This window comes from Dermacentor albipictus, chromosome 1 (assembly GCF_038994185.2).
Source record: "Dermacentor albipictus isolate Rhodes 1998 colony chromosome 1, USDA_Dalb.pri_finalv2, whole genome shotgun sequence".
NCBI lineage: Eukaryota > Metazoa > Arthropoda > Arachnida > Ixodida > Ixodidae > Dermacentor > Dermacentor albipictus.
Genome location: NC_091821.1, coordinates 49,805,673 through 49,949,851, shown reverse-complemented (window position 1 = coordinate 49,949,851; position 144,179 = coordinate 49,805,673). Strand labels below are relative to the sequence as shown.

Here is a 144,179-nt window from a genome sequence, read left to right as displayed (position 1 = left end):
AGCCTGCCATGTAAAAGCTCAAGATGCCAAGCTTATGGGAAGGCCAGTGCAGAACTTTGTACAAGCTTGAATTGGACAACGGACAACGCTTCTGGGGGGCGGGAGTGTGTAGAAAAAAGACTAATAAACGGGGCAGGCGGACACTGCGAAAAGAAGAAGTTGGAACAATGAGTAGCTCTTTGTCTGGTTTCTTCGTGTCTCGTTAGTTTTATACACTCTATATTGGCGGATCCGAGAAGTGTAGTGCCTGAGGAATGAGGGGGGAGCAATGCTAAGCTTTCCTGTCAAGATTTTATGAAGGAAAGAAATGCTGTTCAGTTTTCTACGTGTACTAAGCAACGGGATATTATTGTCCTTCATAAGCTGGGTTGGGGAGTCTGACCTTCTGTATTTATGAAAAATGAAACGTACTGCCTTTCTCTGAACGAGCTCTGATTGATAGATGTCTTTCTTAGTTGCTTCTAGGCGTCTAACCACACATCACGCGTGCCATGGTACTGCTTTCCTGACCGAATTTTGGGCCATAACGCTTGTGAAGTTCACGGGTATTGTCAGGATTGGGGGCTCAATCCCATCGTCCGTGGTCCTTTGCCAAGATTGGAGTACGGCATGAATTCGGAGGTAGCTGGCCCATGCCGTCGTCCAACTTATTTACGCTGAGATCGTTGATGAAGTGAAGAACTGTTTCTCATCGAGAACGAGGAAAAGGGTTTATTTACAGAAATTAAATCAGTCTAACATGACTGCTTGAGAAAAAGAGTATCAGTCCAACATGACTGCATGAGAGAAGTGACTCAGTCTAACATGACTGCTCAAGAGAAGTGTCCTCAGCATTCGCACAACCACAGTTTTTATACACTCGATCCGCCGGTCATACGACGCGGCGACTGTTCGTTTACTCATCACCAACTCGCCGCTGCTCTGCAGATCAGTTTACGTACACAAAGGCAACCGCGCTCTGATGCCCGACGACGGCGTTGGCGGGGTGCCGAAGCGTGAGACGCACCAAAATACGTTGTCCCCACGGCAGCTTGTCCATGCGTGTCAAATCAGCTCCGCGTTGGGGAACTCCGGAATCATTGTTCACACACGCCGAACTAGTTCCGTCACAATGTCGATGGGGCGGGTGGAAGGCGGCGGATTCCAGCGCAAAGGCCGCTTCTTTGAACGCCTCCCAGCTGCAGCGACGGAGAGGGAGAGGTGCGCGTCGTGTCGCCCTGTCGTAACTGTGTGGCAATCTTGTTTCGCAGCTCGCCATTCTTGACAGTATACGTCAAGGATTAGAAGCGTTGAGAATCCACACAGTATAGTTCAGAGACTCTACTTTCATCTTGCAGGTGGTAGGCTGTCTTATGCAAATACAGGTCGTATTATATCATGGCACGAAAAATCACATAGTTTCACGGCAGTGCCCAGCGAAGTGGTCACAACTTCAGGTTTCAATGGGTGCCAGGTCATATACGGCGTGGTTGGCACTGAAATGAGGCAAGAGAGATCTTCTGTGTCTCGGACGAAGTGTGTTTAGCATACTCGCGATCGGACATGAACTCGCTGATGAGGTCCGGTCATGCAGAGCCTTACGATTATGTTGAGAGCTCATGTTAACGTTATCCAAAGATGCCTGTATCATGCCTTTGATCCCGACGAGAAATTCTGTACTGAGACAGCTCCAGACCGGATCGCTACCGAGCCCGAAACTGATGAATCGCATGTACCCCGAGACATATCCGACAGATATGTGCAGAGTCTGCCGGAGGGAGACCGCAGACTACACGCACATCTTGTGGGACTGCATTAAATATCCAGAGGACGCTAAATCAAGAACACTCCCACCACGGCTCGAGGCAGCCGCGAAGAGCTACGACCGAGACGATCAGCTCTGGGCCGTCCAGCAGGTCCTCGAGGCGTTCGAAAGGCACGGACCCAGCGAGCCGGCAACGGCGAGCGGAGACCAGCGCCGAGTAACGGCAACTTCGAGGATGACGTAGGCCCTCGTCGGGGCGCGCGAGCGCCCAACTGCAGGCATAAATAAAGTTTCTCCAATCCAATCCAATGTCTTTATACCCTCAAAGGTCGTGCGAAGCCAGGCACCTTTGTTGCAAAGGATTGGTCTGGGCGTTGCTTTCACCGGTGCTACGCTCATCATAGCGGCTTGGAAAAAAGCTATCCTCGTACTGTCGTGCTAGAGAACAGCGTATGCAGAAAACTTACATGGTAATTTGTCAAACATATAAACTATGATAAATGGTTCCTAATGGGATTGAGATGTTCTTTCAACTTTCATGAATCAGACCCGCTGGCCTATACGGTGAACATAGCCTGAACTGCTCGAACACGTGTTTTCCCAGCATAAGTGCCGGAGCGATTCGCACTGGACAGTTCCCAAGCCAGCATCGGCAAGGCAACTACTATCGAAGCCTGCTGCTTTGTGCCCGTGCCCTGGGACACTACAAATGCGAAACAGAAAAGAGCTTTGTCGGAATATCTGCGTGCCACAAGGCTGGAAGCGCAGATTTATTAGGGTCGCTATGTAATGTACAGTTGAGTGCAAAAGTCTAGAGACCACAGCATACGCAAAAAAAGTCGCAGTTTCGCCCGAAAGCCGAAGCATCGGTTGCGATAGCAAATTAGGAGACAGCTATACGAAGTAAGGATGGTAGTTTCATCGGCCCCATAAACTTGGAAACACTCGCTTGCTAACTAAATTAACAACCATGGTGTCAGCGCCCACAAGCAAACATGAACACATGAAACTGGATGAGTGCGGAGACTCGCTGTCAGAACGCTGGTGTGAGCAAGCGCGGCAACAGCAGGGAGCGAAGTGGTCTTCGTGCGGTCTATCGCTTCAACGCAAGAGCAGCGAGAAAATAGCGCGTACAATAAAATTGGAGGACGCTTAAGCTTCGCCTTCAAGAGTGGGACGCGACAGCGTTCCCGTCGACCCGCCAAGGGGTATAAGACAATGCGCTACGGCACAGCGATCACTTACGATGCGCCCCGCATCGGACTTAGCGCCCACCTATCACTCGGTGAGCCTCGAGCAACGCAGCGTTCGGCGCGGCAACGAAACGTGCGCCTGAGCGAACGGAACGAACCAAAGAACTCGGTGTCTCGGAGGGGAAACGATCTACGCCAGCCAAACGTCGCGATCGGCACGGGCAGAGAGATAGATAGTAATCTAAAGAAAGGACCGGGAGCACGGCGAAGCGTCGTCAGGGGAGAGGGAGTCCCGCGACGCGCCTAGCAGCGGTCCCAATGCGCGCGCGGCGCGCCTCCTGTCGGGGCAGCGCCGTACATTGAGAGGATGGGGTCTTCTGTGTTTGCCGCAAGATGGCTGTGCGTGTGCGGAAAGCGCAGAAGAAATGCAGCGGAAACGCACTTCGCAACTCGTGTAATTGTGACTTCTGTACGTTACATGTTCATAATTACCGATATACACCGCAGTATAACTTTTCACGGCTCGTTTCGAAGGCAACAGCGCATTCACTAGAGGCGCGTTTGCACCGCTTGGAAGCATCGAACTCGTGGCTGAGTGGTAGCGTCTCCGTCTCACACTCCGGAGACCCTGGTTCGATTCCCACCGGGCCAATCTTGGAAGTTGCTTTTTATTTATGAAGCGCCTGCCGTGATTTATCGCTCACGGTCAATGCCGCCGACGCCGACACCGACGACGACGCCGACGACACCGGCTTTTCTGCGACACGAGCTCCTTAACGCTATCGCGTTAAAAGGTATAAGCCGTCTGCAGATCCGTTTCAAGATAGGTGCTGTCGCGGACGTGCGAAGTGCGCACTTGCTGGCGGAGTCAAAGCCGCCCTCCTCCCTACCGCGCTGTCTCCCCGCTTTCCTCCATGTATGGCATGCGAGAGTGGGCCGCGATCGTCAGTTCCCTTTGCGGCCGGAGCACAACGACGCCCCCCTCTCTCCCTCCCTCCCAACACTCGACGGCCTTCTGCGCGACGGAAGACGGCGCGTTTGCTCTCCGCTTTCTTCCTTCGCGCACGCCAGATTGAGCCGCAATCGCCGGTTCACCTTCGCAAGCTTTCAGTCGCACATACAGCACACGGCGTGCGGCGACGATTTCGTCACCCTTGGCCTTTATATGGAACCTCACGGCGACGGCATAAATGCGCCTGGAGTGTCCATATAATTGCTATCGCAATAAAAAATTAATTTCTTCTGGCACAGCCGCGAAACGTTAAATTGTATAAAAAGCATGACGCTGGTCAAGCAGGAGCACGTGGGCAGCACACTTGATTTCAGCCTTTGTGCCAAGGCTAAGAAGAACAATGAAATTTAGTGGCAACTCTGGTCCTTGAACTTTTGCACTCGACTGTACTTACGCATCTCCTACATTCTGCTTTGTCACTACTCATAACTATACTTTCCCTCCCCTGCACACTTTCCCAGCGCAGAGTAGCAAGCTACATTCCACCATAACCTATCTGTCTCTCCGCTAAGTGAAATATTTTTCCTTACATTCATTTATTTGAAAAGACACAAGCGCGTCTCTAAGAGCTACGATTGGCTAAACTATTTAAACCAAGATAAAATATTGTGAAAATAGTTCATTTATTACGTCTTTGCCATATAGCTTCGACTTAACGAGCACAGTGACGTGGTTGTGCAGGAAAGTATAACGCCACACCTTCCACTTGGAAGCGTTGAATACAACGACATTTTATTTTTTATAGGTGAGACGGCCCACGACATAGGCCTTCTACCTATAAAAAATAAAATACCGCTGTATTCAACAATTCCAAGTCGAAGGTGTGGCGTTATACTTTCCTGCCCAACCACGTCACTGCAGACTATGTGCACCTATGTGTACCTAGAGAGGAGTCTAGGTTGTGCAGCCGGTTGTTTTGAAAACTTCCTGCGTTCCACAAGGAGAACGTGGTATCACGAGTGAGCATTCGAAGTTTTCTAGCGGCATCCGCACTTGATAAGGGTATCGGCTCCTCTTCGTCGCCTTGAAGAGCCAACCGAGCAGCGTTATCGACGTCATCAGCGTCATTATCGGCGTTATCAGCTGGCCTCTGCCGTCACGAAGCTACCCTGCTTTGTCGAATATGGCTAGGGGTAGCCTTCACGAAGTCCTTTGCATTCCGAATCAGATGGGTCGACGACGCCTCGTGTGATGACTGTGGTAGCGAGGAGTCTCTTCAACACCTTCTCTGTGACTGTCCTCGCTACAATTTACAGAGACGATCGCTCGAAATCGCGATAGCGCGATTCGATCAAAGACCTCTAACAGAGGAACCTATTTTAGAATGCGGAAATCACAAACCATCGCAGTGGAGGACGACGAGGGCACTGTTGCACTTTTTAAGGGCAACAGAATTGGACAAGCGGCTATAGCCTGAAGAAATGTTTATAGCGCTGCAAGTGCTACTGTGCTGTGTGGTGACGGTATACGGTGACAGTATTTGACTGTGATTGTATGTCTATGATATTTTGTTTCTTTATCTCCACTTTTCTCTATCACTTTACCTCCCCCTCCCCTCTCTCCGCAGCGTAGGGTAGCAAACCGGGTCTACCCATCTGATTTACCTCCCTGCCTTTCCCCTTTCATCTGTCTCTCTCTATGGGTGCACTATGTGCACTTATGCCCTACCATACCAACAGTTACCGAAGAGAGAACGAGCTCGTCTCGACTGCATTATACGACACGCATACAAGGTAACCCTCGGCTTACCAATACACACATCCACCGATAAACTAGTTGGGAGCACACCGCACAACACAGGTTCACCGTCTCCAAGGTAGCAAGACCAGCCGCTGGATCCTGGCTCGAATAGGCCTCAGAGCGTCCCCAATGGGCAGTGACCCCGTCACCATCCCACCACACATAAGGGGCGGGTTCGTGATCAAACCGCTGTCCAAGAACACACTCGCTGGGCACCACTATGGCAGAAGAAGAGCGAGGGCCCAGGCCCTACACAAGACGTACGGGACCAACTCCGCACTGGCGTACGTCGACGCAGCCCAGTACTCTGATCGACTCCACACCTATGCTATTTGTGCCGTTCCAGGTTCAGAACTCAAGGGACAGACATCTTCGAGCTCTCTACGCGCTGCCATCCCCACCGAAGCAGAAGAATCCGCTATTGCGTTGGCCGTGGCCTCAACAGAGGCTTGTATAGTTGTGAGCGACTCGAAAACCGCCATAACAAACTTTGCGCAAGGACTAGTGGCACAGACCACAATAAAGCTCCTACAGTCACTACACAACAGAGAAGAACCACACTCAATAGAGTTGACATGGGTCCCGGCTCACGCGGGGAATCCAGGGAACGAAGCGGCCCACCAACATACTCGAGGATTCGTCAGCCGAGCGGAGGGCCTGCCGGAACCGGAGACCTCAAACGAAGTCCTGCCGTCATATCACGACATAACCCAATATTACCGTCTTACACGACACATTAGGCCCGCACGACGCAGTAAACCAAACAAGCGTCAGGAGATCACCTGGCGCAGGTTACACGCATACTCGTACCCGAACCCCCACGTATACTCGCACATTTACCCAGACAGAGTAAGCCCGTGCTGTGACCTGTGCGGCGAGCTAGCTCCGCTAAGTCACATCCTCTGGGACTGTGAGCAGGGTGCCCCTCCCCCTGATCTCCTGGCCTCTCGCTCACCTTGATCGTGGGAGGAAGTGCTGCTTAGCTCCAGCCCGGACGTGCAACTCCGAGCCGTCGAGCGAGCCGAAGAGATCGCCGTTACGCATCGCCTGGCGGCCATCTGGCCTTCCAGACGAGCCCATGAATTAGCTCCCCGCTCTGACGAATAAAGTAGCCTCTCTCTCTCTCTCTCTTATTTTATATAGGATCTCATCTCTCAAAGTTTGCGGCCCGGTACATTATTGCACTTCCTAGATCACATTTTTTCACGCATAATATCATCGTATCCAGCAAAATTGTAGATGTTAATCTCCCTGCACGAATGACTTGCACGGGAGCGATAGCCGCATTAATTTCACCAGACCTGGAACTGAATTGACAAGGCTTTTCGTTCGTAAGTTTCATTTGTCATTAGCTGGTCGCATTCGCTAATAAGTGCGACATTCCCCGCTCGGCTCGCATCTTTCCGTAACAAAGAATTTTAGCGTAATAGCTCTTTTTGTCAGTACGTGCCCTGGTTCAGCGATAAGGTGAACGTAAGATGACGATACGCAAATGGTTCGACTGCAGCCCTGGTCTGTCATTATTTTTCATCGTGTAGCTAATTAGGGCACAATCAGACGCCCCTTGAGGCAGTGTCAGTTCGGGCCATTCTTTTCAATAAATTTGTAACTGTTCGTTTCATTTATATATCTGCGAACCATCATCTCGAGAAAGCAGTCCTCTACAACCTCATTGATCAGCTTCCCTAGCCTTACATACTCGTGGCAGATTTTAACGCTCATAGCACGATGTGGGGAGACTCACTATGCGATGCAAGAGGACGACTCATTGAAAACTTCCTTTTAAAGTCCGGTGTGTGTCTCTTCAATAAGAAGGAACCAACGTACTATAATCCTCACCATAATTCATACTCGTCAATAGCCCTGTCGATCAGCTGCCCTACTATCTTCCATGATCTAGAATGGTGTGTAATGGTGTGTAATTAAAAATCCATTAGGAAATGATCACTTTCCAGTAAATCTAAACCTAATAAAACAACATGACTCCCCTACGCATGTACCTCGCTCGAAACTGGCCTCAGCTGACTAGGAAGCTTTTAAGGAATGCACCTACTTGTCACTATATTTATAAATAATTTTAATATAGATCATGCTGTATCATATTTTCCCCCCTTCATCATTGACGCATCAGAAAAGTTCATCCCTCAAACAAGAGGTCGTTCTCGTGGAAGACGAGTTCCCTGGTAGAACGATGACTGCAGACAAGCGCGGAAAAAGCAAAGCAAAGCATGGGACATTCTGCGCCGATACCCAACTGCAGAAAACCTTGTCCAATTCAAGCAGCTTAAATCGCAGGGAAGGCGCACGCGACGACAGGCTAAGAGAGAAAGCTGGGATAAGTATCTTTCGGGAATCAATTCGTATACCCAGTAGACAAAAGTGTGGAATGCGCTCAGAAAGCTAAAAGGGCAGCACATTCACCCGTTGCTACTGGTGAGCGACCAAGGGAATACCTTGCAAGATCAAGCAGACTTTCTTGGGGAGCACTTTGAGCGTGTGTCGAGCTCAACCCACTACTCTCAATCCTTTCTTAAACACAAACAAATAGAAGAACGTAAGCCAATCGTACGTAAACGCAGACAGAATGAACCGTATAACCGGCCTTTCAGTATTGCCGAGTTGAGAGCTGCCTTGAACGCATGCAAGAGCTCTGCACCGGGGCCTGACAGAGTCATGTATGACATGACCAGGAACTTACACATTGACACACAAGTTACACTACTCGCACTTTTCAACCCTATTTGGACTGCGGGATACCTTCCATCCCCATGGAAAGAAGCGACTGTGGTCCCTGTTCTGAAGGAGGGTAAAACCGTTCTTTGGCGGCAAGTTATCGTCCAGTAGCTCTTACAAATAGTCTGTGTAAGCTTTTTGAAAAAAAAAATGATTAATCGTAGACTCATACATTTCGTTGAACTCAACAATATGCTCGATCCCTATCAGTGTGGCTTCAGAGAAGGACGGTCCACAACCGACCATATTGTGCGCATTGAAGGATATATCCGCGATGCATTTATTCATAAACAGTTTTTCTTATCGATATTCCTCGATATGGAGAAGGCGTACGACACAGCGTGGCGTTACGGTATCCTGCGAGACTTATCGGAAACAGGCCTCCGTAGAAATATGCTAAACATAATGGAAAGCTATTTGTCGAATCGTATCCTCCGCGTGAAACTCGGCAACGTACGATCGCGACCTTTTATACAAGAAACTGGTGTACCCCAGGGAGGCGTACTCAGAGAGAGAGAGAGGATCAACTTTTGTGCTGAGCCCTTAGTGACGGTTGGTGTGCGCTGGCACCAGATGGGGTGGAACCTTCTTCTCAGGTCCCATATGCGTCCAGTAGTTCCTGGCCCCTAGCCGCCAGCGCGAGCTTGGTCGGTAGGTCGGGGCTGGAAAACAAGGTCCCCCATCGCTCGGGGGGGTTGGGGCTGGGGAGGGTGCGGGGTAGGGATGGTGGGGGGTTCTTGAGCTTAGTGCACTCTGCAAGGATGTGTGCTAGAGTGCCTCTTGACCGTCTGCAAAAAGGGCATGAAGTGTGGCGTACTCAGTTGCATACTCTTTATCGTTAAGATGAACACACTTCGTGCTTCACTACCAGCGGCCATTTTTTATTCCGCCTACGTGGACGACATTCAAAGAGGCTTCAAACCCTGTAAACTCGCAGTATGCGATGTCAGGATTGGGGGCTCAATCCCATCGCTCGTAACTTGTTGTCAAGATTGGAGTCCGGCATGAAGTAGAAGGTAGCTGGCCCATGCCGTCGTCCAGCTTATCCACGCTGAGGACGTTGATGAAGGGAAAGACTGCTTCTCATCGAGAACGAGGAATATGGGTTTATTTACAGTACTTACATGCAGTTCGACAATCTAGCATGACTGCGAGAGAAAGTACGTCAGTCTAACACGACTGCTTGAGAGAGTGTCTCAGTCTAACATGACTGCTTAAGAAAGTGTACTGAGCATCCGCACAACAGCCGTTTATAAACACTCGGTCCTCCCCCGATTCCAAGGTGGCGGAAACGTTCGTCCAATCATCGTAAACACGCCGCCTCTCCGCGGGACGGTTTACACACACACACGCACACACATACGCACAGGTTCACGGTCCGAAACCGACATCACACGGACGTCGTAGAACTCGGAGCGGACCCTCGCAGTGCGCCCGGGTAGCCATTGTCTTGCGTCTTAGTCGGCGCGTGGGACGGGGCCTCCGACGACGTTCCCGCGGCCATTCCCCCCCCTTCACCCGTAGCAGACCAGGTCCACGTTGGTGGGTTCGGTAACAATAGTTGGCCCGCCGAACTCATTCAGTCACAACGGCGACGAGGCTACAGCGTAACGGTGGTGTTCCTTGGAAGTTGACGCCGCCGTTGTCGCAACTGGCTGGCAACACTTGCACCTCAGCTGGGCCGTTCTTAACAGCGAGAGACAGGTAAAGCAGGGCTTGAACAAGATGTCTAAGTGGGCAGATATAAATGGATTTAAAATCAACCCACGCAAAAGTTCTTGTGTTCTTTTTACAAGAAAGGAAGGCCTGGTTCCAGATCCGTGTGTAGAATTGTGTGGACAACAAATACCTGTCAACAAAGGGCGTAAACTTCTAGGTATTATGCTTGACTCCAGGCTTACTTTCATTCCACACATTAAATATCTTAGAGCAAAATGTCTAAACACAATGAACTTACTGAAAATTTTATCCCACACAACATGGGGCAGCGACAGAAAGTGTTTGATTAATCTTTAGAAGAGCCTAACTCGATCAAGATTGGGCTATGGTGCCGTCGTATATAACTCAGCCGCTCCGAGCGCGCTAAAGATGCTTGACCCTGTCCACCCTCTAGGTATCCACGTAGCGACTGGCGCTTTTAGGACAAGTCCTACTGAAAGCTTATACGCAAAATCTAATAAATGGTCACTCCATCTGCAGAGAACTTACATCAGCCTCATATATTTTCTGAAAATACACTCAAATCATCAACATCCATGTTTTAACACCCTTAACGATGTGACGTGTGCTACAATTTTCCGTAATCGCCCCTCTGTAAGGCAGCCTTTCTCGCTGCGTGTGAGGGAGCTTAGTGAAGAAATGCATGTTCCACTCCTCGAGCATCACTTAATGCATCCAGCAAGCTGTTACCTCTTTGGGCATGGCAGGTGGTAGAATGTGACATGTCCTTTCTAGAAGTTACAAAGCACGCACCAGAGGTCGAAATACGAATGCATTTCCTAGAACTTCAGTATAAGCACTCGTGCACAGAGTTTTACACAGACGCTTCGAAGTCAAATGCCGAGATGTCCTATGCAGCCGTCGGGCCATCCTTCTCGGAATCCGATGTACTGCACGCGGAAACAAGTATCTTTGCGGTTGAGGCATACGCACTATTGTCGGCTATGAAGCATATCATGAAATCAACACTCCAAAAAGCAGTTATATATACAGACTCCCTAAGCGTCGTGAAGGCGTTGATGTCACTCTGTAAGCACAAAAATTCAGTACTTACTGAAATCTATTCCTACCTGCGTAGAGCTTATCTATCTAACCAGCATATCATATGCTAGGTACCTAGCCATAGGGTAATCGAGGGTAACGTTCTGGCGGACCAGATGGCCACGTCAATTGCATCACATGCTGTTAATCGTACCACTGCTGTCCCTGTCAAACGACAAAACGCGAAACCCATTGGTTTCGCAGTTTCTCACGAAAGAGACTGCGAAACCACTGGCAACGCACGTGGGACGCAGAAATAAATAATAAACCGCATGTGATAAAGCCGCAGTTAGGTTTTTGGCCCTCCGCAACAATATCACGGCGAACAGATGTCCTATTCTGTTATCTCAGAATTGGACACACATTTGGGACCCATAATTTTCTACTAACTGGAAATGAACCTCCAACCTGTGGTAGACGTGGTGAGAGGCTGACCATTCTCCACGTCCTCCTGGAGTGTCGGGAAGCCGAAGCTGAGAGAAACATTTTCCTCTTGCATACCGTTATAGCGGTCCTCTTCACCCGGCTATGTTTCTTGGGAAGGAACCGCTTTTTACCACAAAACCAGTCCTCTATATATATATATATTTTTAATGATGTTTTCCTACATGTTATAAGCCCATTAAATTCGTAGCGCATCCTCTTTTCAGAAAATGCCACTGTGATAATCGTTTCATATAGCCCATGCCTCAACGCCCTTATGTTTCAAGGGCTCTATAACGAGACAGTGGCGTTCTAGCGAATTTTAGCACCAGACATATTTTGTATATGGCATCATTCTTTCGCAATGCATTATTAATGCTCATAGTACACGTCATTTCTCATCGCCATAATCTTATTACACATAGATTTTACGCACTTTAGATCGACTATTTTTAAGGCCCCTTTACAGCCACGTCACATCAACTTCACAGAACTCATAAATACACTGCGAACTCATTGCCACGGGCATGGCACTCTTTGGCCATACCTGCCCCTTGCGCCACCAAACATCAAACATTCATTCAGAAAGGCTCCTCAACGATAGTAACCCGACGCCTTAGCAGGCTGCGCCACAAAGGCACTGGGTATGGGCCGCTTTTCAATGAGCGCCTTTCACGCCAACGCTTCAGCGAGCTGTGCCATCAATACACTGGGTATGTGCAGGTCATCAATGAGCCTCTCGCCAACTTGGGTCACTCGGCATGTTCCGGTGAGCGTGCGTTACGCGAGGGAACAATTCTCAGCGTTCGTTTCTCCTCTTGGAGGCCGCGCATAGACTTGTCGGCAGTGCCACAAGACGACGCAGCGTGTCCAGAAAGAAGGGCGAGAGAGGAGCCAAGTTGTCGCATCACGCGTTCCTCAGCGTTCACACACACCGGCACGCTATGCATTTCGGAGGCCACGAGCAGGCTTCGCAGTAGTGGCGCTAGATGGCGCCGCGTGCTATTAGGGAATAAATCCCCTTAAACATCGTAAAGTAGCGACACTCTCCTCCTCCGTCTTCACTCCTCCTCGTTTCTCCTCTCTTTCACGCTCTCTCCTCGACCGTGGCGCCGCCTACACTGCTCGAGCGTAGCAACAGCGCCAACATGCGCTCCTCGCCACTCCGTGGACGCTTCTCGAGCAAAAATGGCGCTGATGAACGGGGCGAGGGCCCACGTGATGCCTTTACGCCAATGGCGACGCGGCCTCGGCCAGAGCGCGTGAGGAGGAGGCGGCATTCTTCAAAGCGTGACAGTACTTTACGAAGTTTAAGGGGCTTTATTAGGGAAGCGCGAAAGAGAAGTTCCGCTGCAGTACACGCCTCATACATAACTCGTTTCGGCGGGGGCAGTAAGTCGTGTCGTTATATTGATTCAATGCTAACGCATTGCCGTCGGCAGTCATCGTGAGATGGGTTCTGCCGCAATTTTCTTTTAAGTACGAGTAATTACGTGTTCCTTTTAAAAGGAGCGTATGCTTATGTTCCAGAGAGCACGCTCTTTTACGCGCACCACTCTTACTGATGTTCCAGGTTGCGGTACCGCAAGTGGTCCTGGCGACACTACAGCGACCACGATGGCTGAAATCACGCTCGAGACATGCAGGAGTAATTCGATTGTCACGCATAACTTATTCGACGCTTGCTGTGCATTATATCTTCAGTGCTGGTAGATCGTGGCCGTTATTTCATCAGAAACAGCAGCGCCTAGAAAGCAAACTTTGCAGTTTAACCAATCTTCAGTATACTCTTAGCTCCGTGGCTCGTCACGTCTCAAAGGTAACATGAGTTCTAGTTGCTTAGCCTTTTCGACATTTTTTAAATCATTGATCCGCGCACTTCGACATGAAAAGTGGAAGCTCGTAATTTTTAGAGATAACGAAACATTTTTTGGGGGCCGCGAGTCCTTCTTGAGTCGATCTCAAATTAAGAGGTACGTAATGCATTAAATGCTGAAAAGAAATTCTTCACCATCGTTATAAAACTTCTATTTATAACTTAGAGCATCTGGCTTTTAATGTGGCTCTTGGTACCAAATGAAGATGATTAAACCTTAAGTTGCTCTGACTACGAAACAAAGCGAAAACATGCTGCATATTTGTAAACTAATTTGTATGTGTATGCTCCAGGACGATGTTGTGGACATTATAGAAGAGTGGGCTACTTGGTTAAAAATATTTCTAGACTAAAGAACACAACTATCTCTGAAGAGCGTGGTAAATTAGAGAAAATTTACGTCCTCGTGCATACTTAGGCATTAATGGCGCGGTCAATCTTTCTAAACCAAAACTTACCAGAACGTGCATTCTTATAGTATGCTTTATTTACCCTCAATAAAAAAATTTGTTTTCAGAAGTGAATTTTGTTTAACGCGAGAAAAACATTTTCTGACCTCCAAGTATTTCAAAGTTGCTACGAGCTTCTTCGCGTTTCGCCGGCCGGTTTGCTGCATACGTATATTGCAGACGGCTCGGATCTTCTCCGCAGCTACAGCCAAGCGTCCAACTCATGCGCATGAAAGTCTGGCTAACTTCTCTATAAGACGGCGTTGCGGATAACCTGAAGCACCTCACGTGCTTGACAATGCGTAAGCGCGAGATTTCCGCCAGCAAAGCCCCACCTTACCACAAATCCCGAGAACTTAATCTGCCAATTTCCTGTCTATCTTCGGAGCTCTTTTTTTTTTCTTTCAATCCATTGCCCAACATCCGCCCATTGTACATAAAGTACTCTTTTCACCTATCATTGTCCCGGATAGATGCCCCGACCTGACATAATTGCGAGGAACAGACAAGGCGGTATAGGAAAACCTGCTGGAGAATCTGGGCAGCGATCACTACATCCTAAAAACGCAATTGGCAACCGGAAGAATGGAACGCAAAATTCGCACCACCAAGGTGGCAGACTGTAATGCCTTCAGGAAAGAATGCAAAACTATAGAGGGAAACATCGATTCCCTAGAAGGCTGGGGAAACAAGCTCAGGGAGATGCTCGACAAATACACCAAAGAAATAGAAAGAACAGAGGAAATACCTAAGGTGGACTCGCTACTACTCAAGCTACGGGAGGCAAGACGCGGGTTCACTAAAAGATGGAAAAAACAAAGGCTAAACAGGAAACTCAAAAAGAAAATCGCAGAGATAACCAAGGAGGCGGAGGAGTATGCGGCTCAGCTGACTAGGCAAAACTGGCAGCAGTTTAGCGAGTCCCTAAACGGAACCCTTGGCACGGCAAAAACATGGCACATACTCAAGGCGCTCCTGGACCCAACAAAAACAAAATCTGAAATCAATAAGGCCATACACCGCCTGGTACACCAATTCGAGGGACCGGACTCTGAACTGCTAGAGCAGGTCAGAGTCAAATGTTTCGGACATGACAACCCGGCGGCCTACACACAACAATACAAAGGGAAAGAAAACGAGCTGCTGGACAGGCCAATCACAAAAGAAGAGGTGTACGCGGCCATAAGAAGCGTACAAAAGAATACAGCAGCGGGCGCGGACAAAATCAGAAATTCACTTATTCGAAACGTAGGGGACGAACTGTTGGAACAACTCACCACCTTCCTCAACCAACACTGGGCTGCAGAAACGGTACCAGAGGAATGGAAACACGCCGAGATTGTAATGATCCCCAAACCAGGCAAAAAGCTACATGTAACAAACTTAAGACCAATCTCCCTCACATCGTGCTTAGGCAAACTATATGAGAGGATAGTAACAAAAAGACTACAATATTACATGGAGGAAAACGAGCTATACCTCCATAGTATGTTCGGTTTCCGATCCAAGCTTTCGACACAGGATGTCCTTCTCCAAATTAAACATGAGGTTCTCAGCAACATACCATACAACGGAGAACACGTTTTAATGGCACTAGAAATAAAAGGAGCTTTTGACAATGTCAGCCACGCGGCAATCCTGGAAGGCTCTAACAGCGTAGACTGCGGGAAGAAATTACGCGGATACGTCAAAGCCTTCCTCTCCAATAGAACAGCAACAATAGGTTTGGAAGAGATCCGATCGCAAAAATTCCCCACACCAAACGAGGGGACACCCCAAGGTTCAGTTTTTTCCCCGATACTCTTTAATATCGCAATGATTGGCCTAGGGCATAAACTAAGCAAAATCGAAGGCATACAACACGCCATGCATGCAGATGACATCACCATCTGGGCCACTAAAGGCTCGCTGTGCCAAAAAGAAAGCTATCTGCAAGAAGCAGCCACTTGCGTGGAAGAATACGTCGGGGAAAGAGGTCTTGGGTGCTCAACGGAGAAATCCGAGCTTCTGAGAATTACACGGGGCAAGAAAAGTAAAGAAAGCCTTAACATGCGGCTAAAGAGGCAGCCGATACCGGAAAGCCAACAAATCAGGATCCTTGGAATGTGGGTGCAATCCAACCAGCGCTGCACCCACACGTGGAAAACACTCAAGCAGTCAACAACCCAAATAGCACACATGATCACGTGGGTGTCACAAAAGAGATATGGGATGAAAAAAGGAGACACACTTAAGCTGGTTGGGAACCTGGTGGTCAGCAGGGTCGCATACTCACTCCCGTACTTCAACTGCACCACACAGGAAATAGAAGAAGCAGGCACCATTTTACGCAAAGCGTACAAAACAGCACTTCATCTGCCCAACAATACATCGGAAGAGAAACTAATGGCACTTGGTTTAAGCAACACCTTCGAAGAACTAAAAGAAGCCCAAAGTATCACACAGCTCATGAGACTCCAGCAGACCAAAACGGGAAGGGAACTGTTCATAAGGCTAGGCTTCGCGGAATCAATCAAAGAAACCCAAAGAACGGAGGGGATTCCTGATGAATATCGGGAAAAAATACACTGTTAGCCCCCTACCCAAAAACTTGAACCCAAACCTCCACACGGCGCGAAGGGACGCAAGGGCGAAATACGTCAAAAAGTACCTGGCCACAAAAAACACAGTATACACAGATGCTGCAGTATACGCCAAGCAAAGAGGAACAAACATAGTAAAGGCAGCTGCGATAGTAATAAGCCCGGACTACAAGGAGATCAGCAGCGCGTCAATGAAAAACTGCTCCGTAACGGAAGCTGAGGAAATAGCCGTGGCTCTAGCGGCAGTGAAAGGCTACCAATCCGAAAGGTCCTTAACAATACTCACCGACTCACAAGCCACGTGTCGGAATTGCATGAACGGCAGAATAGGACGCAGAGCGCTTCACATCCTCCGCTCCTGTAGGGCTAACAACAAAGTCAGGCGTACAATTTTCTGGGTACCGGGACACGCTGGAATAGAAGGGAACCTAAGGGCGGACAAGGCAGCTCGAGAGCATACCAACCGAGCGGCCACAAGCACCGACCCTGAGGAACCCATACCAGTCAAACCAAGCTACTCTGACATTCTGAATTACTATAAGGGTGCCCGAATCAAATACCCTCCACCCCAAAACAGCCTAAATCAGCATGAAGCAACCTCTTGGAGGAGGCCATGGCCAGTGGAGTCCTGGAATGAGGATACCACCCACTCCACCTCAAGAGCAAGCACCTCGATGGTCCGAATAAATGTTTTCTCTCGTTCTCTCTTGGAGGAGGCTGCAAACAGGAACATACCCAAATCTAAACACACTAAGCAAGATGTTTCCCACCCAGTATAGAGACATTTGCCCCTGGTGCGACGTCAAGCCCACTTTATATCAGATTACGTGGGGATGCGTTCACAATCAATCATTCCTTCAAATAAAAGACCCGAGTGCGGAGCAGTGGGAGAGGGTGTTCTCCAGCAGCGACCCGAAAGTCCAGCATAGACTAGTAAGGCACGCTCGCCGAGTAGCCACCCTCAGTGGTGCCCTGGAATAGGGGCGTCGACCCTGCGCAGATGGGGATGAAGACCGCGAAGACGGCCGACTACATCTGCCACCGCTAATTTCTAATAAATTAGAGCAAATAAAGTTTTTCCTCTTCCGCCTCAGGTGCCCACAAGGCAGTGAGGCAGCTACAGTGACCATGGCCACACTCCTCCTCTCTTTTCATTTCTGCAATATTTTTTTCTATCTCTCCTTTCGATCTGTGTATTAAGAAACAACCAACTCAACTCAAGGCGCGGAAATTGCAGTACAGTGAAGTCAATCGGTGGCGGACACAGAACAATCAGCGATTCAGAATAGTCTCCATGGCCACTGCGCAGCTGTGCTATAGCTCAGAGTTGGCACGTGTATAGGTGAAAGCGAAAGTGAACGGAACGTGGTGCCGGCCCTACAGTATACACAGGCAGCGTGCTTAGCATCCCGGCGTCGTGCGTATACAGGCGATCACGCGCAGCCACTGTACCCTGCTGATGAGCTAGTAGGCGAGAATTGCATCACACTTTCCGTAACCTGACTAAGGCGGGTGAGTCAGTGCATACAGGTTTAATGACAGTTCGTGTTTACACTAGCGCTTTCCCTCGCTTCGAGCATTCTGGGCAGAAGCGGCGCCTCAGTGTTGTACGACCACGTGGACCGACACCCCGTTGTTATTCCCGGGCCATTCTAAAAACGGAGCCAGGGTGCGCCCTTCGCTCTGGCAGTGAACGGCGCTCCTTTATTTCGCCCTGCCTCGAGACTACGCTTGGCGAGACGGCAGCGGCCGGATCGCCGGATGGAACGTCCCGTACTCGTCTTCGGCGGCTTCGTTGGTGCTGCGTATTAAGCGCAAACGTGAATCTGCGTGGCATGCACGATCCAGAACTCGAACGAGGTATACATCGTATGAAACCCAATTCACATTGTGGCTTTCACCCTTTGTATTTTTTTCTTCTGCTTTTCTGATTTTTTTCTCCTTTCTGTTAAACAACAAACATGCACCGTGCAGTAGCATGTCGCCTACAAATAGAGGGTGGCTAAAGAATAAAGCGTCAATTGAAAGACAGTGTTTTAAAGGATACTAAAGAAGAAAAAAAACAGAACTTGGGATGTATTATTAGGTTTCCCTTTTACAACATTAGGAAAGCCACTCTTACCGCGAGAGACAAATTTATAAGCCACGAAATGCGCAAGAAGAGTAGTAGGGTGTCCAGACGCCTGCCTTGAAGTTTCCGCGCCAGCTTGCGGCGGCGTGATGGATTTTGACGGCGTCTTCTCGGGCCTATTCAAGTTTTTATCGGTAACGATGGATTACATTGTATTCAAAATGAGCCAAAGACTCAAGTTTGCAAGTTACCAGAACTTTTACTGCGTAACAACAGCCGAAATTATTTTTTTAAAGAAGAAACATTGAAATCCATGCCATCCAACTGACATACCTGTGCTGGGTTTTCCACGGAAAATAAAGAAAAAGCAAGTTTCTACTTCATTTCCTCTCCTACCAGTATTCTACCGCGAAATTAACACAAAAGAGGTTTGAAAGAATTGACCAATCCAAAGTGATTTATTGTTTCTCTTTAATGTGACTTTAATTGTCCTTTTTCTTCTTGTGTCTCCTACTGTCCGAATCTTCTCGCGCTGTTGTTAGTAAACTTACAATGCGTTGAGAATGTCATGTTACGATACGTAGAGATTATGATTCAACTGAGACTTTCCTGTACCAATTTTTAGATATTTCTCGTTTATCACGCGAAGGTTCAGACTGCACACACAAAAGAAACTTATTTCGCTCCCGCACTCATTCGAATGCTTAAAAAATTAAATTATGGAGTGTTACGTGCCAAAACGACCATCTTATTATGAGGCACGCTGCAGCGGGGGACTCCATTCCAGATACCTGTCTCGAGAAAAGACGTGGTCACACTGCTACCTGCATACGTTTGGCGTATGCAGCGATACTTGTGGACAGATGCAAGCCATCAGTACTCACCCCTACATAAAATCGATCCACCTTGTGGCTTTTATCTGCCGTGAGGCCTCAATAGGCAATACCAAACATACCTTCACCGCATCAGACTCAACGTGGCCTACACGAACTACTTCAACATTCAACTAACGGATTCGCCAATGTGCTCTGAATGTAACGCCTCTGAAGACCTGCACCATGTTCTGTGCGACTGCTGGTGGTACGCGTCAGAATGACAGCCTTTGAAGGTGTCACTACAGCTGCAATGGGACTCGATCTTGGCACTACGGCACATTCTAGGCCCATGGCACAGCACCCCTGCGCGTTACGCGCCACGAAAGCGCTGCTGACGATATTGCTGGCCACGAGCTTTAACAAAACTTTGTAAATATCTCTATAGTGTGCGTGCGCGCGTGCGTGTGTGTGTGTACTCGTATTTCAACTGTATTTCGAGCATCCAACTGTGTGCGTGCGTGCGTGTGTGCGTGTGTGCGTGCGTGTGTGTGTGTGTGTGTGTGTGTGTGTGTGTGTGTGTGTGTGTGTGTGTGTGTGTGTGTGTGTGTGTGTGTGTGTGTGTGTGTGTGTGTGTTATTTTGCGTGCCAAAGCCACGATCTGATTATGAGGCACGCCGTGTTGGGCGATTCCGGATTAACTTTGACCACCCGGGGATCATTAACGTGCCCCTAAATCTAAGTACACGGGCGCTTTTGCATTTCACCACCATCGAAGTGCTGCCGACGTGGCCGGGATTCGAACCCGCGACCTCGTACTTATGCAGCGCAACATCAAACCACTGAGAAACCACGGTGGGTCGTTGTTTATATGGTTATCCCTGTGTACCTCATAATCATCACCCAGCACCTGAATTAGCCTTTCAGGCGATCAGCCAGATTAACAATTCCAACATATCCTTAAAGCTTGTATAACTCTCTCTCTTCCTGCCTCTCTCTCTGGATTAATTCTGACCACCTGGGGATCTTTAACGTCGGCGCAATGCACGGCACACGGGTGCTTCAGCATTCGCCCCCATGGAAATGCAAGGTGATCGCAGACTCTAACTCGGCGAGAAGTATGCACGAAAAAAGGCGCATCCCATCACATATATTTTTCATCTGTCGCGCATAACGTTCCGATGCCTGCAACTACAGATTTTAGTTCAACTGTCTTCTCACTGCCCCATAGAGTTCCAGTGCTATAGATTATATTCCTCCGCATAGCACGCGCAACGTGACACGCCTCACCACATACGCATGCGTACAGCTGCGCAACATGCTCCTACCATTTCGTCAGTTCCACGCAACTGCCGCGGTGCTGCATTTGTTAGAACACCTGACTCGTACCAGCGCAGGCACGAGTTTGAACCCAGATACGGACAAATAAGTGTTCTATTTTACAAGATGGTTTCGCATAGGCATTTCTGCATGTACCTTGGGAATGCCGCGAAAAAAAAATGCCTTGAAGTTGGCTTAACATACCAGAGCTTGGATTTTCAAATAAAAGAAATCCGCATGTTAATACATTTGAAGCATACACTTTCCGTTTAGTGTACTGCGAAACTGACTCTGCAGAAGGAAATCTGCAGGCTTCTACCTGCCCCCTTGCTGCTGCTAGCCATGATCATTTTTGCCCGCTCTTTTTCTGTGAAGAAAAACGGAAGCTTGCCAGGGTTTTTGTTTGTGAATAGCTAAATGGTGTATATACTGAAATATGATGACAAACCCAGCGTGTGTAGCCACGCTGTAGCCATTAAATTACAGCTTCGCTTGCTGACGTCAGTACGTTGTTACGCGTTTTACAGTGGAGCTGTATATGTCTACCCTCCCATACATTCAATGTCCGTGCCTCAAAATTCCCGCGCCCTGTATGAGAAGGCAATGCAAAGATGTAAGGCATGTGATGACGCCTCGCGTAGCAAGAGGGAAGCTATAGGAAACTGGCGGCGAGTAGCAGCGAAGGTCGTGCCCGAGAGGCTGCCCGTAAGCGATGGGCTGGACAGGAAGACGGTTGCCGCGAAGCGATCGAGAATGCGGCGAAGCGACGCAGGTACTCTGCCAGTAAATTGGACGAGTACAAGGGTGCGCATGCGAAATTTCAGAGGGACTTTTTCGACAAACATTTCCTATTCATTTGTGCAGTGTGCGACAGACTGTGGTTCGAGGATGACATGATGAAACGTTCGAGATGACGCGAAGAGTGAACGTAATGCTGTTTTGACAGCTACCCCAGCTACTAATTTAGCCAGCTGCTCGGTTTGGCTGCACCGAGGGAGCAGCGCTAATGGCCGTAGCGCGCATCGATCATTTGATGTGACAGGTGGTTGCTAACAAGCCATTTGCTGCGTTTCCGCGCCTGCGCAAAGAACCGAATAGGCAGTTAGTGTGTTGCGTGCGCTGGTATGGGGAGGCCGCGTGTAGTGCGTACTGCCGAACAACAAGCTGCTAACGAGGCCCGACTTCAGGACCGCAGACGTGAACGTGAGCGAGAGCGACGGGACGCTCGAACCGGCGAGGAGCGTGCCGGGGAAAGCCCCCAGATCGCGAAGCGATTAATGCGGCGCAACGACGGAGGTACCACGCTCGGAAGGCCGATCCTTATTGTGGTGCGGATGCGCGATTCCGCCGAGACTTGTGGACGTTTGGCTTGAGTTGTCGTGTGTGTGAGCGATTGTTGTTTGAAAATGATATATCGGCGATTACGAACATTTCTTACCTCGATGTTCGCAGCTCCGCTGGTCATCCACCTTCGCAGGGCGGAATGGCCTTTATTTTTTTTCTTTTTCTTTTTCTTTTTTTTTTGGAAGCGAGAAGCGTTTATTTGCTCTTTCAGCCATTTTAGTTGTCGGACTTTCTCCGCAGAAGGCATGTGCGCTCGCACAACCGAGTTGCGGAGCCGCGTTTGTCTCCGAACGCCAGCTAGATCGTTGAAACGCACGGGCTGCAGTGCGAGAGCTTCAGTTATCGCGTCTGAATGTTGCAGTGGTCGGTGGTGGTGCTGGGCCACGTTTCTCCGCCGCACAATGCACAGACAATGTGAGGAAGTTACAGAGAGTTGCGAATATGCGTGACGACGCAGCGACAAATCCACGCCTTAAGTTCAGCACAGAGAAATTGGGAATTATGATCTTTGATGAAGAGACGAGTAATTATGTGGTATCAACTGAGTAGTAAGTCTTACCCATAGTCAAACAATATAAGTACATCAGGGTCTACATAAGCGAAGGAAAGACTTACTCAAGCACCCACCACGTTAATCTGAACAGAAAGGGGAAGTGGATATGCAGCGATTATGAAACATGGCGCATTTTGGGCCCACAATAAGTATGAGGTGGTTTGTGGAATCTGGAAAAAAGGTAATGGTGCCAGCGCTAACATGTTGTTCTTAAAATCAGATACCTTGGCGAGCCTGGAAGTTAACCAAAGGTTGGTAGGCCGGTTGGCTTTGGGAGCCCACGGTAAAACCACAAACGAGACAGTACATAGTGACATGGGTTGGGCTTCTTTTGAAGTCAGGGAAACGCAGAGCGAGATTAGTTTTGAAGACTCAGTAATATGGATCAAAATAAATGGGCGACTAAAGTGCACAAGTATGTGTACCTCATAAGCGTGGACACAAAATCGAGGAAGCCGTCAAGAAAGCTGGCAACCAAGTACAGGGCAACTGAAAGTGTAAATAGACAACCATCAAAAAAGAAAGCGGGAGAAATAGATAAAGTGAACTGGACCCAAAGAATGGAGATAAAAAAGACCATGGAGATTTACAAAGGTGAGAACAAAGAAATTAGAAGGGAAAATCTGTACGATAAACACAAAAGGCAGTACCTTGCTATTTGGGGCTCGAGCTGGTTGTCCAAGGACAAAAGCATACTGGAGCAAGTATTCGCAACAAGATTAAGCATACGAATGCTGCAGCAAAAAATGTCCGGCCATAACGATACTCCCTAATGCGAAATTTGAGCGCAGCTGCATACGTAACGTAAAGGGCCTATAACGTAAAATTATTCCAATATGTTTTTATTCCAATCTCCTGACGTCAAATTTGCGTAACCGCCGACGCAAGTATCGGGCGGTAACCTTTCGGGTTGTTTCAACACACCAATGAAACGCTCTCCTCGTTCATAGGATGTCACTTTTGTTTGCTTGGAAAACGAATAACATTGCCTACACTGAGCGGCTTGTCCTATCTAATTAGCTGACAAGAGGCGAGGAGCACGCTCAAGTGGAGAGGGATTCCATGGGGCCCCGAGCCAGTACACTGAAAATCGATAACCGGATGAAGAGGGGGGTGCCGGCGTCGGCGATTGGTCCGCTTTCCTTTTCTTAGCTTGCAGTGGCTGGTCGAAAATCGCGGCGGCATGCAACGGAAGCTTAAGAATGACGCTAAAAGCGATCTTCAGCAAAAAAGAGTTGGCAGAACGAGGTCGTAATCGTACCGAAAGTGCTCGAAAGCGATACACGGCCGCGCAAAAAGCTTTATTATACGCAAATAAACCCATGCTCTCCGGCAGGTGCGAGTAACCAGGGGCCCTATAACGTAAAACTATTCCGATATGTTTCTATTCCAATTTCCTGACGTCAAATTTGCGTAACCACCGACGCAAGCACCGGGCGGTCACCCGCAAGGTTGTCTGAAAAGACCAATCAAACGCTCCCCTCGTTCATAGGAGGTGTTAAGAATGGCGAGCTGCGAAACAAGATTGCCACACAGTTACGACAGGGCGACACGACGCGCACCTCTCCCTCTCCGTCGCTGCAGCTGGGAGGCGTTCGAGGAAGCGGCCTTTGCGCTGGAATCCACCGCCTTCCTCCAGCCCCTTCGACATTGTAACGGAACTAGTTCGGTGCGTGAACAATGATTCCGGAGTTCCCCAACGCGGAGCTGATTTGACACGCATGGACAAGCTGCCGCGGGAACGACGTATTTTTGTGCTTCTCACGCTTCGGCGTGGCACGGAACAACGAGCGACCCTCGATCGGCACCGATAATTCCCGGAACGGCACCCCTCCAACACCGTCGTTTGGGCATCGGAATGTGTGTGCCTTTGTGTCTGTAAACTGATCTGCAGAGCAGCGGCGAGTTGGTGATGAGTAAACGAACAGTCGCCGCGTCGTATGACCGGCGGATCGAGTGTATAAAAACTGTGGTTGTGCGAATGCTGAGGACACTTCTCTTGAGCAGTCATGTTAGACTGATTCACTTCTCTCATGCAGTCATGTTGGACTGATACTCTTTTTCTCAAGCAGTCATGTTAGACTGATTTAATTTCTATAAATAAACCCTTTTCCTCGTTCTCGATGAGAAACAGTTCTTCACTTCATCAACGATCTCAGCGTAAATAAGTTGGACGACGGCATGGGCCAGCTACCTTCGAATTCATGCCGTACTCCAATCTTGGCAAAGGACCACGGACGATGGGATTGAGCCCCCAATCCTGACAGAGGCCACTTTTGTTTGCTTGAAAAACGAATAACATTGCCTACACTGAGCAGCTTGTCGTATCTAATTGGCTGACAAGAGGCGAGGAGAACGCTCAAGTGGAGAGGGATTCACTGGGGCAGAGCCAGTGCACTGAAAATTGATAACCGGATGAAGAGGATGGTGCCGACGTCTGCGATTGGTCGGCTTTCCCTTACTTAGCTTGTGGTGGCTGGACGAAAATCGCGGCGGCATGCAACGGAAGCTTAAGAATGACGCTAAAACTGACCCTCAGCAAAGAAGAGTTGGCAGAATGAGGTAGTAAACGTGCCGAAAGTGCTTTAAAACGTTACACGGTCACGCAAGATGTTTTATTATACGCAAATACACCCATGCTCTCCGGCAGGTGCGAGTAGCCAACGTCTTAGCGATCGGCGGCAGCCATCTTTTATTCCTTTCGGAACGGGGCAGCCTGCGGCTATTCCGAAAAAAATTCAGTTTTGGGCGCTATAACGTAAAACTATTCCAAACTTTTCTATTCCAATTCTGCTATCAGCCCTCCGCGATTGGTCAAAAACTTTTTCGACCACCCCCCATTTCACCTGTCTGTCATGCGACGTTACAAAAACCGCAATACCTCCCCATCTGATATGATGTGTGCACACTGATTATGCATCATTTGACAGAAAAAAGAAAACCAGTTATTTCTGATTCGACCCCTTTTCGCCATTAGCCCTCGGCTATTGGTAAAACGTTTTCGGGCTGCACCCACTTCACCTGCCTGTCACGCGACGTCACAAAACCGCACGAACTCACCGCGTCAAAGTGACGTGTACGCGATAAAGATGCATTAATATGCCGAACAAAACTGATTTTTTTTTTCGGAATAGCCGCAGGCTGCCCCGTTCCGAAAGGAATAAAAGATAGCTGCCGCCGATCGCTGAGACGCTGGCTACTCGCACCTGCCGGAGAGCATGGGTGTATTTGCGTATAATAAAACTTCTTGCGTGACCGTGTAACGTTTTTAAGCACTTTCGACACGTTTACTACCTCATTCTGCCAACTGTTCTTGGCTGAGGGTCAATTTCAGCGTCATTCGTAAGCTTCCGTTGCATGCCGCCGCGATTTTCGACCAGCCACCACAAGCTAAGTAAGGGAAAGCCGACCAATCGGAGACGCCGGCACCACCCTCTTCATCCGGTTATCGGTTTTCAGTGCACTGGCTCTGCCCTATTGAATCCCTCTCCACTTGAGCGTTCTCCTCGCCTCTTGTCAGCCAATTAGATACAACAAGCCGCTCAGTGTAGGCAATCTTATTCGTTTTTCAAACAAACAAAAGGGACCTCCTATGAACGAGGGGAGCGTTTGATTGGTCTGTTCAGACAACCCTATGGGTGACCGCCCGGTGCTTGCGTCGGTGGTTACGCAAATTTGACGTCAGGAAATTGGAATAGAAACATATTGGAATAGTTTTACGTTATAGGGCCCTTGTTCGGCATATTAATGCATCTTTATCACGTACACGCCACTTTGACGCGGTGAGTTTGGGTGGTTTTGTGACGTCGTGTGACAGGCAGGTGAAATGGGTGCAGCCCGAAAACTTTTTACCAATAGCCGAGGGCTGATGGCGAAAATGGGCCGAATCAGAAATAACTGTTTTTCTTTTTTCTTTCAAATCATGCATAATCAGTGCGTACACATCATATCATATGGGGAGGTATTGCGGATTTCGCGACGTCGCGTGACAGACAGGTGAAGTGGGGGGTGGTCGAAAAAAGTTTTTGACCAATCGCGGAGGGCTGATAGCAGAATTGGAATAGAAAAGTTTGGAATAGTTTTACGTTATAGCGCCCCAGTGTCCGAGCGATCCGCGGCAGCCATCTTTTATTCATTTCGGAACGGGACAGCCTGCGGCTATTCAGAAGGAAATTGAGCTTTGTTCGGCATATCAATGTATCTTTAAAGCGTACACGTCACTTTGACGCGGTGAGATTATGCGGTTTTGTGACGTCGCGTGACAGGCAGGCGAAGTTGGTGCCACCCGAGAACTTTTGACCAATAGCCGAGGACTAATGGCGAAAAGGCGTCGAATCAGAAATAATTTTTTTTATTTTGTTGAGTCAAATCATGCATAATCAGTGTGCACACGTCATATCAGATGGGGAGCTATCTCAGTTTCCGTGACGTCGTGTGACAGACAGGTGAAGTGGGGGTGGTCCAAAGAAGTTTTTGACCAATCGCGGAGGGCTGATTGCAGAATTGGAAAAGTTTGGAATATTTTTTTGTTATAGCGCCCCTGAATAGCCGCAGGCTGCCCCATTCTGAAAGGAATAAAAGATGGTTCCTCCCATCACTCAGGCACTGGCTACTCGCACCTGCCGGATAGCATGGGTTTATTTGTGTATATTAAAACTTTTTGCGTGACCGTGTGACGTTTTCGAGCAATTTCGGCACGTTTACGACCTCGTTCTGCCAACTCTTCTTTACTGAGGAACCGTTTTAGCGGCATTCTTAAGCTTCCGTTGCATGCCGCCGCGAGTTTCGACCAGCCACCGCAAGCTAATTAAGGGAAAGCGGACCAATCGCAGCCTCCGGCACCACCCTATTCATCCGGTTATTGATTTTCAGTGAAGTGGCTCGGCCCCATAGAATCCCTCTCCACTTGCGTGCTCGTGGCCTCTTTGCAGCCAATTAGATAAGACAAGCCGCTCAGTGTAGGCAACGCTATTCGTTTTTCAAGCAAACAAAAGTGACCTCCTATGAACGAGGACAGCATTTGATTGGTCTATTCAGAGAACCCTGCGGGTGAACGCCCGATGCTTGCGCCGGTGGTTACGCAAATTTGACGTCAGGAGAATGGAATGAAAACATATTGGAATAGTTTTACGTTATAGGGCCCATAGTTTCATTTAACAATATTTTATGGCAAAGAATTTGAGACCAATGTCACCGCACCGACTGACAGTGGGCCAGTGCCGTCAGCGCCTTCGCAGAGGGAGAGGCATTATCTGAAGGCTGGCATGATGAGCGGCATCGGAGTCAGCTGTGGAAGACGACGACGACGAACGCGCGACCAGCGGCACGAGCGCGTTCACGCGGTTACTCGGAGGGACGGCGACGCTCTAACCAGGAACGGGTGCCCAAGAGCTGCGCTATAACATACAGTAATAGACAGGCTAACAATGGAAGGTATAAACTTGATTTTATTTCTTGCACTGTTATCCTGTATATTACTGCATTTACTGAAATCTATTTGTAGCAGTTATTTGGAGTTGTAGCTCCTTTTCCACTGTAACTTAGCAGTTCTGTTGCAAACATAGGGATTGGATTTTCTTGTATGATTTTTTTTCTTGTGACTTTTTTAACAATCTCTGCTGTTTTGGTCCCGGTTAATTAATTAGCCTTCCAGGTATCTCATCCATCCGGTTTTCGTGCAGTTTCAAGCTCGAGCTTCTACGTGTTTCAAGCCTCGAATCTGAAGTTTTTCGAGTTCAGATTATTCATAAGCAACTGCTCCTCTGCTTCTTTCTTAGCCTCACTTCTTTGCCCCTCGCGGATCACTTCTTCAGTGCGTACTCTTGAATGAAGGCAAACAGAGCTTGAAAAAGGCCTATCTGCTCTTACGTTGGACAAACAAGTCGGTGCTTAAACGAGAGGCTTAAGGAGCATAGATATGCTGTCAGCCAAGTTAATGCACCGGACAATTTGGCTGCACATTGCACAAGATGTTGTCGCCCGACATCTTTTGACAGCACGGAAGTTCTGGTCTGAAGCAATAATAAAGTGACAAGAGAGATATGGGAAGCGTTTTCCCATGGTTGCAGCTAGTGGAGAAGCCTACGTAAGCCAGTAGTCAGTATCATTATTTCGCCTTCAAACTCAATTCTTCAGATAATATTGTTTTTTATGACTCAAGTGGGGATGCGTGTCAGATTTTTTTTTTCATGCTGTTTTTTTTTTAAATTTATCTGCCTTACGCCTTTTTTCTATTTTCGCATGTAAACCGCTGCTGTTATGGCGAGAAGAAGCTACGGGTATAATTCTTTATTTTTAAATAAAACCCAGTTTCAGTATATCAATCATCTACATCTACTACATCGACAGTTGACAGTTTGCGCTTCACTTGTCGTGCGTTCCTTGTTTTCTAATAACTTCCGTGTGTCACGATGCCTGCCACAGGTAAACAGAACGATGATGACTATTGAATGACTGAGTTAAATTTCGTCTCACTTATTACGCATGCCTTCGCGTCCTTTACTGATTCAGTTTTCATCTTGAATTGATGGCTGCACTTCATTTCTTCCCCCAAAATATTTCACATAAGTGCTGAATATCCTTGGTGCACTTTTGGTTCCAAAGCCCATTCCCGAAACCAACAGATTATTTCTTTTCATTTTCTCCACCATGGATCCACACTTTTCGGCTGACAATATAATTCACGTTTCGCATATGTTTCATGCTGTGACATACCTGTCTCGTCTTTTTTTATTCGATCTATTGCGTGTCTGTAGTTCTTTGAACGGTTGGGAGTGCTCTTCGTGAGCACCCCCGATTTATTTCCACAATCTGTCGCTTTTCTACGCTTCTCACCAAATATTGTTTCTTCACTTTGTGGTTGATAGGGTGGGGGCACCTTCTGATGGCAATATAGACAATATCATGTACTGTTTCGATACTCGGTACTTCTTTCAAAATAGTATACCCGCCGCGCTAGCCCCGTAGCTATGGCGTCGCGCTGCTGAGCTCGGGAACGCGGGTTCGATCCCGGTCGGGGCGGTCGCATTTCGATGGAGGCGGAATGCAAAATACGCTCGTGCACCGTGCAATGGGTGCACGATAAAGTACCACGGATGACCAACATTTCTTCCCGAGTGCCCCGCCACGGCGTGTCTCACATCGTGGTTTCGACCCGTCATACCCCCGAGCATAATTTTCGGAACGGTTGGCGCTTCAGTGGGACCGAGCCGCGCTATCTCGATGCCGATACAAAAGCTCGGTGCGATGATAGGGCGGAGCATGGCTCGCATCGCACCGCGTGGTCGCAGCGCGCAGCTTCAACCGCAGCAGGAGCGACGAAAAGGGAGGCAACACCACGAGGATGCGGACGCGGCAGTGTTTGATTGCCGACGCGATTGCCGATAGCTCAGTTAGCACAATGGGCATTTCAGAACATTCAAGAACTCTGTGTTCGAAAGAATCTGTGCCGAGATGCCCTTCAATAGCAAACGTCCTTCCATTAAAGCCGTTGCAGGGACCCTGTATATGGGTGAGAGCGAACTGTGTATACTGCCTTGCCACGCCCGTTGCGGCATTTGCCTGCCAGCGACCGCGCATACGCGTCAAGGCATAGCCCGCAGGCGCACGTGAATCTGCCATTTCGCTGGTACCTTTGATACCGTAGCGTGTGCGCTAAAACATTTATAAAACAGACTTCATTTCATGTGTAATACATCAGATTAGGACCGCAGCAGTGAAGTGATTAAGAGCTACGGGCAAGTCCAGCCGGGCATCATTACGTTCGTTTTTACGATATTCCTGCGCTTTTTAGGGAGTCTGTCACAGAGCCCGCTTTTTCCAAAGATGAATCAAGGGCGCAGTCAACTAACCAGACACATTTAGTACGAGTAGACCTTGCAGAGTATGCGGCAGGGGAAACATGACGCGTGATTGCACAGAAGAAAGTAGAAGATTGTTGTTTACAGGAATTTACATTATATTACTTTATACAAATTATGAAATGATTGCAGTAAGTGCGGTGGATATAAAACTACGAATAATATCATTGGGCCATAAATTAGCCTTAAGCTGTCTTACTCAAAGCACGTAAGTGCATAAACAAGAATGTATAGTATCCGCGGTGACGCCTTCATCTGACATAAATCTACCTGTCTTACGAAGCACGGTAAAGTGATCTCGCGCGGAAAACAACGCTCGAAATATGGATCCCGTTCTCTGTGCGCGGAACAAAAAAAGAAAGATAAATCCTTACTTTCAGGAGACCCCATCAAAATATTTCGGATGATTATGCCAAGCTCTAAATTCAGAGAACTGTCAAAGCGTCGGGTGACGGAAGGCCATTCACAGTATGAATATTTGGCAAAAGCATACATACAAATACTTGAGCTTTGTCACGGCATCAATCCTTCGCTCCTCTCAATTAACGCACGAAATTCAGCTCAGTGAATGCCGTAATCATGGACGTCATGCACCGATTGTTGTCGGATTTTGTCGATCTGCTTCTTGATCTCTTCCCAGGAGACGAGCGTTAAGACGGACGACGTCATCGTGTAGAAGAAAGCACCGCCGACGCCGCGCGACAGGCCTCGAAGCCCTTCTGTCTGCTTGACCTTGATGACGCAGTCCCGGATGTTGTTGTAGTATATGCCTTCGCCACGCGGGTTCGAAGGCTGCGCGTACATGCGAGCCCGCAGCACGTCCAAGACCGCGATGAAGGGCGCCGAGGCGAGTCCCGACAGGAAGGCCGCAATCAGCGTGTTGATGAAGAAGTAGCGCTCGCGGCCTTCCACCGCCGTGTTTAGCAGACTCTTGAAGCCGCTGAAGGTGGACATTTGAAGCGCCGACCCCGTGGACAGCCGCAGCACGTTCGAAGAAGTGGCGCGCCAGAGCCCCTTCCAGACACCCTGCGTCTTGTAGATGTTCACCAGCGCCGCTAGCGCGCTCCCGTAACCGTGCTGGTAGCCGACGGCAATGGCCGCTGTCGATGAGTACAGCTGGATAGAAAGCAATGAACAGCGCACGTCATGCTATGGAACCACAAGTGCGTCAGGCAGATTGGTAGCGCTTCATCGAGCAAAAGTGTACGGACCGGTGATGGTGCAATAAATCCGATTGTCTTCTTTGTCTACGAATGCATCATGAACCTGAGGACTGCCGTTCAAACTTGGGCATTGCAAACTTTCCATGGCACTCGCCAGTTTTAACTTGTGCGTTTGAATTACGAATACATTCAGTTTCTTCGGCGAGAGGCGGTGACCGCCATGGTACTCGGTGTTAAGGCGCTCTATTCGATGCGGTCATGCTGCCGACACTACATAGCACATGGTAGTGCGTATACGTCGCATAATATGTGCGCCAAATGGGAAGCGCCAAAGTGAAAAAAAAAGAATGTGCAGTAAACTTTTTGCGTCGGCTAAGGCGGACACATGAATATGCGATAACCACTGCCTAGCTAATTACCTACCGATAATTGCTAAGTAATATTTCATTAATTATGTTAGGGAAATGTTGTCGATGTGGAATTGAAGCTGGCCAGTGTTCACAGCAAACGTAAAACAGACCATAGGTTTCTCGAAAAAGAAAATTCGTTTCTTCGATTTCGTATACGCACAGTTGAAAATTAACGAGTGTAATGTGGTTTTCATGCCATTCAACATTGTAGTACAGTAGTCCACTTCAGCATAGTCGGCCAAACTGTGATGTACTTCAGCTTTTTCCTATAGAACCTCACACTTTTTCCTACGGGTCTACTAGCGTCATTTTCGAGATACCGTTCCTCAACTGCGCGAAGAAATCTCTCGGTGTTCAGGTTAATAAATTGCCAAAGAGCCTAGCTGTGACAATGTGGCACGTAACTAAGTTGAACACCAACTCATTTTGAGAGACTTTGAGGACCACCATCTTGAATCCTGTGATAATCTCAAGATTCCTACTGACCGAACATTATTCCTTTGCTTTAACTTAATTTTGATGCGAAGGTGTTAAATGGCCCATTGAGCGAAAAAGCCGGCGTCTGTCGTCTGTAGCAGCGAAATGGCAGGTAAATTCCTATTGGCTTCGACGCCACGTTACGAGCTCGCCTCGACGGAGAAGACCGGGCGAAAAAGGACGCCTGCTGCCGCGTTTTCGCACCACGTGTTGCGCGAGGGGAGAGGGCGTCACCGCGACGCCACGTCACCGTTGCTCTCACTCTCGGAAGCCTGTGTTATCCGCGCGTTTCTTGTCCGCGCAAGCTCTCGCCTGCGTTCTAACTCTGGCTCGGTAAGGCCAAATCAAAGCGCGCCAAGCATCTCAACACGCTCGCTTGCCCGCGAGGAGCTTATAGCTAGAAGGAATTGATTGGGATTTTGGGGTATTACGCGCCAAAACCACGATTTAATTACGACGCACGCCGTAATGGGGGACTCCGGATTAATTTTCACCACCAGCGGATCTCTAACGTGCCCCCAATGCACGGGGCACAGGCGTTGTTGAATGTCGCTCCCATCGAAATATACGGTCGTGATAAGTAGAAGGACTGCTCAGCGAGATTCAAGACATTAATGCGTTCGCATTCACTACTCAAAAGAAGTGCTTAAGTGCCCTCGGATGTTTGCATTTTTTCTCCGTTTTTTTACAGCGAAAAAGAAAGAAGTACAAGCGCACTAACTGGTACCCCCCCCCCCACCCTCCTAGTTGTACCATTGCAACCTCCCTAAAGATGTTTGTTCAGTTTTAATTTTGTAAACAGTTGTTCTTGGCTTACGTGATACTCGTTTAAAAGTTGTGGAGGTCTGAAATCCCCAACTTAGATGCGGCTCCCAAGAATTACACCTATAGACCACTTAAATAAGCAGACGTTTACTACGCCATCTTGACTACAGCTTTGCCACCTGGGTGCACAAGACGCAAACGCGACAGCTCAGGCAATATTTTGCCGCTGGCGTTAATACGCCAAGTAGCTACTGAGAGGCGCGCCTAAATCTCTAGTGTTCCTTTATAACATACAGGAACACTATCAGTACTGTCGAGCAAGTCCTATAAGAAGACAGTAGGCTTCTACTGATATCACTCAAAAGATAGTTCACGTCAACATAATTGAGATTTACTAAATCTTGGGTCAAGCGCCTGCTGAGTGTGTAGAGTCACTTTATCTGCACGCTTCTTGTTAATCTGACACTGAAGGTCATCCATTTAACAGTAGCGCAGAAAGATACACGTGAGAAGTAAGGATACACATCACGCATTGGTCACTCCTCTCTCATTTAAGTGAGCAAAATTAACTAAAAAAATTAAATTTGATATTTCACGCGCCTAGGCGATAAGGTGTCACAGCTAAACATGCTAGGCAGTGGTGCAAGCGTTATCACCCTTTGGTTGTGCTGATAAAAGCGCCGGCATTCAAGGTAGCGTGGGCTTTCATTCCTGTAACAGAACCGGACAGCTTTAGCTCGGGCCGAACTCTGACGCTGCCTATTCAAATACATGTAAAACGGAAAAACGTTTTTCTGAGATAACTTCTGAACCGATTTTAATGAAATTTGTTGCAGTTGGGAGAGAAAGTTAAATTCTAGTGACTGTTGGAAGCGGAATTTCGATTGAGGACCTGTGTTTTGTTAAAACGGTTATCAAAATTTGGGACATTTGAAAAAAAAATAGAAGCACGAAGTTTACAAATCAATAGCTCTGCATCAGGAACCAATATCGCGGCTTTGTAAACGGAACCCATTATATCATTAAAAGTGGACAAATTAGATATGTCAGTTTATATCTTATGCAAATTTGTTACGTTGTTTACAAAGGTTCTGCAAAAGCTGTATTTCCATATTACTAAATTTTTCTAGAGTCATGTGTAACACATTAATTTTGTCCGCTTTAGATGTACTATGAGATGCAATTCACAGAATTATGGTATCATTTTTAGTTGCTGAGTTACGGAGTTGTAAACTTCATAGTTTCTTTCATTGAAAGTTTTCGATTTTTGCCAATTTTTAATAAAAAATTGACGACCGAACTCAAAATTCGAAACCAACAGTCACTAGATTTTAAGTTTTTCTCTTAAGTGCAACAAACCTCGCCAAATTTGGTGCAGTGGTTGCCGAGGAAAACGAATTCTCATTTTACGTGTATTTAGATAGGAGCGCCCGAGCTATTAAATAAAGCCGTATTCTTATCGCTCCACCGTTACGCTGCCCTTCCGTCCGACACGGAAGAATTATTATCCTATCAATTTGAACTATATAGGTTCCCTGTTGCGTGGCGTCAATAGGAGATATACTGAGTCTTTAATGACTGCGCTCCCTTGAAAATAACTTTGATAACGATGTTCTGTGGTTATTCGTCACTTTTATTCAACAGTGAATTATGCAAATCAACACAAATTTGCATCTGCGTCTCAATTTGTAACGCCCCAAAGCAGGATAAGTGTCATTAATATTTACTGGGAAAGTTATTTATTTTGAGCTACTTTTCACTGAAGCCTGCGGCGTTGTTTTTCTTGTGGGCTATATTACGATGGAAGAAAGTACGTGCTTGCTAGGTGATGAGTGTTGTAGTGCCGCTTTGTTTGTCGAGTATATTCCTGCTGCACTTGCATTAGCTAAAGGCTGTCCCTATTACATGTACCCACATTTAGGTGGTTTACTGCCCATTAAATTATCTTTCTCCTCGTACAAACTCAATAAAAACATGATATATATTAAGATCCCACTCGACACAGTGTTTTATTCAATACACAGGTGGTCGCTTTCAAAGTGAAACACGGTGGCATGTGAGTTTATAAAACTTAATAGAAAGCAATTTAATAGAAACACACTAAGTCCACATGAAGTCACACTAATTATCGATTATCAGACATTTACCAATGTCCGCCGCAGCTAGCAACAGGTCGCTGAAAAGGAAACAATATTATTTTAACTGCGATGTCGTTGAAATATTTGGTGATCCCTATGTGCAGCAAGCGAGAAGAAAGGGGGTTAACCGAGTGGCCCAATTTTTATTAGTCATATCATATGAAGCCAACAAACACTGAAACCGAGGACAACATAGGGGAAATTACTTGTGCTTAATAAATGAAATAAAGAAACGATAAATTAATGGAAATGAAAGTGGATGAAAAACAACTTGCCGCAGGTGGGGAACGATCCCACAACCTTCGCATTTCGCATGCGATGCTCTAATAATTGAGCTACTACGGCACCGAATCCGGCAACATTGATGCCTTCACGTAGCATGTGTGGGTTTATTGATCGGTTGTTTTTACCCAAAAAGATCACGTTCTCGTGAAGCCTGCGGCAGAAAGGATGTTCCACATCCGCCGCCAAGGTGTGTGAGTGGTGGCGCTGGCTAACACACACAGGGTTCTACTAGGAAACATAAATACCCAAGAAACTGGATGGGGAAACGGTGCCGCGGTAGCTCAATTGGGAGAGCATCGCACGCGAAATGCGAAGGTGGTGGGATCGTTCCCCACCTGCAGCAAGTTGTTTTTCCATCCACTTTCATTTCCAATAATTTCTCGTTTCTTTATTTCATTTATTAAGCACAAGTAATTTCCCCTATCTTGTCCTTGGTGTCAGTGTTGGTTGGCTTCTTATGATATGACTATGTACAGTAAGTGACACAAGCATATAATGTGCTTACGCTGATGATCATTATATCTTAGTGTCCTTTGAAACTCTGAATGGAGGTGGTTCTAGCTCAAGAAACATATTGATGTCATATCCCAGTGCGCTTCGACAGCCAAACTATCAAGGCATATTAAAATGTCTTACCGTCTCCATTTAAGCCTTCTCACACGTGGTGATTTCTGCGCCTCGACAAACACCTTACAGTTAGTTTACATCATTTACCTTACTTGCAACCGGTGAAAAAGAAATAATAATAATTTCATGGTGGTCTCCACACTCAATAGTATACGTATTAGTTGGAAAGTTGACTTTCAGTTTCCTTGCAATAATTTTTTTTTGGCAATCGTAAGCGGAACGCAAATACTGCTATCGTATGTTGTTTCTCTTTCTTTTTTTTTAAATATTTTCAACAGCTTAGATTGCCGAAAAACAAATGCTGCTTGATAAGTTGAAATGTTGTAAAAGCTCCATCGCTCATTACGCAATAAGCGACCTACCAGAAAAGTTACCTCCAAGCACGACAATGTCTACCTTCACACTCGTCGCTTTACACTGGAGGGAAGTGACAGAATCCGAACGGAAGCCTTTCCGCACCCTCCACAAACGCGATTAAATGCAAGGCGAACGATAAGAAACACCAGAAGCAATTCGTACAGCAGTGCGTCACTATCTTAGACGAAACTGGAAAGCGTATATTCAAGCTTCCCGATTGGTGGGGAAAGTGCATACAGGAAAATGGAAACATGTAAATATAAACAAAAGCCCGGAAAATAAAGTGACATGGTATTGCTTCCAGTAATTCAGCCTAATACTTTTTTGAAAAGTTGTTGCTCGTTACTTTCACTATATGAACCTCGTAGTATTTCCATGCGACTTCTTGCGTGCTGTCCCTTCCGTTCGCGCTGTATAATTTCCTATGGCAATCGTGATCCAACTAGCCCCATCAGGACATTTGACGAAACCAACCTCGCTCTACTTGACCGTTATTCCCCGGCTCCCAGTGATCGCACCTGTTGGTGTGTCTTGAGCAGGAAAAGTGGCGAGCTCACGAAGGCCCCTAAGGCGCCAGACACGCCGCCGAAGACTGCACTCAGGCGGATGCTGGGCTCCAGGTTTCTGTCCAGCGTGAAGCCGAGGTCTTCGCTGATCTGGTAGATGCCCAGGCGCAAGCCGTTGGCCAGTAGCTGGTAGACAAGGTTCGTCGAAAGCCCTCGGTAAACGCCGAAAACGCCATCGTGCCGGTACACCGTGTAAATAGACTGCAGGGTGTTGCGATACACGGGGCGCGCCCGCGCCGACCTGTCTGCGCAAGACGGGAGGCAACAGTGGTGCTGTGTCGCGGGAAAGCAGCTGAGGTCATGCAGGTACCTGTAGGCCTAACATACACTGAGCTTGTGCGAAAATCCCGCCTAACAACACACCACATTTACAATTCATTTCGCTTGTCTTTCACATGGTACCCACAATAGAAGAATTGAACAAGATATGAGTGGTATACATATTAGTGGCACCTGGGTAAAAATATTCAGACTTCTGCAATAAATTATTCCATAGACATCGCAGCATGGCTTGCTGTCTTCACACAGCTGACAAACGCAACGTATTGGTCGCAATGGGAAAGGTTATATTCGTTTGCAAGCTTAGCTTCCCTCTTTGTGCATGTTTATCTACTTTGCATGTTCAGAACTAATGGCGGAAGAGCGCATGATAATGATCTTGCCCATTTGAACGATGCGCTCAACAAACGTGGTCTCGGCATTTTGAGAACAATGTTGTACAAACGCGCTTACATCGACGTTATACGGAAGTGTTCCACTTTTCGTTAGCCATGCAGTTATGCAACCTGAATGGTGTTCACCTGTATTGTAAAACCGATGTAATCTGGCGTTATATATATATATATATATATATATATATATATATATATATATATATATATATATATATATATATATATATAACATCAGTGTCTACCAAGTTGACATTGTCAAATTGCCTGAGTTTTCCAGGTTTTCCCTGAATGGCTTTTGCAAAGTTCCCTGAGTGACACTGAACTTTGTTTTACGTCAAGACGGGTTGACGACATGTCACCCATTTGCAGCACTGTCTAGTAAGCATGTTAAAGCATATAAAACGACTTAGTCCAAATTGCTAGTAAGGAGTATTTTTTATTTTATTCAAAAAGAAAACAGAAGGGAAAGGTTAGTAAAATGCACAGCAAATAAGATGTCTTCGAAAAAAATTGCAAATCGAGTCCAACATTCTCAAATACTAATAAAAAGGGGATGCATACACAAGCAAATATTTTCTGAAATTAGCTATTTCTATCAATTGATAGCAAGCTCAGTGGTATGAGTCCCGAACTTTGTCACAATTGAGATTCTCTCTCAACAGCTCGTAAGTCAACTTCAACAGTCCTGACATACTCTCAGCACGCGCACGACGCCTCAGAGTTGTGCTTTACTGCTTTAAAGAGTTTATTTGGTTTGGATGAGGGACACCTGCATCTCGGCATCAGACAACGCTTTGTTTTTTGAGCTCAAGCTCCTTCAAAACGGCGGCAGCAAGCTTCCTTTCCCGTTCATTCCTCAATGCGTACGTCATTTCTGTTCTCGCCCTCTTTCCCTCGTTCGCCCCACGGTCCATTAGAAGCATCTTCTTGGTCAATTGTACAGTCAACGTCCAATTTTCCGAACTCCCTCGGGGCCGTGAAAACGTCTGAAAAATCGGTCAGTTGGAAAAAAAAATGAATGCGTGTCTTTTACTGCCCTTAAGGGCACAAATGGCCACAAGCACATTAGAAAAAGCTCTAAAGACCTGTCGGTACACGTACTATATAGGCATATCGGTGCTCGTACTGTAACAGGAGATACCGGGTGCACGCCTGTATAATTAGGGAACACATACTGTGCCCCATGGCAATAGCCCCTTCTCACGCTTGTTATGCTTCACCGCAATACTTTTGCGTATGCTTCAATAAGTAACATTTCTGTATAGAGGCGACACTGACTTTCAGGAACCGGCATTATGCAACGCACCGTGCTTTCCGAGCGTCTAAGCCAATCGCGAGAACCACAAAGGCGTAATCGGTGCCATTGTTGACAACGGCGAATTCTTTCAATGAAAAAAACGGCACCCAACAGCAAGAAGTTTAATAGCGAACGTCGAAGTAGCTAGGCATAGCATTGCCGCAGTGGTGGCTACGGCTGCTAGCGGATCGGCGTGCGAGAGCGCTGGTTCGAGGCGGCGAGGTAATCGTTTGCAGTGGTGGTGGCTTTGATTAATGCCGTTTCGGACCGGCGGTCACGGCAAAAAGTCCGAAAAATTGGAGGGCGAAGGATTCTTGCTTGCGAAATTTCAGACGTTCTGATACACTGACTCTATGGGATACGTGCGTGGTGTCGCGAAGCCTTCCAAGTTATCGGGCATCCGGAAAGTTGGTGGTTGACTGTACACTAGCAAGTCCTCCAGCCGACGACAGGGCGTCAAAGACGATTCGTTAGGATTCCTATCTCTTATTCGAGCCAGCATTACCGCGACTTTCGTTCTCTTTCAATAAAATTACAGCTAGTTTCACCTGATAGAAGTACAAATTCTCTGAGTTTTCCCTGAGCTTTTCCAGACTACTCAAAATCCCGCAGAATTCCCGGTTTTCCCGGTTGGTAGGCACCCTGATATACATATACCGTGGCGCTTAGCGTATTCCCGTAATGGCGATTGCGTTTGCAGTCCTTGCTTTTCCTTGCGTGAAATATGCCTTTGCGGTAAGCGAAATAATTTTGTGCGTTCGTATCGACGTGCCTCAACTCTGGCTTCAGCAATAAACGCTGCTATCATGTTTCTGATATATGCCAGCCCATGTTCTAGGAGGCCAGCGTCGTCCAAAAGGGCAGAGCGCCCCTGGAGCGTTTTTCATATACGGCCTCCACTTGTATCAGGAAGCGCTAGTGGGGGATCAACACATTGCATGCCCGAGACAGGCGCACAGAGAGCTGAGCGGTATTCGGTGGCGAACCTGCAATCGGCGGCTGGAGCTCCCCCTGCAGCTGTATGCGCAGCTTGGCCACCTCGATTGGGTGCGTCACAAAAGAGGTCGAGCAGGCGGCAATGGCGCCTACCACAATGTTCGTTAGCGGCTCGTTGGCGTGAGCCTCCAAGAAGGCGCTCAGCGGAGCCAGTAGCCGCCGCGTCCAAGCGTCTCCGTGGGGCCACCGCCGGGCTGCGTAGCCGGCGTTCCAATTCGGCGACGGCGATGGACGCATCCTGTCGTCACTGTCGTCGTCTTTTCAGCCAGCGAGCTGCTAAGCAAAGCAGTGCCGCGCTGCGTAATGTTTTGATGATGATGATCTCAAATACAATGGCACCTGTCCACTCAGGTGGATTGGCCAAGAATTCGGCGGATTTAAGAAATGTGCTGGAGGTATGAATTTAGAAATATCCAGTTATGATAAATGGGGTAAAGCGTGTAGAATACAGTGACCTTTCTTGAGCAGTCATTATGGTCGGACAGACAAAAAGAATGTATGGAGGGATAACGCGTTTGCTTCCAGCGCGAGAACGTGCGAACGAAATTCAGCAGACGGCGCTACTGCTTCCACAGCCAACGACGCTGAAGGCAGCAACCAGTCCTGCAATGATGATGACGACTTGCGCTTTGCTCTGGGCGATGTCCTTCCTTTTTTTTTTCTACTGCGAAGTTGTTAAAGGCTACTTTCCTCACTATTGTGTCCACGTGTCGAAAAAAATCCCGAAGGCAGTGCAATGCCGGGCCGACCCGCAGCGGAGGTGAAGCAGGCGTTTAGCATTCTCCATACGTGGGCCGCTCCCGAAGATATTGCAATACCGGGGGGCCGATCCGCGTCGGAGGTGCAATTCGCTATTAAGGGCCCCACATACGCAACTTCGCTGGTCATCCTTCTTCACGCAGTGGAAGAGCACTGAGCTTTTTTTTTCTTAATTTTCTTAGCGCCAACGACACTATTGAGGTCTGTGGGCCACTGACCAATTAACTACATGTATAGTTTTTGTAATGGTGTATTGATGTAGCCTGTCAACGATGGCAGACTATTTCAAGAAGTTCATATATATATATATATATATATATATATATATATATATATATATATATATATATATATATATATATATATATATATATATATATATATATATATATATATATATATATTCACTTTGTTGCTATTAGTACTTTAACTTTCTGACAGTTCGTCGAAACCTTTCGTCCTGCCAGGGTCGAATTAACGGGAGTCGACTGTATATCCAGTGATTGTTTGCATAGTGTCCGGCGCCGGCCAATGGTGCAAAACAGCATCCAGCACCCGAAAGGTGCTGGACCGGGGGCGCTATAACGTAAAACCATTCCAAACTTTTCTATTACAATTCTGCTATCAGCCCTCCATCCACAATTGGTGAAAAACTTTTTTCGACCACCCCCACTTCACCTGTCTATCACGCGACGTCACGAAAACCGCGATAGCTCCCCATCTGATATGATGTGTGCACACTGATTATGCATGATTTGACAGAAAAAAGAAAATAAGTTATTTCTGATTCGACCCCTTTTCGCCATTAGCCCTCGACTGTTGGTAAAAGGTTTTCCGGCTCCACCCACTTCACCTGCCTGTCACGCGACGTCACAAAACCGCACAAACTTACCGCGTAAAAGTGACGTGTACGCGATAAAGATGCATTAATATGCCGAAGAAAACTGAATTTTCTTCGGAATAGCCGCAGGCTGCCCCATTCCGAAAGGAATAAAAGATGGCTACCGCCGATCGCTGAGACGCTTCGCACCTGCCGGAGACCATAGGTGTATTTGCGTATAACAAAACTTCTTGCGTGGCCGTGTAACGTTTTCGAGCACTTTCGGCACGTTTACCACCTCATTCTGCCAACTCTTCGTTGCTCAGTGCCAGTTTTAGCGTCATTCTTAAGCTTCCGTTGCATGCCGCCGCGATTTTCGACGAGCCACCACAAGCTAAGTAAGGGAAAGCCGACCAATCGCAGACACCGGCACCACCCTCTTTATCCGGTTATCAATTTTCAGTGCACTGGCTCTGCCCCAGCGGATCCCTCTCCACTTAAACGTTCTCCTCGCCTCTTGTCAGCCAATTAGATACGACAAGCCGCTCAGTGTAGGCAGTGTTATTCGTTTTTCAAGCAAACAAAAGTGACCTCCTATGAACGAGGATAGTGTTTGATTGGTCCGTACAGACAACCCTATGGGTGACCGCCCGGTGCTTGCGTCGGTGGTTACGCAAATTTGACGTCAGGAGATTGGAATAGAAACATATTGCATTAGTTTTACGTTATAGGGCCCCAGGCAAGAAAAGCTTCGCTTTTAAAATGGGGATTCGAAATTATTTTTACAGACCAAGCCTCATTTCTGCGGGGAAGAACATAACTTCCGCGATAATGAACAACACGATTAGTTAACAAAGTTCCCTAAATAGCTGACTTCTGAGGAGCGTGTGATGACTGCAGAACTAAAGCCAGTCGGCACTTGAAAGATCATCTTTTAGTGGAGACTCTTTGCATTGCATCACTTTCGTGAAATGAGTACTCAAGGTTTCCAGCGGAATGCGTTACTGTTACATTTAGTATTCCTGCATTTGGGAAAAATGAAGTGTGGAAATATGCTAACTGGAACAGCAATACGTTTTGCAACGCATTTTGAGCCGTGTGACTGGTTACTGGTTCTAGGCACAAAGTCACTAGCAAAACTTTATGCTTTTAGCACTGGCTAAATTTCATTTTGAAGCTACGCCTTCGCGGAGTTCGGCAAATAATTTATGCCCCAAGAGCGACACGTTCTTCGCTGCAAAAAGAAAAAAAAAACAGTTAAGGAAAATTCTAAGCTAGTCTCCCCCGCCACCATCAAAACATTTAACAAAGAAAAACGCGCCAACAAACAAATGGGAATCTAACTTTAAACTTCTAGATTGCGGGCGACATACATACATACATACATACATACATACATACATACATACATACATACATACATACATACATACATACATACATACATACATACATACATACATACATACATACATACATACATACATACATACATACATACATACATACATACATACATACATACATACATACATACATACATACATACATACATACATACATACATACATACATACATACATACATACATACATACATACATACATACATACATACATACATACATACATACATACATACATACATGTTCTTTACGCTCCTCTATCCCCTCGCTACCTCTACCGCGTGACCGGCTTCCCGACTTCACACGCATAGCATACAGTTATTTCGAGGTTGTGCATACACAAAACCCCGACATCGATAAGGAATGAGGAGTTTATATAATCTGGCACTAGAAAACGAAGGCGACCATCGCGTCACGAATTCCGGCTCTGGGAAGGAGACGCCAGTAGTGTCATGGTGAAGACAAGGCATTGCTGGGGCCCGCTTAGAAAATCGAAGGGACGAAGAGCCGGCTACGCGTTGCGACTATAGGCCAATGCGTCCTTCAGAAGCAGTCGGAGAGCCTCTGAGGCACCTTCGACTGTGGCGTCAACAGCTTAGTTCAATATCGCAAACGTGCCTGCACCAGCATCTTGTCCCGTTGCAGTGTAGGAGTGCCTCCCCCCCCAATTAATGTATTCAGTTAGATACACCTATGTTGGTAGATACTTGGGAAGGAATCGCTACACGCTTCCGCTAACTTTCGGATGTGAATAGGACGGCGTGTTCTTTTTTGTTTGTTTTTGTTGTACTTGTTAAAGGAAGCTGGTATCAGTGGCAACAACAAGCACGGAACAATGCGCTGCATGTAAAAAAAAAGACAGCAAACACTAAAAAAATATGCGCTACACTAATTACGCCCCGGTAGTTTTATGTGCGGCCCACCATGGTGGCTGAGTTGATATGGCGTTGACCTGTCGAGCACGACGTCGTGAGGTAGATTTCCGCCTGGAATAGGTGATGTGCAGACAACTTTTGAAGCGTATGGTTTTATTAGGCGCTTAACTAAAAATGACGAAGCCATCATCGTCTGCTTGCTTAGAGATGTTACATGAAATGCTTACAAACATTTACCGCTATCTTGTAAAAACTGAAGGTGCAAGCAAATTTATATTTGGAGCAAATGGGGGCCTTGCTATGAAAGACGTGAACCGAAATTTTGAAGTGTGTGCCTTTATTCTGTGCTTTGAAAAGAATAATTTACTATTAGTTTTCTCCCTCTTTCCATTCGTTATGCGAGGCACGTAGTCAGCTTTCCCGATCACCTTGCTGAACTGAACGAGGGACGTTGTTTGCATTCCGGTGAGTAGAGAAAACGTTGTGGGTGATGAATCGTAAAAGTTTAAACGATGTATGTTAAATACAGCTTTTTGTAGGAAATTACTTATACAAGCGTTTCGGGGTTTCACTAGGGTAATTTACGGGCCGCGTAGAAAGTTTGTCCAAGGTCCTCAAAGAACTGACTCGAACCGCAATGATGACATTTCGAGAAAATAGGAAGCATCTTATGGGTCATGTGTGGGCAAAGTTTCAAGAGGCCCAGTTATTTCCTTCAGTGATTCAAAGCACATACAGCAGTTATCCGCAAGGTTTCACAGTGCCCAATAGGTGATGCCAAGTTCTAATTAGGAGCAAATGTGGACCATTAACGTTTCTAGCTTAATTATGAGCCTTGTAAATAATGATTGTATACTCGTTTTCTGCCTATTTTCATGCGTTCCACGAGGCACGTAGTAGGTTTCGCTGGTGTATTCAGTGAATTAAATGAGGTACCGTGTTTATCTTTGGTAAAAGTAAGGGGCAGGTTATGGACGATGTGTAGGCGAAGCTCAAAGTGTGTGGGTTAATTGCAGCGTATGCAGTCAACTGCGTATGCAAGAGCTCAGAAGGGCTACAAATTTATTTTACGAACGGTACAGAGTGTGACCCCTTGTCTACGGGATAACTATAAAAGCCACCAAGATCACAGTTGGTGATAATGAGACGGACATTAATTATGGGCAATGAGCATGCGAAGTTATATGCGTGTGTATGAGTTCCATCGCTCGAAAGCGTTATACGGGCATTATTCGCTATGTTTCCTAGTGTCCTGAGAGTGCTCTACATCACACCGAGTTTATATTTGTTGAAAATAGAAGGCATGTTAAGTATAATGCGTGGCGAACTATTGTTTCTGGCTGAATGATGAGTTTTCCGAATACTGAACCCTTGTTTGCTCCCTACTTCCATGTGTTGTACAATACTGGTATTATATAGGCCTGTCCGGTGTAGTTTGTGGACTAAACAATCACGCTGCTTATATTTCTTGGATTGGGGGCAGTTTATAGGTGAAGTGTAGGCAAAATTCAAAATGTGTGGGTTAGTTGCGGCATTTATAGTGCATTACTTATGGAAGTGCTCCGGAGCTTTATAAGGGGCTTTACGAACTGCGTAGAGTTTTTCTGACTGTACTGGAATAACTATATAGCAGCCACGGTGACAAACTTAAGTGAAAGGGGGAGAACATTAGCGGAGATGTATATGCGCATTTAGAAGTAATTTGGTGAAGTACGACCTTTGACCAAAATTCCTTAAACAAGTTCTCAAGAGCGTGATATGCGGGAAGCGTTTTAATCTAATCATTCGTAATGTGCGGGCAAGTTTTAAAGCGACTGGTTTGATTAAAGGCAACTTAACTTCTCGATGCAACTGCCCGATTTCCAGCTTCTCTGGTAATTGGGTTTGTGATTTTGCAACGTCGAACTAGCCTGCCTACTTTTTGTTAGCTGTTTTTCGAGGTACAGGCGCCGACAAAAGTGGTAGGCTCCACGCAGCGGGAGCCGGAGCAACGGCAAACTAGAGTCACTGGAAAAAATTTCCGAGTACCGCAAAGGACGGGATTTGACTAGCAACACTGAGCGGCCACCGCCATATTCGCAACTCAAATCAACATTAGGGGGCGCTGCGAAGCCTGGCCCGGTCTGGCTACACTGTGCAGTATGGCGGCTTTACGGAGGTCCCCGCGTACGCTGTCCTTGGTGAAAATATTAAGTTTGTTGCACTGCGATGTTAATTCGCGCTGTTTTGTGGGGGGAGAACGGGTAGTGGACGCCGAGCACCTCATTTTAGTCGGTACCAGTGGTACAGTGAGTAATTAAGTAGAAGTGGTCGCGCATGTGTGCAAACCTCCGGCGTGACAGCGGACCCGCACGATTTTGTGGTGAGAATCGCCGACGCATTCCGGGACCCATCGATCGTGGAGGCAAAGTGTTCGTGCACTGCTGGATTGTCGCAAAAGTGCAAGCACATCTCGGCTGTTTCTCCTGGCACCTTATCCTGGAACATTTGGTGTAGTTGTCAGTCCCTTTAATGTTTCATCTCTACATTGCGTTTCAATACTGTACATATTGCAAAGATCGTAGTAAAGTGAAATGTTCATGTGCGTGCACCGTTGTAAGCAGAAGAGATCCTATTATGTGCCGAACTGCAACTTAGTTTCACCTTGTGCTGTGGCGCTTGGGGTTACCTATCACAATACATATCCTGCTTTTTTTCTTTTTTTTTGCCGACATGCTTGTTCGTTTCCTATGGCTCATACGTTATTTTTTCACAATTTGTGCTCGAGCGACTGCGTGATATCAGTGGCGACTCAGGCAGAACTCATGAAACCAACTTTTGTTGTCTTTGTTAGTGCCCTTCTCAAAGGGGCCCTGAAACTGGCATGCCGCATAATATAGATACCACGACCACCACAAGCTCTGTTCGCAGGACGATCAGACAGCCGTGTGTATTTATTGGTCTCTGTAAGTGATGTAGCTCCAGGCGTCCATCTCGCGTTTAGGGAGTGCTACACATGCCTGAACCACAAGTAGCAATGTGTAAAAAAAAAAAAAACTTGACCAGGACCTTGCTACCTTGCCATGCACCGTGTAGCTTCCAGCACACTAGCTGAGGCGAAAGGAGAAAGCAGTGCATCAGTGCAATAACTACTAATTCCGCTTACAGTTCAATGATTCGAAAAATTTTTGCAGCCGGCGGCGTCCTTTTGTAGTGAGGTAACTATGATCAGTCGGAAGTGTTTCAGTGCCCCTTTAAGTGTTTGTTAAGTGCTTTAAGTGCATGTTAAACTTTTATGTCACTTACTTTCCATGTATTGATATGTTGATAGTAAGGACAGCTCTATATGCTCTCTGGAGGTCAATAATTATCATTCACTGATGTTAAGTCTGCACAAGTGTCTCCCCATGTTGTATTACCAGTGGTTTAGTTATGCTTCCCAGGACAGCCATTTGCACTGTATTCAACAAACTGGGAAGAAGCATAAATTATGGTACATATACCAGCTGGGGTCATTTGAATCAAACCATTCTTTCAGAGTACTCAACTCTGTTGGCCAAAGTTTTTAAATACTCATCGTATGCAGGTTTGACACTGTTCCATGTTACTTCTCATGTTCTGTTTGGTAAGATATACCCTCATATGCTAAAAAGTGCAACAAAAATGGGCTTGAGTAAAACGTATGAGGCAAGTACAGTGAACAAAATATTGAGTGCATGTGGTTTATTTTGTGAAAAAATACAAGTAAGGAAAGGGACAACAAACAGCCATTGAAGAATAACCACAACTCTATGCACACAGATCATAAGTGAACTGCAAATATCTCGGAATACCATGAGATGAAAACTTGCATCAGAATGCGTAGCGTAAATCAGCACTTCAATGAAGAATACAAGTTGCAAAAGAATGTGCATTGCTAATTTACAAAAAGTGTGTTGAAGTTGAAGTCTGCACGTTTGGCCAATGCAAACAAGTGCAGCATGTAGATCACATGGCAACGACAGTGTCTGAAAAGTATGAAGTGGCTGAGTGGCATAAAAAATGCTGGATTTCCAAACAGAAGACTGCACTTACTCTCAAGGCCGCCACGCTTTGATGGAGCCAAGGTCACACGCACAAATGCCTCTATGCAATACAGGCTACTTGCAATATCGCCAGCCATGGCACATGACTTCAGGTGAATCACCTAACGCCGAATATGCAAACGTGCCACTGGAATTAATCTTTTGGTGGCACAGCCACAGTTACTTTTAAAATTTCAGACATCAACTGAGCAGTCTCTGCAATTATGTTGCTACATGTAGTTAGAGAACAGTTAAAAAGGTGACTCAAGAATGCAGTGGAAATATGCTTCAATTTCACCAATGTCAATGCAATTGTTTTTACACATAACTGGTGCCGTCCTGAAAGTGGATGAATTTTTGTGTAGCACGCCACACGAGCATTCAGAACATCGAATGATGGCAGGCCTGTGAATGTATTTACGTTGCTACTATATATCGTGTTCACAAACTTCTGTGGAAAAGTACCCGATGTCACTTGGGCAGCCTTGCTTTCTGTAAGCCTTGTCGGTGATGCCATTTCTAGTAGGAAATTTGCCACGTCTTTTTCGTCTCTTGAGTACTCTGCCATTAATGTCCGGAGGCCAGTGTTAGGCTGCTGAGCACGAGGTCGCGGGATCGAATCCCGGCCACGGCGGCCGCATTTCGATGGGGGCGAAATGCGAAAACACCCGTGTACTTAGATTTAGGTGCACGTTAAAGAACCCCAGGTGGTCAAAATTTCCGGAGTCCCCCACTACGGCGTGCCTCATAATCAGAAAGTGGTTTTGGCACGTAAAACCCCATATATTATTATTATTATGTCCGGAGGCCAGGTTGGCAAGCACATTCCTGTCACAAAACAAAAGCAAGAGTTGTAATGTCTGACATATTTGACGCGAGATGCAGCTTCTTTTTGTCATTCCAATAATGCACGTCAATGTATTAAATTCAATGTTGGAAGTAGGAAAGCCAGGCTTTTTGCATCAGTTAATTTGCACCCATCACACACCACAATCCTTTCACGAAGTTAATCCAGAAAACATACTGCCGGCTAGGTAAAGACAGCTACCACATCACAAATATATAGAAAAAATAAATTGCCATATTTGCTATGTCCTTGTCCCTTATGGTGTTTGCAAGGCTTTGGTCCATGCTGACCGACTGATATCTCCAGTGGACTTTCTCTTCTTTTCATCTTTCCGTCCCCCTTTCCCTTTCCCCAGTGTAGGGTAGCCAACCGGGCTCAGACCTGGTTAACCTCCCTACCTTCCTTTTATCATTTTCTCTCTCTTGGTCCATGCTGTTAGGGGATGGGAAATCGCCCTGCAATGTCAAATAGAGTTCAGTTCAAGAAACCAGTGGTTAAGCAATGTGTGCACAAGTTGCAGTTAATGTGCACCCATCATACACCACGTGCTACAATGCTTTTACGATGTAAATCCAGAAAGCATGCCACCGTCTAGGTAAAGACAGCTACCACAACACATACATATACAAAAAGAAATTACCATATTTCCTTTGTCACTTATTTGGTCCATGCTGTTGCTGTCAGGGGATGGGAGATCGTCCTGCAATGTCAGAGTTTAATGCCAAGGAATTAGTGGTGAAGCAATGTGTGCACAAGTTGCAGGCAGCCAATTTACCATGGTGGTCGTGCTGACAGGTGCATGGGGCAACACCTTTGCTTCTAATGGGGAGGCAACAGTTTCTTTGCTTGATTCATTCTGTAATGCATTAAAAGGTGTTCACATCTATTGCATGCTTGTAGACATGGTGTATGTACCATAAGCATATAAGTGCTGCACCATGTAGTCAAATTAACTTACTCTGGCTGACCGATACACACGTCGGCGAAGTCTTGCCAGTGAAAGCTCTTTCATATGAGCATCCTTGTTCTCATCATAACATGACGTCCTTGGCAGGTTTTCAGTTGGTACTGCATTTTTTTCAGCCGCTGTCTTTGACATGCTACATCTGAAAAAATAAATGAATTGTCTATGCTTTATTGTGCCTCAATATGGGCTGCACCCAGAATTTTTTTCTTTTTACCTCAGAAACAAGGCCACAATATTTATAAAAAAGCATTTGCAAGGAAATGAAGCACGGTTTGAGTGTGCAAGGCTATGCAACGTTGTACACCGAATGTAGCATCTGCAAAACGTAGTTGAAAGCTGCTCATAACGCAAAGTACACAGGTGCAAACACCACCACATGACCGGAGTAGTTTTGCCACTGACTTGGGGATGATTTAATAACACAGATAAAGCTAGCTTAGGTACTAATACTGCACATACATATGCGACACGTCAGTAGACGGCGGACGCCGTAAATTTTCCTCGCAACTAGCAAACGCGTGTAAAATTGACATGTGGCTGTCGCGTAAGTGGCAAACTTCTGCAATGAACGTGATAGGCTCGCCGTCGGTGCGAAATACCAGTGTCATATGGCCACTCTTGAGCGCGTGGGAGATTCTCAAGTGCAAGTGGCAAATTCGTAATCAGTCGCGCTGGGAAGTGCCCGCGTGCAGTGCGCCTGTGCTGCAAGTTCATCCGCGCCACGCATGATATTTATTCCGCTTTAGCATGCCACATACGTGGCACGTTTACACTCAACACTTCCCGAACTTGCTAGTACATCATTCGTAAACATTTGAATCTCCGACGCCCGTATAAGTTGCGCGAGACGTGCTGGGCATCAAAAGCCTCCCGAGTTACAGCCGGGTGTAGCCAACAAGCGCAGAGGTGACGTTGCTCGCAGAAACCGCTGTGAAGCGTCGAACATGAGCTCTAATTACAGCCAATGTGGTTAACGAGTGCAGAAGAGACGTTCCTCGGAGAAACCGCTGTGACAGGTCTCGAACCTGTGCTCGAATTTCGCGTTGCGGCTAACATATGCAGCAAACAATGCATAGCCCGATCGCCAGTGCCCGCAATGTGAAACGTGTTTACATAAGGTGACACAGCGACATGTATAATCGCCACGCACAATGGTCATGCATTAGGGTCGAGTTCACAAGTTCACAATAGTGTCTCACCTGGTAAGGAGAAATTATCCCGTGCAAAATGCCGTGAGCAAACAGACTTTCAGCGTCACAGCCTTGCCGATGCGGATGTTAGAGATCCACCTGGTTCTGCGGCTTCAGCCTTTCGACTCGGAGGGAAATGCGTGAACGGAAATGTCGCTGTCCTTCCATCTCGCTGGCACACACCGAGGAACACAGCATAACTGCTTGGCCGTTCGCTTTTTCTTTGCTAGCAGCTTCATTCTTCGTCCGATACAGCAGCCTCTACGGCACACTCGGCGACTGGACCTCCGTATTGCGTTTCTCGCTACTGCCGCTAGGTGTCGCATGAATTCCTGGAGTTGCGAATACCTTCCAAGCCGACTGCGTCGCGGGAAGGCCGCCGTGTTGGAAGAGCTTGATATTCGGTCACACATCGGGTTCAGTGTTTACTGAAGTACAGATACTTTGTTCCCGGAGTTAATGGTTGCTAAGAACGAAAATAAAATGTTATTTGGTGCGAAGTAATGCATCCGGTGGTTGTTTTGCACGCCGATCGTGTTTACTGCTGGAACTGTGCTACGATTGTGGGCAGCAGCTTAGCGCTGCTATCGGGAGCTTATGCACGCGTTTTTTTCCCCCTTCCGCGGAGCGAGCTACGAAGGAAACATTTCGTCACTTCGAGCCGGAATGAGGCAAGCATGTGCTTTCGGGCATGAACATGGTGGACAGCCGTCGGCTTCTATTGAATGTTTCCAAGCAGGACGAAACTAACACCTGACAGTGTCACAGGCACGTACGTTCATTGTATAATTTCACAAGTTCACGCGTTCTCAATTCTGCCGGGCAACTTCGTCCGCCACGCACGACACACTGCGACTGCCGTGTGCGCACCGGTGTTTGGCCGTGATCGTAAGACGATCTGTGCACAGCAGGCGTAGAAACCAACTTCGATCACCATTTTGCGTAGTAAGTCTTGTGGAAGGCCAATATGAGACATTTGCGTGATTACAGCAACGTATATGTACTTCTGTACATTGATAATGAGCGACAGTTTGCTACATTGCGATCTATGAACGCGGCTGTCTATAGTGCGTTCATGAGCGGCTACTCTTCTCAACTTATTTATGACTGTTTACTTAGAATGCCAAGATTTGCTGCCTGTGTAAAAAAAAAAAAAGAAGGAATGCCCGCTGGCGACGCAGCCCTTCTTTTTCTAAGTTACATGGGCGATGTATGAAATTTTTGTGCTTTTAGAGCGGTTTATGTAAAATGCATAGTGACAGAGTGAAACTAAAGCTACTCGGTGTTTTGTTGTTTTGTATTTCTTGTTATGCATCCAGCACAACATTATTTGGGTATGCACCGCAGCATTTCAACATAAAACATAATATGTTTGCTGACGTCAGTTCCTTGCATGTGCTCGGCTTACAAGCTCAAAATTTGAAGCATGTGTTGTGAATATCGCCTGGCCTTTGGTTTCAAGCTCGAAATGCGTATGTATAAATGAGCAAAGGATAGGTGAAAAAGGGCAGTATCATGGGCCTCGTATTGACTAGGTTTTTATTGACTGTGATCGTCACGATCTGCGAAAAACAGGTGCCATATGGGTCGACTGACTCGAGGCGAGAGCGCGCTCACGTGCTCAGAGAAATTATGCTAGTACCTGGTGCCAGGGGCGTAGCCAGGGGGGGGGGGGGGGGGGCTTATGGGGCTTGAGCCCCCCCCGAAATTTTTTCGTGCTGTCATACGCCGCTGACAAAAACAACTCTCGGCGCCGGAAATCATGCTCGATTTTGTCTAGAATGTCCTAAATTCACGCCCGAAAAGACATTTTAGGGCGAACATTGCGAAACCGGGCTGGATTTCGCGGAAACGCCCATGCATTGGGAGTCACATATCGTAACGCAAGGAGACCCACCGAGCGCAAAATTTCAAGGGCGTTTTGATGGCGAGCGGGCTCGTCTCGGCATATCGTAGAGGCCGCGGAATCTACGGAGCGTTTGGATTTCAATTCTGAAACTTTGTGGGTATAAAGTTCTCATAACAATTTGATGCGAAAGGCGCATTGACATTTCCAAAGTCGTGCTTTAAATGTTCGATTCCGGAACTTTGTGGGTTTAAAGCTGTTGTAAACATTTCAAGCCAAAGGTGCATCGACCTTTCTAAAGCCGTACATCGGGATACAAGTTGACAAAGCACGCAGCGAGGTCCGATGAGACAAAGCGCTGTGGTGGTTCATTTGTGCCATCAGGTAACAGAAAAGAATATGAATTTTTTTTCACCTGCGCCAAAGCATCCATGTCAAGACACTAAAGCCACCATTGTAACTAAGTTCTTATTTATTTTTCTACCTAGAGTTTTATTCGCGAGCATACATGAGGCCTCTTTCTCATATTTTTTTTTCGTTCTCGCAACCCGCGGGCTGCCGATCCTGCCAGAGCGCATGCGTTTTTCTCTGGCCGACTGCAATTTCACCTGGCAGAGTTTTGGACGCTTTCTGGCTAGCAGACGAGAAAAAGAAACAATGCATAGTCGCTCGCCGCCAGCACTGCGGGGACTCGACGGATTGCAAACGCGTTCGCTTGTGTGCGCAAGGGAGAAAAGCAGGGAGGAAGCGCGCCGCCTTTTGCCGCACGTGATACATTTTGGGAGTGGAGGGAGGGGGGGGGGGGCTGCTATGATCTGTGAATCTGTGGTTGCGCAACCTGTTTATTTGCCTTGTTTGACGCATTATATTTAGTGACTTTTTCTTAGGTACGTAGATTTATTTGAGACTTATACGTATATTTAAACATCTTGTTGCGAGGTTTTCCGTACATGCGCAGTGAACTTTGTTTCCATTGCCAATTTTTGCTCTGTATCACGCTGCATCTTCACATTTGTATACTCCATTGGATCTCCGCATTTCTAATGTACGAAGGCGAGTCAAATGAAAGTGAGACAAGCCGCCCCGCGCAATAATGGCTCGGTTCATTATTTTCGAGGCATGCGCGTAGCACATACGCATCTCATTTACAAGTGACATGCAGAGGTGAGGTTAAATGTTCTTTAATGTTCTCATACACTGGGTTGAACAGAGTTACGTGACATAATGGACACTCCAAAAGTTGAACAGCTTGGTGTCGTGAGGTTTTTGACAAATGAAGATGTTTCCCAAAAAGAAATTATTCGCCATATGGCTGCCGTATGCGTTGAACATTGCGTTTCAATGGCCACTGTGAAGCATTGTAGCAAACTGTTCAAAGAAGGACATGAAAGTTACAAAGACGATCCTTGGCCGGGCCAAAGCCACCGTGCAATCATCCCCAACACAATTGAAAAGGCCGTGGTTGCTCAGTGGCTATGGTGTTGGGCTGCTGAGCACGAGGTCGCGGGATCGTATCCCGGTCACGGCGGCTGCATTTCGATGGAGGCGAAATGCGAAAACACCCGTGTACTTAGATTTAAGTGCACGTCAAAGAACCCCAAATGAGGGTGACGACATTTTGTCTGCAATTGTGACCGGGGATGACTCATGGTGCCGCTACTACTAGCCTGAAACATTACGGCAAAGCTTACAGTGGAAGCATTTGAATTCACCACCCCCAAGGAAAAAAGAGGCCGTCATTTCTGCCGGAAAAGTGCTGCCTTCTTTTTAGATCCTTAGGGGCCATTATTGATCGAATTTCCTAAACCTGGAGAGACTCTAAATCGTTTCAGATATTGTGAAACGTCGGATCGGCTGCGTGTCGCAATGAAGAACAAATGACGTGGAAAATTGAGCATTGGAAACATATTGCTTCACAACATTGCCCGTTCCTACGTCGCTCATGTGGTTAATACGAAACTGGAAAAGTTCAAGTGGGAAACGTTGCAACATTCCTCATGCAGTCCAGACCTGTTGCCTTGCGTCTTCCACATTTGGCAAAATTTGAAAAAAACTGCTCAAGGGAACCAGATTCGTGTCGGAATATGTCGTGTAGTCATTTACAGATTTTTGAGGCAGCAACCCGAGGAGTTTTATGAGACGGAAATTATGCGACTCGTTAGTAGGACAAGTGTCTAAATACTCATGGTGACTACTTTTAAATAAAGTACCCCGTTTATCATATATTCGCATTGGCGCACTTTCAATTGACTCGCCCTCGTATATTTTGCAGAACTCCTGCTTGTTTACATGTGCTCTCTGTTGCGACTACAATTTCGGAGCAATTGCTCGCAATACACGAGCGGTGACAGCAGCTCCTGCGCAATACATTCTAACAAAGGACAGCGTCATTGAGATTGTCCCCTGGTCGTTGCATATGTACGAAAATGTAAATAAGGTTGTTGAATGACAGATATAACATATATATATATATATATATATATATATATATATATATATATATATATATATATATATATATATATATATATATATATGAACGAGAAGAAAGGGGGTTAACCGAGGGACCCGATAATTATTAGTCTTTATAATGAGAAGCCAACAAACACTGACACCAAGTACAACATAGGGGAAATTGCATGTGCTTAATAAATGAAATAAAGTAATGATAAATTAATGGAAATTAAAGTGGATGAAAAAACAACTTGCCGCAGGTGGGAACCGAACCCACAGCCTTCGCATGTCGCGTGCGATGCTCTACCAATTGAGCTACCACGGCGGCGTTTCCCCATCCACTTTCTTGGGTATTTATGTGTACTAGTAGAACCCTGGGAGTGTTAGCCAGCGCCCCCACTCACAGACCTTGGCGGCGGACGTGGAACGTCTTTTTTGCCGCAGGCGTCACGAGAACGTGATCTTTTTCGGGTGAAGGCAACTGGTCAATAAACCCACATATGCTACCTGAAGGCATCAATGTTGCCGGATTCGAGACCCTCGTTATGTAATGAACGAGAAGAAAGGGGGTTAACCGAGGGACCCGATAATTATTAGTCATTATATGACTATTATATGACTATATATATATATATATATATATATATATATATATATATATATATATATATATCCCTCGACTAATTTTATAAGGAGGAGGCCGAGCTGCAAAGTGAGCCCCCCACGAACGAAATTTCTGGCTACGCCACTGCCTGGTGCACGTGAGGACGCGGAATCCTCGCGCGACAAGTGTGCCTTCGCGTGCCACGAGCACGGAATAACCGTGTGTGTTGAGCAACAAATGCGTACACGTGTACCCGCGTCAAGCGCGCAAGACGCGAACGATCCCTGCAATGAACTCCCATTTTCGTAGCATCGCTAACACCGCGTGCACTTCGCTTAAATATCTTCTAAAACAGTGCCGAAAAGCACAAGCAAGGTGTACTTACACCTCGCACACGCGGGTGTTTTTTGTAGGCTTGAATTTATCCCGGCCGATTCTGTGTAACCACGCAGAACGACGCTCTCGGTCATTTTTCCCGGTCGGAATCGAGTACAAAGTCTTTCCAGACTTGGTTCGGTTGCTGCATCCGAAGGCGCAGCAGCAAGGCATGATTTCCTTGCAGTCAAACGCGAGCGCGACAATCGGAATACAAAAAAATAATAATAATAACTTAGGGCACCTGCGCTTCCTGCGCTCTAATTCAGCCGGTCCGCCCGGCGCTTGGTAGGTATATGGCACTCCAAAGTCACGTGGTACGGTTGGGCCAATGAACGCGTCGGCGGCGCGGGGAAAGCGAATGCGGTACTCTGAAATTTTTTTCCAATGACTACAGTGACTCTACGGCACACTAGAGTTACTGTATGTGCTACCGCAGGTAGCAGAGTTGTGCGTCTGTTTTATCACGCCGCTAGCGCCTCTATTGGCAGAACGTCATCACATGGTAGCCAAGCAACCATGCATTGCGGCGAAGCAGATGTTCGGGCCAATTTTTGTATTTCCCGACGCCGCCGCTGCAGCGAACTGGATTGACACAAGTTATCGCCAGTCAAATTCAAATCCAATCCGGCCGATCTTGCCGTTCGCTGTCCACGTGCGTGCTAGCTGCGTAGCAACAACGCAACGTGCGCAGCGCATCTCACGTTTGTTTCGTCGGCCTGCCTCGTGACACCTTACCTGCCTCGTGACACCTTACTGCAGTAATTGTTTTTCTTCATTTGTAAAACTAGTGAAGGATGTTCAGGTAAAGACACCTGAACAAACAAATTTTCAGTCAACTGCCTATTGCGTCAAGTGTGTATGAGATGAAATTGCTTGACTAACAGCTACGTGCTTTTTGGGCTGTGCTAAAAAATTCATAGCTTGAATATTAAAAGCTACTGCAAGTCTGGATTGTTTTTTTAACTAATGGAAGCACGCAGAGTTATATAGAATATTTAGCTGGAATTACCAGTTTTCTGCATGTGATGCACCACACTGCTTTTAGAGAAGTGTCGTAAAAAAGCCAGCTCACATTTTCATGGTTATGCACTGCTTGGGTTGTTTCTGAATATGAAAGAGGTTACTACTAAGTAAAGATATTTAATCTACTACAGCTTATGTGAACCAGGATGCAAGAGGAATGAATGTCGTCATTTAACATACGGTAAGGGCCTAACTGTGTTTTGAATTATTCCCTATAATGTAGCTATGTCAATCCTGTGAGAAAAACTTTCGCTACACTCCCACAGAAGGCTACTTTTGGAATCCCTGCAGTGAAAAGGCATATAATGAAATCACACTTGCAGGTGTAGCTGATATCCATTGCTTGCTGGTAGATGGATATGTTCCTACACAAGATCTAATGGGCTACCAGAGTTGAAATAGCAATGGTTGGTCATTGATTCACCAGTAATATTTTAGACTGGCTACATGTTGAGAGCTATGGCACATAAGCAAGTATGAGCCTTATTATATTTAGTACAGTTCCCTTTGTAAAAGAGCACCACATGATAAAGCTCGCTATATCAAAATATTTGCACACGCATATACTAGTGTTTGTTTTTTTTTTTTCTCTGAAAATCGCATTGTGATTTTATTGCCAAAAAAAGAGGTAGTTGCGGCTCGGTGCTTTTTGTTACTGTTTACATGCTAAAAGAGCACTGCACTGCTCTTAGTAGCGTATTTATCTCTGTTGAAACAAAACCTGAGTGCCGAGCAGTATTCAAGCGAAGGAAAGTTATTCAAGTATCTGATTGTTTACCTCAATTACTAAAGTTCGTCCAGTTTTTATTACGCTATGTTATTTCGAACATTATACTACCTTGTGAAGTAGCTTTCTCGCACGACAATTTTGTAGGATTTCCGGAATCTATAAAATAACATCACTATATTCCCTAAGTTTATTCGGTGCGATCTAATCGTTACCGTCACGGTTCACGAATGCTGCATCTGATCGGCGTATATAGAATACACAATCTATTCTAGATACGCGAGTGCCCATACGTTATTAGGGCGGAGAAAATGCACAGGTGAATGCAACTCAAAAAAAAAAAGCTAATATACGCGCTGCATCTTACGCCGCGCGCTAAAAAAGGGCAGCGCCTTTTTCTTCAAAATCTAATCAAGTCAGCTGTTTCGATGCGCTTTGTTTGCGATTACGCGGAAAAGCGGTGCACAAGCGATGCAAAAGCGCCCACGGTCGATCGACGATACGCTAGGCATGTCGCCTGCAAAAACGGAGAGCGGCTTCGCCGCATAGACTTGGTTGCTTCTCAGGCAAGATGGCGGACCTACGCGCAGCTCTGCTACCTACGGTAGCATATACAGTAACTCTAATTCGGTAAAGAGATTGCGTCTGTAAACGATTCTGTGCTTTCAGTTTGCCCAAGATTATTATATCGAGAGTCAAAAACTTTCCTCGTTTTGAGAGTACCTACATAAATGTCCAGGAGGGCTGCCGCGTGGTGTTCTTATTGAGCGCCGTAAGCGAAACCCATGAGGAGCGCGCCGCGTGATCCCTCATACTACGCAAGGGAGGCGCTTCCGACAGATGCCGACTCCGTAACTGCTCGCCCCCAACATGGAAAAAAGCGCTGCATGAGCGGAGGTCTGTCTGCGGCGGCCGCAGTGAACCGCGCCCACGCGTCACCCATGCGCTGCCGCTCGCGATCTCCCGATGAGCGAGGCAGTCGCGCCACACTTCACTCCGTTAGCAATGTGCCGCACGAGACAGATTGTCCTCGCCAGTCAATATTTCGGGAAATGAAAACACGTTCAAGCTTCGAATTAGGGAGTATTGTAATCGTCGGTGCAGTTTTCGTTCACGGTTACTGTGTGAAAACATGGTTACGCACAGCTACTTCAATGCTAACGCCTAGCACGCTTAACTGCGAATTTCTCGAAGAAAAACATAAGAAAGATCATTTTCGTAACGCAATTGTTTATTCCTTTCGTTACACAATACAACAACCATAAACAACATTCATAACACTCCTTTATTTTTCGCACGGAGACAGCTCGATCGTTTCAAGCTCAAGCAATGCTTGGAGTCTTGGTACTTCCTCCAAAAACACTGATCGCATGGCAGCAACCACTTCGGCGTGCACTTTCCTCAATCACACGTGGGCGCAGAGTTCGGTGGACACAAGTGCAAACTTGCGAGATAATATACTTTGCATAGGTAGCACGAAAACTCGTGGGGAACAAAACATCGCTGTGACATTGGCGGAATGCTCTTCTTGCATAAAATACACGCACAACTATTGTCACGCTTTCCCATGAAATCACTTTCCTTTTATTTAGCCACCATCATTTGGCGTGCTGTTGCAGCTCTATACCATGCAGAGGCTCCTCTGAATACACATTCGTGTACTGAATCCAGGGTCGGGATAATGTAACGATCCTATTCCACTTATGTTCCTTTTAGCCCTTCGTCAGTGGTACGAGCGGCGCTCCGCCTACCTTATCACTGTGATCGGCAGTTCATGAGCGGTGGATATAAGAAAAGGTACAGAATCAAGGGAAAAGAATCGCTACATTACAGCGGCCAAGTTTTAAAGCATACAATGGCTTCACGGCGGCGTAGTCACATGGCACAGCCAGTACGCGGATCGTAGCACAGCCAGAGTGTAGTCCGCGCATACGCACTGTCTAGAAGTCGCGTACGTTTCGCCTGCACGTTGCGCGCCTGCGCGTAATGCGCATGTGAGATCAAGATTGTCAAGGCAAGCGGCGCGAGAGGCCAGCGACGAATGTAGTCAACCTCGGCCGCTTTCGTTCCGGGGAGAAGACAAGAAATAACAGCGATATGCTATAGTTTTTCTACGTTTAAACGGCGTCACTCGTAAAGTGGCGCAAAAACGACTCGTCTCAACAAACGCGCGTAACTGAGCCGGCATATCGCGAATACGGAAAGTTGCCACGCGCTGCAAAAGTGAAAGCATGGCAGTGTGACAGAATACTTGGCGACCTGCTCCGGTGGCTCAGTGGGTGTACAACATTCCCCTGCTGCGCACGAGGTCGTACGTTCGATACCCGGCCGCCACGGGCGCAATGCGACGGGAGCGGAATGCAAAAGCGCTCGTGACCACCGAAATTAATCCGGCGTCCCTAACAACGGCGTCCGTCTTAGGCGGTGCGTTGCTCTTGGACCTTAACCTCGGTACTTTGGCAGAATACTTGCTCAAACTGTGTGTCGTTTTGTCGCCTATTTGGCAGACTCCACGAGTGACGTAAGTCTTTGCGTGTGTATGGGCGTCTATGAAAGTAGCCCGTCCGCGAGGAAGTAGCGACGTGAGGCAGCATTATGTGCCTGTCAAACTCTAGCGCGGCAGAACTAATCCGGCGCCGCCTGTACCATCAATCTTATCCGTAGCGCACACCTACGTGCTATGTACCTCTTCTGGCATAACAAAGTGAGGCCAATACCAAAGAGCAGCGCTGGTTTATGTCGTTTTGTATTCCTTCACATTCTGTTCATTTTTGCGCTGCACAAACTTAATACTAAAACAAATGTACCAACTAGCCTGCGAGCGAATCCTTTAGGAGTAAATACTACATTTTGTCAATGGCACGTTATTGAACAAATCAAGTATTGCTGAATTGTTGCGCGTCCATCTTGTACGTGCTGTCGACACACTAAAACTTGCGCATGTTTAAAAGGGTCGAATCAACCAATAGTACAGTTATGTCACAAAAAAATAGGGCAAACGTGAGAAAAGACAATAAAAAATGATGCTTTCGAAGTCATCGTAAGATTCATATGTGGTAAAAAAAAATACGGTTGAAACGAGTGGAAAGGTGGGGTTACATAAGCATATTGTAGTTAAGATAGTGTGCACACACTAATAGAGAACTGGGCGAGTAGGAATGCGTTTATGTTGCTACAATCGTTACAGTGCGAAGGCGGACGCCAAGAAAGAAATAAGAGAGAGAAAAGAAACAGAGATTACGTGAGCGCTTTCCGAGCGAACGCGCACGCAACGTCACTTTAGTGAAGGTCGAGTTTCTCTTCGGTCTATTCTGTAATGCGCGATAATCGTACTAACGCTTTAGGGCGACTGGCACTCTCTTTTGTGCATCGTTTTTCGGACAGTATATTATAGTCAGTGACGCATAGTCGCTCTAGTCAAAGACACAAAATGGCCCCCACTCGTCGCGGTGGCTATGGCATTCAGCTGCTGAATACCAAGTGGCAAGTTAGACAATCTGATTTCAGGTAAAAGGTAAGCTGCTCCATGAAACAAGTAGCGTTCAATTTTGATGCTTTATCTAATCGCACATGATCTGCTGAGCATTCTGTCAAAAAGGAAACAATTTTTTTTCTTCTTTCTTCTTCATCATCTTTAAAGGCACGTGGTGCACGGCAGTGGCGTGACTGTAGATTCTGTCTTTCGGTAAAATTTTCAGTATTTTTTTTAATGCGTTAGCATCAGTACTGTCAAAGCGGAAAACAAATGTATGTGCGTGAAAGCGTAGGAAGTCGGCCACGTGACAGCGGTAGCCTGTCACGAGCAGACCAACGTCAGTGCAACTGTCTGCTCCGGACCACCGTCAGTTGCACTTCGTTCCTCGAAGAGGCAGGGCGTGCGTCGAGTGAGCTCCTGAACAACACTTTGTAATGTGGTGAACGCGGTTTCAATCATGAGTCCGGGACTTAAAGAGCTGCGACGTAATGCCAACGCATTTCTCTCGCATTTACCGCTAAATCACCACTGAATTTTGTTGTTTTGTACATGTGACTCAGTAAACGGTGAAGGCATAAAGTACTCTTGAAGTCATAACTGGTTCCTCTTTCTTGCCTTACTTTATAAATGCCTTAGTATTAATTTAGTATATACATGACTAATAGGCCCCTTAACCTCTTTTTTTTTCCCCGTAAGGAAAACATAACAGATATATTTTAAGGTGAATATCTGACGACATATGCAGAACAATTATTTTAACTTACACTGCATGCTGATTAATTGCCATCGGTGTCTAATATGTGGAATTAACATCTGTTCCTGTGGACATTGCCCGGGATTATTTCTCTCGGTTCCTGTTGAGATAGAATGTCTTTGCAAGTGAAGGGAAAACACGGGGAAGGCGGGAGATGGAACTTCCAGACGATGAGCAAAGCGAGAACAAGGTGAAAGCAGGTGACAACGTTTCGACAAGTGGTCAAGGCCTTAAAGAAGACAAGCCCACTTGTCGAAACGTTGGCTCCTGCTTGCAAGTGAAGTTGTTTACAGATGGTGAAGGTCGTCTCTGCGATCTAAGTGACGTGCACGGTTGCAGTACTACCCGAACACTCGGCGTCAACTGCGTGTCGTTACGTGATCTGTATTCTTCCAGCCGCCATGCATGTCTTAATAATTTTTTTCCTGGCAGCATATCGCTTCTGAACCGACAAAACTTCCTACTACGAATGTTTCAGTCTCACTTAGGTCTGAGAAATGGAAAAGCTTTCTTTCGCAAGAATGAAGGTTTTCGAACTTTTTGAGACAATTAAGTTGAAGTTGGATTCAATCCATGTGCATGTGTGCAACAATGAAAACGCTGTGACGCCTGGAGACGAGATCTGTCGTCTACCGTAAGGAGTGACGGCACCAGCAAGCGCAGTGCGCTGTCTACCCTTCTTTGCCGATAGCATAAAATAAATATGATTTCCATCGCATATTTTAGGTATCGATACCAAAATACTCTGTATTTGCGTTGCTTGGCAAAAATACGTATAATAAATTCATAAATAATGTTCCGATATAGGAACAACTCTCGGGTTTACCGCCGGAGATCTGACATCGTTTGCAGGTGCTGCGCGCAGAATTCAGATCCTCATACCACATTATTTGTGATTCGGTCATGGAAAACGTGTCATAAAGCTAGTAAAACCAGACGAACACTCAAAGACAGGTACCTGCTTCATTGCAGTCAGCCTACTTCTTCCCCAGCGCGGGACATTACGCCATGCTCACGTTCACCCAAAACAATATCAGATGAAGACACACCACAGGGCGACTCACAATGTAAGTTTCGAGTGCATAGCAGAGCCAATTCACATTCGCGGCATCGAAGCTGCTTCCGTTAACCTTTTGTGGCACGCTGTTCACTAGAACAGAAAAATTTCAGCGCTTTTTGTTCCGAGAAGCCCTTGCACATAGTGTCGATTTCAGTGGGCAACAGAACTTTTCTATAGCCCCCTTGTACATTGCCACCAACCACCGTTCCCTCCCCCCCAACACACACACTCGGCTTCAAAGATAATGTCCCGTTGTTCCGGCGGGTAACCCACGTGGGTCCCCGCACTTTTACTTATATATCTCGTGACATTGCGGTTTGGTACATGTAATTGCCTGCACGTGATTTAAGAAGCCTCCGGAGGCAAAAGCTGCAAGTATTGTGGCTGAGTGACACCAAGTTCTTTCTTCGAAACACATATTCTAATATGTCCACTGTAGTGGACACCACGCATGACACCAACAAGAACACGTGCGTGGAAGCAATTCTGCGCAGTGTCTATGCCCCTTTCACTTTCAATTGGTTTCTTCTTCATATATATTTACCTCATATTTTCATGTAACAACAATTTGCTCATCTTATGATGCCGCGAGCTAATATGAATTTACCAGAAGCTCCTGCCGCAGTAAAATGAATGACGCTTGTGAAATCAAGTATAGTTGCTGCAGCGTGCGTTATGGCAATGTCCCTCATTTCCCCCTCAGAAATAATGCAAAGCATAAGTATGCAAGATCTGGGTATGCAAGTGCGAAGCGACATAAATGTGCAAATTGCAAGGTATTAGGGACGTAGCCTAGGAGTGCCATGAATTGCATGCATATCAGGATACGTTGCATAAAGCGATGTGCGACAAACAACACTCGCCTGCCCAGCCACTCCCTCCGCACTCAAATGCGTGCCCCCATTCACCCTCCCCAAGAAATACATTACTGCATACCCCACTGCAAGGTATACTTGCCTACTACCGGCAAAAGTGACTGCTTTTTCGTATTCAATAACGTAGGGTACCGTGGGCCGCTCCAAACATTTTGTATTAAAGCTTACGTTTGTTAATGTGAGAGCAGGAACTTCACCTGCATGGAGCAAAAGAAAGCTGTCGGCATCCACATTCACTAGAACTGGTGCGCATGCTGTTCGCTGTGGTGGACATACTGCCTCTTGTGAAATAAACATTTGCAAGTACATACACACAAAAAAATCTTGAATTTTTCTGGATGCACATTAATAAAAAATTAAAAGTAAGAACAGTTTACATGTGTAATCTTTCTTCATGCAACAAAGGGTTGAGGCTGTTTTAAACCTTAGTTCACAATGGGTGAAGGCGCAAGCGTACTAAAGAGAGAGAGAGAGAAAAGGATGCATTGAAAGGCAGGGAGGTTAACCAGAGGCAGTTCCGGTTGGCTACCCTGCACGGGGGGAAGGAGGATAAAACGAGAAAGAGACCGGAAGGGGGAGATAGAAAGAAATAGAGACAAGCACGACCAAACCGCCTACACTACAGAGCAGTAGGGGGCGGCATTCTTACAGTCTATCGTGTAGCCCCGCAGACCGCAGGAACCTTAATAACGCGAGTAAGGCCTTTAGCGTGGATGTTCTGTAGAAGTGTATTTGACACTGGCCACAAATACTATACGAACATAAAGCTATGCTCTTTTACCGAATTACGTAGAGTGCACTTCTATTTCGTAGCATATGGCAGCAACTGGCTACAGTGCACCGGACCGCACACGGCTGTCCAGTACATGAATGAAGGAATATGTCAGCTGCTATAGTATAGGATCACCATGAAGAGGCGTCTGTAAATAGAACTTGAAGTTCTTCGACAGACATGGCTACGGCGCAGTGCAGTTTTAGTAGAACCGGTGTATACTTGAACCCTCGTAGTTCGTTGATTACAGCAAATTCAAAACGCCAACCGCGGCCATGCCAAAGCAACTGGTTGGCATCATCAGCTACAGGTTAAGCTGATCGAGCGACCAAGGTAGCAGACAAGCATGAACGAAAGCTCCAGCGGCCAAGCGTGTTCGTTGTGTCTTGGCCGTCAGGCCTCGTTCACTCGCTAGTCGGACAGTGCAATACAAACACTCGTGCACTCAGCGATCGATTCTCCTTAAGGCCTTGCCACGCGAGCATTGTGTCCTGAACAATGCAGATTGCTCACTGCTATTGCCTTATACATCGTGAACTGGCCACCGCTGATGACTTCCCAAGAAAAAAGCCATAAAAGTTGCAGCGAAAATGCAGAAATCGCAAGACATAAACCTACACTAGTTTCTCCAAGGTACGTCAATGCCTCTATTTGACTAGATCGTTTCGCAAAAGGAGAAGTGCCTCGAAAAAAATGGCGTGCATAATACCACGCGCAAACTGGCCCGAGTTTTGACACCAACGTCCCAACACATGCTGTGTTGTAATCCTGAATGTAGTGGCACATGCAGAAACGCCTGTTGCCGGCGAATGGTGTAAAAAATACGTCAATAAATAGTAGTTACACAACTTGCACTCCGAATGAAACTGAAGTTATCCACTTTTCCCAGGCAATAGAGAAAAAAAAAGCTATCTCTATGCGATCAGGGTTATCAAGGACTTAGCGAAATATTTGGCGCTCGGGCTGACGTTACAAAGAACAAAACAATTTTCTCCTCTATGCTCCAGGTGGTTATAAGCTGAATTTCAAATACGTACGTACTTAGACATATATTTACGAATGGGCACTCCACTAAGAATGCAGTGGATATTCCGCACGGAAACTTTCTGCGTGTACCCGTGTCTGAAAGCTGATGACTTGGCGACGCTCCGCACAGGTTCAGAACATAGAGTTTGTGTCCGTTTTATAAAGCCGCTCAAAACGAAAATTATTACCTTGTACCATGTTTCACGCGAGACGGCAGGAAAATAATATGAAAAGAGGCACCTTGTGAAAGGAACAACGCATGTTCATATTCAAAGTTGTAGTGCCGATAGCGTTGCTTTGTTGCCACTAAACTTCCTTTAGCGCACCACTGTGTCGAATACAAGGTATAATAAGCGGTATATGTAAGATGGAGACCTGCAGAGGATATACGGGAGCACAAGTGAACAAGATACCTTAGTCTAGAGCAAACGTTTTCACAAAAGGACTTCTCTTCTTGTCTTCTTCAAACGATGGAAATTCATTTCGTCAAAATGTTACCACCTTACGAAAGAGTCGCCCTCTCTCGTTCTCGGATATCTCCCGAATCGAATCACTTATTCCTGGAGTACGAAGGACGTACCTGTGATTTGTTGCCGTGTAAGTAGGCACGATCGAGCTATAACAGCAGTGGCGCAGTTATGTCATTATGTCAAAGGGGTACAGATGTGTACCAATAAATACGTCGCACACAAAGCTGGAGATAATTTCATGCACGAGTCGCACTGAACAGCAATAACCTGCCACCAGAAAGGAGGCGACGTCATTACCTCCTGTACACATGAGGTTTGCAAGTTAACAAAGTTCGTATCGATAGGCAAAACCCCGTGGCCTTCCACATAAACGCGACACCACTGCAATCCAGTTAGCCACATTTTCTATGATCTCTGTAGCGTTAAAATGCTCGGCATGCAGCGCGTAAATAAGGAAGAAAGTTTTTTTAATCCACTTATTAAAGGAATAGCGTTAGCAGAATTGAACCAGAGTGCTCCTAAAAGGTATGAACCAATGAAGAAATACCTCAGAGCTTCTGGTTCACTCTTTTGCCTTTTGTGTATTCGGTTTTGATTAGTTATACTTCGTAACCGTAATTCACGGACATCAGGCCCCGGCTTTACTGCATGGTTGCAATTGAAATGACCACCAAGTAAGTTAACCGGACAAAGGCAAGCTTATGCTATGTAGTTATGTGGCTTCCACGTTCTCCTCACAGACATAAATAATTTTCTCAGCATGACAATGCATTTCTGCGATTCGGCAGTTGGTGTCAAAACCTACCTGCTATCCGAGTAGTTCGTTCGTTAGTTTTATTTCAATTCACGCGCACAGATCCGTTAGTAAAGACCCACTAACTTAGCGCAGCAACAGTACCTTTCTCTCCAAGCTATCAAAGTTCATTCTAACCTTCAGTATGCGTTTGAAACATTTAGCCTAAAACTAGCATTGTACAATACTACAAGATGCTTCACGCTGCCTCTGTCTTGTTTTGTGATATCTCAGCATCGCCAGAGGCAGGGAGCGCCAGGGGAATAGTTCAGCCTAGAATGGACTCGCTCAGTCAAAACAAGCAGTGTTACAACAGCGAATATTCATAATTGGAAGTTCGAGAGGTCGTATTACGACCATGGCGTTTTCTTCCTTGCTACTGGACATACACGCGCGGAGCGGTAGTCTGATCACTCTACTGCGTGTTAGTCCCTTTGCTGGTTGTCGGACAACGATATTGGTGGATACGTACGTAATCCGAGTTTTGCGCTAAGGTTCGTACTACCTTCGTGACGCATTTTCACTATAGTAAATGACTGGTCAAGAATGCAGCAGCAAATGTTCTTGAAAGAGAACGCATATAATTGCACTAGCAAACCACCTCGAATGAATTTCCCTCTCCTTTCTCCTTGCTATTCATGTCCCCACTTTCGCTTTGCTCGAAAAAGTCTACTGCGGTAGTGACGGTGTTCGTCGATGCACCCTACGTGTCAAATTGGATTACCTCTATATCTTCTGTGGTATTCCCAAACTGTGCGCAAGGTTACGTGGAGGCTAGGCGATATCACATATATCCCCCCTATAATCACTTTCGAGAGTTCTGTGCGCTGTTTGTACACGTGAGGAGGCCTTCCTGTTCCCCACACTTGCCGCTATTGGCTGTTGATGCACATGGAGTGTGACCGCAGCATGTTCCTGGTTGCTGAACACTCTGGCGCCTCCTGTTCAAGACTACGCAGAAGCAAACCCAGGAACCTTTCGTAGGAGTCATTTGCATTCTTTAACTGTCCCTGACTATAGACTTTCACGACTTGCGCCCCTGAAGCGCTGACTAAAGACGCATGCAATGGCCTAGTGCCTCTTCTTTCCCTCTACCCTGAGCAGTAACAAGGTATGCATGTGTTCCAGGGGAGCCTTCTGATCGTTCCTGTACCTGACTGACACCGGGTTTAGCTGGATGCCTGTGTTGCCACAAGAAGTGCGAAAGTCCCGAGCAAACTTGTCATGGTATAAATAGTCTTCCACCAGACTCGAATACGAGGGAAAAAGTAAACGTATACAGGTAACCGGGAATACTAGCTAGAAGTAACGTGGGGCATCACTGGTAACCGAAGTCGATATAGTAGTCCCTCGAGTGGCGACGTTCCCTGCGGGCGTTCTTGAGCTCGTCCCACGAGATGAGCGTGATGGACGAAGTGGTGAGCGTGTAGAGGAAAGCACCCCCAAGACCTTTGGCAAGACCCCGCAGGCCCTCGGTGCGTTTGATCTTGCGCACGCAGTCCCAGATGCTGCGATAGTAGAGGCCCTCGCCGCGCGCGTTCGACGGCTGCGCGTACATGCGTGCCCGGAGTACGTCCACGACCGCGATGAAGGGCGCCGACGCAAGGCCAGAGATGAGCGCCGCCAACACCGTGTTGATGAAGAAATAGCGCTCGCGGCCCTCCGTGGCCGTGTTCAGCAGCGTCTTGAATCCGATGAAAGTGGACAACTGCAGGGCCGAGCCCGTGGAGATGCGCAGGATGTTGGCGGAGGTGGCGCGCCACAGGCCGTTCCACAGGCCCTGCGTCCGGTGGATGTGCATGAAGGCCTCTCTCGCCGTCCTGAAGCCGTGCTGGTAACCGACCGCGATGGACGCCGTGGCGCAGTGCACCTGCGAATACGCAGACAGCGCCGACGAGCGAGGCGTCATTGATTGCTCACCCGCGCTTTTCCAGCTTTTTACTTCATGCATGGTTAAATATAAACGCACGACTGTGTCTTCACTACAGTTGTGAGAAAAGTGCAAAGTTGAGTAAGTTGGTTCGTACTGCCTTGCGAAAAACAGTATAGAGAAACAAGGGACAAGTTCACGTCCTTGTTCCTTAGTGCCTTTTTTTTTAAAGGTGGTCTTCCTGACACCACACAGTGAGGAAGACATGTAACACTGTTATGTGGTCAGTACTTACAGCGACAATAAAATTATACGGGTCGCTCACCCGTGCTCAATCTACATCCGAGTGCGCCAGATCTAAACCCGATATATGATGTGGAGTGCGAATAACTGCATTATGAAAAGAACACACAGAGTTTGACTCTTCAAGGGCGCAACGGCTTTCCCAAATTCCCACCGACGCCTCCGAGCACTACCCATAAATTTGGCCCAGGCTTGCACGTGTGTGGTACCGCATGGTCGACTGGCTGGCGTGGCCATTCCAATACGTGACTCGTCACGAGTGCGCGAAGATTTGCGGACGCTACAACGGTAAGGCCCGTAAGGCGTCATGCCATATGCAGCAGCATGTCGTCACTGTCAAGTGTGCAACGTACGAAATTTACGGGCCTCGACGTGACTAGGCTCGGCAATAAGATTATAGTGAGCGCTTTTTGAGCACGTGCACATTATGCTAGCGCGACACGGCAGGCAGCACTCTTCCACGGTTACGAACAGAATTGATCGTACGGCGCGTTAAACGCACAAAAATTCTCAACATGTCGAACCTGCATGTGTGTTTTGAGAAGGAAAAGCGGCGAGCCGGCGAACGCCCCGATGGCGCCAGCCACTCCGCCGGAGATTGCACTCAGCCGGATGCTGGGTTCGAGGTTTTCGTCCATCGTCAAGCCGAAGTCCTCGATGGTCTGGAAAATGCCTAGCCGGAGCCCGTTCGCCAACAGCTGGTACCCCAAGCCCGGCAGTAGGCCGCGGTAGATGGCGAGGATGCCGTCGTAGCGGGCCACCGTGTACAGCGCCTGGGGCACGTTACGGTACACGGGCCGCATCCGCCCGAACTTGTCTGCGCCAAAACATGCGCTATCACTTGAAGTCCACCCGACTCTGCACAGCCGACCATTACTTCCGTGAAAGCTGCGCTTTCTTTGTTTGTCCTTGTACAGCTCTTATTTACGCCGTTCCAATCGTTGATCGCAAAGGTATATCGATGATTACAAGAGTGCTCACGCTTGTGCGTGGCTATACCTCATTCGGTAAAACTTCGAAGAGCTACAACTATTAAACAGAGGTAATATTACAGCTGTAAGTAGTAAATTTCATCAACTACGTGTCGTGCAATATTCATTCACAGAAAACGTTAGCTTATAAGACAACCACAACAAAGACGTATTTTCAGACAGCCATAATCGAACGGCCTTCCTGAACAAACCAAAGGTTTGTTCACGCCGCACCGACAAATGATAGTCGATTTACGAGAAAGGTGCTCTGGTAACAGAAGCGAAACGCAGAATTATTAATAGTTCACGATGCACCTTTGAAAGCCGTAACGCGATTATGACGTGATGTGATATAATCGAAGCCAAGAGCTTCGAACTACCATTGCAACTTATACCGAAACAGATGTGTATATGTGCACCTGATGAACGATGTGGAGTTGTAGAGCCATCTGTGAAAATGTGCGTTGCGGCTGCGTATTCTTTGTGCATATATTCTAAAGCTATCTGATAAGTCGCTGCTTGAGGCATTTTCTTTTTCGCACTGATTCCAGGTATGTATGGCACGATTTCTAGTGGGGACAGTGTCCATGGTGAAATGTTTCGCGGCATAATTTGTGACGCCTGAGCAGGAATCGAAATAGATATGCTTCCGACGGCCTGCCCAAAGCTAGATGTAGCACGGGTTCTGGAAATATCCTTTAAAAAGTGAGTCTTCGTATGAATGACGTGGTGGAGGTGTATCCGAAGTGTCTCCTGCGAACATAGCACTTCCAGAGGCAGGCATCCAGCTTCTGCTACAGTCCCTCTACACTTTTGGTTCCCTCTACAGGACAACGATTCTCGCTTTGTCTTGAGCGAGCGACATCATTTACTTCAGCGGAGCTATATGGCATTAAGGAGGCCCTTGTGTATGTACTTCGACAGCAGCCGCCAAAGACATGGGTGATTTTCACAGACTCAAAAGCAGCCCTACAAAGTATTTGGAACAGGCACAAGCGTTGTAATAATCAACCAGCAGCATTTAACATTGCTTATCTTCACCACAGGGCTAAGATTGCTGGGCATTGCATAAAGTTCCAGTGGATACCTGGCCATGCCGGTATTTCGGGAAATGAAAGAGCGGACGAAGCTGCCAGAAATGGACTCCAATACCGCAAGTTCAGAAGAACATATTTTACAAAAGCCGACGCTTCAACCATGGCAAAGCCGACGCTTCAACCATGGTGTTCGTGTATGCCACGTTCGGCTTCGACTGAACGTGGCATACACGAACAATTATCTGTACCGCATAGGACTTACCACTAACCCATACTGTGATAACTGTCGCAACTTAGAGACAATTGAGCACATATTACTAGAATGCCCCGCGTACCGCGATGAGAGACAATTTTTTGAGCACCAAATGGACATGATTTGCCACGAACCATTAACGTTACCGAGCATCTTAGGTCCAATGCCCGGCCCTTCAAAACAGCGACGGGTTTTGGATTTATTGTTCAAATACCTGACAGAAAGTGGTCAAATGGGAAAGCTTTAAAAATTGCATCCTTCCTTTACAAAAGCCTAAATTTACCCGCCATGTCACCTGTAAAAATTAGTATCAGGTCCACTCGGACATTTCATATTTATTTTTATTCTTTTTTTTCTCCCACTCTTTTCTGGAATCTTTTAATCCCATTCCCCATCCCTATACAGAGTAGCATGCCAGCGGTTATATACGCGCCGGCAAAATTCTCTGTTTTTCTAATAAAGAGCCCTCTCTCTATATATATATATATATGTGCGCCCATCTTAAGTGCAAGTCTGCCGCAGAAGTGCATCTGCTATGACGTTTAAAGCCAGTTACTGTGACAGCTGTTTCTTGTCATGTCTGTAAGAGCGCTAGCAACCAGTGCACACGATCGCTTAAACAGTTGGCCACGAATGAGAACGTTATGACGTCCTCAGCCGTAACCGACTGTTCGCGCAGTAACTGATACAGACATTTTCTTTGTTCTTTTTACGTTCTTCGCAACAGACGATTGCAACTAAATGAAAAGAAATTATCAACCAACCCTATATTATTCGAGCAAACGATGTGCTTGAACATACGCAGTGCACCACCTTGCAAGCCGCCATCAGTCACTGGTACGTCTTTTTTCCCTACTACATCCCAGAAGGATACCTGGTCTTTCCTACCTACGGTTTAGCAAGCAGTATGTTCATCATTAATCGCACTAAAGCGCATGCAGCACGAAGCACGAATAGACGAACAGATCGGCAACCATTGCGTGCATGCCAGGACGTAGGGCAAGTCGAACACCAGCTATTCCCGAAAGGAAGAGACGGTGCTCGACTCTGAAATGAAATTAAATATGGTCTTTTCCCTTTCCGAGAAGCCAGGAAGAGAGAATATTTCCTTTCCGTGGGGCAAGCGCTCGTGTATCTGTGTGCGTGTGTGTGCAAGGTTCAAGGCTGGTTCAAGGTGGACAGACGTACCTTTCTTCGGTGGCTGCAGCTCCCCTTGTAGCTGGATACGGATCTTGGCTACCTCGATGGGGTGCGTGATCAGGCTGGCCGAGCACGAGGCCACAGCGGCGACTAATATCTCTGTCATTGGAGCTCCCCTATCTTCGTTCTTTGTTCAAAGTTGACAGCAACCCGCACAGGATCCTGCAAGCACCCCGGCGACACCTCAAATATACAACCACAGCCAAGCCAGATACCAGCTTCATTGCCGCCAACAGTCACTGCTGTCATACAGGTTTCAGAAGTCCGTCAAAATACAGTTGACCCGCCGCGGTACCGCTATGCTGTTACGCTGCTAAGCACGAGGTCGCGAGATCAAATACCGGCCGCAGCGGCCGCATTTCGATGGGGGCGAAATGCAAAAACACCCGTGTCCCGTGCATTGGAGACACGTTAAAGATACCCTGGTGGGCAAAATTAATCCGGAGTTCCTCACTACAGCGTGCCTCATAATCAAATCGTGGTATTGGCCCGCAAAGCCACAGAATTCATTCATTCAAAATGCAGTTGGTGAGTCCGGCTGACGGCTAACCACCCACTTATGTGCACTTTTCTGAAGAAAACAAAATAGTATGTGTCGTCAGTTTTCGGCTCTGAACATGGCACCTCTCACACGACACTCAGCACCAAAACAAATGTACCAGCAGAACAAGACAACAAACGCCTCAGGAAACTGAAGCGCACGGAAAAGGTGCGGCCGTGCTTTGAGTGGTCGTATGTGCGCATGTCTGTTTTGCTCGCCTGTTTTCTATAAGCAAGTAGACTTTTGGCTACAGAACTGTGCTAATATACGCAAAAGAAGCAACTGCGCACCGGAAGCCGTTGCTAGAACACCAACAAATAAGCAGAATTTCTCTTCATGGACAAAGCGGAAACTAATGTAGCCGCAAGAAAGATATGAGTGCGGTGGTAACGAGAAAAGATGGGGTGGGAGGGTAAAATATCGGAATAATTGAGAGTGGGGGAGAAGTTCAAAAATAAATGTTATAGCAAGCATGGTCAGTTCTTTAACTACAACACTGGTTCTCAACGCTCATATATAAGGAGAAAAATAAACCTCCACCGGTATAGAATATAGGGCGCGTGTCGAAAACTTTCTCTTGCGCAGCAGCGTTTTTCTGAGTGGCCGGGCGCACGGGCGCCTGTCGCTCATGACACAGCCACCGACTTGGCAACGAGACAGTTGCCGCTGCAATGGCCAACCGCGGAAGGCAGTTACATAACAGAAGTTGGTGGTCTGGTGGATTGCCCTAAAGTAAATGCGGATTGCATTCTTAGGGTTCTGAAAAAAATTTTGGCGCTCTTACTTTTGGGACACATATCAGTGCCAGGCGTGCAAGAGCGTCAGCTTTCCTACGTGGGATGGGATCCATTGAAATTTTACGTTAAATCCCTTGCTCATTAGAACTTTTATCAGTGCCAGAGATTGCCTTGAAAGCTTTTCTCGAGCTAGGCCATGGTGTAATCGTTGTAACGATGATTTAGAGTCCGTCAGCACCGCGACGTCACGTGCGGAATAAGTGCGTAGTTTTCGCAAGGCCGCGGTAATGGCGGCACTTTCTGCTGTTGTAGAAGAAACTACGCGATCAAGGCGGCCAGTCCGTGATACATAAAGGGAGGGTATGCAGAATGCCAGAATGCCGCAGTATGCAGAATGCCGCTGCGCAGCTGTTTGTCTGCGTACACACCGACACCTCTGTGCACATTTGTAGGTGGCTTTGAAATGCTGTGCTCAGGTGGCCTAGCACAAGAAACATTGCTTCGGCAGTTGGAACGGTGCGTCTCGCCGGTAGATGGGGTACACTGAGGCTGCACGTAATGTCCGAAAAAGACCATGGCGGGTCGAGGCGACTCGGTTTAGGCCACTCCCATCCTAAATATCGAAAGGCGTTCAGCGCCGCATGGAAATGGGAGCGAGTTCTTGCTCTTAGCTCTAGCTAGTGTTCACATCAAGCATCAGCTGAAACTGGAACGTACACGTGGAGACGGAATAGAATGCCTATCACGTGGCGATATTTGAGAGTGCAATGGGAAATCGCTACGGAGCCTTTTGCCGAACATGCTGCAGCCCCCATATAATCAATGCCCGTCCCTGAACTGAATCACGCACAATGCCATTCATACTAGCAAAGCTCCGGCAGTGATGTCACAGCACTGAAAAGAAACGCTCGTGATAAAATAAACTAGTACGCGAGCGACCACTACACTTCGGACAGAATCACTCTGGTCACTTTTCGCAAATACTGACTAAGCTGTGAGGCTCCGCGTATTCATTTTCCTCTATTGACTGCAATGTGCATTGTTAAACATTTACACCCGCGTGAGCGGGTATTAAAACTTTCAAATAGCAATACGCACTTATTTTTATTATATATATCTTAGTAAGCGTGATGTATAGAAAATAGGCCATTCGTGTTCGTTAGTGCGTTACACTTCGTTTTAGAGACGGCACGACGTGTCGTAAAAAATAATAATAAAAGATATCCGACCTGCAAACGAATCGCATTATTATACCGGATGGAATCGAGAGTACCAATAAATAAAGTAAAAATCCACGATCCCCCAGTTTCAAACCGAGAATTTCAGCCACAACGCCAAGACCGTTTTGTATTATTCTTTCATGGTGTGGGCTGCAGCCAGCGCTGGAGCTTTGCGTGCTAACAGCAGCGCCGTAACACACAGCGAGCGGTGGGCACAGTTTTCAGTAGCACATACCGTAATGTCGTGTCAGCAAATTCACCGATCATCTCGAGACACACTTTTCACGGCTCCTCACAGGGCAGGAAGCTGACTTGCTACGACATAACAGCGCATGCGCTCATCGCAACGCGCATGCGCATGGACATAACTTGGCTGGCAGCATCGGGCTAAGCAAACGTTGATACAGGCGTTAAACATATGTTAAATATGTTGTGCCACCTTAGTAGCCGCCCTACCGGACGGTGTCAGCATATTTTAGTGGCACACTAAAATGATTGTTGCGCCTCCTGGCCATCGCTGGTTGCCCATGGGCTACAATAAGTGAACTGGCATGTACAAGTAACTGCAAGCACCTGATTAATAGACTGCTAGTGGAACCAATGACGGACACAGTGACGCAATAAAACGATCACCATATGCGCATACAGCTACATTCAGAATGGTGGGTATACAATTACTCAATCACACAGGCAAATGGGGCACCATCGAAGAAACCGTTGATACTCCGAAGGGAAACGATATTTTTTCATATATATCCAAGGAAAAATAGTGCTAAATGCTGCATTGGCTTTCTACAAGCTAACAAATACATTAGACGCTGACAAACGCCGACAGTTTTCCGTCGGGCTCATCTCGTGCACGTTATACCGCAACACCCTCCCGTGCACAGCGTTTACCGAGACGTGCTTCGAATGCTGGCGCACATTCCCTGTGGCGCGCTCATCCTTCGTTCCAGTGACGATCACGGGCTTTCTGAGAGAATCGCGGCTTAGTGAAGCAAATGTGCAAGAAAGATTGTGCGGGGAGATAATGCAGATACAGTAAAAGCCATTTCGTGAAAGCATTTTTTTTTTGTCGGGGCGTGTCTTATTTTGCATGTCCTGCTTGCCCATGGATGGCACTGCAGACGGAGCACGTCTGCTGCAGCACGCAAGCTGCTTGCTCCTTCGCATTGCCTGGGAGCCTCGTAGCGTTGCTCAGAAATTTCGCTGCAGTGGTTATTTTAGTTGTACTGGACTTCTCTCAAAGTCTTCCAGGAATACTGGGAGGACCTTCTCATGACCACGTGGGAGGATATAAATGTTATCGAGGAGTCGGGTACTCATAACGCCTGTTCGTTGAAATTGAGTTAAATCACTGGATCCTGGGAATTCTTTTCTTTTCTTTAAGGACGCGTGCCAGTGAGCTTGCGGACCATGCTCATCTTTCGTTGTTGATATGTGGAAACGTAAGGCCTCCCTTCTTATTATATTTGGCGTACAACGTGTCTTTTTCATGCATTCAGAAAAAAACTTTGTATTTATATAAATTGTTTTTAAAATCACGTGTACCAACTTTACAAATATGGTTTCTTTACAACGACCCGCCGCGGTGGCTCGGTGGCTGCTGTACCGCCGCTGAGAGCAAGGTCGCGGCTTCGAATCCTGGCCGCGCAGGCCGCGTTTCGACAGGGGCGAAATGCGAAAACGCTCGTGGTACTTTGATTTACGTTCACGTTAAATAACAACAGGTGGCTAAAAATATTACAATTAAATACCAAGGTTTTACGTGCCAAAACCAGGATGTGATTTGAAGCACGCGGTAGTGGGGCCTCCGGCCTAATTTTGACTACCTTGGGTTCTTTAACGTGCACCTAATGCACAGTACACGGGCGCTTTTCTTTTTCTCTTTTTTTCCCTCCATCGAAATGCGGTTGCCGCGGCCAGGATTCGATCCCGCCCCCTCGGGCTTAGCAGCGCAAAGCCACCGGGAGGTCAAAAATTATTTTTTTTTAATCTTCATAAACGACATTGCTCAAGACATACCGGTATAAAAATTCGTTTAGTTGCAGACGACTACATTCTGTATAACGGAATTCATAGTGCTGATGACCAGGTTTCTCTTAACAAATCTTTAGCCCAGATTAAAAATTGGTGTACTTCGTGGAAGATGCAAATAAACCACAGCAAGACGGTAGCAATGACACGCGTAGGAGCAGTCTACTGAGTTTCACCTCTAATATCAGCGGTAACGATCTGTCTGTAGTCTTAGGCTACAAATACCTAGGGGTGGTTATTACATCTGATCTTCGATGGATCAATCACGTCACCTAAGTACACAAGAAAGCCATGAAACAACCAGGCTACTTACGGCGAACACTTCCCAAAGCTTCGAGCGATGTAAAACGTTTGGCTTATAAAACGTACACAACACCAACACTCAAATACGCTGCGGCAGAACAAGATCCGTACGCAAATACAAATATAAGCAAATTCAAAATTATTGAGCGAAAGGCAGCTAGGTATATTTCTAATTCGCACAGCAGCAAAACATCACCAACTTCTCTTCAACTGCACGGCAGCGCAGTTGCGATGGTGGCATCTAACCCTTTCGTCTTCGTCGTGCCGCTTTGCTTCGTCCTGGTGTGTTCCGTGGCTGGGGTGCGCACGGACCATCCTGAACACGCCAGCTTCGCGCAGACCGACCAGACCAGCGCGCAAGCCATCATGGTCAAAGATTTGCACGTGCAAGATGGTCTTCGCGATTCACCGTGGGACTGCAGGATACGTCACTCGACAGCGCCTGCGCAGCTGCACGGCCAACAAGCAGCGCCTCACCACAGCACCCGTACAAAAGGCCTCCCTCGGCACTATGGCTTCATTGGGCACGCAGCGCAGTTGCGATGGTGACATCGAACCCTTTCGTCTTCGTTGTGCAGGTGAGACGATATGGTTTATGCTTTCGGTCAAACGACCCATTTCTGCTATTGCTGCCGTGCCCACGGACTCGCCTTTCCGTTGATTCGGTCGGTTGTATATTGATTTGCATCGACATCACATTGTATTTGAGAGAACTGCTATTGTTGTGCGGTGATGTAGAATCTAACCCGGGACCTGACATAAACCAGATTGCCAAACAACTTAAGGACTTAGCCGCTGATATTAAAGATATTAAGGAAGGACGCCTCGTTCAGATGGACCAAAAGTTAGACGCGTTAACAGCAATCGAGGCAAAGGTGTCATTCTTTGAAAGTGAAATAACAGATATGAAGGTGCGGTTGCAAAGGCTTGAAGAGAGAGCCGAAGACCTCGAAAATCGGAGCAGACTACCGAATCTATTAGTATTAAAAAATTAAATTATGGGGTTTAACGTGCCAAAACCACTTTCTGATTATGAGGCACGCCGGAGTGGAGGACTCCGGAAATTTCGACCACCTGTGGTTCTTTAACGTGCACCTAAATTTAAGTACACGGGTGCTTTCGCATTTCGCCCCCATCGAAATGCTTCCGCCGCGGCCGGGATTCGATCCCGCGACCTCGTGCTCAGCAGCCTAACACCATAGCCACTGAGCAACCACGGCGGGTGAATCTATTAGTATATGGCCTCCCTGAAACAGAGGGAGAAAGCAGTGAAAGCCTAGAAGCCGCTGTAAACGACAACATAATTAAGAACACTCTTGGTCTGGAACCTATTGGTATTGAGCGCATGCACCGTTTAGGTAGATACTCGAGAAATAAAACCAGACCAGTGATATTCAGGCGTCTTGACACTAAACAGAAGACTCAAATATTACGAAAAGGCTACAAGCTCAAAGGCTCCAACTTGTCTATCGGAGTGGATTTCAGCCGCAAAATGCGGGAGACTGGAAAAAAACTCTGGTAAAGTGCAAAACCGAATCGGGAAAAACACGGAAAAGTCTCTTTATCATATGACAAGCTCTACATTAATGATCGCGTATTTATTTGGGATCACGAAAAAAAATGAAAGGGTGTCGCTACAAAAAAACATAAAAAGAAATCGTCCATCAACCCGAAGTCAAACAAGCGTGAGACCCTAACAAAGAAACTTGAGTTCCTAACCGTGCCTAATATAAATGCGAGAAGCATAGTAAACAAAGTGGAACTCCTGGAAGTACTGTTACTAGAACACAATCCCGATATAGTGGCCATCACTGAAACCTGGCTATCCCCAGATATCTTCAGTCACGAGATATCTCCACCAGGTTACTTTGTTATTCGCAAAGATAGGCTGTCTCTTGGTGGCGGCGTGGCCCTGCTCCTTAAGAATGACATTCCATTCGTTCCACTCCCTGAGGTCTCCAATGCGGAGGCTGTATGTTGTAAAATACCGTACAATGACACCGGTATATTTGCTGGTTGCGTCTATCGAAGCCCTACTAGTGGATCCGAAGGCGTGCTTGCCTTGCAGGAGTATATGCAGTTCCACGTTCGTAGCAGCAGAGTAATCCTCATGGGGGACTTCAATTTACCAGACTTGAACTGGAGTACCATGCACTACACTACAGCCACATCCTCAGCACTTACGGATCTAATGCTAAATTTCAACCTTTACCTAGTCGACCAGCCAACTCGCTCACAAGGCTCTACGAATAGCATACTTGATTTCATACTCATAAGTAACCATTTCCCACTTCACGCAATTGAGAAGGCAATAGTCGGTGGTATATCGGACCACGACATACCTAAATGTAAGCTCTCGCTTGAAGGCAACATAAAGAAGCTAAGCCTGGAGCGTACTGTACTTGATTTTCGTAGAGCAGCTCATGACTGTGTTCTCACTCCCCTGGCGCACGAGTTTGATGTTTTTCTCCAAGCAGCTTCAGAAACGTGTTGTGACGTCAACAATTTGTGGCATCAATTTAAGTCAATCGTGCTACACTGCACAACAAACTTCATCCCGATGAAACGTTGTAAACCACAAAAGAAAAACCCAAGGATATCGCGTGAGGTCCTTCAAGCGAAGCGTAAAGTAAAAAGACATAGACATACTATTAAAAGAAAAGGGTCGAATGAATCTCTGAAAGACAAACTGACCTCCGCTCTAGCTGACTTCAGAGGAAAGCATCATTATTTCAGCATAAAATTCCCCGACTTAATTACCAACAATACAAACAGGTTTTGGAAATACTTTCGTCCGTGTTCAGGTGTGACACCTGAACGATCTGTAGAAGAGAAAACGGCTCGAGCAAACACATTCAATAAGTTTTTCTTTTCGGTTTTCACTTCAGATAATGGCTTAATTCCCCCCCTACCACGTCCACTTAAATCCATCGATTCATTAAGCATTACCAATGCCGGAGTTCTTAATCTCGACATAAAGAAAGCTAACGGGCCAGATAATATGCCGAATTAGTTTTTAAAAACGTATGCAGAATGGTGTAGCCAATACCTTGCCATTATATACCGCAAATCACTTGCGTGCGCACAATTACCACATGACTGGAAAAAAGCGAAGGTGATTCCTATACATAAATCTGGCGACAGCAACGAACCTTCTAACTACAGGCCAATCTCACATACCAGCACATCTTGTAAAATATTGGAACATATTATCTTCAAACACATCACTATATTTCTCGAGCAAGAACATATATTAATACCTCAACAACACGGCTTTAGAAGTGGCCTCTCAACGGTCACACAACTAACCGAAGTAGTGGTGCATGACCTTGCGCTCAACCTAAACAACCGAAGCCAGATAGACATGATCCTCCTCGACTTCAGTAAAGCATTTGATTGTGTAAGCCATGTAAAATTAGTTGCAATACTAGAGGCTACAATCGGGGACGGTCAGATTACTGCATGGATAAAGAACTTCTTATCGCATCGAACACAGCACGTTATTGTAGATAGCACCCCTTCCAGGTCTGTAGCTGTCACCTCCAATGTGTTCCCCAAGGGTCAGTACTGGGCCCATTGCTATTTTTGATCTTTATCAACGACATTGCTGCTAACATTGAATGTGACATTAAGCTCTTCGCGGATGATTGTATTATTTATAAAGAAATTGTCAGTTACGCAGACCACTTATTATTAAACAGAGCACTCGATTTGGTGCCCAATTGGTGTAAAGAATGGCAAATGTCAATTAACACCAGTAAATCTGTATGCATGTCCTTTACAACAAAAAAGAAGCCTTCGGAATTTACTTACGCTCTCGGTGGCACTTGCCTGAATAAAGTAAATAACCACAAATACCTAGGTTTGACATTCTCTTCTGACCTTTCATGGAACTTACATATTGATAATATTGCCTCAGTCGCATTACGGAAGCTTTTTTTTTTTTTAGAAGATGTTTACGCCTTGCGCCGAAGCACACCAGACTACTAGCCTACACAACTTTTGTTCGCCCTATCTTAAAATACGCTAACATCGTCTGGTTCCCGCACACATCAACTACCATATAAAAACTAGAAAAGGTGCAAAGAAAAGCTGTGAGGTTCATTTTTAACAAATACAGGCCCTATGACTCCCCAACAACCTCTTAGCTAACGCAGGTCTTAATACACTATCTGTTAGGGCCAGAGAAGCCCTATTAAAATTCATCTACCAACTAACGCATGACACTTATAAGATAGACCGAGCTAAGTACATTACTTTGTCTACATCACGTCTATCGCGAAAAAATCATCCATTTACACTAAACCAGTACAGTGTTCGCAATGACACGTTCAAGTTTTCACTTTTCCCACGTGCGATCAAGGAATGGAATCTCCTCCACTCAGACATAGTTTCCTCTCCGTCACTTTCATCATTTATCAACCTACTAGACATATTCAACAGAGACGACGCCACTTAACGCATCCACATACACTAAACTGTAATACTTACTTCTGCGCGTGGAACGTCTGCATTTACACCCCCAAACTGGCCGCTTCTGCGCGGTTATGTTAGCTTTATAGCTTCTGCAATCTTACATGGGTCATTTATCGCTAATTTTTATATAAATTCTAGTAATACTATATTGTTATACCAACTATATTGTTATATTGTTATGGCCATATTGTTGTACCAACCAAAAGTATTGTACTTCCCATCGTCATTGGCGATTTCTACGGTAGTTAAGGAAGCTTTTTCTCTTTCTTTCTTTTGCTGTACCATGTATAATGACCTATTTGTTTCTTCTTGTAAAACTGTGCCCCCCTGCTTTGGTCTCACTGAGACTAGCAGTATTGCACATAAATAAATCAAACATGTTTGCAAACCTAGAATCTTTACAAACAAGACGCCATCGATCGCGAAAGGCTAAAAACATTCTACATTATATACCATGACAAGCTTGGAATGAAGGGAATCACGAACTTTAAACATCTTACGCAACGTTCCACTCGTTCTTTCCACTAAAAAAAAGTTAGCGAAACTTCGTGCAGAACTAACACTTATATGAATTCTTTTTTCCCGCGTACCATCCGTGATTGGAACCGTTGTGATCGAGTGCTCGAACACTCGATCGAGTGATCGAGTGCTCTTCTATTTTCGCTTACGCTGCCGCACTTCAAAACATGAAATGATAGTGTCTTATCACCAATGGTCTAGCAACGTGCCATGAAAGCGTCACACTTATCTGTTGCTTTTCTTTATTTTATACTTTTTTCAGTTATGTTTTCTTGATACTGTTCATTGTGTTGACATGTCTAACGCTTTTACACTAATAAATATTTTTCTATTTTTTTATGCGAAGCATATTACGAGGGCTCAACCCAGCTCCTCAGGCGCGGCGGTGACCATGAAATCACGTGACACCGTGACGTCACGACAGAGGAGAAGTGGCTTTGGCTCAACTCTTGCAAGACGGGCTGGGTGGGAATCGAACCAGGGTCTCCGGAGTGTGGGACGGAGACGCTACCACTGAGCCACGAGTACAACGCTTCAAAGCGGTACAAAAGCGCCTCTAGTGAATGCGGTGTTGCCTTAGAAACGCGCTGTTTCTAAGGCGTGCGTCTCTTGCTCAGGCGCACATTTCGTTGCCGCGCCGAACGCTGCTTTGCTCGACGCTCACCGCGTCCAATGCGGGGCGCGTAGTCGCTGCCCTGTAGCCCATTGTCTTACACCCCTTGGCGGGTCGACGGGAACGCTGTCGCGTTCCACTCTTGAAGGCGAAGAAGTAATGCATGAGTTGTTTCTTCGTCTAGCCGAACCAAATATAGCCAAGCAACAGCAGTTCACCAGGCTAAACAGTGGTTCAACAACTAAAATAAAGGCTAGTATGCTTCGCATCCTGGGCTTAACCTTACCTAAGCCACAGCCATTTTTTTTTTCACATTGATAAGTGTTGAGCAACAGTCTGTATAAAGCGTCACCACACGTGTTGATATATGGAATATTTGCCATATGAAATTATAACATTATATTCAGTGCCATACTTGACCCACCAATCACATTTCTCCAGTTCCGTTTATTTGTATGTCTGCTCTTTTGCTGTCCCGAGTACATCTGTACCGAAAGTGTAACCCACTCCTGCTTAAGGCCTGGATATCAGGCTAGCTGTGTTCAATAAATAAATAAATAAATAAATAAATAAATAAATAAATATTCCGGAATTCCCCTTCTACGTCGTCCTTCACAACCCACTGATGAGCAAAACGAGAACAAAGTAAAAGCGGAAGCTAACGTTTCGACCAGTGGACTTGTCTTCTTCAAGGCCTTGATGAAAAAAAGTCCACTTGTCGAAACGTTAATTGGCCCGCGCTTTTACTTTGTTCTCGTTTTGCTCATCGTCTTGAATTTCGATCTCCCGCCTTCCCTGCGATAACCCACTGCGCAATTTCTGGACCAACGCTGTAATTACCTTTTACAACGATCACATTTTAACATTTGAAGGCAACTGCACTCGTTTCACTGGGACAGTTTTGCACACACTTATACAAATGTGCCTGCAAAAAGATTAGGAAAAAACTGAAACGTAGGAAAGGACAAACTCGGGATCTTGTGAGTCCCCTTTGAAAATGTTTTTTTTTTTTCAGCAAAATTGCCGGATGCGCCTTTTCCATCGAGCAGCATTCGCAGCACCGATACCCGCCGACAAAACATTACGAAGGGCTGTAACTCAAGAAAAGCAGACGTGGCGGGTGCCTCGTGGGGACCATTTGAAAGTAACGCGCGAACCCCCCCCCCCCTCCCCTTTCCTTTTTAAAATGTAGTGACTTAAAAAAAAAATGCGTTGGTGGTCGAGGTTCGTGTGGCTGCCGGTCACGCTACAAATACAAGTTTCTGAATACTACAGTGCTCGCTTCATCTATCGGCTTCTATATCACATCTTGAAAACTCTCGAATTCGTTCGTTGCAACGGGAATGTCGCGAATGAAGCTGCTGTACATATCGGTGGAGGTGCTCAGAAGGCAAAGTGGCGGATAGGAGGTTCTATCGCGTTCAACATCGTTACTTTTTTCCCTCACAAAGCGGTTGAGGAAACTTCGAGGCCAGCATAAACGGCCATTGTCTGCGAGCCTTTTATGCACTCGAACTAAGTATACACGCGACTGCTGCACCTGGGAAAACGCGCATTGTGTTCCGTAATGAGGTGCTCGCAATTTCTGCGCACCATGTTAATTGCAGCGCGCCTAGCTGCTTTCACTCGCCAAGCGCTAGTGTACATTTTTTTCTGTAATTAATTGCTCCTGCGCCATTCATTCTCAATTTCCACTTTCATCTCATTCGCCTTGCACGCTGATTCAGTTACCCGCTCCATACGAAGCACACATTGATGTTGAACTTCCTTTTTATTTCTTGCCAATGAACAGCGTAAAGGAAACTAGGGCAAGAAATTTGTCGGGGAGCTCCACTTTTATTTTTACTTCCTCCATGCACCATGCAGGAAAAGAGGCTTAGAAGCGTGTGCTATCTCTTTTGACACTAAGTGCGGGACTTTCTGCAAGCCCGCCTAATTCTTTGCATCGATATGTGCAAGGAAACGTTGGCTTTATTGTACACTGTGTGATACTACAGCTATTTGCGCGCTGCAGCTGAGACAAGAGACTACCAGCTTTCCTAATTTTTTTTTTTTTGCTTTTTGACTGTTAGCGATTGAACGAGTAAAAAAAATTCACACTCAGTTTGCACACCGCTTGTTCCTTGGAAAGTTTAGAGCTCGAAAAAAAGAAAGAAGAAAGAAAGCCACCATTTCGCCTGAAATGCGAAGCATTGATAGCGATAGCAATGTATTCAACAACTACACGAAGTAAGGTTCGTAGTTTTATCGGCCGTGTAAAGTGCAGTAAACATTCGCTTACTAATCAAATCAACAAGCACGGTGTTGCGCGCGCACAGGCAAACATGAACAGATCTCACTCGATGACCGCGCACACTCGCTGCCAAAACGCTGGCGTGATGAAGAGGACAGGTCTCGGAGAGCGAACGCTTCGGGCTGCCTCGCACTTCAACGCGTGTCCGACACTTGATATCACGTGACCTCCAACACGCTACGCGCGGGAAGACAGCGCCCGTGAAGCGACCAGGGAATTTCGGCTCGTGCAGCCATTGCAACTGCCGCAGATTACCTCCAGGATACGGCGCATGGCCCGCGCACGCACTCAGCCGCGCGGAGTAGCCATGCTCAGCCACGGCGGGGGCCGAGGAGGAGAGAGACGCTCGCGTCACCTCCGCCCCCCCCCCCCCAAACCAAGCGCGCGTTTGATCACGTGACCTCCCAGACTGGGCACGCGCTAGGACGACAGCGATCAAGCTACCATCCTTCTCGGCTCATTCTGGCACACTTTCCCACGCACCCACAGCAAACGGCGCGCGCGGTGCTATCTTATTAGATCTTATCACCCTTGAACTTTCTGCGGAGCCTCACGGCGACGCCGACGACGGCAAAATTCCCCTGGAGTGTCCATATAATTGCTATGGCAATGAAATTTCCGCAGGACAGCCCGGCGAAAAAGCTCGTCCCGGCGCGTTTCTAGAGGTGTGTGGCCCACGACGAACTGCCTCGGCGACGGCAGTATACCTGTCACGGAAAAAAAAAAACGGACGGAGGCCGTGTCGCTATGCTGCAACAAGCAGATGAACACGTTTTTATAACAAACCGGATAGTGGCCCATTAGACTACTGGCGCTTCGTCAAGGCGCAAGAGGTTTCACTTGGCAGCCTATCGCAGAATAACGGTATCGTGTGGCCAGACACCCGAGCGACCTCTGCTTCTAACGTAAAAATGTAAACTCCTTCTTCTTTCTTATTTTTTTTCTAACATTGCCTTCAAAGGTACCGCTAGTTACTTTTTCCTTCGGCGGGCTTAATGTGCATATAGCCTGTAATGTATCTAGATTAGCACCAATGTTGACCTGAGAACATAAAAATACTATTGAAGTACAAAACCAAGCATAACGCCAGTAGAAGATAAGAAAATAGTAGTCGCGCTCTTCCATACCCTTTGTCAAAGGTGTGCCAAGCGTATCTTTCGCTTTAAAATATTGTATCCATTACGACTTTTTTTCTTTGTGTTCGACTTTTTTCTTTCAGGTCAAATGCGACGCACTGCAAACACAGCCGAGAAATAATCATCAACTAAGGACTCGCGCATGCTCTTCAGTTCCGCACGTGTTGCAGTAATATACATTTCACAAATCGCCAACCACAACGTAACGCGGCAATCATCCCTCCAGGAATCTTTTCTCAAGAGCGCAGACGGCAGCGCACTGTACCATTACCACTTTTCCCGGCGCCTCCACCCCCCCTTCCCTTCCACCTTGAAGTTCACCGTTGAGACTGACGTCTTCTTTCCTTCGATGTATAGGAGTAGCGACAGCGGTCATATTCATGAAGCACATGGCAGCTTTGGGCCGCGTGCGATTCTGGACGAATCACGTAGTTGCACTTAGAGGTTCCCGTGCTTCCTATTAAGTTACTGTGTGTTATCACGCGAGCCATATTCACGTGCTCCATTCTTCCGCGCGTGAGCCACTGCGGCGTCCAGGGTGACGCATTGCCATTCGGCAAAGATACAGCCGGCACGTGCTGGCCGTATACAGCGTGTCCGCTGTCTCGTTCATTATGAATGACTAGCGGCCCCGGATTCACCAGCAGCACCTTCCGCGGCTTGGCGCCAGTTGTAGCCCCGAGGCGCCTCTATCTGCCCTGTCGTTCCCTCTTCTTTGCTCTCTCTGGGAGTCGGAGGGAAGGATCTGCCTCTCGCGCAGACGTCACTAATAAATAACGCGGGGGAAGGTGTGGTATGCCGTGTGGCTGGCTTGGGGGCTAATAGGTATAAGCGCAAACCTACCCGCGTAACTCTCGATAAGCAATACGAATGCCACCGTTACGACCACATTTCTCTTGATCTCGCGTAAAGACCAGCCCCGTCGTATACGGTATCCCGTAGCAGTGCGCGCGCAATTACAAGAGGGAACGGCAAGAAGTAACGAACCCGTTACGGCCTGGCGGAGCTCGCGGACGCCGAACCATCGGTCATTAATGCGGCCCAAGAAACTCTTCCGGCTGGCTTTACTTGCCCGCCGCCACCCTTACGCAGATTTTAAGTGCGGAATACCAGAGTTGCCTGCCACGTGGTTAGTATCGCCCAAAGGCATTCTGCGCGGTATAGGGTTAGCTGGGTCTACTAGAGAGCAGGAAATACGCACACGCAGGCAGCGCCCGATCGATCTCTGCAACACCGCATCGAAGGTGTTATGTGGAGAGCGCAGCATTCTGTTAAGCACGACCGCCCAAGTCACAAGGCCTACATTTTCAATCTTCAGCCCGTTTTTCAAGATTTCAGAAGAACCAAAGTAAGCAGAACGATATTTTTTAGCTCTTTCCAGGGCGACGGAGAGGTTCATATTTTTACATCATTGCCTATGATATCTCCTTCCCTTATTTGTGGAACTCATCTCTCACGTAGCTGATGTTTGCTCTTCACCACTCTTTTCACTCCTTCGCTACAGTCCTAACATACTTTTTACTTTTATTTATTTATTTATTTATTTATTTATTTATTTATTTATTTATTTACTTCCTTTACCGAAGCTTCAGTGAGACATGTGTTGTCGTTTCGGACCTCCTAAACAAAAATAAATGCGGGGCAGACGGTGGGATCAAACCTCTGACTTCCACCACAGCAACCCGATACTCTAACAAATCAACCACGACCGTTTTTTTTATTCTGGTTGTTTGTTTTTGTCTCATTATTGATTGCATAAACCATAACAATGCAGGACTCACTTGGTGTTAACGCACAATAGCAACCCATACATCACGTTTACGCAAAACAAGAAAACTGCGGAGATGTGAAAAATTCTATCTACGTCGGCAGGGCCTTCCCTCGGGCTGACACCATATCAAAACACTTTTAAGGTTCTGAGTGATTTGACGCTTTCCAAGCACTCTGGCACACATTTCAGGGTATTTTGGGGTTGCAGAAAATTGCTTATATCTCCTCTCAAGTGTTGCGTCGCTGAGCGGGCGTCAGTGTCTGCATGCATCGTATTGCCATCATGCACCTTCATATGTTGATGCAGGGCCAGAAGCATGATTACGTCGAATGGGGTGCCATCATCAAATTGAACGGCCAAGAAACGGATTCCGTATGGGTCGATCGGAAGTTATGTTTTTGACAGCACGTTGGATCACGTCCCATGGAAAGCCACCGTTCCGGCAATGATGAAACGCGTGTTCAATAGTTTTCTCCTTTCTGCATCTATACAGCACAATGGACGTCCCATGGAACAAATAACCCTTGCTCCCCTCAGACATTTATTTATTGGCAATTGCACCAGCGTGCAGGCCAAAGAAGAATGCTTTTGCCGCTGTTTGTGTCATCATTCTCTTAAATCGCTTAAAAACCACTATAAATTGTTGTGTAGATAGATACAATCATAGATAAAATGGCACAGGGAGAACTAAATCACAAACATCATTGCGCAAGTTTTTGCGACTTCACTTAAGTGCTCTAAGAAAAAGCGTACACACAAAGACCGACAACCAACACAACTTATTTAAAGAATCCATGAAGTGGCCCTTACATTTCGTCAGCCGCGACTACAATATCAGGCAAAGCTATACTCCCAAGCGGAGCCGGTAGACTATACGTAGAAATGCGTCTTTAAGCTAGCCTAAGCAGGACTCTATGAAGAACTATCAGGCATTGTTTGGGATATCATTGGCCTTAGTGATGCTAGAAGAACTGGTGAAGCTTATACAGTGCTGACAATTGACCATGTCTTCTGCTATAGAGGACTTCCGGATAAGAAGCAGTACGGAGTCGGATTCCTAATCCATAAGGACATTGCGGGCAACACTGTAGAATTCTACAGTGTTAATGAGAGGGTAGCAGTAGTCGTAATCAAACTTAATAAGAGGTATAGATTAAGAGTAGTTCAAGCCTACGCTCCAACCTCCAACCATGATGATGATGAAATAGATCAGTTTTATGAGGATGTTGAACTAGCGATGAGAAAAGTACAAACTCATTATGCAGTAGTAATGGGCGGCTTCAATGCAACAGTGGAGAAAAGGCAGGCTGGTAAAAAATTGGCAACTACGGCATCGATTCTAGGAGCACTCGAGGAGAGATGTTGGTAGAATTCGTGAAGAGGAATAAGCTGCGAATAATGAACATCTCCTTCAGGAAGCTTAGGAACAAAAAGTGGACGTGCAATAGCCCTAATGTCGAAACAAGAAATGAAATTGGTATCACTTTCTGCCGATTTCAGCGTAGTGCAGGATGTAGTAGTGTAAGGTAGGGTAAGGTGCAGTAATTATAGGTTAGTGAAGGCTAGGATTCACCTCAATTTGAAGAGAAAAAAAGTAAAACTGGTCAAGAAGAAACAGGCCTATCTATACGCAGTAAGGGTAAAAGCATACCAGTTCAGGATTGTACTTGCAAACAAATATGCAGCCTTAGAACAGAGAGATGAAGATGGCATACAAGGTAATGAATAAAACAGTAACTAGGCCGGCTTTAGAAGCAGCAATTGAAGTGGGAGGTAAGGCACCAAGGCAACCAGTAGGCAAACTCTCCTAAGTAACAAAGGACCTAATGAAGAAACGACAAAGAATGAAAGTGTCCAACTCAAAAGATCAGATAGAATTCGCGGAACCGTCCAAACTGATCAACCAGGAGAAGATACGAGATATTCGAAATTATAACGAGAGAAACATTGAGGAAGCAGTAAAAAATGAACGCAGCATCAGATCACTGAGAAGGAAACTTGGCATAAGACAAACCAAGATGTATGCACTGAAAGATAAGTAGGGTAACATTATCACCAATCTCCAAGATATAGTAAAATCATCGGAAGAATTATATACTGACCTACAGTACCCAGAGAAGCCACGATACCTCCATTCGAAGGACTAATGAACAGGTTACAGAGGCTCCTTCTATAACTAACGATGAAGTTAGAAGGGCGTTGCAAGAAATGAAACGGGGGAACTGGCAGGATAAGATGGAATAGCAGTCGATTTATTCAAAGATGGAGGAGATATAATGCTTGAAAAACTGGCGGCCCTTCATACGAACTGTCTATCGAGTTCAAGGGTCCCAGAGAACTAGAAGAATGCCAACATTTTGCTAATCCACAAAAAGGGAGAAATTAAAGAATTGAAAAATTATAGGCCCATTAGCTTACTTCCAGTATTATATAAAATATTCAGCAAGATAATCTTTCAGAGAATAATGGCAACATTGGACTTCAGTCAACCAAGAGAACAGGCTGGTTTCAGGAAGGGATACTCTACAATGGATCACATCCACATCATCAGTGACGTGGATAAGATCATGCATAACGAGGGTCTCGAATCCGGCAATATTGATGCCTTCAGGTAGCATGTGCGCGTTTATTGACATGTTGCTTTCACCCAGAAAGATCACGTACTCGTGACGCCTGCGGCACAAAGGATGTTCCACATCTGCCGCCAAGGGTTATGAGTGGTGGCGCTGGCTAACACTCCCAAAGTTAGTTCTAGTAGTAACACATAAATACCTAAGAAAGTGGATAGGGAAACCGCGCCGCGGTAGCTCAACTGGTTGGAGCATCACACCCGTAATGCGAAGACGTGGGATCGTTCCCCACCTGCGGCAAGTTGTCTTTACATCCGCTTTCATTGTCATTAATTTATCATTTCTTTAATGCATTTAGTAAGTACAAGTAATTTCCCTTATGTTTTCCTTCGTGTCTTTGTTTGTTGGCTTCTGATGATATACCAGCAGTCATAGAAGCATTACGTAATCAAGCAGTACAGGAGGCTTACGTAAATATTTTGGAAGACATCTACAGAGGTTCCACAGCTACCTTAATTCTCCACAAGAGAAGTAAGAAGATAACTATAAAGAAAGGGGTGAGACAAGGAGACACAATCTCTCCAACGCTATTCACTGCGTGCTTGAAAGAAGTATTCAAGCTATTAAAATGGGACGGGCAAAGAGTGCGGATCAACGGCGAATATCTCAGCAACCTTCGATTTTTTTATTTAAATTAAAATAAAAGAAAGAGACGTAGTCACCTTATAATGGTGACGGCTACTCCTTTTCTCATAGCGGAATTCCTTTTCCCCTTTTCTCATCGCTAGAAGTATGTAATATTATCAATTCTCGTAAAACAACCGGTCCATGCCTCGACTTGACATGCCCCTCTAGCATTAAGCTTGTGTCTAACGAAATCTCACCTGCGTTAGCACGTATAGCAAACAGATTATTTATAGATGGCATCTTTCCTAATCGCCTCAAGACAGGTAAAGTAATCCCAGTATTTAAAGAAGGTGACCGTAAGTGCATGAGTAAATATCGTCCTATTTGCATTTTGTCTTTCGTTAGTAAGGTGATCGAAAAACTAATACACAATCGCTTAACTAAATACTTATCGAAACTTAATCTTTTAACTCCTCATCAATTTGGCTTTCCTGACAATTTTTCAACTGAACTAGCGCTTATTACTTTTACTGAGAGGGTTAAATTAGCCATCGATCAAGGCCTCTTAGTCGGTGCTCTTTTTATTAATTTCACTAAGGCGTTTGATACAATTAACCATCGTATTCTTTTTAAGTAAACTTGAATCTTATCGCATTTCTGGGCCGCCTTTACAATTATTTCGCAACTACCTAATAGACCGACCATATATAGTCCAAGTTAATTGTGTCTTCTCCTCATCAAAAACTGTAAATACAGGCGCCCCTCAGGGATCAATACTTGGGCCACTTATATTTCTCATATTCATTATTCACTTGCCAGAAATATTAACACATGCGCACTGCCTTCTTTATGCTGATGACACCACTATTTTCGCATCTGATAAAAATTTATTCGCATTGCAGGATAAACTTGGCGCTGATCTAGCGAATGTTCATTCATGGTATGTAAAAAAAAAACAAGCTAACCATTAACCCATCTAAGACAACATTTACGGTATTCCAATATTCTAAAACTTTGCACATTGACTCTAGTGTAGTGTCTCTAAATAATAATGTATTTGCAAGATCCGCGTCAATTAAGTTTCTTGGTGTAGTTCTAGATCAGAGCCTAAAGTTCCAGTGCCATATTCAATCACTTATTAAAAAAATCTCATTTGGCATTCACATCATCATAAAAACTCGCTCTTTTTTTCAGCAAACCATTCTCATGTCTTTATATTAGGCGTACATACACAGTCATGTCTCATACTGCCTGTCATCTTGGGGTAATACGTACGCCACACATCTTCATCAGCTAGAAGTTTTGCGAAAGCAGGCATTACGATTAATTGCATTCCAATCGCATACATCTCCTTCTGCTCCCATATTCCGTTCCCTAAATGTTTTACGTTTACGCATGTTAAACACTCATAAGCTGTCACTACTCATGTTTCGTCTTATAAATACCGAGCTTAATATTCCAGGTTTTACTCGCTCTAGCCTCATCAATTACAACACAAGATTTTCAGCACCACTCAAGCTTCTCCTTTCAAAAGCAAAAACTAATTATGAGAAATTCACCGTCGCGTTTTCAGGCATTTCTGTTTGGAATTCAATACCATCTGAAATGAAGTGATCTACATTATTATCATTCAAGCGTGGAACGAAGGAGCATTTCATGAACACTTTATCTGATGCATAGTATAATTAACGAACCTAGAATTAATTATATTTTGTTCTGCTTTACCATTATTCAATGTACTGTTCAATAACCGAGTGACTGAATTTCGCCGATAATTGATACTTCTCGTTGTTAGTTTTACGTGCCATTTATCCTCGTTTGAATTTCTGCGAGTTATTTTTAAGATTTGTTCAATTATTTTTCTTTCTTTTTAGCTGTGTGATTATACTTGTGATATTCTATTAGATTTTTTTTTCACTCTTACCGATTATTTCCGATGCTGATGTAGAAATTGTATAATATATCACATGACTCACTGTTTGCCACGATCCTATCCCTTTTTCATGTCTTGTTAGGAGGTCCCCCCGACAGTTGTTACTTCGGGACCTCCGAATATGTATTTGTACCCATCTTGTATTTGATTTCGTCAAAAAGATTTATTTATTTATTTATTTATTTATTTATTTATTTATTTATTTTGCAGATGAGGTTGTCCTGTTCAGCTACACTGGGGACGAGTTACAACAAATGATTGAGGACCTTTACAGAGAGAGTGTAAGAGTGGGGTTGAATATTAATATGCCGAAGACAAAGATAATGGTCAATAGCCAGGCAAGGGAACAAGAGTTCAGGATCGTCAGTAAGCCTCTAGAGTTTGTGAAGGAGTACGTTTGCCTAGGTAAATTTCTCCCAGGGGATTCTGATCATGAGAAGGAAATCTACAGAGGAATAAAAATGGGTTGGAGCGCATACGGCAGACATTGTGAGATCTTGACTGGAAGCTTACTATTATCCTTAAAAAGAAGGATGTACAATCAGTGCATTTTACGGGTGCTAACATATGAAGCAGAAACTTGGAGACTGATAAAGAAGCTCGAAAACAACTGAAGGACCGCGCAAAGAGCGATGGAACAGAGAATGCTAGAACGTTAAGAGAAAGAAAGAGAGCGGTTTGCATCAGAGAGCAAACGGGTATAGCCGATATTCAAATTGACATTTAAGAGAAAAAAGTGGAGCTGGTCAGGTCATGTAATGCGTAGGTTGAATAACCGGTGGACCGTTAGAGTTACAGAAGGGGTGCCGAGAGTACGGCAGAAGAATAGGTGGTGCGACGAAATTAAAAAATTCGCGGGTGCTAGTTGGAATCGGCTGGCGCAGGACAGGGTTAATTGCAGATCGCAAGGAGAGGCCTTCGTACTGCCGTGGACATAACATAGGCTGATGAAGATTATCTCTAATAAACAGAAACCGGTTAGCCACTCTTGGCGCAATAAAAGGTGTACTAAACCCAATCCCCCGTCGCAGGCGGAGAAGGTGTGTACGACTCGTCGTCCCCCAGAAGCACTCCCAAAAGGAAGCCACGAGAACTCGATGGAACTTTTGTATGTTAGCCCTCGAACAGTGCGGTACCTGCAGGACATACTAAATGTTGTTTACCAAAAACAGTTTACGCACAGTGGACCTACCAAATTTAAGCCGCTGCCACCATTTCCATTTGTCTGCTTTCTCCCGGTTGAAAAGGATATCCCAGTCAGACCGGCGCGAATTTTAATTAATGCAGTCACAAAGTCATCGTCGTGGTCGTCATCATCATCATTATCATCATCATCAGCCTAAACACAGTAAAAAGTAAAACAGTAACACAGCAAAAGGTCATAGCCTATTTTGTAAAAAGCATTGAGATCATCGTTCCCCAAAACCCAGCGGCATTACAGGATTGCAGGATATAAGGCACTACATAGATGTTTGTAAAGGTTGATCTACCTTTTATTCCGCACGTTTGGTCTGGCGCTACTAATTAATTAATAGCAAAGTGCTCTCCTTTTGCAAATATTTTCATTGGGATTTTACAATCGACATTAGTTAAGGTAATGGGCCGATAGGACGTGACACTGCGTAGGCTTTCCGGGTCGTCTGTTTTGAGTATATCGTGAGTGTTGTTAACAACTGCAAAGCAAAGGGGCCAATACACTAAGATCATATGTTTCATTAAAAGCCACTGACATCTCATTCATTAAAACCATAGAATGATCACGCTAACTTGTCTTTCAGAGCTTCTTAAGAAGATGCACTCACTTCAGGTCCGGGAGTTTTCCGCGATCGAGGTTGTCAATGGCCCAATTTAGCTCGTCCTCACTAACTGGCCATTCCAAATACTAGTTTCCATATTCCTCGAGACGCGGCATCAACGAAGGAAGCTCTGTCTACGGTTCTGCGCACAAATAACTCACTATAGTAGTGACAAAAAGCGTGTTGAATTTCTTTTGGTGCGCTCGTAACAGTTCCTTGACAATTATTGTGCGCCGCGCGTTTCTACGCGCTTGCCATTTTACTGTGCCGAGCGCTCATTTCGCAGGAGCTTCACCCGTCACCCCTCCTTCAGCCCTCGCCCTCACCAACGCGCCTCGATACGTTGTGCATCAAATAGTTGTAACCTATGTTTTAGTTCCAGACTGTCTTTAAGCTTGCTTTTACATTCCTCTTCGGCCCCTTATGGGAATGCCCTCTCACTCTCCCCAATTCCACATTAAGAAAAACAATACCTTCGAAACTACCACTTAACAAGCCTCCTGGCCGCTGTGTAGAGTGCACCACACCCCCACGAAAGTTTGAAGAGCTACGGTGGCCGCTTATGATGCAGCACATGAAGAACGTGCTCGGGCAGGAGGCATGAGCCTACCAGAAAGCCCACACTGGGGTCTTAGATCCCTTGGAACTAATAAATGTTATTTCTCTCTCTCTCTCTCTCTCTCTCTTTGATGAGCTGCTGCAAGTTTGCCTGCGTTGGCTCTTATTCAACTTTTTTTTCTTTACCTAAGATGCGTGAACGTTCTAACGCTTTCATTTTACCTTGGTGTTTAAAGTATCCGTACGATCGTGGCTTAATCCCACAATAAGGGGGATTAGGCCAAGATTGCATGGATATCATAAACACGAAGTTAAAATAAAAGCATTAGAATGTTCATACACCTTAAGTAAAGAAACCAAAGATGAAGAAAAATCAATGCAGGCAAATTTGCAGCAGCTCGTCAAAGAGAGCGAGAGAGAGAGAGAAATAAATAAGAAAAAAAAAACATTATGCGGGTCCCACGCACTGTGGGAATCGATATAAGCGAAGCGTTCTGTGCTTCGGCGAATTATTCATTTCTTCAACGTTTAGGCTAACACGAGAGTGGTGAGCTGATGTTAAACGTTACCTTGCGTGCACCACTGCTGTTTCTTTGCGTAGTACACACAACACGCAGGAAGAAGTGTTTGCTTGAGGCGTTGTTGTGCGCCATATTTCATAACCTTTGAGGGCATTGAGCATACTTATTGCCTCACATGGCACATCACATCGTGGCAGAAGTATTAAACTTTAATTGAATTATGGGGCTGTACGTTTTAAAACAACAATCGGATCACAGGCACGCTGTAGTGGCGGACTCCGGATTGATTTTGACACCGTGGTATTCTTAAACGTGTTCCTGAATATAAGTGCACGAGCATTTCTTATTTCGCCCCCGTGGAAATGCGGTTGCAGCGGTAGGGATCAAACTCGAGACCTCGAGAAATGCCCTAGCCGCAAAGCTACCGCGGCGGGCACAGAAGTGTTGATTTGACGTGCGACCGCTTCCGTAGTGTCGCCTAGACCCTGCGGTGCGCTTTAATTAATGCGGCTCTGCTTCTGCACACCCTTCGTAAGCTGTGCGCTCGACATATTGGCATGGTGCTTACTTTTCAGAAATAGCAGAAACGTGCCGTCATGCACGTTGAACTTAAATTTATCCAGTTTCCCCACAACCGCTGTCGTGTCTATGGTGACAGCGTTTCCTTGCCTTTTCACGTCAGCAGCAGCAGCAGTGGGAAAGTCGAAGGAAGAGGCAAAGAAAGTTTCGCTTTAATAACAGCGATTAGTGCCAAAGTTACTAAACACCTAAGTGGTATTAGGCCAGAATCGCGCAGCTGCTTCTATCGCGCCAAAGCGACCTAGCTCTGAGACGTGCACGCGCCGCACGTCTCATCACGTGCCAGTTTCTTGCATTCTTCACTGGTGACAGCTAGGGCTTTGAGGCGCCTGTGCTTGACTTCACCGCCTTCGCGACCGGCCTACATACCCCCAGTCATTCCCCCACAGCAGGTCACACTACTAGTAGCTGTGCGACATCGCCCCGTCTTCGTGATTGGCCCAGAACGAGCAGGTTTTCTTCGCCGGAGCACAAGTTCCATCGTAGTTTAAACGTAGACCACGTGACCTAGACATAGGTACGTACGATCGTATAAACTTCGTCGCCGATGACATCACAACCCGGGTTTCTCTCACTTGGGCCCGCGCAATATACGCACAACTAGGTAGAACACAACAGTCGCCATGTCGTAAACTATACGTCGTACGGCCGGAGTAGAAATCGTGCCGTCGCCGCCATACAATATTGTTGTCTCCATGGTCGTCGTCTTGCTGCTTATCGTCACACAAACGTACGATCGCGTCACACACACACACAATAAAAAACTACTTGATGATTTTCACAAGCACGTTATAGTACACCTGGTAACGCTTTGCGGAACCCTAAATAATGTTGGATAGCCAGCTATCTGAAAAAAATGCTTCGCATAACATCCGTTCCCACAGTGCAGGGGATCTTTATATAAATGTTTCTTCGCCTAGCGTTTGTCACGAAGGCTCGGCGGAAAATATGAAAGATTGCAGAAGGTTAAGAAGAAGCCGGTTAAGCGGTCATCAGAATGAGACGGCCGTCGGCGGTACAGGCTGAAATTGGACCATCCTCGACGCCATCGAGCAGAGCGCATGTGTGTCGCAGCTGACTGCTAAGCGAGATGCGCTGAAAGGACCGTCAGTTTGGCGAGCACATGATCTGCCGCACTTTAAGCCAGACTTCAGCAGCTTTCGAAACCAGCGCATCTAATTTCGTCGGGGAGCGTTTCCCGATGAGACGAGCGTGTATGCCGCACTGGGGAATCCTGGGTGTACTAATGTCTGGGTCTAGTGATGTCCGTACGCTTGTGCCAAGCACTGTGAGAGATGCCATAGCGTGTAAGATGGCGAAGAGGTGGGGCGGGGGGAGCAATTATATCTTATTTTTCATCTTCGGAAGTTCTTGACATGCGCCAACATCTGAGCATCCAATATTTTTTTCTTTCTTTATTGCGTACCGCTCCTATCAAAATTCGACAGCCGCAGTCAGGTCTCAAAACGTATAGCTTCTCTCTTGGTGGCACGGCGTTCATTGCTAATGTCGACGAAACCAATGAGCGCCCCTCTGCTCAGAGCACAACTTAAGGCAGACAAAGCAGGTGTGTACACACTCACGAGAGAGCCCAGAGGTCATTCCATGGGAATGCGAATTCTCTTTGCAAAGCCCAACAAGCTATATTAGGTAGGAGTGAGCGAATATCAAAATTTTCGAATACGGAATCGCATACGAATACGTTGCTTCGAGTATGGAATCGAATACCGAATAATGATATGCACATCCATTTATTAGCAAGTTGGGTTAATTTGTCACGTTGTAATATAACAAATGAATTGCCAATGTTCAAAAACTAGACTAGTGAGCCATTATAATAATACATTGTGCATTTGGTTCATGTTAACTTGGAAAGTTTAGTAATTCCCACTAGCTGTCCTTGCCAGCCTGTGCCTTATTATACCGCATCAAGTATCTTTAAATTTGAAGCCATTTGACCCTGTACCAGTCGTCACTCATCGCACTTGCTGTCAAGCAATAAGCTGAGAATTGGGGATGGCGCTGCAACACAAAAAAAAAGGAAAAAATGAAGTGCACCCTCGCTGTCTGCAAACCCGTGCCCCTTGCTACTGAGAGGTTGGCTTTTCCGCATGATTTACGCGCTTAGTGGCTAAGTATGCTTTACACGCAAAATTTTGCTGGTAGCACGAAATCATCACAAAATTTGGCAAAATATCGCCCCAATATTCTTAGATTAGATACAAACGAATGCTAAGAACTGTGTTTGCTCCCGTACAGCCAGAAATATATTCAATTTGATTCGAATATTCGTATCCAGCCCAATATTCTAACATTCCCGAATATCTGTTTTTCGAATCGAATACGAATATTCGAAATGCAACAAATGTAATATTCGAACTTTTCGAATATTCGCACACCCCTAATATTTGGCGATTCTCCGTGATACCGAACCCCTGCAGGCAATATAGATGACAGGTGGCAGCATTGCAATTTTATATTGCATTGTATAAAATGAATGAGGAGAAAGAGGGTTAACCGAGGGGCCCGATTTTTATTAATCATATCATGAGAAGCCAACAAACAAAGACGCCAAGTACAACATAGGGGAAATTACTTGTGCTTACTAATTGAATTAAAGAAATGATAAATTATTGGCTGGGAAGAGCATCGCACGCGTAATGCGGAGACGTGGAATCGATCCCCACCTGCGGCAAGTTGTTTTTTTCATCCGCTTTCATTGTCATTACTTTATCGTTTCGTTAATTCAGTTAGTAAGTACAAATAATTTTCCCTGTGTTGTCCTTGGCGTCTTTGTTGGCTTCTCAAGATTGTTTAAAATGCAAAGGCAATTAACAGACTGCAGGGAATCCTGCGGCTCTGAATGCATTTACTGCGAGACAGCATCAAGTTCATTCTCGCAGCGGACCGCACCACCTTCTCGAGAACAATTCGTTACTTGCTTGGCTTGGTTTCTCTTTTCTAGTGGCGCGTGCCCACTATGAGGGATGGACCGAGATTCGGGTGTAATTAAAAGACATCTAGTTCAGAGATGAACACATTGCGGGAATAATCAAAGGAATGGAAAATAACGCACACTGAACTCGCGATGCACAAGACGTCGCCTTCGTCCGCGACAGGAGCTGCCTGCCACGAGTTGGAACGAGGCACGAAACACCGCGGAGACTGCCACACTCGACTGTCGCGCGATAGCTCAGTGGTTAGCGCGTGTGGCTACCCACTGCCGCGGGGGCGTCAGTTCGAAAGTTGCTCTTCACCGTGTGGTGGGGGTAAAACTGAACACGATCAGTAGGCCTGGCGACGACACGAAACTAACGTCGACGCGACGACGGCGTAAGGGAAACGAGGGGCGCGGACGGACATGGAGAAGTATTTTGGGCAAGGTATTTCTTACGACGAAAAAGAAGGTTGTGGGCGTTAACCTCTATTCTTAAGCGAGGCTTTGTTTGTCTCATCGCGCCCGCGGCCTGGCGTGGGTCGGTTTCTCGCCGAATATATTTGTTAGTTAGTTAGTTGATTCGGGTTTAATGGCGCAAAAGGGACAATCCCTTACAAAAATGACTTTAGACTGTCTATAGAAAGTCTATAGACATTTTATAGACGACCTTGCCTTTCTATAGATTTGCACTTTTGTGAATACAAAGTCTATGGACTGTCTATAGACGAAAGTCGATAAACTTTCTATTTCTTTTTGTCTATTCGCAGTCTATAGACGGTCTATAGAAGAAAGTCGATATGGTGTTCGTTTCTTTTTGTCTACTTTCCCACAACAGACACCTATAGACGACAGTCGATACAGTCTCTACTTATTTTTGTCTATTGTTTGCCTGTACACTTTCTATACACGAAAGTCGATAAGATTTCTGTTTCTTTTTGTCTATTTGCACTCTATAGAAGTCTATAAAAAAAGTAGATACGATGTTTGTTTCTTTTTTGTCTACTTCCTCTCTATACACTACATATAGAAGAAAGCCTATACAGCCTCTATTTACTTTTCTCTATTATTTGTCTATAGACTTTCTATAGACTGAAGTTGATAATATTTCTATTTCTTTTTGTCTATTCGCAGTCTATAGACGGTCTATAGAAAAAAGTCGATAAAGTGTTTGTTTCTTTTTTCTCAACTTCCCCTCTATAGACTAGCTATAGACGAAAGTCGATACAGTCTACTTATTTTTGTCTAATATTTGTCTATAGACATTTTATAGACGAAAGTCAATAAGATTTCTATTTCTTTTTGTCTATTTGCAGTCTATAGACGGTCTATAGAAAAAAGTAGATGTGGTGTTTCGTTTTCGTCTACTTCCCCACAACAGACACCTATAGACGAAAGTTGATACAGCCTCTATTTATTTTTGTCTATTGTTTGTCTAAAGACTTTCTATAGACGAAAGTCGATAAGTTGTCTATTTCTTTTTGTTTATTTGCAGTCTACAGACGGTCTATAGTAAGAAGTCTATAAGGTGTTTGTTTCTTTATTGTCTACTGTCCCTCTATAGACTACCTATAGACAAAAGTCGATACAGTCTCTATTTATTGTTGTTCATTCTTCGTCTTTAGACTGTCTATAGACGAGCGTCAATAAGGTGTATATTGCTTCGTGTCTATTCCCACTCTACGTAGTTCTTCAAACACGCACTGCACACATTCACACACACACACACACACACACACACACACACACACACACACACACACATACATTATATATATATATATATATATATATATATATATATATATATATATATATATATATATATATATATATATGTATATATGTATATATATATATATATATATATATATATATATATATATATATATATATATATATATATATATATATTGCGTGTAAACGTGGGCTTCTTCATGCTCGGAAAAACACTTCTATGGAGCACGCGTTGAACAGAACACTGTATCGGGAGTTTCTAATGTTGCATCACAATTGTATCATTGAGCATTTTCATCTAATTTAAATAATTGAGAAATTAATTAACACTAATTGCCTAATCAGGGGAATGCAAAAAAATACTCTGAGTGTCTCCAAGCGATGGCAAACATTACCTTGGTTCTCTCCAGCTACGTAGCATTTGCATATCTTAAAACCTGGCTCAAATTAAGTGCAATACCCCGTATACTTCTTTGCAATTCGAATTATTTTTCACGGTTTCCTATATCACCGCCGGTGAAGGCCATAGGGTGGGACGTCACCAAAGGTCATGTTAACTTGCGCGAACAGCCCGTATACCGATTGTGATAAGGCGTCAGATGAAGTATAAAACAGCCGATACTGTAAAACTCTTATTGCTTCAGGTTTACAAGGCGTCTATAGATTGACAATACGTTAATCTGGGCCCAACCCGTGTATGCTGTAACCAAGCGCCTGCAAGTACCGGTGGATAATACGGAGCTGCGTTTGGTATAAGACACTGATGTTGTATACAGCTGAGATTGCTGTAGAGCGTATTTGTAGACTTTAGTATACACATAGTGTATACCTCCGCATTTGTTGACCACATGATATGATCTACGCAGTCGCTCTCGGCAACCCCAAGACAGTCTTCACAGTTGTCATAGCACGACTTTTGCGGCAGTAGAATAAAGAAAGCAAAACGCCGATCCAATTATGATAATAGATGTTATGAACGCCAACTTCAGCTACGAGTGGATTGCAAACAGGCATCAAGCTAACAGCTCAGAGACTCGTAATGTTTGTAGCTGACAACGCGGACTTTGCGAGTGTGCGATGAACCGATGTCGCGCATGTGGTGTGCGCGTTGTGTGTCGTCCGATTCTCAAATACTTTTCACATTGTCTTCATATCTCGGCTGCATCACTAACATCGGGTGGTTTTTTGTTGACTGATATCCTGCACTATAAACTCATCAAAGTTTGTCATTCACTTAAAATATGTGCCAAATTCTCTGAGTCCACCCAGCATTTCGCAGGTGGTATGCCTGCGCGGCCACGCATATGAGTACCTCATTGCTGTACGGATTAGTTTGACCTATCATCGGAACGGAAAATTAGCACTAACATACGTACGGCATCACATTTGGCGGTACACTGGAAGATATGCTACAATTGCGCTGTATTACTCATCGTCGCTGGCGATAATGCGTCTTAAGCGTCTGAAGGGCCCTGTAACGGCTTTTACAAGCAGTGCGTTCATCCATGTGTGCGTTCCAGTCTCATACGATAGCCCACAGCGTTTGTAATACAACCTGCCAGCGCATTTCCTTCGTCCATGAAAAAAGATGAAAAATGGAAAAGAAAAGCAACCCGTTCCGGCGCGCATGGGGCGCAGAGAGAGAGAAAGAGACAAAAAAAAGAAAAAGGAAAAGGCGCTCACACTTCTCGGAGCGCGCACGCCCTGGCGCGCGGAGCTCCTGCGCATGCGTGGAGCTCTTGCGCATGCGCGGCGGTGCGCCGTCTGTCCGCGTCAATTTGAATTCTCAATGAGTGCGCCAGGCACGTAAACGCTTGTAGCGGTGTGCGGTGTTTGCCTGAACGTTGGTGTCTGTGTACGCGTGTCTTCTTTGTGGCATCACACGTCAACTACACTTAACGGTAAGCTTTAGCAAAGATGTTTTGCGTCAATAGCTCATGATTATGTGAGCGCATATCGTAGCGCGAACCTGCTGCATGTAGCGCAGGAGACTTGGGTATAGTGTCGGTTTGTCGTTGACATGATTGTCGTTGACATGTTCTCGCTTCTACTATACGGTACGTTTTACGGCGAGCGATCGCTCGGGCTTGTTGATTTTAGCGTTATAGTTTAGGTGCGTAAAAAAGGAAGTACACCATGTTTTAACTTGATACTGAGCTGCCACTAAGCGGATTGTGTGTGTTGGGCAGCCAGTGTGGTAGATCTCATTTCGTGGCGCTCGATCCGGCCGCGATGAATGCTGCGCCGCATGTGCAATGAAATTCTCGTGACATATCTCGAAATTGTGTTGGCATGAAGAATTTTGAAACAGACACGTATAGTTGAATAACTGCTAGCGTACTCGGATGAAAGGCCGTGTTTGCGGGGCATCCATCAGCAGTGTGTGCGCTGCCGTTTTCGTATAGTTTAAAAGTAGCAGTATTTTTAAGGTTCCTGGCAACCAATCTAAATAATTTTGGGAATTTACCGCAAGCAAAACACGAGACTTGAAGAAATATCTAGCAGAAATATCTAGATTCACCCAATCTATTTATATGCATCCACAAACGCTTTTGGAGCATGAAACCTGCGATAAGCTCAGTCACTCGCAGCTTCGCAACTTAACCGAAAAAATTAGAGAGCAATAAATTAGTCGGTCCGGGAAGCACCTTTACACGTTTCAAACTGAAGGCATTGCGTTTGACGGTAGTTTGAAGATTTGTTTTTTGTCTCTTTTATAAACAGTTTAGCAGCAGAAGTTATCTTTCGGGCTATATGAAAAGCGTTAAGCGCCTTTCGATGCTTCGGCGTTATGCAGTTTACGTACTGTTAATCACAAGGCAGCTGCTGGCGCAGATTCGCATTGTGCCAGTCGTGCACGGTATGAAGCCCTTGTCGTGCGTAATAAGTGTTCCGGTTTTCATTACTGTTGCATGTAGTGCCGTCGTCTTGGACAGACTGTATACTATATGCGCTGTACAAGAGAAAAAAGAGCCAGATTATCCATTTGGTGGTCTTTTCTTAGTAGATAACGCACAGATTATTCAAATAATTTAGTGGACATTGCATATGTCCTACCCTTATCAACACACCTAAGAAATCGTAGCATGTTTTAGTTGATAGGTAACCTTATCAATACGCCCCCATTTATGTGCATTCTACTGAAAGTGTGACAAATGTATTCATCTCAAAGTATGAGAAAAGAGACATTGCAGACTGTTCAGCGGAAATAAATTGCAATTCTTAACGTAATTGTTCAAAACTGCAGTCACTATGCTGAGCATGTTCGTTCGGCAAGGGCATATTTCATTAACACCTGAAAAATGTGCACAGTCGAGCCGGGTATCTTTGTTTCAAAAATTATTATTATAGGAATCGTTTGGGATGCTCGCATTTCTTTTATTTTTATAAGTGCGCTGTGTGTCACATGAACCTGTCTTGAAGCGAAACGTACCGTTGCTGGCACCGGCGGCCACTACGGTTGTCTAACTTCTTATCATACTGTAATATAACGAAACATCATAATGGTACTGATTCATATTGCCATGTATTATAAGGCCATGCTGCGCCAGCCACAAGATATTAAGCGATCAAATGTTAAAGCAGAGAAAGCTGCGTTACTTTATAGCCTGTGCGAAAAACCGGTTCCTTCCAAAAAGCTCAACAAATCAGTGAAGGGCACTATAGCGGATCACCTCCCACTATTGAGGCGGGGTGTAAAGGTATGTGTAGGTTATAGAGATTCTGTAAAAGCTTCCGTCTCTGTGTTTCAGTATGTGGACATGTCATAATAATGTGCATTACTGTAAGTGGTTCATGGCACTTCTTGCAAGTTGGCGGGTTTTCGTTTTGAAGTAGAAAATTGTGTGTCAGGTGTGTATATGCCCAATTCGAAGTCGACATAGGATCACCTCATAGAAGCGTTGCTGATGACTGCACGACTTCCACTCGCCAAGCAGGGGTTTTATTGTGTGTAACTTGTTATTCATGCAAGATTCCCATTCTAGTTGCCACTTTGATGAATCGCTCGGATACTGTCATTGTATGGAAGTGTCGTGCGCGTTATGCCTTTTTGCGCTGCCATGAACGCGCATCTATCTGCTGCTTCATTCCCTGGTATCCCACATAGCTTGGGACCCAGCAGAATCGTATCGTTGTTCCGTATTTATTATAGGCCAACATGTTTAAGATATCGCCAAGTGGGGGTTCAGACGCGGAGTTAAGGTTCAGAGCTCTGAGTGCGCTTAACGAATCGGTATATATGATAGCTTTTATCTGCTTGTCGGTGGTAACTTTTATACTGCCATCCATATCGCATAAACTTCGGCGGTAAAAATTGAAGACACATTTTTTATCCGAATGCTATTTTCCCAATTTTTCGTTATACTCCGACACCTACGTATTCTTGTGTTTTAGAGCAGTCAGTGTAGGATATATTTGTGGCTATACGAAGCTCATACTATGCGTTCCTAAGGCAAGTATCAGTAAACGGGCTTATATATAAACCCTCTACACTGACCGACGAAGTAGCGGTAAGCATACAGCAACTTCCACATAAAACATAAACAATATGTCGGCTCATGGGCATCTTTAATGCACACTGACCTCATAAGGGGCTATGGTGGAGATAAAGTAAGAAAATAATATTAATTTTGAGTTTCTAGCACACGAAAATTATACACAGCCTGAGGAACAAGGCAATGCAACAGAGCGTGGACGACAGCTCAAAGCCATTTAAAAATGTCGCCAAAGCCGTGAATTCAGGTAGTTAAATAGAAACTGTGTTTGCATGTCGACTAACAGTTTAGGACGGCGCATTTGCATATTTTGTTGAATAATGCCGGCTTCATATAAAAATAGATTCAGTTCCTGATGTGTTTCTTAGTTGTCACGCTCGAAATTTTCATAGTGCATAAGCTGATGGTAGTGTATTGCGTCCAAATGACCGTTTCGTTGACGCTTGTCCAATTTTAACCGCCTGCTTATCTACGTTGTTGTGCCCCAACATGCCAGAAGCGCGCGCTAAGTGTACAATGATCAAAATACAACATCGAGTGCTGTTCTCAATGCACTTGGCATCAAACCACGTTAATTCTGCGAGGTCTCTCTCACCCGCCTTGGCAAAGAGAGGGTTAGAAAAGCAGAGTGCTATGGCTCAGCAGAGAGCAATGAATTAAGAAAAAGAACACCATAAAGGCTTTGAGGATGATGAAAAACGAAGCAAGAAATAATGTGCATTCTGCCGGAGCGCTTTTAATCATTCTTTTGAACATGGAAACACAAGAGTGCGCTCTTCTTAAAATGCCATTCTAGTAGTTATTAATTTTTTAATGTGCCTTTCCTAGAAAAACAATCTCCGGATAATAGCGAAGCTTTTACAGCTTACAGTACATTGTAGTGCCAACAATCTGAACCCAAAATATAGAACACTATTTATGTCATATTGGCGAGGAATGTTAAAACCTTTAGGTTCTCCTCTTACAAGTAACGACAAATGTAAACGATGGTTTTTTTTCTTTCTCAGACGATGCCTGCACAACGCAAAGTTTTTTTAAGGTTAGGTTTCAAGACAGTAATATGTGGAACATACCTTCGATTAAAATAGTCATTCTGTCAACAGTTTCTGAGAAAAGGTACACTGAAATCTGAAACTATATAAAATTTGATGGATAACTACACAAAAATGTTAAGCTAAAGGGCATCCCCTATTCAGCATGCAAATTTCAGATTAACACATTGAGTAGTTTTTTTACAACATCGCGCTAAAACTAAGGTAATCCATTTACCCTACCATCCCCTCTTAATGATATACCGCATTCTATTCAGCGGCTTCATAGATTTAATTGATTTTCTGTGATTTAGCCATTCCTTATGTGCCAGTGGGTGGGTGTTGATTCTTGACCAGTCCTTCAGAATAGGTAAAAGCCACTCTAGAATGGGTATGTTCCACAGTGAAACAACAAACGGCACCTAAAAAAATTCCGGTGGCGATTTAGCGGTAAATTCGAGAGAACTTCGACATTACGTCGCTCCTCTTTGAGGTCCCGGACCTATGATTTAAACCGCGTTCACCGCATTGCAAAGCGTTGTTCACGAGCTCACTCGACACACGTCCTGCCCCTTAGAGGAGCGAAGTGCAACAACTGACGGCAGGGTCCGGAGCAGACCACCGCCAGTTGCAGTATGCAGGGACGCGCATATTTCGCTTTAAGTGCTCGAGAAAAAAAAAGGGTTTCTGCTTGCCGTTGCACTATTCTTGCTCAACTTTCGCAGAACGATCGCAGTTTGGCGTCCACGTCGTTCAGTGCAACACTTGGCACAGCTATTTTTAATTAAGAAAATAATGAGAAACTGCTTTCGTCTATAAGAAGAATGGCTGCTGCTAAGACGGCGCTAGCATAAACGTCGCGGCCTGCCTGCAGTTGCAGAGAGCAGCCGTTCCTGGACAGTTGCCGCGTGTTGCCCGCTCCTCTGAAATCCACGAGTGCACACTCTTTGGGCTAGTTGGTTCGTTGCAGTATTCGCATGCTGCAACGAACCAAGTAGCCCAAATATCTGCACTCCTGGATTTCATTTCTAGTACAACGGGCCCTTTTGTATGTGATCTGAAATAAGATCAGCTGAAAGTTCTGTCCTGTCGTCTTTCTTGTCCGTGGGAATCCAGCGCTACGAGCTCAATTACTGTTCCTCTGAAACGTGCGGAAACCCTCCTTCATTTCATAACGCAAAACGAAAAGAGACGTGTATCAGCCAACCATCTGTCATGCTAAAGGAGCGAGAATTGTCATTTTTGGAAGGTCAAAAAAAAAAACGTGATAGTATGGCTTCGAGAAAAAAATGTTTTGGTCCTCTTCCGGCAAGGTTCTGATTGGTGTTGCAGAAGTCACGGGCAGCAGTAACGTTGAACTTAGTGTCACAACTTGGTGGCTGCGAGAACCAGTGGTTTCCGGACAATATCATTTTAGTTCTTTAATCAGTGTCTTTTGTTTTACCTTTTCTTACACGTTGTAACAACGTGCCATTATTAAGTATACTTTGGCCCCAAAGGGTCAACAGGAACAGAAAAGCTGGTGGCGGTCCATGGGCTCGGTCCACCGATAGCGGAGCATGCCGAGGGGGTGGAAAGGAGGGGGGGAGGAGCGTGTCTGTCCACTATTCCCCCCCCCCCCCATGGACAGCCGATATTAAATACTCAGCCGACACGTGTAGTCCGCTCCGCCGGCTACATGAGCCCTCTTAGACCAGTATGAAAAAATTCAATTCATCGTCGCGACGAAAAAGTTTGGCACAATCAACTGTAGTTGACGATTAAGTGTAGTGTTCATATTTATAGAAAGACTGAATGTTTGTAATGGCAAGATATAAGATTAAAGGCAAATTAAACCCCCAGTGGCACATACCCAGTGGCGCCAGTGCACATACCCGGGATCCGGCCCATATTCATAATTTTAGAGCGCACATCACCGGGATCGGCGCACCTGAACAGCAAGATACAGCATCCACTCGCAACAAAGTGGCTGCCCTCGGAGAAGAATGCTTCACATTAAACAGTGTCCCCCGGCGTGTTTTTGTATTCAAACACTGGCTCATTCCCACTACAGGGGACTAAGCAGGCAGGTTTTTAGACTTCTGCAACACCAGTCAAAATCTTGCCGCCACCCCCCACTTTCTTTTTTTTTTTTGTTACAAAGCGGAATTCCTTTTTGCACGGTGGTGCGCTGGTGCGTATGTATATTACCACTGCTTTGCGCAATATTTTATTTGTTTTATGATCGATTCATTTCATACTTTTGTTTAAAATTTTTAATATGATACCACCCAGTTCTTGGACTATCCTCCACAGTGCCATTGTTGAAGGGACAAACCCACTGTGGCGGATAGTCGAAGAACCGGGTTCCATTTTTGAAGGGAGACCCGCCGTGGTTGCTCAGTGGCTATGGTGTTGGGCTGCTGAGCACAAGGTCGCGGGATCGAATCCCGGCCACGGCGGCCGCATTTCAATGGGGGGCGAAATGCGAAAACACCCGTGTACTTAGGTTTAAGTACACGTTAAAGAACCCCAGGTGGTCGAAATTTCCGGAGTCCTCCACTACGGCGTGCCCCATAATCATAAAGTGGTTTTAGCACGTAAAGCCCCATAATTTGATTTTTGTTGAAGGGGTCATCATCACCATCGTTACCTCCAGGCCACAATAGTAACAAAAACTAGCAACACGGGTAGTTAAAACACCATGAAATACACCGACGTTTCTTGGTGACGTGATTGTTATGATTATACCATGAGTTGTCCGAGAGATGGAAGGCAGTTTGGGGAAGTTGATCAGCTGCAAATTCGACGTTTCGTATTCATTCTTGGATAAGTCTGGGACTCGGTCAACGAACAGCAGAGTTCCGTTTGGCCAGAACTGGTCTACTGCGACGCACAAGGACCAGGAACGCCGTGGGCAAAGCTCGTCCTGCAGGCCCGGCTTGGGTCCGGTGACTTCGCGACAGAGGCGACAGATTATCTGCTTCAAAACGGCCTTTTATGTGCTGATGATTTATCTTATTAAATAGGGACTTTTCTGTGCTGACAAGTATATCTGGCATGAATATGTTAAACCTTACTGATGTAGCTAGTACATTACTGACCAGCTTGTACATTTGAACGCTGACCGTCACGGCGTGTGAGAGAATGCCCAGCGTGAAACCTACGTTTCACCGCACGCCGATTTCTCCCAAGGGCGCGCACCCGTAGCTGACGTGCCGACCGCGGCTATACAGACGCGCAGCTGTTGCACCTGAGATCGGTTCGCTGCACACGCAACGCCGACCACTCAGCGGCGTCCGAAGAGAGATCGGCTGTCCCTAGATGACCGCTGTTCATCGGCACGCAGCATCACCGGCCTAAAAACAGTGTGTATATAGCGCCAGACAGGCGCTGCAGCACTAATTCCGCTGCGGAGAGTACTGCGACATGGAAGTGCTGCCTAAACAGGCCTGACTCCAGTTATCCGTAGTTAGTGACTACTGTGAAGCAATTGATTTTACGTGAGTGCCGAATTCCGTCGCTAGCAACGTAGCGTGTGCTGCAGCTGCCAATATCGGTTTTGGCGCCTCGGCCGAGCAGTCTCTGCGGCAAATCGGCGGAAGGTGCAGCGCGAGTTTGTAATCAGACTACTTTGTGCTCGAAAAGTTGAGGTTACGCACGCTCTATATTATTACAAGAAAATTCTTACCCATGATGTTTGTTTTATTTTGTCCGTACTTCTTGCGCTTGTGGTATATCTGCAATGTGATGACCAAGTCCTGCCGTGTCTATCGTATTCGTGGATGAACGTGGCCGGTCGAAAGCTCAAAACTTGTGTGTCCACAGACTCAAACGGGTGCCCATTTCAGGTGCACCCGGGTGCGTATGTTAGCATGCCGGCACAAGAAAGTGCTGGCATAAGAGAGGGCAATGATTTCGCCTCCCTATTCAGAGCGTTCGAGTGTTGCAGGTGCATTAGGAGGCGGACAAGAGGTCCCACTGTTAGTCGCCTTTGCATACCTGCCAACCTGAAGATTTGGAAATTCGTAAAACTATAGCGGCGGAGGGGGACGGGGGACGGGGGACGGGGGGGCGTTGCGCGGCAGCACTTTTTCTTTTTAAGGGATTGACCTTTTGCGACAAGCTTAATCACGTTTTCACAACCGCAAATGAAATCCGTGTCTTGGAGAGTAAGCAGCGAAAACTCCCCTGAGCCACAATTTATTTTTGCAATAATTTTGCTGTTGCCGACTTTATCTGCTTCAAAAACTTCACCGTGTAGGTTTGCTCAAATCAAGTACCACTCTGGTGGCCCTTGACCATCAGCAGACTTTCGAGTGTTTTCTCACACACAGATGAGCGAAACTTCTTTCGAGTTTTGTTCACAGCACTGTGATTAGTAAGAATAGCCTGCATCGTGCGTACTATTCTTACTAATCACAGTGCTGAATATTCTCTCACATTCAGCATTGCTGTGGGGAATGGAGAGAATACCCAGCATAACCATTGAAATTCTATGAAACCTGAGCGATCCGTCGACACTTCGAACGCTTCCTAATTGCGACCTGCACGTCGCACCTTGGCTTATTCAATATGTCGGCTGGAACCTGATATGCTTACAAGTTGGCAAACTCGACTTCAAGTGCGCCGATTGTTCCTTCTTTTCATTTGGCACTCTACTGGGGTAGGATAGCAAGGAACGCCATAATAAAATGACGCACGCTATTGAATGAAGCACTTTCCGGAGCTTGTACTTGAGCAACTTCAGCCATGTTGAGATTGACGCCTTTTAGCGGGAATTTGTGGCGAATGTAATCGCATGCTGCCGTTAAGTACAGACGTACAACAGAATGAATGAATGTGTATGGTTTAGTGGCGCAAGGGCCAGATATGGCCAAAGAGCGCCAAGACAGTGTTAGTGATTTCGCGGTGGAATGATGAGTTCAGTGAAGATGTGACTTTGCTGTAAAGGGGCCTAAAAATTGTCGCTGTAAAGTGCGTAAAATCTACGTGCTATAAAATTATGCCGATGACTAATGAGGGATACTATGAACATTAAGGTCCATCGTAAAAGAATGATGCAAAATAAAAAATATATGAAATTGTAAAACTACTTGGAGCACTGCTGCCTCGCCAGAGCCCTTGAAACACAAGGGCCTAGAGGCATGTGCTATACGAAAGAGCTATCACAGCGGCATCCTCTGAAGAGAGGACCCGCTACAAACATGTGGGGCTAACAACATGCAACACAACATCTTTCAGAAAACTTAGGACTGCGTTGGTGTCAAATAGCGGTTCTGGGCCGAGTAGCATTACAGGACGTAGGCGGATGTGCTGCCGGTGTGCTAGGGAATAATGTTTCCTTCTCTCAGATTCGGCTGCCCGACACTCCAGGAGGACGTGGAGGACGGTCAGCCTCTCCCCGCATCTACCGCAGGTTGGAGGATCATTTTCAGTGAGTAAAAATTTATGCGTGCCAAATGTGTGTCCTATTCTGAGGCGACAGAATAGGACATCTGTTCGTCGTGATTTTGTTACGGAGGGCCAAGAACCTAACTGTGGCTTTATCACGTGCAATTTGTTATTTACTTCTGCGTCCCACATACGTTGCCAGTGGTTTCGCAGTTTCCTTCTTAAGAAAGGCTTCAGGTCTGTGACAGGGACCGAAGCAGTAGGATTAACTGCATGCAATGAAATTGATGTGGCCATCTGGTCCGCTAGAACGTTACCCTCGATGCCCCTATGTCCAGGCACCCAGCATATAATCACATGTTGGTTAGATATATATGCTTTACACAGTACGGAGTACAGTTCATTAATTACCGAATTTTTGTGGTTACAGAAAGACATCACGGCCTTCACAACACTAAGGGAGTCCGTATATATAACTGATTGCTGGAGTTTTGATTTATTTATATGCTTTACGGCCGACAGCAGTGCGTAGGCCTCAGCCGTAAAGATACTAGTTTCCGGATGTAGTACGTCGGATTCCGAGAAGGATGGACCGACGGCTGCATAGGACACCCCGTCGTGTGTCTTCGATGCGTCTGTGTAGAACTCCCTGCAGGAGTGTTTGTGCTGGAGTTCCCCGAAATTAATTTGGATTTCAATCTCTGGAGCGTGTTTTGTAACTTGCATGAAAGATATATCGCATTGTATCAGCTGCCACTCCCAAGGAGGTAGCAGCTTGGCTGGATGCATTAGGCGAAGCTCGAGGAGTGGAACATGCATTTCATGATTAAGCTCCCTCACACGCCGCGAGAAAGGCGCTTGCGGAGGGACGTCTTACGAGGACGTCTTACGGAGGGACGATTACGAAAGAGTGTAGCATATGTCATGTCGTTAACGGTATTAAAACACGGATGTTGAGGATTAGAGTGGACTTTCAGAAAATATGTTTAGCTGATGTATGTTCTCTGCAGATGAAGTGACCACTCATTTGATTCTACATATAAACTTTGTATGGGACTGGTTCTGAAAGCGTGGCCAGTAGGATTCCTTGATGGTGGACTGGGTCTAGCATCTTTAGCGCGCTCGGGGCGGCAGAGTGATAAATCACGGCACCATAGTCTAGTCGTGATCGAATGAGGCTTTTATAGAGATTCATTAAACACTTCCTGTCACTACCCCTTGTCTGGGATAGAAGTTTCATTATGTTCATTGTTTTTAGACATATTTCTTTAAGATGTTTATTGTGGGGGACGAAAGTGAGTCTGTAGTCAAGTAAAACACCTAGAAATTTGTGCTCTTTGTTTACAGGTATCTGTTCTCCACAAAGTTCTAAGCAAGGATCTGGGATCAGTCCTCTCTTCCTTGTAAAAAGAACACAAGAGCTTTTGTTAGGATTGATCTTAAATCCATTCTTGTCTGCCCACATTGACACTTTGTTCGAGCCATGCTGTACCTGTCTCTCGCACACTGCGAAGTTACAAGATTTGAAAGCTATTTGAATGTCGTCCACGTAGACAGAGTAAAAGATGGCCGGTGGTAATGAAGCACGAAGCGTATTCATCTTCACGATAAAGAGCGTGCAGCTGAGCACGCCTCCTTGGGGTACACCCGTTTCTTGCGTAAAAGGACGTGAAAGTACATTGCCGACTTTTACCCGGAAGGTACGATTTCACAGATAGCTTTCTATTAGGTTGAGCATATTACCATGGATGTCCATTTCTAACAGGTCTCTTAAATTTCCGTAACGCCACGTTGTGTCATACGCCTTTTCCATATCTAGAAATATCGATAAGAAGAACTGTTTATGTACAAATGCGTCCCGGATATTTCCTTCAACACGTAAGAGATGATCAGCAGAGAAGAACTGCTCTCTCTCTCAATGCAGCTCAGTGTCTCAACCACAGAGTAGGTTCTGCTGCCAATGACTATTTCTTCATAATCTTTCTGGTTCTCTGCAGCTCCATAGTCAACTTCCAGCAATGAATGACATGCCTTGACAACACATGGGCGCACAAAGCTAGTCAGGAGATCCTCGAAAAGGCGTTTCAAGAGACCCCCTCTGCACATGAATCTGAGGAGCCTGTGCCTGAAGAAGGCAGTTTGCTTTTTCAAAAAGGGGTATAACATTTTGGAGAAAAAGACAGCATGCCCTGTTTAGCTCCTATGACAAAAAAAAAAAGAACAGGCGCTCCTCACGGGTCACGTGGCTGGCTTCCCGAGAATCCTAGGAATGAAGTTTCAAGTTCTTTTTTTTTTTTTTGCTTGAGCTCCAGAATAAGCTCCTTTCCTTTTTAGCGAGAGTTCATCGCCGTCGGTGCTTTCTTTCCCGAGGCCTGCAGCAGTCTTGTGAAGATGTGTAGCAGATTTTGGGGTCAGTGCAGGGTTCTTGGGGGGTTTGTGAGAAAGTCTTTAGAATTTTGCATGACTCCAAAAACAAGCGCTGCTTGTTTAAAAAAAACTAAGTAGTGGTTTCCACTGGTTGAGCATCCTCTCCAAACACTTTCTCAACGACAGCCAACGTGTCGGCGAATGCTTCAACATCTTTTTCACCTCGGCGTCATGCATATTTGGGAACTCCTTAAGTCGATCTTCCCGTTTCAAGCTTTTCTCTAGGTAAAAAAAAAATGTCGAGCAAAGCTTCATCAACCTTCACAGGAAGACATGAAGCTCCTTTTTGGGCGCCCAAATCGATGAAATGGCACGGGCAACCAACCCCTATCAAACCTGGTTCAGCCTCTCTCAATGCAGTAGAAAGACTGTTTTCCTTGCCGATCATAACATTGGCATTGTCCGAACACATAGCCAACAGGTTTCCAACAGGTAAATTCCGAGACTTCATCTCGTCCAGAACCAAATTAGCAATCTTGTGACCCGTCGCCTCCCCTTGGATTGTCCCGAGGCAAAGAAGGCGGCTTTCGACTCTACTTGGTTCTTTAACGAAATATGTCGCAACAATAGGGTAAAGCTACGTATCCCTATTGTTACTGCCATCCACAGCGATCGAAAATACTTGCTGTTTTAGGGTATCTAGCAAAGGAGTCTCCGCGTTGGTGGCCATTTCCCGAACAATTGACGTCGTCGTTCACAGGGGTAGCGCTTCGCTTCTTGGCACTTGAGGAACGTCTTCCAGAAAAGCGGTCCGGCATGATCGCTGAAACTAAGCGGGAGATGTTGTGTTCAACTAAAAACGCCGTGAAGAGGCATTCTGCACGAATCACACCGAGGTCGTTGTCGCTGCGTGCAAAACTTGCAAGGCTTGGCTGGCTGTCCGCGGCTCGCACGTATCCCTGATGCTTTTTCGAAGCGATGTGGACCTTGATGTCACACTTGCCGCCATGCGAGATGTTCACATCACAGGCACACGTGGCACAGAATCCGAACTTCTCCCCTTTCTTCGACGGCACGAAGCACGGAAATTCTGCCGTGTACGATTTCAAAAACACTTGGAAGTCCTGTCGGAGCTTCAAACCTGCCATTGCACTGCGAAGCCGCTACAGGCCGGAGTTGCACTGCGTCCGACGCGGCAGCTAGTCAGACAAAAGGCGAGGCCAACACTGCAGTGACTGAAAGCTGACTGAAGTCCGAACCCGCGCGCCCGCACGAACAAAGGCAACAGCATGGCAACATGTTCGCGGAGGCGCTCGAGGCGCGGCGCTATCAGCACTATCGGGCTTTGAATATGGATTCGTGACCCCCCTAATAGACGACAGAAGTCACTACAACCTTGCAGCTGCTGATGATGATACCATGCATACGTATTGCCCTCTCGTGGCGGCGCAAGGTACCAGGGTGCAGTTTTGCTACATTTTCACGTTTTTTTTTTTTGCAACATAAGATGTTGTCACCAGACACTTACTGTTTTCTTACGTTGGCAACACGTGATCCGCTCATCAGGTTCTCACCATCAGACATCTTACACGTAAGTGTGACGGCAGTGGCCACATACGAAGGTTGCACATGTTCAGGAAGGGACAGAAAAAAAAAGAAGCAATTACTATTACGTACTGCATTATAGAGACTCACATACGAGGCCTCGATAGTGCGATGTACTTGGTCATCTTGCTCTTATAAACTCAGGCTACATTGCCGTCCCTTCTTTAATAAGTTCATTCTTTCCTCTTTGTGTCCTCGTTCAGTTACGATTTCTGCGACATGGTCGACAGCTTCGTTAAAGATGATCCGAAACCTGAGATCTCTCATACGTTTCCATGGGTAGGTAGGTGCTCGTGATAGGACGTTCTATAGGGCAGGTTGCCACCTCTAACTTTACTTCTACCGCCACTTACAGGTGCCACCTGGTGAGTGAGCGATGAGGTTTATCTAGAGTTCACGCACGTGGCATCTGACAGGGACGGTAGCGGTAACTCTTTCCTAACTCGTATTCTAGTTACGCTGCCCCAAACCAACTGCACCAACATTACTGTATTTACCAGCCGCGGTGGCTCGGTAAATATATGTCGTTCTGCAGCTGACAACCAGGTCGCAGGTTCGATTTCCGGCAGCGATGACACCACCCCGACGGGGACTGAATGTAAAAGAGAAACAAATAACATCACGACGAAAGTATCACCGCGAATGCATGACGACAGTGGCATGACGACACGGGAATGACGATGGCATGACGATATATATATATATCTGCCGAGGTACAGGCCAACCAAGCCGCAGCAGCGGCCACGTCAAACTTAATTGGAAGTGTACGTTAAAGATCACCAGCTGATTAAAATTAACTCCGTGCTCCTCTGCTACGACGTCCCTCCTAACCTACTGTGCAGGTGCAGGTTCAGGACGTAAGCCCCTATAATTTAATTTTGACATTATTTGTTTATTCGCGCACTTCAGGAGAAGTAGAAATACTGCGCTGCTGCGGCTTTTACGTGGAGGTGCACTCCGTTCGAAGGCGTAACGTGTGTCGGGATATGTGCTCATATGCAGTACCTGCCAACAAGAAATCAAAATACGAAAAGCGGTAAAATAGAAATATTTTACGTAGAGTGAGCATGCTCCAATTAGTTGTTTAAATGTCGCAAATTATATATATATATATATATATATATATATATATATATATATATATTAGGGGTGTGCGAATATTGAAATTTTCGAATACGAATCGAATACGAATAAGGAGAAAAACTGTCTTCGAATATCGAATCGAATATCGAATATATGTGCAGTATTAAAAAATTGCAAAACGAGGCAACAATAGATTTATTACCCTTTTAAAAATAATATTGCATTTTACGAGGCTGCTTCAGGTTAAAGAGGCACTCATTATAGGTAATGCACTCAGGTAATGTCAGGTAATGCTCTGTCAGGTAAACGCTTCTTACAGATTATCGCGACGGAAAATTCACTGCTCAACATGTTCAGAAAGTAATGGCTCTCTGTGCACTGTGACAACATTTGTCCTGGTAACATTTTCCAGGCGCATGTTTTATTGCGCATACTTACAAAGCCCGAAAGTACATCGATATAGTTATGTAAGAGCCCTGGAATAAAGTTTGGTAAAAAAAAAACTGAAACTGATCATGTCTCACGGGCCTGATGCAGATAGACTGGAACAGAGCGTACACATTCATTGTAAGGTTCGTTACAGCACTTAAGATCACAGTGCTGTAACGCTGTGTCGTCGTTTTGTACCTTCTTTTGTCCCTGTTTTGTGTTGCGCTGTAACGAACCTTACTATGAATCCCAACAAACTGGCCCAATTTGCCATCTTGATGCAGAGCATACAGATAATGAGCGGATCATGTGAAGTTCTGAGTGAATAAACATGTTTTTAGGAGAATGTGGAGCAAGCATATAATTCGTTAATTGCTAAATTATTCACAGTCTGTCCGAATATTCGCTGTTTCGACCATTATTCGGCCGTCCTCAAATATTCGGGAATTTACGAATATGCATTTCTCGAACCGAATACGCTTCGACTAAAGAAAATATTCGATTCGTATTCGAAATTTCGAATATTCGCACACCCCTAATATATATATATATATATACACACACGCACGCACGCACACACACACAGGGTGTTTCAGCGAACACTTTCAACATTTTTTAAAGGTTGCCTGTGGCAGATAGCTCAGTTCTAGTTAATGAGCCGGTCTACTAGAAGCGGCGGACACTACTTGCAGAAAAAATTGAAATGCAAAATCAACTAATTAACAAGAATTCACTAATTAACATTTTCGCTAATTATGACCCATATTGGAACTTACGAATTCTAGCAGTTGATTTCGCAAGGCGGATCCACTTGGAACGAATTCTCAGGACGGCACCAGCTTCGAGATATAAATTCCCGAACTTCGCGGAGAAATTCATCGGCGTTCTAGTTACTTGTGTGCTTCAGTGCATGAAACGACGTTTTGTTAACAAATTAACTGGAACGCCAATATACTTCTTCGCAAAGTTGGGAAATTTACATCTCGAAACTGGTGTCATCTTGAAAATTCCTTCCAAGTGGATCCGCCTTGCGAACTCCACGGCTAGAATTTGTAAATTGCAATATGGGCCATAATACAATTAGTGAAAACTTAACGAGCGAATTTTTATTAATTAGCCGATTTTCCATCTCAATTTCTCGTGCAAGTATTGCGCGCCGGTTCGAGTAGACCAGCTCATGAACTAGAATTGTGATATCTGCCACAGGCAACTTTCAAATATTTTTGAAAGTGTTCGCTGAAACACCCTGTATATATATATATATCACGGAAGCGGGCAATTTACAGACATAATTGGAAAATATAGCTCTACTCTAAGAGACTGGCAGCTAAAAATGGGGAATGCCCATATATCGCCTCGTTAAACATAAATCAGGCTCACGCGTCCATCCTATCTTCTCCATAATGCGCGTGGCATCAGAAACAGCACTATCTACGGGCTGCAGACGCGGCTCTGAGAAGACCTTGGCGGATCAACTTCGTCCTCAGTGCCAGCGGAAGTAGTGCTCCCCGATCGCAAACTGCGCAACATTTCGAACAATTTCCTTCGCGGCTCTCAAAAGCTTTGGCGCACATTTGTCTTTCTCTTTTTGTTTTCTTCTTCTTGTAGTATCGTTTCGAGGGAGACGCCGAGCTTGATCCCTTAGCTGATATAGTATCGCTCGTGACTTCCTATACCCACCGACATCATAACTGCGGCGGTACTCTTGGAGAACGATGTGACAATATCTGGCATGGGAACTGAAGCATTCCGCATTAAGCCGGAATTGAAAGGCTGACGTTGTCGGCGTCCGGCAACATATGACTGATTAACGGCTGGCAATTTGTTCGCAGAACCAAACGAAAAGCCCAAACGTTACACAAACTTTCGATGCAAGTAGCTAGGTATATTGCTTGTTGTTCTTTATATGACAGTACTATTTGTTACATATTACGGGCACGCTATTAGTTTCAACGATAGCCCACGACACGAGCAGTCGTCACAGTGTAAAGACTCGCGAACCGTAAAACATGAGTATAGAGCAGTAATGGTGCTTCTTCCGTTAAATTGCAATGCCGTGTCCCAGATAACTTTAGCCAGAGTTTAAAAACATGTGAATGCCACGTAGCCGCACAGAACCAAGGTAATGTTGTTTGCCGTCGCTTGGAGACACTAAATTTTTTTTTTCATTCCACCTAACTAGATAATTAGTATTAATTGATTATTCAACTTGCTCCGCGACTGGCAGCTCGAGAGATTGCGTGTATTCGCGGGCTTCTTTCACGCTGGGAAAATCACCATTAGGTAGCACGTATTGAGCAGCAGAAAGCTATATCGGGAGTTTTTCATGTTGCTCTACAATTTTCCCATTGACACTTCTCAGCTAATTAGATTTGAGAAGCTGGTTAGTTAATTAAGACTAATGATCGAATTATGCGGAATGAAAAAGGATAGTTTGAGTATCACCAAGCGACGGCAAACAACATTACCTTGGTTCTGTCCAGCTACGTGCCATTCGCATGTTTTTAAGCTCTGGCTAAAGTTAGCTGGGACACCATGTATACTGTGTACCGCGGCACTTCAACGCATTCCTCAGTAAGAAAACACGTTTTTTCTTTCTTTTATATTTCTTTTTCGTCTTTTTTTGTTCTTGCTACCATAAAATGCTTGCAAAAGACGTCTACCATGCTCAGAATAATACAAAGCTACTACTTAAATTCCGATCAAAATTTAGTCTTCTCGCGCTTCGCGAATGGCTATACAGAGCTGCGCGTTGCGAGCGTCTCACCCGCGCGCCATGCACTATGTAGCAGCAGACAGTCGACGCGACAGGTGACAGGAACGGTAAGAGAACTGAAGGTGAGAAGGTGGGAAGAAAGTAAGAAGGCGAAAGAACTTAGGGAAAACGTCCCGTTATAAACGCGGCACAGTTATTTCAACTAGTATATCACCCGAGTTGCCGGACACCGTCCCTCGATCGCTAGTTTTCAGGCAACAAAAACAAAGCCGATTCTACATCTACTGAGCACGCTGGCAACCGCGACCCCAACCTCTCGATGGCGATGCCGGCACTCCATACCGCTCGGGCATGCGCTATAGCATATATATAGTACTATATAGTACTATATATATATATATATATATATATATATATATATATATATATATATATATATATAGTACTGCGCTGCTTGCGCAGTGCGCGGCGAAAGATGGATGACGAAGATAGACGACAAGTGCCGCGTGGTTGAAGTGTGCGGCGCCACTAATCCATCACTTAATTCAGTAGCAGCGAGAAAAACGGCAACGGCGAAGACGGAAGCAGGAGGGCGAGGTCGTGCTTCCTGAAGAGAGAAAAGCGAAGGCGGCGACAGCCGTCCCCATAAAAGACGACGATGGCCACGAGCATGCGATAGATATTACCATCATCACATCCCTTCCAGTCTACCTCATAAATTGGGCGTTGCACGTCCTCTTCGCTCTGTCCTTCTTACAGGTTAAATTGAACGCTTCTTTTTATTCTTACTCTCCGAGCTGAAATGTCTCCACCTACCGTGAAATTACTCTCTTAGCCCCCACAAAACGCTGTGTCATTTCACGTAAGCAACAAGAAGAACGTGAAGAACGACACAGCCCAATAGAGCGCGCGACTTTTAACGCCATAGCGTTAAGGGCCCCGTGTCGCAGAAAATCCGGCGTCGGCGTCGTCGCCTGGGGTCCTGTGAGCGAAAATTGCCGTGTATATTCTATACGGCCCAAAAGTTATTTTTGTATCACTAAAGTTGCTCATACCTTGTTTTACATTATTTACAAAGTTACTCCTCGTAATTTTGAGATTGACAAACGTCATGAAACAGAACACCAACAGCGCATGCCTTTTATGTCAATTATTCTCAGAGTGAAATATTAAAAGTGCGAAACAATAATAGAAGATCCGCCCACGCAAGAGGCCGCGTTTCTACCAGAGATCTCGCCTTCGTGCATAGCGTTCGCCGCCAGCGCCTCCCGGTAAACATTACGTTTACATAAGCTGCAGTTGCCGGGAAGCGTGAGAAGCAGTCAGTGGCCTTTGAATGCTATCGCGGCCACTCTTAAAGGCGAAGCTTCAGCGTCCTCCAACTTTTTGATGCACTCTCACACATGAGCAGGAGAGTCGTCCACCCTGATTTTGCAAAACACCCAATCAGTTCTGCGGGTAGTCCTTTCGAGCTCAGTCGCTTCGAAATCGGAACCTAATTTAAAACAGCGGTCGTCGGCTTCAGAAGACTCGGGTGAAATTTTCGTCGCTTGTGGCGCTGTTCGCTAAAGCGCTGATTTGGTAAAGTTAAGATATGGATTTGGAGTCGTTACAGGCATATGCAACTTTACAATATATAGATAAAGGTTTTAATGAAGAGAAATAATATAAAGTAGGGGTAGACAAAATGCTATAGACTGCAATAGATACAGTAAAACTTGATCAGCTCAAGCAGGCTATATAACTATTTCTCACCGCCCCATTTCAATGTATCAAAGGGGAAGCCGTATTTAATTATATACCACCATCATTTAGTAACACCGAAGTACCGGCCGCGCATTACTCATCGGACCCTCTCTGTAACTCTTTATGAGAGAGTTCAACTCTTCCGCGCTATATGTCGACGTTGACTGATGCATTCCCGAAACATAGCGGGGTTCCGTGCACACAATTGCGAGTACACTAGACTCACTGAGCACAGACGAACGCACGAGCTATATGTACACACGTAATATTCATGTTAATGATGCGTTCCTCACCACGTTCCGTTGAAGAAGACATCGCAGGTAAGGCACCATGGCGTTTCTGAAAAGCGGTCCCTCCATTCCTAAGTTTAAAACTATATGTATCGCATAACTTGCACTTTACAAATATCATTCATACATATGTTGTGCACAGTTTTGCAGCATTTTAAGTACGCTTCGAATTCGAGTGCCCCTCGTTCGTCACGAGCGTGAGAGGGAAGAACATCGAGGAAGGAAAGAACAAGGAGGGTACACTGTGTAACAAAATTGAAACAGGGAAAACTCGGCCCGACATGTGATCGTGCCGCGGTATAAGTTGCAGCCGCGTTCGGCAGCCGCACTAGCACGTTGCAACGAAGACGATAAATGTATACGTTGCTATAGGCGACCGAAGATGCGCGCAGAGCTGTTGGCAAAGCACCCGACAAGTGAGCTTCGGTTAAAAGATACCGGGAACCAAGCACACTGGGGCGAGTTGTAGTGGCCTAAAACACCGGGAGAGTGTGGAAAGTGGCGAATACATTGGAGGACAGCGAAGCTATTGCGCTGAGGCGAGAGACGCTGCTGTGCTAAACCCGCGGGCGCCTCCTGTCGTGAAACGGCGGTCGCCTGCTATACACGCGAGGTAACGTACAACCTATCGATGTGTACACCACTGAAAAATAAGACTGATTATGCAGCACTTTGTTGCACGCGATAAAACAAGCATCTGTACGTTGTCCTACTTATTATATCTTTAGAATTTACGTCCGGTGCTGCGGGCTTTCCACAGACCTCTTCAACACCTATAGGTGGCTGTTGCAGCTGCTCTTTCCGCGCATGATTCTGCGCGAGCACACTAAGCATGCTAAAAAGCGGTTAGGTATATAGGACATGATCAACGAAGACAATGACGCACTGTAGCGCAAAAAAGAGTGGGACAAAGCGGACAGTCGGGGAAATATAGTGGGCATGCATATAAACTGACTTGCTTCCGGTGACGCTGCATCCTTCATATAACCTGATTTTCTTTTTCTTTTTTCTCTCTAAAGCTCCACATTCGAGGGCTTCCGCGCCTTCTACGTTTTCTTGTTATTTTTCTCCCTTTTTTCTTTCTTTTTGTGCACAATGACGTTGAAATCTTTAAAATGGATTTGCATATGTTCGAGGTTTAACAGAAAATAAATGCACTTGCCGATTATTTATTTTGGTGAGAGCGGGGGCATATGATCAGGCATTGACCTGCATTTGCGTCAACTTTCTTGATAACAGTATCGTACTTTTATTGTGCAGTCTAAATAAAGGCTGTTCTATTCTATACTACTGAAACGACGAGGACACCAAAATTTTGGCGTTCAGACTGCAGGAAACGACCATGCAGTTGGTATTTATTGATGTGGAAGCATCAAATGGCCCACTGAGCGCAAAAGCGTGGCATCCACGTATCGAGCGTGGCATTCACGTATCGCTGCAACCACTTGATCTAAAAAAAAAAAATGAATAACGAGGGAAACTGCTTTCTGTGGTTTACTCGAAACACAAAGCGACAATAAAATTGGTATGATTGTGGCGAACGGAGGGTACGACGGTAACACATCGCGCTCGACATGGGCAGTCACTGATCTTATCACAGCGCATAGATGACAACGCAAGACTAAATGGTTCTGTACTTCGCCTAAAATATGCATACCAGCGTTTACGGCCGTGCTACATCCACGGCAGAAATTGTCTTTAAAGATATGCACGCGGTACGCGCACAAGTACTACACACAAACGACGCGCGGCGCCATCCACAGTATCCGTGATTCAGCCATTGTGCGCCAGGCGGCGACTCTGCTCGATCTCGTAGCCAATAGGGCCCGATATCGTGCCACACCCCTGCAACACTCCTGCTTCTAGCGGATTCCTTTGATCGTACAAGGGCTGCACGCACATGTTATGTATGTACAGTCGCGGACAGAATATTAAGGACCATGAAATCTAAGAAAAAGCTGAATATCTCCGCAGCCTCACAACGCAATCTGGTATTTGCATTTTGGACCTCGACTAGAATATGCTAACAACGTTGTCGTGGGCAGCTTTACTGCTACTGCTACAGGCTGCTCGGGAATTGAACGTTTTCGGAGATCCCGTGGTCCATTTTATTCTGTCCGCGACTGTACATACGCCGTGTTCGTGTAATTGTCATATCGACAAAAGCTGGGCTTCACTGGGTTTCATCCGATAGGATTTGTGGTATCTTCAGGAATCGTTTTACATTATATTCTTTCCGCGATGGGCTTCGTTCACCGATAAGTCTCTCTAGTCATCTTTTGGATTCGAGCACTGCTTCCGTTTGCTCTTTCGACAATTTCTTCTGATGCAATTAATCAGCTTAATGAATTTAAGGACTGCTGGACGATTAGCTTTCTTATGCCGCGAATATACTGTCGTATATATTTCTATATCTAATTACTTACTTCATTTGGATCTCTCTAGAGAACTTGTTTCTATGGCTACCTCTAGAGTTAATAAACTCGAAACAATAGAAGCGCGTTAAAACAAAGTCTGTTGGCTTGGATGTTGTTTCCTTTTTGCAGAACTATTTTCTGGCACTATTTCTGTCACTTTTCCTTCTAGGCAGGGATATGATACGTGTACTGCCAGCGACGCATGCAGACAAAAGTAAAATATTGAATTCCCTTCCAATAAACATAACACAGTCAGGTTAATTAATGTATTTATTTATTTATTTATTTATTTATTTATTTATTTATTTATTTATTCATTCATTCATTTATTTATTAAGGAACCCACAGCGCCAAGGCATTACAGTGGGGGGGGGGGGGGGGGTACAAGAAGAAATACATACGACACCTTTGCTCCTGTACAGTGTTAAAAGTGATAACAAAAGAGGAAAAACGAAAAAAACGAAAAAAAAGGCCAAGCCCTTAGCAATGCACATCTACAATCTACAAGATCAAAAAGAAAGCATCATTTGATTCAACCCTCACAACATCACTCGGCAGTCTATTCCATTCCCTAATGGTTTTAGGAAAGAAAGACATTCTAAACAATTCAGTTTTTGTCGAAAATTCACGGACCTTAAAATCATGGTCAACACGATTGGATCTATAAAAAGGCTCTTGCACAAACTTTTCGCGATCAACCCGAACAGCTGAATAATAAATAGCATGGAAAAACTTCAGCCTCAACTTCTTACGGCGCATGTCTAGTAATTCCCACTTGAGTGCTTCCTTCGTACGCGATGCACTGTATTGAGCCCCGCGTATGCCAGATACGAAACGAGCGGCAATGCTCTGCACCGCTCCAGTTTATCTTTATCTCTACGAGTATGGGGGTCCCAAACCGTACACGCGTATTCCAGAATTGACCTCACATAAGTCTTGTACAAGATGTCCCGACATGACTGTGGAAAAGTGTAATGTACAAGATAACATTTTTTTGTCACTCATCCCAGATAAGTAACATCGAGCATACTAAAACGAAAGTTCAGTTTTTTTTTTTTTATTCGAAAGTTTGCCCGGCGCGGCATATGTATTGTTTATGATCGATGAAATCCAACAGGAATCTGTGGTTATGTTTCCGCTTATTAGTGTGGCGCATTGGTACGGTTGCATATTATTGATATTCGTGTATCTGATTGTTTCTTCCGTTTATATTTCAATTTATAGCGTATGGTTGATGCACATATTATTGCTGTGTCCGCATGAATATCGTTAGCTGCTTGTCGTTTGTCAAACTGAATGCGAAACCTGTTCCCAGTTGAACCTGCCGCTGAAGTGTCTCACGTATGCACTATATGAAGTTGTGCAGCCGAACATGTAATGTAATGTAACGCTATAGCAACAGCTTGCATGTGCGCACTCCGTCGTCGTGGGGTGTCTGGCGGACGTGTCGGCTTCTCCTCAATGGCCCGCAAGTATCCGTTGGCGGAGAGGCTGGAGATTACGGCCCCGCATTCAGAACAGACTCTAAGCTATACTTTCGTTTTTCGTAAGAGCAAGTTCCAGCCAGTCCTGATGCTGGACGTATTATTAGCGAAGGCGGCAGGCCGATGGCACTGAGCACTTCAAACGAAAAGCTTTGTGAATTATGCCCCCGGGCAAACAAATTGGCCAGATTGGGCAGACGTTTATGGTGCATCTGACAAAAATGAAGATAATTCCATGATAAAAGTGATTAACCATCACAATGTGGCTTTTCCTGTGGTAACGATTAGCACATAAACGCTCGAAAATATTGGATAACTAAGGCTCTTTTCGTAAGCACAAAGAAAACGATGTTTTCCGATTTTCTCAAAACAAGAAGTTCTGCGATGTTAGCCGAGCACAGAAAGTTTCGTAATATGCTAAACACAGATCTAAAGAAAGCAACGTGATCCTTTTACAGAAATAAATTCTCGCACGTAGGTAACAACCCTAAGCAGATCTGGGAAGAAATTAAAACTCTCATAGGCAACAAAACTAACACACCTCTTCAAATGCTGACAAATGGTTTTCTTTATACTGGAGTTACCTTAGCAAAGAAATTTAATGCGCATTTCCTGGAAGCAGGCAAATATACAGCCTCGAATCCCCTCCCAAATAATACCTCCCTTATGTCATACATGCAACATCAAATTCTGACTCGATTCTGCTTCTGACACCAACAACAGCAGCAGAAATTACAACCACCATTGTTTCTCTAAGAAATACCTGTGCTCTTGGGGATAATGACCTTTCACCATTGCCAATTAAACATTCTATTGGATGCTTCATAGGACCGTTGATTTAAATATTTATTCAGACGTTGGTTACTGGAGTGTTCCCAGATAGACTAAAAGTAGCCCGTGTTACTGTTGTTTCCAAAGGCGGAAAGAAAACTGAATTAGGCAATTACGTACCAGCCAATTTCAGTTCTGCCATTTTTTCTAAGGTTGCAGAGAAAATAATTTACACGCGTATTTTTGGTTTCTTTTCCTCCAAGAATGTGACAAGTGATCATCAATATGGCTTCCAACCCGGCAAGTCGACTGAGATCGCATTACTTTATAAACAAAAATGTCTTAATTCAAAGCATTGAAATGAAACTTTTTACTATTGGTCTCTTTCTTGACTTCAGCAAAGCGTTTGATTCGATCCAACATGATATTCTAATAATAAAATTAGAAATTTACGGAATTCGTGTCATCGCTAAAGACCTAATGGAAAGCTACCTGACTGGAAGACAACAGTACACAAGTCTGCATAACAACACTTGCTCTGACCATGGAACAATAAGATATGGTGCACCTCATATTAGGACCTATCCTATTCACTACGTATATAAATGACATCGTAAACATTTCCTCAACTACGAACATTATCCTATACGCTGACGATACTAACGTCTCCTTTTCTGGTTCAGACCTAAAGGAACTTCAGCAGCAAGCGAATGTGTGGCTTGACAAATTACAAGCTCGGATGATTGTAAATCAGTTGACATTAAACGTTAAAAAACCAATGTCATACTATTCTATGCAAAAAAACAAAGCAATAAAGAACAACCCAAAGCTCTATTTAGATGATTCAGAAATCGCAGGTAATAGTAGTAGCAAATTTCTGGGTGTACACTTCCGCAACGATATGAGCTGGTCTGATCACGTCACCCATATCAAAATGTAAATGGCTCGATCCATAGGTGTTATCAGCCGCATTAACCATCTTCTTCCATATTCTGTAGAAAAGCAGCTATACTTTTCTCTTGTTCATTCGCGTCTCACATACTGCAACTTAGTTTCAGGCACGTGTAATAAGACCGACGCAGAAAAATTGATAATAATGCAACAAAAAGCATTGAAACTATTAATGAGAAGGCCAGCTATTCATAACTTATTCTGTTTTTCACGTAATGCGTTTTACTGAGAGCTATAAGTTTAAGCTAGTAGTCGTTATCTATCATCGTATTAAACAAGTCTTTTTTTCATTCAGCAATATGTACCTGAGCCGTGATTCTCGCTATAACTTACGAACGATCTCACTTGTTTCGATTACACCGAGGATAAATTATAGCACTAAATCACTAGATCATCAAATAATAGAAACATGTAATAGTTCTCCTTCTGTAGCGGAAATTGCACAATTGAGAAGATCTGCACACCATTTTAAAACGAAAGTAAGATTACTTTTCGACCCGGTTGAGGCGTTTTTGTGTGCGTTCTTTCCCCAGTGTTTTTTTTTTTTTGTACATGCGTTCGTATCCTACCACCTGCGACGTCTACCTCTGTTTGCTTAAGTGTACTTCGTTACGCTCCAGATGTAACGTTATGCACATCGTTTAGCCTTGCTTGAAATTTTGCTCGAAGCATTTACCTTTTGATTTGCTTATGTTTATTGATCATATTGTTAACATATAAGATGGAATATTTATATTTCATTACATTTATTGCGAAGGTTTGCATGTAATTGGTAAGTGTTTTTGATGAATTTATATATGTGATGTATTTGAACTGAGCCGTTATTGAATGTTTCTTTGCGGACCCCACTGCTCACCCGTTTCTTTGTGCGTGTTTTTTTTTTTTTTTACAAACTTGGATGTAAGCGTAGTCAGGAAACATGCTCTGTCTGTTTCCTTTTGCCTCATCTCTTTGGCATGATGCATTGTTGTACATGTACGCTTGTCAGAATACACAGCGTTTATTTAATTTGGCCAGCAGGACACGTATGCGCAAAAGCGTTCTTAGCAAAAACTATCCGCAAGAGCTGATGTCGAACATATTATTAGTGAAGGTGGCCGGCCAACAGTCAACACCTCTTAGGAAAGAAAGACTTTATGAATTCGACCCCCAGAGCCCGTATTGAAGAGGCGGTTCTTAAGCTCTATCGGTTCGTGAAAAGTACCAGCCAATAGTTACGGAGAACATATATTTTTAGAGGGTGCTGCCTACCAATGAGAAGCACCTCTTACGAAAGAAACGCTATACCAATTAATTCAAAAATACATTAGTTCGTAAAAACGACCTGTCGTTTGCACTCACTTTTGCTAACATATATATGTTCGCTGTCACGATTGGCTGGTACATCTTACGACCCGTTTAAGATACAGACTGTTTTGTAAATATGGGCGCCCGGTCCGGAAACGAATCTATTCCGATCCGTTTCAGATTCGCGCTTTTTGCTTTCAGATTCAGGTGTATCTTCATATTCACACCGGGATAGGGGGGGGGGAGGGGGGGAGGTCGCTCAGGTCGGGAGCTGGTGGCCGTGACGCCGGAACGCTGGGGCGGCGCGCTTTGATCGCCTGGCCTTTTGAACTTTTGGGCCAGTTGGTGCCTTTACTTTCCACCGTTGCCCTCCCCCCTGCCCTTGAATTTCCACTCATATTAATATGTTAAAAACCGTTCGGCCTAAACCAATTCGTTGTGCACAATTGCCTGTAATCATGACTATAATCCCCTATTCAGAGGCTGACAAGTCGACACGCTGTGAAACGAATAAAAGAGAACGAACTAAAGGACGCTCCGCACCCTGATTCGTTAAACATAAATCCAGTGTCCAACGAGCCACGAAGTCTATCTGAGCCCGTTTTCTTGTAAGTACATGCTACAGTGCGTCTAAAGTTAAAGTCAAAACCTATATAGAGAGAATATGGACTAATGGCACGAACGCTAATCACGTTTCAAATGTTTTTAATCATAAACGAAAAATGTCGGCAGACAGAAATTTTTCGCGACGTTCCCCCTCCCCCCCTCCTTTTTCTTTTTATTTATTATTTTATTATCGGGTCTATATATGGACATTAAGACCATACGGCGCGGACCACGTACTCGTAAATTAGCTCATTTTGCGCGTGCCCAAGCGAAAGGTTCCAGCTGCGCAAGCACTTCTCACGAAGTTGTCTTAAATCTGCAACTGTATTTTCTAACAGTGCATTGCATTTCCCATTCTTTTCGCCAACTTCATTGGAATGCTCGGTCGTAGGCGCACTGCCGTTATCACTGGGGTCGGACACTCGGCGCGACGCACGATAAGTTGGGGTGGGCTGTTCGAATGGTAAAATTTGCGAATCGAAGCGGGAAATACGACCTCTGAATATCGAACAGAATATCGAATATTTCCAAACACAGTGAAATGTAGTTTGCGCAAAATCTTCTTGGTTAAAAACGAGTGAGTGAATAAACTTTATTTCAGAGACCAAGTTGTTGGTGTATAAAAGAAACAAACACAAAAGAAATAAACATGAAAAAAAGGGATTACTGACATTATATTGACCGGGCTTAATTCCAGGCATGTTTAATACATGTAATACCGTATTCAAATGGACATCCTGTCAACTGAGGAGCTTGTATATCAAAGCTACTGCTTTCTGGTGTCTTCTGCGCCATGACAGCAATAAAAAAGAATTACTGGCCCTCCCGTAATCGAGAGTAGATGTAAGCAGGAAATGGCGACCGGCAAAGCAGATTGGTTGGAGATGATACTAGCCACAATATTAAAATGGGTGACCCACCGCAGTTGTTTAGTGGCTATGGTGTTCGGCTGCTAAGCACGAGTTCACGGTATGGAATCACAGCCACGGCGACCGCATTTCGATGGGGGCGAACACACCCGTGTACTTAGGTGCCCGTTAAGGAACCCCAGATGGTCCAGAGTCCCCCACTACGGCGTGCCTCATTATCAGATCGTGGCTTTGGCACGTAAAACCCCATAATTTTTTAATGGGTGTAGTGCATGTGGTGTAGTGCATTGTTTGGGATATCATCGGCGTTAGTGAGATTTTAAGAAGTGGTGAGGCTTATACATTGCTGAATAACGGACATGTCCTCTGCTATAGAGGTCTCCCAGATAAGAAGCAATACGGGGTAGGATTCCTAATCCATAAGGAAATAGCGGGCAACACTGACGAATTCTACAGCATTAATGAGAGTGTAGCTGTAGTCGTAACCAAACATAATAAGAGGTATAGATTAAAGGTAGTACAAGCCTGCGCCCCAACATGCAGTCACGATGATGACGATGTAGACCGGTTTTATGAAGATGTTGAATTAGCGATGCGAAAAGTGCAAACTCAGTACACTGTAGTAACGGGCGACGTCAATGCAAAAGTGGGGAAAAAAGCAGGCTGGTGAACAAACAATTGGCAACTACGGCGTTGACTCTAGAAACAACTAGAGGCGAGATGCTGGTAGAATTCACAGAAACGAATAAGCTTCGAATAATGAAGAAGACCTTTTTCAGGAAGCGTAGCAACAGAAAGTATACCTGGAAAAGCCCTATTGGTGAAACAAGGAATGAAATTGATTTCATACTTTCTGCCGATCCCTGCATAGTGCAGGATGTAGAAGTTATAGGTAGGGTAATGTGCAGTGATCATAGGTTAGTGAGGGCTAGGATTAACCTCAATTTGAAGAAAGAGTAACATCGGTCAAGAAGAAACAGGTCAACCTAGAAGCAGTAAGGGTAAAAGTAGACAAATTCAGGCTGGTATATTACAAACAAATATGCAGCCTTAGAACAGATAGATGAAGATGACATATAGGCAATGAATGAAGCCGTAACTAGGCTGGCTTCAGAGGCAGCCATTGAAGTGGGAGGCAAGGCACCAAGGCAACAAGTAGGCAAGCTCTCCCAAGTAACAAAGGACCTAATAAAGAAATCACAAAGAATTAAAGTGTCCAACTCAAGAATTCGCGGAATTGTCAAACCCAATCAACAAGGCGAAACTAAGTGATATTCGAAACTATAACGCAAGATTGAAGAAGCCGTAAAAATGGACACAGCATGAAATCAGTGAGAAAGCAACTTGGCCCAGGACAAACCAAGATGTATGCACTGAAAGATGAGCAGGGTAACACCATCAGCAATTTCGAAGGTACAGTAGAAGCAGCGTAAGAATTCTATACTAACCTGTAGAGTGCCCAGAGGAGCCACGATACCTCCATTCAAAGCAGTAATGAACAGGTTACAGAGGTTCCTTCTATAACTAGCGATGAATTTAAAAGGGCCTTCCAAGACTTGAAACGGGGAAAAGCGGCAGGAGAAGATGGAATAACTCAATTTAATCAAAGATTGAGGAGACATAATGCTTGAAAAAGTGGCGGCCGTTTATACGAACTGTCTATCGACCACAAAGCTCCCAGAAAACTGGAAGAACGCAAACATTTTACAAATCCACAAAATGAGAGAGGTTAAAGAATTGAAAGATTATAGACCCATTAGCTTACTCCCAGTATTATATAAAATATTTACCAAAATAATATCCAATAGAACAAGGTCAACACTGGAATTTAGTCAACCAAGGGAACAAGCTGTCTTCAGGAAGGGATACTCTACAATGGACCACATCTATGTCATTAATCAGGTTATCGAGAAATCCGCAGAGTACAATAAGCCTATCTATATGGCTTTCATAGATTACGATAAAGCACTTGAAAAGGAAGGTGTACAATCAGTGCATTTTACCAGTGCTGACATAAGGGGTAGAGACTTGGAGACTGACAAAGAAGCTCCAAAACAAGTTATGGACTGCGCAAAGAGCGATGGAACGAAGAATGTTAGGCATAACGTTAAGAGACAGTAAGAGAGTGATGTGGATCAAAGAGCAAACAGGGATAGCCGATATTCTAATTGACATTAAGAGAAAGCAATGGAGCTGGGCAGGTCATGTAACGCGCCGGTTAGATGACCGTTGAACCATTAGGGTTAGAGGATGGGTTCTAAGAAAAGGGAAACGCAGTCGAGGACGGCAGAAGAGTAGGTGAAGCGATGAAATTAGGAAATTCGCGGGCGCTAGTTGGAATGGGTTGGCGCAGGACAGGGGTGATTGGAGATCGCAGGGAGAGGCCTTCGTCCTGCAGTGGTAATAAAACAGGTTGGCGATTATGATGATGATGATTGCATGTTCGCAACGGTACGCCCCACCACGCCATACTGTGCGCTGGTCCGTATGGACGCTGTCCAGCTAGAAGAAGAAAACCGGCTGAAGGCTCCACGACAGGCAGCGAAAGACGCCATGGAGACAGAGCGCACTGCCTAGGTAGAATAATGAATTGAATTCTGTGGTTTTACGTGCCAAAACCACGATATGATTATGAGGCACGCCGTAGTTGGGGACTCTCGGTTAATTTTGACCACCAGGGTATCTTTAACCTGCCCCCAATGCACGGGACGCGAGCGTTTTGCATTTCGCCTCCATCGAAAAGCGGCCGCCGCGGCAGGGATTCGATCCCGCGACCTCGTGCTTAGCAGCGCAACAGCATAACCGCTAAGCCACCACGGCGGGTAGATGCACCTGAAGGAGGCGCCACGCAGCGTGGCGCCATCTCTCGAGGCGACGCAAAACCTGCGCCGCGGAACTCGCAGACCGCTGGCGTTCAAAAAAAGCGCTCAGCGCCAGAAGATGACAACTGAAGTGTATGTTGCCTTGTATCTGCCTTTTCAACGCCGCTACTGGAAATGACAAATAAAATTTCAGTGTACTAGAAGTTACAGCTTGAGTGATATTGTGAACAAACATTAGGAAGAACTCGGAAGCAATATTTTTTGTAACTTATTTGGGCAGTAACTAGTGTAAGTAATGCTGTCCTGTATAACGGGTCGGGGGCCAAAGACCTCATTTTCTTAGATTTTGACTGGTTGTCCGGATGATCTCGTTTGAGTGTCCGGATAACGGCTCTGGCTTTAGGCTCAAGGTCACTTGAAGGTCGCCGACAACGGGAGCTAAAAGCATTTCATGCTTAGAAAGGAACAGCGCGTCACCAGATGCATGTACAGAGTGAGTATAAAGCAATATAAAGTCAACGCAATGCAGAGAGAGAGAGAAAAAAGGGAATTGTAATGTTCCGGTTCAGCAGAAGTTCGACGTCCGTATATGTCTAACCTAATCACCAAGCCTGCTGGGGAGTAAATAAATAAATAAAAATGGGTCGTTTTCCTTGTTCCTTTTTTCCCTCCTTTTCGTCTTTGTTCGCAACGAACGTCCGAGCACAAAACTGATATGACCCCTTCTCTCCCAATTAACTGTATTACACGATACGTAGTGAAGCGCATGAGCATGTCGTTATGCACCGACACATTCCATTACCGGCCGTGGCGGCTGCATTGTGGTGAGGGTGGAATGCAAAAAACACCCGTGTTGTGCCTGGCCTACGGAGTCCGTGTTCTCCGCTGGCTCTCTTTCCGTAAGGACCCCGCACCCTCATATGCAAAAAAGTTTTTACGCCAGAACTGTTTCTCACTTGGGGTGCCAGCCAACTATGATATGTTGGACTGTAGCCTCCTATGGCTGCACATTACAACTTATTATCGAAGCTGGCCGGCCAATGGCGAACATGTTACGAGCGAAACTTCCTGCGCATTCGACCGCATGTTTACGTGCTAAAACAGCACAACATTTACGAACGTGCTAACCGTTCGTCCTTGCTCGGGTGAAGTTTTCAACTTTTGCTTTCTTTACTAAAATGTTTACTAAAAAAGCTAGCTGGTATGGTTCTGTAACCATGCACTCACGAGCTCCTTCCTGCAGAGTTTACTTTTATTATTCGATCTGTTTGGCATGCGACTACATACAGTACATGAAGAACACAGTCGCAGGAGCGAATTTACGGGTGGCACAACGAACTGCGCCGTATGTATGTGTTCGTGTGTTGCCACTGTTACCAGCTTGCGGAGAAGCTGCGGTATCCCCAACTGGCGCCCTACTCTGTACAAAATAAATTGTTGTTTCTTCGTTACGATTCGTGCCACAAACTTGACATTGCGCTTTTCGAACGGCGCAAGAGAAGAAACATAGATGTATGGGTTTTGGTGCTATACATGCAAGTGGGTAATTGTAAACACATGCACCAGGTAAGTTGAGCACAGGTACGTAAGAGGCACATCAGCATTATAGTTTATTGCACCTTTGCGCAGTTCACACGAGCACGCAGGAAAGCATGACGCTCTGCGACGGTGCAGTGACAAACAGCGGCTAACAAGGGGTATTTCTATCTCAGGCACACGCACATATTTCCGTTGCTTTCTACGAGGAAAACACAAGGACGGGCATAGCATGGCGCGCTGGGTGCGTTCACTCGGAACGTACCGCGCGATCTCTGCCACATGCCTGCTAGGACAGCGATGCAAAGCAGCTCGCGCAGTAATGTTCCACGTGTCAGTGCGAACAGAACTTCATAAGTGCCATGAGTAAACTTGCAGGGAAAACCAAGCAGTGGGCGAAGCGAGAGCGTCAAAACTGCGAAGCAATATACCTCAGGATGTGCCGCGCATCCTAATGAAGATTTGATGTGGGCTCGGTGAATGCGCGTAGCATACTTGGTGGGCCATGTTTGGTCAGTCAGTAGATGCAGCGTCAGTTAAACTGTTGAACAAAAAGCGAAGCTATTCTAGGCTGACAAATACAGCTGATCGCCGACAACACAAAATAACGGGGTCAAAGCGGCCAAAACTTCTGCAGCACAGTAGGGTGCCGCCATCACGTGATGAAAGGAAGAACTACAAGCACTTTCGCTTTCGATTCAGGAGAACTAGAGAGCAGAGTGTACGGCAGTGCTCAACTAATGAGAACAACTTTACAATACATTTCATTTGCCCATCGTTTACGAATACTAGAATGTACTAAAATATGGTTATAGTACATTTTACTAATACAGAATTTGCCATGATCATCTCGGCAACACAAGCCTCATCCCAGGGCGCATTCTTCTAAAGGATTACTAACATAATATTTTCGACTCTTCATTTGTTGAACTCTAAACCCCTGAAAAATATATCGACAAGCAGAGAGAGAGCGAACTAAACTTTCATTTTCTGAAACGGTAATCCGAGTCAGAGCCCGGTTCACCCTAGGTGGGAGGATTCCTTATTCCGAGAAACCTCTGGCGATAGCGTTTTACAGCCAATTTCGGTTTCGTTTTACTGGAGGTTGCCATGTGACGTCATCACGCAGAAGGTGGTCACTTGGTAACAGCACTTAGCGACGTTTGACATTCGCTGCGGCTCGCCTCCCATGCTGCTACGCGGTACGAGCCGATGTAGCAGCATAACTACATCATAGTTGGCGATCGAACGAGGCGGAGCGAGTGTCAAAACGTTGCAATGTCCTGCCCCCACGAGACAACCTTTTGCACCATGACTTCAATACACAGTTGAAACAAAACCGAAATTGACCGTAGAAAAGCCATTGTATTAAATTATCTGGGGCGCTCTGAGGCTTGGAAGGATTCTTTCTATGGTTTAGAGGTGCCGGACCTTCATTTACCGCAAAAAAAAATTTACGAGTTGAAAATGGCATGTCAGTACCTTTAGCGCGACCATGTAGATCGGCTATGCATGAGAGTTACTGTACTGTACATAAATAAATTGCAATTCACCCATTTATTTCTACGAAGAGATTCCTACTTTCAAATTTAAACTGCAAAGCCAACCCAGAAAGCAAAAAACATAGCAATGACACTGCATTACCAGGTACTGCACTGTTGCTAGCACTTCTGCACAACTACTGAAAAACGCACAGTCAATACATATAATAATAAGATGGGCTTTAGAGGTCAGTGCGAGGTGAATTCGGCCACCTGGCTACTCTACAGTGGGAGAAACATCTGTATCATGGCAGCCTGCAGGTGATGATGATAACAGGGAATAAAACATGCAATACAGAATGGATATACCTATTCAAGCCAGGGATCCGAAGCCTCGATGGCCTGGGATGGTTTATAGTAACACTATAAAGACACAAAATAATTTGCCTCAGCCGAAAGTAGCTGTGTTATGATAGGAAAGGGAGTTGCAGCCAACTCTTGTCGATCATGGATATATGGCTCGATTCACAGTCTGCAGGAGTTGTCGCAAGTTACAAAAAAATTACATATGTTGACATATAAATACTAGACAAAGCCTTAGCCTACACTAAAGATGCGCAGCTGCACTAAATGTAGGTGGTATAACGTAAATAAATCACAAGGTCCAGCCTCTGAAGGCAACTGTGGCTATTTTCTCGATCAGGTCCCAATCTCTAGATGCTGCTTACTTTACGACACAAGAGAATTAAAGCAATTAGCATTTGGTCTTAAAAGGGGAGCAATAAGCACATGCACTGCACTGTTGAGGGCATTATCTGCTTTTTGCATTTTGGCATGTTTACTATCAACAGCATGCAGACCACAATGCCCAGGCTTGACTGACGTGTTATATATAGAATACATGGCAAAGGAAATGGCGTTTTCTTCAGCAAGGCAGTTCCAACTCAGCTGCTTGAAGAACCAAACAATTGCTGCCGCTTCACTCAATCACACATGCAGGCACTGGACACTCGCAGTACTGAACTTGCATTGCCAAAATGTTATATCTATACTGTTTTCATGAAATGTTAAGCACATACTGCCTCCACGACTCTCATAATCTATCACTATGCGGGAGTCGTTTGTCGAGAACATACTTAAGAGCCTACATTCCAGGTGTACAAATTAGTAGTGATGTAATTTTTTCCCAATCTTACAGATTTTCTTGAGAGAGCGGAAAAAAGTATCGCGTCAGAAAAACTTCATGAGATTTTGTTGGGCATTTCTGAACACCTTCTAGAAGTTTTGCAGATATGAATTGTGCTTTAATACAGACACTAAAAAAAATGCGTAACTGTATGAACATGGAAGCAATTTTATGACAAAAAATATTCCGAGTAACTCGAGACAACGACAAGCAATAAACTCTTGGTCACATTTGCTCATTATGCACCATTTTTAATGACTTGTTCAAGTTACATGAAATACCTTGTAATATAATTTGGTGTACTTAAGATTTTAGAAATTAAATGGATTACTTAAGCAAAATGTGCACAGGCCACGTTGATTCTGAGCACAGCCATTGGAAGTGCGAGGCAGAACAGGAGAGGTATAGAAAATGACTATTCCTTATCCCCAACTAGCGGCTGTTATCTGGAAATTATGGAATGTTCAGTCAGGCCACGAGCCGAGTGGGAGTGATGTACGGCCCCCCTCCCCGATACTGTTTATCCCAAGTCAAGAAAGGGGCACAACTATTCTAGGCATTCCCATCAGGATGTCAAACAGAAACATTTTTGGGTTCGGTTCAGGTACACACTTTTTGGTTAGGCTCAGGTTCAGATCCACAGAAAGAATTAGTATAACGGTTTGAACCAGTTTAGAGCTGCGTGAACTAGTTTATGCTGGTTCAAAGAAAAAAAAAATACATTTGCGTGCTTCCGGTCTCAAAAAAAAAAAAATGTCTGCTACATTTGGACAGACAAGTTCGCTCAGCCACTGCTTAGAACTGCTCTGAAGTCTTTCTGTGCACTAAAAATCAAAAACAAAAATGAGGCGGCATGCACTCTGAGCTACGTGAATGCAACAAACTTCATCTTGTTCACTATTCTCTTGATAAACCCAACATATATTTTACTATGAGCTTAAGTCATTATATGAGTAATTAATTTACCAACTTCTGAAGCCTTGCTTTAAACACAAAAATTTCCGCTGCAGAACATGTAGAGCTTATTGAGAAATAGTGAAATATTTTTTCCGTGACGATAGCTGTTAAGGTTTTAATCCCCCCCAGCACCTCCTTTGTTGACGGCTGTCTAGCCAAGTAAACTAGGCAGATCCTGGAGAATCAGTAATCAAAGGTGGTGACTAGGTGGTCTGATCCGGAGAGCAGTGCATGACATGTGCTTGCAAGGGTTTCGATGTGGTTTACAACGCAGGTCAATTCTGTACGCAGTGCAACGTCACAATTCCCATACACCTCATAGCATTTAGCCAATAGAGCTGACCAAGAAGTGTCCCCAGCAGCACATCTCAGAAGATCTATAGAGAAGCTATCACTTTTTACTGGACAATCGCCCTGCAATGGCTTCTGCCCAATTTATTAGGAAACAAACTTTCAAAGACGGTTTAATTGCTACAATCAACACACACTTGTATTATTAGAAGCACCTCTTCCATTATGCTGAAGCTCGTGTAGCTTCTTCTGAGGCCATGGGTGTGCTGCTGCTGTCAAAAGTCATCACAAGACAAATAAGTATGAAGCAAACAACAATGTTTATTTTCTTTTCATCTGCTGATTACTTGGCTTGATCAATGCACATCCATGACAGACATCTTCGACAGATAAACGACGAGAAACACTGTACAACGGCCGAATAGAGATTACCATTGTCTTCTCACTGGTAATAGAGCTCCAAGTTCATGCCATCATGAATTTCATCTGACATACACAGTTAAGGAAACATCACTCTTAGCATTTCGAATTCATAGCACATTTTGTGTGAATCCAACCAGCAGTGCTAAATTTCACAAATCATACACATCCCCTACCAAACTTTGCATCAGCTAAAAACATTGCAAAGCAGACTGTGTGCTGTAAATGAGTAACAATGTAGGTGCCACCTTATAACACATTGATTTCCAAGGATATCAAGCAGGTTAGCAAACCTGCGCAAACATTGCAATACAACTGCCTAATGCATAGTAAATGGCTATACAACAACCAAGCTGTGTGGGGTTGACTACATTAAAGGGAAGCTGAAAGGTTTTCCAGAAAAAATGAGTGAACATCTGTACATAATGGTTTTCAACCCTCCGAATTCGAATATTGTATCGAAATTGAGCGAAAGAAAGCGCAAATATATTTCATTTCGACGAAAAGTGGAGCAGCGGACACGCCCAGCTCGTGCGTCTCGTTTCCGCCTGTGATTGGTCGGTGCGCCTCGTGACGTCAACTCTAGTAACCGATCGCTGCCGTTACACATGAAGCGCGGTGCCAGGTAGTTTGGTGCTGTTTTTCTGAGACGGTAATGGAAAATTTAGAGAGACTGCGTTTTTCTGAGGAGTTCGGCGTTACTCCCTACATGTACGAGCCGATTGCGAAGAGCCGGCCTCTCAAAGAAGCAAACGATGCTGGTGCGAGCAGTGCTTTCGAAGCGAACGAAAGCAAAGTCTTAGGATCTCCTTGTGTTGGAAATGCTCTTTGGTGAGTATGTTTTTTGCAAATCGATCTAGTGATCTCGCCAATCTTTCGCCGATCTAGTGAGCTCGTTTCCGGTCAAACAACTGTAGTGTTGTGTTCCTGCATGCCTCCTCGTGGAACGTAAGCGGGGATGCGATCGTCGGCATTTGTGCGCTGTCCAAAGCTGTCGGCAATCTACAAAGACGGTTTAAACGCGTGAAAAGCTTCCCGGTTCATGCAGTACGTGTAGTGACCTTCATCTGTTGACTACCACTCACGTTGACTACCACTCACGTTGACTACCACTCACGTTGATTACCACTCACATTGATTACCACGCACGTTGACTATCACGCACGTTGACTACCACTCTACATACACGCAGACGCACCAACAAAGGAATGCAGGGTCGATCGAAGCAGATTACGATGGCACGCACGCAGAAACAAGCGCGGTCAGGCACGGTCGCGGACGCTGCAAAGGAACGAAACACTAGAGTTGACGTCACAATACCGCGGTTTCCGGTCTCCGCTCCGCTCGCTCACTCGACGGGGGGCGGAGCTACAGCGCAATTTCAACCGACGATGACGTCGCTCCTAATTGAAAAAAAAAAAAAAACCAAATTTTACCTACATGGTTTATAAGGTTCCCGCATCCGTATATGAGCGTCTTATTGAATTCGACAGACTCTTCAGCTTCCCTTTAAGACCTAACTGTTTATAGAGATGTTACAGGCATGAAAATGCAAAAATGAAAATGAACATAAACTGTTGCGTTTGCAGTAGCTAATTTAAGAAAGATCAAGGTAGGTATTCATGATGCCTTGACCTATGTCTAGAACTGTATATGCTCTGGAATTGTAATAAGTTCATTTAACTCATTTCTTACTGGCATATAGGAAATTGATCAACTTGATTGATAGCTTTTTAACACGGTGCCAAACATTAACTTTGCTGCTAGACTACAAGCAATGCCATGAAATGTATGAAAAACTGCACTTTCATTGTTGGTCAGATTTGTGAACATTGGGGTCTCAAAAAAATAAAATGGGAGGTATCATTGAAATAGGCTTCCAGTGCATGTTACACTTCTTAAATAAAAGATTGCAAAATCAGCAAAACGTGCACTTTAGCTGACACTGCGGAAAATTTTTAAAGGGGCCCGAAACAATTTTAAAATGTAGTGAGAAAATGTTGCCAATATGTCGCAGCGGCTTCTGTGAACGTGTGAATGAAATATTACTGCACTGCGTGCAGCAGGGAATTAACAATCTCGTGTCAAAAACAGCAAAACATTGCGTGCTCTCATTCCTGCAATCTCGTCACGCAGCGTCATCGCAAGCAGTCAGACCCACCAATGCTATTGGCCGATTTCATTATCATGAGAACATTCTCAGAAATACATAATTGCTAATTTTGAGTAAATTGAAACATATATGTATCTGCAATCTCAAAAACATCGAAAAATTGTTTCATCTTTGCACTGTTGGAGCTGCATCTGCTGCACATAGCCTCTAAGATAGCAGTGGTGTGCTGCGCAGCGTAGTCTACTGCGGCCGCCACAGGGTGCTGCAACGAGCCCCAACTTTTGGGTGGGGCTTGCCCTCTTAGCTTCTCTCCCATTTAGCTTCCAGCGTGCTAGTACAGACGAAAAGTGAGAGAAAGCCACGGGTTGGTGCAATAACTCCCCTAATACTTGAAGCATTCAAACAATTTTTGGAGCGAGATTCATGCAGCATGAGATTCAGTGCCTTTAATAGTGACCCCAAGTTCACTCGAGCTCATACTGGCAAGTGAGTCTGAGTTTGAGTGAGCCCAAACGAGTACCAAGGTGTTGAGTCTGAGTGAGTCGAGGCAAGTCCAAGCAGCAGTGAGAATGAGCAAGTCACAAGTTGTATTAGGTGTGAATTTAAGTCCAAGTGAACTAGAGCTAGTGCACGAAAGCATGAGTTCAAGTACATCTGAATCGCATGTGATTGCATTTGTTATTGGGTTCATGAAACTTTCTTGCAAGAATTACTTTACATGATTTCAATTAATCTATTTTTGCATGCAGGAATGGTGTCTGTTGGGAACAGTGAGCATGAGTGAGCATGTGAACAGTGAACTCACGTGAGCCCATATAATTAAGATGTTTATGTGTAAGGTGCCAGAATATACAGAGTGTCTCAGCTGCCGTGCACGAAGTTTAAAAGGAAAGAACAGATTATGCTACGCAAATGAGACCAAGTGCATGCTGTTAAGGGTGTTGAGAAACTACCAGTAATTTTTAGTAACTGACATTAGTAAATGAAAGCAATTAGCTAACTTTTTCATTGTTGTTCTAATGGTCATGATATCAATTAGGGAGTTCAAGAGAATCATAGAGACATAAAGAAGTGTTTCCAGCAAGACGCACATCTCGTGTTTCCTTCTTTCGGCAACTAGAGAAAGCCCACAAAATATGAATACTAACACCATGTGAACGCACACCCACGTGCCAAGATAGCAGTGCCATTGGACAGTTTCATAAGGAAAGCAAGCTGTTCATCTCTTACTGAGCCGAGTGGCGATGATAACAGCATGTGCATTCTTTACACGACGTGCAAACAACTCCCTCAGTGATTATTGTTTATCAAGATCAAGGAAATGTGCTGCCCTGAACGGCGAGCTGTAGATGAACAGCTTGCTTTCCCAGCGAGAATCTTTGATGGCCCTGCTATTCCGGGTACACGAGCATGCAGTCGTACTGTTTTTTTCATATTTTACAGGCTGCTTTATTTGCCAGAAAAAGTAAGCATGCTACATGTACCTTGTTGGAAACACCTCATTTTCACATGTTTCACAAATCTTTATGACTGATAAACTGACATCTTGACAATTAGAACAATTAAAATGTTAAATAACTATTTTTAATTAACTCAATGTCAGTATATAAAAAATCACTGGCGGTTGCTCAACAACTCTAAACAACATGCACTTGGTCTTATTGATGTAGAATGACTCATGCTTTCTTTTAACACTCGGTGCATGACAGCTGGAACACCTGGTATAGTGAATTGTGTAAGCCTACCTTTATGGAATATGGCCTTTAGCTTTTAAATTGGCTGACAATTAGTGTGCTCCTTACGCCTCTCTTCGGGCTCTTTTATGGCAAAATCTAGATCGGTATGCCTACTCATGAGTACACTGATTTGCGCTCATTTCACAGGCATGAGCATGGGTGTAAGTGATGAAGGGTGTGAGTGGACAGGA

General features: G+C 45.5%; 2 protein-coding genes and 1 long non-coding RNA gene across 7 annotated transcripts; all 3 read right to left on the bottom strand.

Annotated features, from left to right (window-relative positions):
• Positions 1-30,523: 30,523 nt before the first annotated feature.
• Positions 30,524-40,496, bottom strand: LOC135911993 (solute carrier family 25 member 35-like). Its single transcript, XM_065444371.1, has 3 exons — positions 40,217-40,496; positions 37,212-37,504; positions 30,524-31,587 (listed from the first exon to the last, which is right to left on the bottom strand). The coding sequence occupies exons 1-3, from the start codon at positions 40,461-40,463 to the stop codon at positions 31,033-31,035; spliced, it is 1,095 nt and encodes a 364-aa protein (XP_065300443.1). The 5' UTR covers positions 40,464-40,496; the 3' UTR covers positions 30,524-31,032.
• A 9,027-nt stretch (positions 40,497-49,523) lies between these two features.
• LOC135911994 (uncharacterized) lies at positions 49,524-51,188 on the bottom strand. Its single transcript, XR_010567532.2, has 4 exons — positions 51,142-51,188; positions 49,934-50,081; positions 49,751-49,831; positions 49,524-49,675 (listed from the first exon to the last, which is right to left on the bottom strand). It is a non-coding gene; the product is annotated as an uncharacterized lncRNA (long non-coding RNA).
• An 8,204-nt stretch (positions 51,189-59,392) lies between these two features.
• On the bottom strand, positions 59,393-136,451 carry LOC135912017 (solute carrier family 25 member 35-like). 5 transcript variants are annotated; one of them, XM_065444406.1, is made up of 4 exons: positions 136,236-136,451; positions 73,012-73,185; positions 70,087-70,379; positions 59,393-69,259 (listed from the first exon to the last, which is right to left on the bottom strand). In XM_065444406.1, exons 2-4 carry the CDS (start codon positions 73,127-73,129, stop codon positions 68,708-68,710), a joined length of 963 nt encoding a protein of 320 aa, XP_065300478.1. In that variant the 5' UTR covers positions 73,130-73,185; positions 136,236-136,451; the 3' UTR covers positions 59,393-68,707. The 5 variants fall into 5 exon arrangements, with proteins under 5 accessions (XP_065300478.1, XP_070377028.1, XP_065300477.1 ...); XM_070520927.1 differs by lacking the exon at positions 136,236-136,451 and adding an exon at positions 78,042-78,381; XM_065444405.2 differs by lacking the exon at positions 136,236-136,451 and adding an exon at positions 78,062-78,381.
• Between the last annotated feature and the right edge of the window lie 7,728 nt (positions 136,452-144,179).

What these genes read in the sequence shown, in the direction of transcription:
- LOC135911993 (XM_065444371.1), bottom strand. Translation starts at nt 40,463, where the DNA reads ATGCGTCCATCGCCGTCGCCGAATTGGAACGCCGGCTACGCAGCCCGG. An exon ending in GCTCCAGCCGCCGATTGCAG is followed by an intron (nt 37,505 to 40,216) that starts GTTCGCCACCGA and finishes CGTCTTGCGCAG; the next exon opens with ACAGGTCGGCGCGGGCGCGC. An exon ending in TGCTCAAGACACACCAACAG is followed by an intron (nt 31,588 to 37,211) that starts GTGCGATCACTG and finishes CTTTCTATCCAG; the next exon opens with CTGTACTCATCGACAGCGGC.
- LOC135912017 (XM_065444406.1), bottom strand. Translation starts at nt 73,129, where the DNA reads ATGACAGAGATATTAGTCGCCGCTGTGGCCTCGTGCTCGGCCAGCCTG. An exon ending in GCTGCAGCCACCGAAGAAAG is followed by an intron (nt 70,380 to 73,011) that starts GTACGTCTGTCC and finishes GTTTTGGCGCAG; the next exon opens with ACAAGTTCGGGCGGATGCGG. An exon ending in TTCTCAAAACACACATGCAG is followed by an intron (nt 69,260 to 70,086) that starts GTTCGACATGTT and finishes GCGTATTCGCAG; the next exon opens with GTGCACTGCGCCACGGCGTC.